General features: G+C 42.8%; 1 protein-coding gene across 1 annotated transcript; it reads right to left on the reverse strand.

Moving 5' to 3' along the window:
• Positions 1-21,323: 21,323 nt before the first annotated feature.
• LOC124594603 lies at positions 21,324-93,210 on the reverse strand. Its single transcript, XM_047132975.1, has 3 exons — positions 92,998-93,210; positions 92,686-92,930; positions 21,324-21,549 (listed from the first exon to the last, which is right to left on the reverse strand). Exons 1-3 carry the CDS (start codon positions 93,208-93,210, stop codon positions 21,324-21,326), a joined length of 684 nt encoding a protein of 227 aa, XP_046988931.1.
• Positions 93,211-144,179: the final 50,969 nt, after the last annotated feature.

Below are 144,179 nucleotides of genomic sequence, written 5' to 3' on the forward strand. Positions count from 1 at the left end.
AAACTCGTTTGGTAAGTTTGGAGAAGCGTGTTCAAACAGACCACGACAGTTTTACAGATTTATTGATTAGATATTATCGAAGATTAGTAAGTTTTCGTCTTGACTGTTAAACGGGACTGCGAGTTCTGATGATATTTCATATTTCGGTATTTTATTTTCATGCAATCTCCACTATCTCACATTTCATAATCGGTGGCTTTTTCCTACTTCCAACGAAACACTTCATTTTGCAATGTCTGCCCATTACTTCAGTCATCTGTTGCTTAAAGGGTGTCCCGTTCGTGTGATTCGTTAGTTTTTCCCTTCTTACACTCAGGGCTGGCTGACCTGTCTCAAAAGAGCGAGCATTCGTATTGCAAATAACATGGGTGGTGTCGTTTTTAATTCAATAATTGTGGAGTCTGTCCAGTGTGAAAATCGAATTTCTTGCTCCATCCTGCACGGAGGTGAGCAGAGTTTTCAGGTTTTCCTCATAACGTGCCGGCCACACATCTCGGTGCATTCATCATTACCCTGCTGTTTTCCGCGAATAACAAGTCTACGATGACAGAATCAGCGCAACGAGGGAACACTGTTCCGTGATACATTTCAAAGCAAAAATCAGGAACTTGAGAGGTTCAATGCAATGTTTCATACAAAAGATTTCTTCCTATGCGGGGACTAGTACATATTTCAATGTAAACTTGCTCCTAAGATAAATTTCTGAGAGTTGGGTTTGAAATTTAGAACATTTGATCCACATCCGTTCTCTTGTGACATCCGACGATGTGTGGCGTAGAGTAACTTTAGCGGCAGAATCATTGTCCCCCTTCCCCTTCCAGTCTCAGATGATACGCGAAATCATAAATAGTACATGTCCGAACAGTTTTAATTCTGTCCTGTAGTCGTTAAACGAGAACTGTGTTAAAAGCTATACCAAGTTATTAAATAGTACCACAAAGAATAAAATAATGTCCCCTGGCCCCACACAGATTCCTAGCACCATACAGACAGTGATGAAAATTTGTGATTGTGAATTTCGAATACCTATGAAGACACTTGACAGATTTCAGACAAAAATGTGACGCGCATGCTATAGGTAATGGTAAGGATGTGAACTATTCATGCATTAATTAGTAAGCAGTGAAATGGTAAGGAGATGAACTACCCATGCATTAGTAACTATATGTTGCATACGCCATATGTTTTTCTTTTTAGACATTACAAGTACTTTCGTACTAATAAAAATTCAAAATCACAAATTTTCAGGGCTGTCTGTATGGAGTTAAGTGTCTATAGGGAACCTAGGATAAACCAATTTATACTTTTCATTCTGATTTAAAAACCTGATATTTTAAAAGTTGATTTTTATGTAAGTAATTGTTTTCTGCATTTTAGTCTCGCCTGTGTGAAATTTTTCAGTAGATTTCAAATGCTTTCATGAGATTACTAAAGAGACAAGTAGTAAGTTTCAGTATTATTTAGGTTTCTTTTTACCTCATTCAAATAATATAGTATTTCAATATAAAGAAAGCTTCTGATATGAAGCTTTTTATTGCCTTGATCTGGTGTATGTACACTGGATTACTAGTTTCGACAGGACTAAGCAGCCATCTTCAGATCCACAGGTTAAAGGTTATGAAATCATGCTGTGCGATAAACTGAACGTTTGTTTTCGTATCATTTAAACGGCCTCATAATAAAAATAGAGAAGAACATTAAAAAATACAGCTGTGTCTTCATGATGACAGGACAGAGTCATACAAGTGTAGCAGCTCCAGAAATGCCGCATGTGTCTGGGTTGGATGCCAGCACCTTCGATGTGCCACTCTTGTATGACTCCTTTCTGCCGTGAAGACACAACTATATTTTTTACTGTTCTACTCTCTTTTTACGATGAGACCATTTCACAATCGTACGAGAACAAACGTGCAGTTTATCATTCAGCATGTCTCATAATCTGTACCCTGTGAATCTGAAGATGGCTGCTTAGTCCTCTCGAAACTAGTAATCCAGTGGACATACACCCAATCAAGGCAATAAAAACTTCCTATCAGAAGTTTTCTCTACATTGAATTAATTCATTCCTCTCCAGCCAACAATATTAGGTATTTACAATGTATTGTTTCTACTATGTATATCTCACGAAAAGAACATGGAGGTAAAAATTAGAGAGATTCGAGCTCGCACAAAGGCTTATCACCAATCATTCTTCCCGCAAACCATTAATGATTGGAACAGGAAAATGGGAAATGGCAGTGGCCCACAGAATACCTTCCACCATATACCAGAAAAACCGAGTCCAGTTAATATTGCATTGTCATTCAGTCCTGATATATGTTGAAATTTCAAGTCTTTAGCTCATTAGGTAAGACAGGAAAGCGAGTCCACCCTGCAGTACTAATGCACTTTTCGTAAGTCACATTACCACGAGGGAGAGGTGTTGGAAGACTACGCCCACCCTCAACAATTAAAAGATCGTTAATTGTCAACTTTATTAACAAAATACTTTTTGAAGAGATACTGATGTGTATCAGTAGGGCCCAGAGCTTAAATATAGCTTTTAGCACACTCTTAACTATATCAAGGGGGTTTCAATAACGTGTACTACCTACGATGGGAGGCAAGGGGGTTACTTTGTGATCACCACAATAAATTTAAAACGCTAATGGTTCAAATGGCTCTGAGCACTATGGGACTTAACATCTGAGGTCATCAGTCCCCTAGAACTTAAAACTACTTAAACCTAACTAACCTGAGGACACCACACACATCCATGCCCGAGGCAGGATTCGAACCTGCGACCGCAGTAGACGCGCGGTTCCGGACTGATGCGCCTAGAACCGCTCGGCCACCACGGCCGGCTTTAAAACGCAAATTTGATTCGATTTTGTTGACTTTTACTCGCAATATACCCTTTAAAGAAATTTTTGTGTGTAAGTAAGTTCCATAACCTAAAAATATTCAATATAATATTCGATAGGAAAAATGACATCCACCACTATAACTTTAATTTTAGTTTTAAGTTTAACTGAACAATTTAAAATATTTCTGGAGTCTGGTCGACGAAGTCATTAAAAGAAGAAAACCCAGTCTGGTCGACGAAGTCATTAAAAGAAGAAAACCTTTTATTAAGTTTTTCTTAAAATGTGAAGTAAAGGACGAGACTACAATATTTTCAAAAGATGGGCGTAAAGTACCCCTCCTCCCCCTCTCCCCCCCTCCCCCCCCAACACCTCCCCCTCCTCCCTTGGTACTGCGAGGGTTAATACTGCACTGTAATCCAGTTCTGAGGCATGTTTAATGTGTCAAGTCTTTAGGTCATTGAGAATTTAGTCGAAAACCAATTGGAAAATCATATTGGACTGCCAGACTAGAAAGTTATATCCATATCTTCTTCCCCTCTTTTCTCAGCTGTGCCCATCTGCTCACATACCGTCTGAAATGCATTGCAGTACTACTGGCGAAACATGCAGCTCCTTCAGGGCAGTCGAGACGTTGGTTTTGCTTATCAGGCTTAAGTTAGATGTTGAGCGTATATTTTATATGATTCATAAATGGATATATACGCTTGCTAATGACAAGAAAAGCATTCTGTCTTGGAGAGTGGTTGTTCAGAGCTCAAGGTGATATGTAAAAGCCTATTAACATATTTAACAGCCTAAGAAGTTCTTATTTTCTGAAGTTGTAAATTTTATTAACAGGTGTTCTACATTAAATTGAAATGAGAATTTACTTGTACAGACAATATTTTTCAGAATTAATCTTTTTGCTAAGAAGTGAGTAATAGGATACAATTGCAATACAGTACAACGCTGTAGCAATATTTGATTCTTGTTGGGGCTACTGATGTCAAACAAACGCTTTTAACATTTTCTCTTGACGTTCAGTACGGTCTAATGCACGGCTTTCCGGCACGAATCCGCCCGGCGGATTTGTGTCGAGGTCCGGTGAACCGGCCAGTCTGTGGATGGTTTTTAGGCGGTTTTCCATCTGCCTCGGCGAATGCGGGCTGGTTCCCCTTCTTCCGCCTCTGTTACACTATGTCGGCGATTGCTGCGCAAACGAGTCCCCCACGTAGGCGTACACCGCCATTACTCTACCACGCAGACATAGGGGTTACACTCGTCTGGTGTGAGACGTTCCCTGGGGGTTCCACCGGGGGCCGAACCGCACAATAACCCTGGGTTCGGTGTGGGGCGGCGGAGGGGTGAAGTTGACTGCGGTAGTCGTCGGGGGGTTGCGGACCACTGCGGCGGGAACGGAGCCTCTCCGTCGTTTCTAAGTCCCCGGTTAACATACAATACAATACAAAGCCTCCAAGTACGTTCCACTTCCGTAAATCTGAGTCTTGACGTTCAAATAAAATGGAAAATAAGAACTGTGACTGTATTTGCTTGCACTGAGACTACAACTGACAAGCCTTATCGCCCTTGCATTGCAAGGTATGTGCAGAACCTTTTTTTTCCTGATTATAAAGGAACCCATAAAAAGGAGGGATCTATTTGCCACCGCCACTTTGACCCTAAAACAAAAAATATCTCCGCCACCTCACGCTTTAGCCCCAAAGTACGTCTATCCCAACAGTTCTACCTAAACTACGAAAGGATGAGGGAATGGAGCGAGAGGGTAAGAAATGCATTTAAAAGAGATTTTTTTCCTCGGACGCGTGTAATGAAGTCCATGAAAAAATCCATGCACGTTTTCTATAAATAAAGCGGAATACTGCTGGGGACAGAAGTATAAAAATAATCAGCAACAGTGCGTCAAATCAGCTGCTCATTGCAGGGACATTCCAACTGCATGGAAGGTCGTATAAAGCACCCTACAGTAAATCCGAATAGTATTGTCTGTATTTCGGATTACAGACAGTGGCGTAATGTCGTTCGTTCGTATAGATTAAAAAAATCGAGAATACTTTTCTCGCCAGTGGCAAAGAAAAGTAGAATTGCGAAACCGCTGTACCAATTCACGGAGTGATTCTTCATGTGCGGGTAGTACACATCGTCTGGGAACAACGTCGTTCGCGTTGTTATTCGGTCACCACTAGAACGTGTGAGGAACGCCAGAATTCGCTGGGCCAAGCGCCAGACTTCTACTGTCGGGGCATAAACGAAGCGATGATCAGCCGTGTCCGACACCCCACACGTGACGCAAAGCGGGGAGTTAGCGAGGTGAACTTAGTGTAGACGAGAACGATTCAGTTATTTCCAGTTGTCAGTGATTTACCACACGGAGCGAGCAGCAGTGTCAAGAAAAGGGACATTCAGCGCACACCATATATTGTCCTACCTGTAGTGCGGGTGCTTCAATCACATTGGGAACGCGGGCCAGTTGCAGCTAAGTGTAGACCGGGTTCATCGATAACAAGCGCTCAGGAGGCAAAGAGGCAAAATGGTAACTATGGTCTAGAAAAAGAAGGGTCCAATATGATACGAAGGTCACTCCAAAAGAAATGCACACTATTTTTGTAAAAATACAGTTTTTATTCTGCATGTGTGAAAGTTTTACAGTGTGTAGATACATCCTTCCCGCTTGTTTTCAAACTTAGTTCAACCTGTTCCCGTGAGTGGCGCCGTCACAGCATGTCTTCAAGATGGCTGACACACTTGACGTTCGTCAGAAGCAACGTGCTGTCATAGAATTCCTGTGCTGTGAAAACGAGACAGTGGGAAGCATCCACAAGAGGTTGAAAAAGGTGTATAGAGATGCTGCTGTCGATCGCGGCACAGTTCACCCCCCAGTGGGCAAGCAGGTTACGTGATGAAAGCTGGCACGGCAATATTGAGGATTGTCCTCGCAGCGGCAGGCCTCGTACTGCACACACTCCAGACAATGTGCAGAGAGTTAAGGACAGACGTAGGGCAAAATTCATTCTTATACTTAAACATATATATCTCCAAAAATATTACAGCTAAAATAGTAAAACATGAGAGTGCTATGTACAACATAATACTTCATATTCCGTGCCATTTTTGTTTGAAAATGCCTATTGACATATACTTTATACGGATCTAAGTTTTTAATTATCATGGATCCTTTAAGTTGCCTTTTCTCGAAAACTAATCAAGCATTAAAACTGGAATTTCACAGTTTACATCTGCATAAGAGGCTAATAAAATACGTGAAACAGATTTTTGTTAAAGGTCACAGCTGCTTCGAAATTAATTTTTCAGTTTTGTGTTAACCGAGACTGATTATTCTTTTTTTCTTTAGATTTTAAAGGAGAACTTTTCTCAGTGACAAGGTAAGAGAAAAGTCCTGCACAGGATTATTTAGTAAATAATTCTTAAGAACTATTCCAAATTTCACGATGACAGCTTTCACGGTTCCTGAAAAAAGGTATAGTTTATGGCAATTCGCATTTCAAGTTTTTATTTCAATTTTTGACAATATTGATGTACCTCTAGTGACTAATGCTGTCCATATCCATAAGCTTTATTCTCTTCCTTGCCTTCCTGGAGCATTCTCTTCCTCTGCCTCCTTTGCTTAGCCAACTTTTGCATTTTTTCTTTCTACTGCCTTAGCTTTGTCCAGTTGCACTTCATCGATGCTTCTGAGTGCCTTCAGTGTGAATGCACCTGGATGGAACCCTAGTCTCTGCAGGTACTCAATCCTACCTACATTTCCACTATTGAACACTAGTCAGGTATCACAAGCAGCTATCTTCACAACAACTGAGGACACAAATAGGCTACTGTTTTTTGGACAAGCATTCATATAAGGTGAGTGAAGCCCTCATTTGAATTCTGTGTTTTCCCATGAACACATTTTTCAGCAGTTCAGGATTGGCTAGGTACCTGAAAGTTGGTTTTATAACATCTAAATCAGCAAGTGGCAAACCACATTGGTGGATGTATGGCTTTCCATTGGCTTCTGCCTGACGATATATGCACCATGATGTATCACAAAGGGAATGTTGAAGATTATCATCTGTGGAAGGTCTGCGAAAGAATATTGCCCACATGGCTTGCTGCATTGTTTTCACACTATTTAAGTTATCCTTGATAGCTTCTTCACAGTATATTTGTGAAATGTAAATTTCCTTGTCTGTCTTTGTTAACACCTCCCAGTGGCTTTCCACCTTTTAATTTCTTGCCTTTCATTTCTTTCTTCGATCTTGGAAATCTAATTCGCTTTTGAACATGTCCAACACATTCCAGTTTCTCAATTTTAGTTTGTCAGCCATAAGGACTGCTCTCTAAAACAGTCTTAAAAACACTGGAATCTCCATCACCTAGATACTTCACACCATATTGTTCGACTGATCTTTGGAATATTAGTTTCAAGCCAGGTGCTTCCATCCCACGTCTTGACCACTGGTAGTTCTTGCTGCATACTTTATTGTGTTCCTGCAACCACCTTTCTTCTTCACTACTGCCATCACTGTTCTCTCTTGCATCACATTGAGAGCGATATTTGCTCATTACTTGAAAGTCTTAAGATTTTCCCTGCACCCACAATAACAGATGATACACCATGAAGTTATGTATGGCCCCTCTTCATCCAGTTTCCATCACAAGAGACACACAGATCAGTCTTCACTACACAGTGTCCTTCTTCCCCCTCACTGCTAATACCTACAGCTTCCTCAACAGCTGCTTTCATGCCCTCCTCGAACTCAACTTCAAGAGCACTGAGGAGTATTCTGTTGCAACCACAGAATCTAATCAGTGGTACAGACATGTTCATCGAACAACAAAACAAATGTGTGCCGTCTCTGCCTACACATAAGCATCTCATGGCTTAACACAATATTTGAATTTGCCTCATACATCTTCCCATGGAGAGCAGAAGCCTTGAACTGAACATCATATTTACAAACTTTACACAACATATGTATATTCTGTCAGTGTCCTTTGAGCTAAATTACCACATGCACTTGAAACATTAATCATATTGCCAAGTAATTCTAAGTCAGTGTATCTAAATCCACAGCAAACTCGTCTTTGGCACTACACACAGCATTCTTCTTCGATGAACTCAGTGACTTTGTCGAAAATTGTTCTTCACACTGAGGAGCGGCAGCTGTAACACTATTATTTAAATTTCCTGTACCTCTTACATGTGAAATTTGACATTTCCTCACTTCTTTGAATATGCGTCCACTGTTACAACCTATTTCGAGAAAAAACAGATTGATATATGCAAGACTAAAAAATGAAATAAGTTTGTAGCATACACTATCAAAAAACAAATTCTAAACAAAGAAATTAGCAAATATTATCTTTCTCACAACCTTTTAGACTCATCGGCAGCTCGTTTCAATTGTGTGAACAAAAAATTAATGCACAAAAAATTTATAGTGTAGAGTAGGTGCGGATGATAGTATACAAAGAGATGGCATGGCAAGTGCAGACGCCCAAACAAAGATTTTTAAAACATATTTCAACCGAGATTTCAATTATGAAACTTTGCTATGTTATTCTCATAGAATAAATTATGCAATTTTAAAAAAACGATTTTTTTTGGAATTCTGCCCTATGTCTGCCCTTAACGAATTGGTGACTGCTGACAGACGCATCACAGTGAACGAAATTTCACACTACGTTGGGATAGGGGAAGGAAGTGTTCGCAGACTACTGAAAGTGTTGGCGTTAAAAAAGGTTTGTGCCAAGTGGGTTCCCAGAATGTTGACAGTGGCTCACAAAGAAACAAGAAAAACGGTATGCAGCGAACTTTTGGAACAGTACGAGAATGGTGGAGATGAATTTCTTGGAAGAATTGTGACAGGTGATGAAACATGGCTCCATAATTTTTCACCAGAGACGAAGAGGCAATCAATGGAATGGCATCATGCAAATTCACCCAAGAAAACCACACCTTCTGCTGGAAAAGTTATGGCTACGGTGTTTTTCGATTCCGAAGGACTCTTGCTTGTGGACATCATGCCAAGTGGAACCACCATAAATTCTGATGCATATGTGACGACACTGAAGAAACTTCAAGCTCGACTGAGCCCGTGTTCGACCACATCGGCAAAAGCAGGATGTTTTGCTGTTGCACGACAATGCACGGCCACATGTCAGTCAAAAAACCATGGAAGCCATTACAAAACTCGGATGGACAACACTGACACACCCGCCCTACAGTCCTGACCAGGCTCCATCTGACTATCATCTCTTTGGGAAACTGAAAGACTCTCTTCGTGGATAAAGGTTTGAAGATGATGACCACCTTGTGCACGCTGCCAAACAGCGGCTCCAACAGGTTGGTCCAGAATTTTGCCGTGCGGGTATACAGGCGCTGGTTCCAAGATGGCGTAAGGCAGTTGAGAGGGATGGAAATTATGTGGAGAAATAAAATATTGTTCCTAAACGATGTATCTACACACTGTAAAACTTTCAAACACGTGGAATAAAAGATGGATTTATAAAAATAGTGTGCATTTCTTTAGGAGTGACCCTTGTAGAAAGGCGCTGGGATGTCCAACTGTGCCAGCGGGGCATATGCAACAAGCAGTAAGCTGCTAAGGCGCGCTGGGCAATGCAACCACATCGTCGACTCTGAATTGACGAAAAGGGTTCGAGTTCTGTCTGGAACATGGTAAAGACCCACACCCCTCGAGCCTGGGAAGGTGGGGGAGTCATAGTGGACTTTGAAGATCATCTCCTAGCTAAAAAAGAAACCCAACACAGCTAACATATGGCAAGTCAGGGTGTGCGGGACCAGAAGAATTTGCGCCAAGTGGGGGTCGGTGTAGCTATGTAGGTGTTGACATAGAGCGTACGTTGCAAGAGGTGAATGGAGGAGGGGAGGGTGCAATGTTCAACGAGTCCAAACCTGAAACGTAGCATCAGCCGTCTGCAGTTGAGAGCCACAGAGCGCCGCAAATCAGCCGTGAAACCGATGCCCAGGCAGCTGAAGGTATCGATCACACTGAACGGGCCAACGTTCCTCTCAGGCTGGCCTGTACCGATATACGTAGCTCGCGATTTGTGTACATTGAGGAAGCTGCCCGAAGTCTCGCCATTGGTTACCACCCACGCAGGCGCCGCCCAGGTATCGTATGCTCGCAGGTTCGAATCCTGCCTCGGGCATGGATGTATGTGATGTCCTTAGGTTAGTTAGGTTTAAGTAGTTCCAAGTTCTAGGGGACTAAGGTGACCTCAGAAGTTAAGTCCCATAGTGCTCAGAGCCATTCTGGACCTTGTCTTAGTCCGCATAACAATGCTTCTCGTGAGGTTGTGTAAGCCAACCATTATACAGCATCTGAGATGTGCGCCATGCAGGAGACTATGACCACCTCAACAACAGTTTCTGGGCATCCCATATGATGGACAGCCGTAAGAGACGAATGATCGATCCACTTAAATGCCTGGTGAAGTCTAAGGATGCCAAAGCCACGGGAAAATGTTGAGCTTGAGCGCGGGCGATCAGATCCCTGTAGTGACAAGAGTTTGTCGGAATGCTTGTCAGCTAGTTAACTTCGTTCACTTGCTCAGAGCTGAGAGAAAGACCACCCCGCTAGGGGTCATGCACTAACATGTTAACTGATTAAGCTCTTTCGTTTTTATACAACTTCTCCATGAACATTTTACCATTTTTAAATAATTGTTCACTTTGTTAAGCATAGTATTGTTCGGACCGATGTTATTTATGAAGATTACGCGAAGATTTACTCTGTCTTTCTGAATACATACTTCATTCTAAAATCGTTGTCTTGGAACATAGTTTCGTAGGAATAGTTACTCTCTCCATCCCACTGTTCAAATAAGGTGTATCGTTACGCATTACCACATTGCACCATGTGGTATGCAACAGTTGGATATTACATGGAAATTATGTTACAAAAAAATAGAAATCTAGCTTAGCCGCTACCTCCTTGCTGTTTGCTGTTGTGCTTTCGAGAAATCTGCAACAACGTTGTCAAGTCGCCAGCTAAGTGAAAATTTTGGTTAGGGCGAGATAATTGTTTTACTTCAGTTGCGTGTTTAACTTAAAGACAAGCTGTATTCAGACCAGTTACAGTTCAATTCAATTTAGGTTCTATTTAGTCAAAGATCAGCATACGAGTTTAAGTAGGAGCATAGATTTGGCAATACGTAGACTTTTTATAGAGTGGGTGGTAAATCTTGGCCAAATTTCATACAGAAACACATAGTGAGGAGCGTAAAAATGCACTGTCACAGGGTTGTCAAATATTTGCAACGATATTGCCAATTCTCAGTGGTGCTAGTGGCAGGTGCGCAACGAAATGCTTGTCGTGCTCGTGTTATACGGGCAATCAAAGGGACGGCGCGAGCGCGTTTGGTTTTTATGCAGCGCTATTTATATTTAAGGCATCAATTAGATTTAATCTAGACTTACCCATTTTTGACGCTTTATGCAATGGAATGGGGCTATTAACTCCAGTGTTATATAATTTCAGCGCAGTGATAGCAACTCGTGTGGCACGTGAAGTATTAGGTATATAATTTTCCATCACGATAACAATTTTCCCAAGATTCAGACGAATAAAAAATTTACGTCGACAGTTTGCAGTGAAAGTTTACATCAGTGGAATGAAAAGTAATTGGAAATGAATCTTGCCTCACACATCACGATAAAGTGAGATATCAAACTTTTTGCATTTCGAAATCGACTGTGCCTTACGGTGGTCTTGTGCCAATACAAATGGAATTTCACGACTATTACGCGGATGTATAAGAATGTTGGTGGGAATGGAAGGAAGAAGTAACGCAGTTAACTATTTAGTCGACGCCATGCAGTAGTCATTTCATTTCAGGATTCAGTAGAAACTGAAAATTACGTTCATTAATACAAAAACTAAACTATAGATGTGGGCAAATGTGCAATTTTGAACCTTCATGTATGTTTTTCACCTTGACCTCTGTTCGTATAAGGCATACTAAGTAGCCTGTTCATTACTTTTGTAATGTTCCCCTCTTGCTTCGTCCACAAATGACGAAATGAAATCAAATCCATGTCACTGGTAGTTCCTTCGAGTCTTTCCAACGGCTTTTTTGTGTAGTTGCTTGGTATTCCCCAAAACTGACCCCTATTCCTGGTCCCACGAGGTACTGGATCGAGGTTGCAGAAGGCTTACGAACTTTATTCGAAATGAAATGTCACAAGTGAAACACGCACTTGGAACCCTTGTTCGTTTACGTAGCTATGTAAATAATAGCAATAAGAAGCTTCGATTTATGCATTGTCAGAACTCATTCGGCCAGCGGCAGAACAAAATTATCAAACGTATTATAAATACAGAAAACAGCAACTAGTCACTGTTTTGAAGTACTTTTTTATTCCATAAACCGGTTGTCGAACCTTCTCAGTTTCATCTTCTGAAAATGAGCCTGACAACGTTTGAAAACCGGCTTATGGAATAAACAAATATTTCAAAAAAGTGCTTCCTTGCAGTTTTCTGTATTCATGTTGAATAGAGTCACAGATCCTTAAACATCCATAATGGATTAGATTAACGTCAAGATGTTTGGTTTGTGGGGCGCTCAACTGCGCGGTTATCAAATGGTTGAAATGGCTCTGAGCACTATGGGACTTAACTTCTAAGGTCATTAGTCCCCTAGAACTTAGAACTAATTAAACCTAACTAACCTAAGGACATCACACACGTCCATGCCCGGGGCAGGATTCGAACCTGCCACCGTAGCGGTCGCGCGGTTCCAGACTGTAGCGCCAGAACCGCTCGGCCACCCTGGCCGGCTGCGCGGTTATCAGCGCCCGTACAAATTCCCAACCTTTGCTCAGTCCAATCTCGCCCCCTTTCATGAATGGTGATGAAATGATGAGGACAACACAAACACCCAGTCATCTCGAGGCAGGTGAAAATCCCTGACCCCGCCGGCAATCGAACCCAGGACCTCGTGCTCGGAAAGCGAGAACGCGACCGCGAGACCACGAGCTGCGGACATAACTACCTGTAGCTGCGACAGAGTCCGTAATACACGTTCCATTGGTAAGTAATATGCTTCGACGCGAATTTATCTGTTGTCACGGCGTGAAATCAACAGAAATTGTTGCAGAGTTCTACCTGCGTTACTGACCTCCCGTTGCTGTCTTTTCCTATTGGGCATTTCCTATTGCCCTGAAAACGAGACGCTGAGGTAAATGTGCATATTCTGCGTGGCGAAACATCCAACATTCCATTCTTCCTGATACATTGGTCATGTGTAACGATAACAAATAGTGATTGGAAAGCTCTTCCAGAGTGAACGAATAGCAATAATAACAGTAACAATAACAAACTAATAATGAATCATGTTTATTTGCGTTACGAAAGATGGTTCACGATTAAAAATAAAAATAGGCTGATAGCTCAGTTCTGGACAAGGGAAAAGTTTTCTTAGCATTTTGTTATAGAATTCCATTCTTGCTATTTGCAAATAAATAAATAAATAAATAATAGTACAGGTCTGTAGTCCAACGAGATCTCAGCCAGAAACTATCCTTGCCATAGATTACGAGAAAAGGAATGTACAATGGAGTAAACATGACACTGCTTCATTTAGCTCTCTGACATTGCTCGGGTGGTAGTTTATGCAGACGGTTCACAACATGAAATACAAAACTAGTTGAGATTTAAGCGTGGAATTACCTTCCTAGGATCGAAAAATTAAATTTACGACCTCGATCTCATATAAACCTGATGACTGTTCAGATTACTTCATCAGTATGAAAAGAGAATATTACGAGAATTTAATGGGATCATTCAACACCGATATCGAAATTGACCATTTTCTTCAGCAATGTCGTCTTTCCTGTTTTCTTGAATCTTATTTTTATTCTTAAAGTAGCACACTTCTTCTCTGTACATAAACCGGTGTTCTTTCTTCTTAGGCTTCTTGCATTCTCTTGTGAAGTGTCCACGTGCACCACCATTGGTGCAGATAACATCCTCTTTTTTATTGTGAAAATGAACAAATGCGATACTCTGTTGTTGGTTATTACCTTTCAGTCGTTCCTCTTCTCTTATGAGCCTCGCCATTAAATTACCTGTAATCTTCACACCACTATGTGTTGAATCCCATACTAGATAAAAATGTCTCTATTGATGTGGAAAAATAGACTATCTTGATGATAAGCGTAGTGTTTGACATATTTTCTGATTGGAGACAATCCACTTCAAATGCTATGTTCTGTTGAGCTGTTATATTAATAGCCATGAGTCTAGTTTTATCGTATTTGAAATTATGAAATTCTTGAAGCAACTTCTGAGTTCTTTGAGAGGAGTGTCTGTTACATATATTGCTTTAAGTTTATCGTGCAAAGCCTTGGAAGATTCTCAATACAACACATGTTGCTTTATTTTTTTTTGTCAGTTGTCATTATGTAATGTTTTGTCTTGCAGTTCCATTGTTGGCATTTCTTTCCTCCTTCTCTGTAGCATTTTTCAAGTGATTCAGTACTATCCACAATATGATAGAGTTCTCGCATAGTAAACTGCATTCTGATTTCGACGTCTCGTGTGGTGAAAGTATTACTGTGCTTGAGTACTTGTATATCACGAAATTCTTCGTTATCTTGACATATCTTATGTAATTTTTTTTTCAGCGTACCCCGACTGTTCTTATGTTTCTTTGTAGTTCGTGATTTTTTATGCTACAAACATCACTGTTGTCACCTTTTCTTATTTTTGGTACTGTTCTGTTTTTATTTTTTTGTGTCCACATTACTTCGGATATTATAAGATACACATTGATTAAACTATAATTTATTGTACGGAGGTCTTCATCCAACAAGACCACACACACGGACAGCATATACTCTCTCAGATAACTCACATTATGTTTTACCAACTCCTTAATAAAAGTTTTCCTCTGGTGGGCCTGCAGCTCATACTAGGTCGAATGACGACATACTACACTCCTGGAAATTGAAATAAGAACACCGTGAATTCATTGTCCCAGGAAGGGGAAACTTTATTGACACATTTCTGGGGTCAGATACATCACATGATCACACTGACAGAACCACAGGCACACAGACACAGGCAACAGAGCATGCACAATGTCGGCACTAGTACAGTGTATATCCACCTTTCGCAGCAATGCAGGCTGCTATTCTCCCATGGAGACGATCGTAGAGATGCTGGATGTAGTCCTGTGGAACGGCTTGCCATGCCATTTCCACCTGGCGCCTCAGTTGGACCAGCGTTCGTGCTGGACGTGCAGACCGCGTGAGACGACGCTTCATCCAGTCCCAAACATGCTCAATGGGGGACAGATCCGGAGATCTTGCTGGCCAGGGTAGTTGACTTACACCTTCTAGAGCACGTTGGGTGGCACGGGATACATGCGGACGTGCATTGTCCTGTTGGAACAGCAAGTTCCCTTGCCGGTCTAGGAATGGTAGAACGATGGGTTCGATGACGGTTTGGATGTACCGTGCACTATTCAGTGTCCCCTCGACGATCACCAGTGGTGTACGGCCAGTGTAGGAGATCGCTCCCCACACCATGATGCCGGGTGTTGGCCCTGTGTGCCTCGGTCGTATGCAGTCCTGATTGTGGCGCTCACCTGCACGGCGCCAAACACGCATACGACCATCATTGGCACCGAGGCAGAAGCGACTCTCATCGCTGAAGACGACACGTCTCCATTCGTCCCTCCATTCACGCCTGTCGCGACACCACTGGAGGCGGGCTGCACGATGTTGGGGCGTGAGCGGAAGACGGCCTAACGGTGTGCGGGACCGTAGCCCAGCTTCATGGAGACGGTTGCGAATGGTCCTCGCCGATACCCCAGGAGCAACAGTGTCCCTAATTTGCTGGGAAGTGGCGGTGCGGTCTCCTACGGCACTGCGTAGGATCCTACGGTCTTGGCGTGCATCCGTGCGTCGCTGCGGTCCGGTCCCAGGTCGACGGGCACGTGCACCTTCCGCCGACCACTGGCGACAACATCGATGTACTGTGGAGACCTCACGCCCCACGTGTTGAGCAATTCGGCGGTACGTCCAACCGGCCTCCCGCATGCCCACTATACGCCCGCGCTCAAAGTCCGTCAACTGCACATACGGTTCACGTCCACGCTGTCGCGGCATGCTACCAGTGTTAAAGACTGCGATGGAGCTCCGTATGCCACGGCAAACTGGCTGACACTGGCAGCGGCGGTGCACAAATGCTGCGCAGCTAGCGCCATTCGACGGCCAACACCGCGGTTCCTGGTGTGTCCGCTGTGCCGTGCGTGTGATCATTGCTTGTACAGCCCTCTCGCAGTGTCCGGAGCAAGTATGGTGGGTCTGACACACCGGTGTCAATGTGTTCTTTTTTCCATTTCCAGGAGTGTATATAAGTTATATTTTTCAAAGCTTTTTCTGCAATTAAAACTTTATCAGCTTGTTATATTTACTTCGTTGTAGAACACACAACATATAACATAGACGCAAGAAATATATTTTAATCGTATTATATTAAAGAAAATTGTAGCTTCATTGCAGGATCACTTGAAAATGTCAAAAATCGCCAAAACGAGCTCGTCGTGATGTAGACATAACGAACTAATAGTGTGAATTGCAGCAAAAACAATAATATAAAACATATGTAACCCTTTAAAACTTTCAACAAGACATTGCCGTTTGAGTTGCCATAACCTTCTAAAATAGATGTCAGTGATATGTGTCCATAACTTAACGGATTACTCCTACTTCTTCTCGCGAGTATTGTTGGGGCCTGTTCAACTTTCCAGTCTTTAGGTACGGATCTTTCGTCGAGGGAACGGTTAGGATTTGAGTATGCATGCAGCTACGAGTATTATAGCAGCATACTCTGAAAGGAACCTAATTGGTATACAATCTTCACAATACACATATTTTGGTCCCATCATTTAATATCAACGTATTCGAACCTTTTAATGGTCTTTACCGTTGTCACTGCAACTACAGAAATACCAGAGATACAGAATTGAGGGGGAAGTAGGCTTGAGATATCAATGCGCAAACTGTCCAACCAACCACTTGAAGAGTGACTCCGGTGGAAATAGACGGGTGAATTAGTGCCCCATCTGCCGGAGGCCCCTGTAATGCAGGCAGCCTCGCGACACAGACTGGCGGAATCTTTAATGAACACTATTTGTGGAAAGGCTAGGTGAGCGGGGGGGGGGGGGGGGGGAGGGGGGGGGCGGCAGGCAATTGCATCCAATAAGTCAGCACTCGTCAGTTCTCGATCCTGCCCAAATGACGTATCGTACCGACAGCTGCCAGCGTTTAGCTCTGTCCTGTTCCTCCCTGTTTCTTGTCCTAAGCTACTAACGTTCTCCACATTCTGCAAAGTAAAATATTGCAACATATCAGTGTATTTTGATTAATAATCAGCAATGGTGGCTGAAGATTTCCGGCCTAAGGAGTCACCCTCCTTCCGCTAACGGCCTTGTCAAAGAGGGCGGAGGAGCGGACAGAGGTTCAGGGCACACTCTTGTCCTTGGGAAGAGAAACTGCCCCTAAAGGCGGAAGAATCAGCAATGATAACGGCATGAGGATGCAGAAGGCAATGAAAACCACTACATTAAAGCCACGTAACACGTATTCACAGGAAATGTGGCCTGTAATTGAAGAAAGTGTCATGATGATCTCTCCATTGGCAAAAGATTCCGGAATAGTCCCCCATTCGGATCTCCGGGAGGGGACTGCCAAGGGGGAAGTTACCATGAGAAAAAGATTGAATAATCAACTGGGGGATAACGTTCTACGAGTCGGGGCGTGGAATGTCAGAAGCTTGAACGTGGTAGGGAAACTAGAAAATCTGAAAAAGAAAATCTAGATATAGTAGGGGTGAGTGAAGTGAAGTGGAAAGAAGACAAGGATTTCTGGTCAGATGAGTATAGGATAATATAAACAGCAGCAGGAAATGGTATAACAGGAATAGTATTCGTTATGAATGGGAAACTAGGGCAGAGAGTGTAACTGTGAACAGTTCAGTGACAGGGTTGTTCTTATCAGAATTGATAGCAAACCAACTCCGACAACTATAGTTCAGGTATACATGCCGACGTCGCAAGCTGAAGATGAGGAGATAGACACAGTGTATGAGGATGTAAAGGGGGATGAAAATCTAATAGTCATCGGAAACTGGTTCAAATGGTTCAAATGGCTCTGAGCACTATGCGACTTAACTTCTGGGGTCATCAGTCGCCTAGAACTTAGAACTAATTAAACCTAACTAACATAAGGACATCACACACATCCATACCCGAGGCAGGATTCGAACTCGCGACCGTAGCGGTCGCTCGGCTCCAGACTGTAGCGCCTAGAACCGCACGGCCACTCCGGCCGGCTCGGAGACTGGAATGCAGTTGTAGGGGAAGGAGTAGAAGAAACGGCTACAGTGGGAAAGGGCTTGGGAAAAGGAACGAGAGAGGAGAAAGACTAATTGAGTTCTGTAACAAGTTTCAGCTAACAATAGCGAATACTCTGTTCAAGAATCACAAGAGGAGGAGGTGTACTTGGAAAAGGCCGGGTGATACAGGAAGATTTCAGTTAGATTACATCCTGGTCAGACAGAGATTCCGAAATCAGATACTGGATTGTAAGGCGTACCCAGGAGCAGATATAGACCCAGATCACAATATAGTAGTGTTGAAGAGTACGCTGAAGTTTAAGTTATTAGTCAGGAAGAATCAATACGCAAAGAATTGGGATACGGAAGTATTAAGGAATCATGAGATACGCTTGAAGTTCTCTAAGGCTATAGAAACAGCAATAAGAAATAGCTCGGTAGGCAGTACAATTGAGGAGGAATCGACACCTCTAAAAAGGGCCGTGACAGAAGTTGGGAAGAAAACATAGGTGCAAAAAAGGTAACTGCGAAGAAACCATGGGTAACAAAAAAATACGACAGTTTATTGATGAAGGAGGACGTACAAAAATGCTCCGAAAAACTCAGGAGTACAGAAATACAAGTCATTGAGGAATGAAATAAATAAAAAGTGCATGGAAGCTAAGACGAAATCGCTGCAGGAAAGATGTGAACAAATCGGAAAAGATATGACTGTCGGAAGGACAGACTCAGCATACAGGAAAGTCAAAACAACCTTCGGTGACATTAAAAGCAAGGGTGATAACATTAAGAGTGCAACAGGAATTCCACTGCTAAATGCAGAGGGGAAGGCAGATAGGTGCAAAGGACACATTGAAAGCCTCTATGAGGGGGATAGAAGGGCAAACAGGAGTCGATTTAGAAGAGATAAGGAATCCAGTATTAGAATCAGAATTTAAAAGAGCTTTGCAGGACTTAAGATCAAATAAGGCAGAAGGTATAGATAACATTCCAACAGAATTTCTAAAATCATTAGGGGAAGTGGCAACAAAACGACTATTCACGTTGGTGAGTAAAATGTATGACTCCGGCGACATACCATCTGACTTTCGAAAAACATCATCCTCACAATCCCAAAGACAGCAAGAGCTGACAAGACCGATAATTATCGCACAATCAGCTTAACAGCTCATGCATCCAAGCTGCTGACGAGAATAATATACAGAAGCATGGAAAATAAAATTGAGGATGCGCTATATGACGATCAGATTGGCTTTAGGAAAGATAAAGGCATGAGAGAGGCAATTCTGACGTTGCCGTTGATAATGGTAGCAAGACTAAAGATAAATCAAGACACGTTCGTAGGATTTATCGGCCTGGAAAAAGCGTTCGACAATGTAAAATGGTGCAAGATGTTCGAAATTCTGAGAAAAGTAGGGATAAGGTATAGGAAGAGATGGGTCATATACAATATGTTCAAGAACCAAGAGTGGACGACCAAGAACGAAGTGCTCGTCCTAAAAGGGTGTAAGATAAGGATGTAGCCTTTCGCCCCTAGTGTTCAATCTGTGCATCGAGGACGCAATGATGCAAGTAAAAGAAAGGTTCAGGAGTGGAATTAAAATTTAAGGTGAAAGGATATCAATGATACGATTCGCTGATGTCATTGTTATCCTGAGTGACAGTGAAAAAGAATTACGTGATCTGCTGAACGCAATAAACAGTCTATGAGTACAGAGTATGGACTGAAAGTAAATCGAAGAAAGACGAAGGTAATGAGAAGTAGTGGAAATCACAATTAACCGCAACATCATACAGGTTATTTTATTAATTTATATAAGCACAGAAAGTATAGGCTTAGGATGAAATGCGGGACTGCAAAGGGATTGTAGTTAACGATTACACGTGAACGTCGTGCATGTTATTTGTGATGTCAGTAGTGTACGCATTGCCAAGGAGCACAAAAATATTTGCCTTCTGGCGACGGCGAACCTGCGACCTTTTTAAAGAAAATTCTACCTCTTAGCACGCAGCCAAACACCGCTTTCTAAATACGCACTCACAGGGACAATTGATACGGTACACACGGTGATAGATCCGCATCGAAATTCCTTTTCTTTCCTAAACACTTGGCCATTTAGAGTTTCCACTTGGGGCACTTTCTTGTTTCATCATTCATGTACCATGAATTTGGACGAATTCGGCGATGACGAGCAGGCGACCTCTGCTTGTCCGTTGCAGTCGGGCGGATCGCGCCTTGTTAGGCTAATGCCACACTAGGCGATTTTCTCCCCTCGACACCTATCGCGGCTGAAATAATCGCCTAGGGTGCCACACTTCAAACAATTATAATGGCGGCGGATGAATTCGCGCGTCCGAAACTGGCTGCCGCACTAGCAACAAAAATCGATGGCTGCTTCAGTTGTGTTGCAACAAGCCACGAGGTGACACAGTGCATGATGACCTGTCATTCAGAACTGAAATATTTAGCTGCAGTAGCATTATGTGTAGTCCGACGTCGCAGAAGGCGTAACCGCCAACGAAAATGGTGGATTCATCCAATTATTATGAATCGTCCAAATGAAAAAAAGTTTGTATTTTACACCAGAAACTTAGGAGTTATCCAGAGAAATTCTTTGATTATTACGGCATGTCCGTAGCATCTTTCGACTTACTGCCCTCGAATATAGAAATAACTTACAAAAGAAGTATACCAAGTTACGTGACTGTGTTGGTGCGGAAGAAAAACTTGCATTAACATTGAGGTACGTTTTTCAATTGAATACAGTAAGTAATTTATGGACATGAACATACACTTAACATAACTTTAACATAAATTCGGTTACAATGAATGAGTTTACATTACTAGTTCATGTCAGCTGCTTAATCAGTTGTAATATTCTTCTAATGACAAGATCGAGTCTTCATCCGGCAGTCCAGTGACTGGTGAAAAATAAGTGACTGGACTCCCAGGTGTGGGGCTTTGTTTGCTTGTCGATGTCGACGTACCTGACGGCGCAGTATTTATGAAGGAGTCAGCAGCAGTACTGCTCTCTACAGTCTTTCGGCTGTAAGATTTTATCAATTGTAATGTTTTTCTTTCAAAGTCTAGTTTATCGTCGGTACTCATTTATTTTAAGTACAGCAAAAGAGATATCAAATCATCAGGATCCTTTTGTGGTAAAACACAAGTTGAACTATGTGTCAATACCCCCATCGACTCTCTTTCAGATGCGTCCTGAAGTTTCCTTTTATTATTTGCTTTAGCAGTGTTGGGTGGCGGTGCTCTGTCTTCGTGATGCTTTTCCTCTTTATCATCCTCAAGAATAGAAGCATCATTCATATTTCCTGAGGTCCTGAAATGAAAAGAAACATTTTTGGAAAAACCCACATGCCACTTTGTACTGTGCAATTTAAGTATATAGTAAGTCGGTATTTAGTAGGTAATTAACTACCACATCCATTGGAAATACATTTAAATGTTACAAAATTGCAGAAAAAAGTTTGTACTTAATGCCTCAGTTCCATGGATTCTTGCAGGAAAGACATCTGTCTATAGCACACATATGGTTTTTTTGTAGTCGTTGCACTGCCACTCTTTTTATTATAATTCTTTCAGGCTGCGGCTGTATGCATCATGCATATTTTCCCATAGTTTTTGTACTTGTTTTCCCGTAGGAAAGTTAAAATCAATTATTCTTACACCTGCTCACTGGAATTAATTAATTTCCATCAACCTGATATTGTGTTTTATACTATACTTATTGATAACAGGTATCTTGGAACGGGATGCTCCATGAAGTCTCCGCACTATGAGTTTTTACTAGGACGCTCAACTGTTGCATCCATAATCTAAGATACATGTAGAGTAGCTTGGAACTACTTACAAGCAAAGTATATGCCAATGCCAACGAAAGAGGACTTACAAGAAATAGCTCTGAATTTTGAGAAAACTACAAATTTTCCTCACTGCATAGATGCCATAGACGGTAAGCATGTGCGGTTGGTGAAGCCCTGGAATAGCGAACGTGAATTTTTTGTCATAAAAAGTTTCATTCCGTAGTTCTTATGGCAGTTGCGGGTAGAGGATATGGACACGATGGTAATTCAAATATTTTAAAAGGAACTAATTTCGGAAGAGCACTTTATAATGGAAGGTTACCTTTTCCAGGCACCAAACCTTTGACTAATTGACCAAACAATGAAAATGGGCCTTTCGTATTTATAGGTGACGAAAATTTTGCTCTTGATAAACACTTGATACGGCGAATTTTCCAGTGGGCCATACATGTTAATATTAACTTGGCTGAAAGTATTATAGAAACTTGTTGCGTGTTGCATAGCTTTGTGCGGAAGCAGGAGGCTATTGGTTTGAAGACACTTTAACCTGTTCGCTGGAATCTATGGAAAACGTAGGACTAAGATGTAGCAACCGTGGTTGTGACATTACAGACACGTTTTTCAATTACTTCTGCTCTGTGGAAGGATCAGTTCCATGGCAAAATGCATACATTGCCGGCAAAGGTAACTAGACGTCTGCAGATGAGGATGTAATTGTTGTCATAAGCTGTACTTAGTTGTATTAATAGTTCATGTTCACATTGTGATATTACACTATTTGGTATATGACATAAGTACATAATGCTACGAATACGTTCACAAGAATACCGTTCTTTCAAACAACCCTTTGCAGTTTCCCTTTTAACTTTTGAAAAAGCTTATTCCACAAAACCTTAAGTTTTCGACTTTTTTTTCAACTGTAGCCTCATAATTGTTACTTTTTTTACCTTAGATAACATTGGATTAAGATATTACTAAGAAAAATTTGTTCAAATTCAGAGTATTTATTTTTCTGACTTTTTTAAGATATGGAAAAGAGTCTGAAAATACCTCTAAAAACATTGTATTCAATCATACAATGTTTCAACACAATTAATTAAATTGTTTTCGCGCAACAGGTTTGTATACATGTCAAACTATTAGAGGAAGAAGGAAAAATAAAAATTAAATTACTTTTTTAGTAGTTGTCTAGGCGAAAGTTACGTCGATTGTCATGAAACCTTGCATGTACCTATTTACAAGTATGTATGTCATCTTATCTATTGCATTTTGTGCAGCCAGTGGCAGCGAGTTCCATTTCTCAGCCCCAACAACATGTGCACACACCTTCCATGCTTCTTTCTCCAGCAGACGATCTATATAAACTTGCGATTTTATGTTGCAGAGACAGGGATATTTCTCCACCTCAATTATCATCAGTTCCCTGTCCAAATGATCCACTTGAACGAAATTTACAGAGCTTTCGGACATTACCACACACAGGCGAAACAGAACTGAGTGCAGTATTCTTGTGGCTGGTGCGCGACTGGCGATAATAACAGTTCAGTGTGCCAGGGATGCTGACGATTATTGCTGCGCCAAAAATAGGCCCGGACCCATTCGGCAGCTATAGTCCCACTCGGAAACTTAACGGAGCGACCAATACAGCTCAGTGTAGTACATCCCGTTTGCAACATGGACTTCCATTTCCGGTGCGACAAAAATCGTTGACCTTCAGCGGAGAAAGTCGCTGTTGCATTAGCCTAACATTCAGTTGCCTGACGTTATTCTCTCACTTTTAATCATAACGCTAAGCAGTTGCCCGTAAACAAAAATAGCGCTAGGCTAGACATGTACAGCAGCAGATATGCCGCACGGCACTATTCTTATTTCTGTATACAAAAGGAAATATCCTGACTGACTCATCATCATTTAGCCCAAACCGCTAAGGATAGAAACTTGAAATTTGGTGAGGGTGTTCATGTTATACCGTAGCCATCGTTTAATAAGGGATTTTTCGAAATTCCACTCCTTAGGGGATGAAATCGGGGATGAAAAGTATTTAGAAAATATGTCGCTATGAAGGCAATTTTGAAGCTAGAAGTACGGAAACCGATGTCTGGTTTCCCTTTCATTATTTTATTAAAATTAATCCCTCAAAAGAGTGAAATAGTGGGTGAAACGTTTTTCGAAATAAATCTACATTACAGAATTACTAGAGAATTTTTAAACGTACATCTATGAAACTTGATATTTGACTTTCGATTAAAAATAGAAAAATGTGTGTTTGTGTTTTACGCAATTCAGTCACTAAGGGGGTGAAATAGAATGTCTAAATTTTTATGAAAATATTTGATTTTATGGGAGCGGACTCGCTTTTTCGTCAGAAGTACATTCAGAAAATACCATGCTTCCAGGACCTTAATTAGAGTGCGAAGTTTAGGAACGTGATGTGACTTGCGAGCTAAATCAAAGAGAGCTGTTTGTCACCACGACAAATCGCCTTTGTCAAAATCGCATAGAAAAAGAAAAGGATCTTTAATACATTAAATTTTTATTAAGTCTAATACACGTTTGTAAAATTATTTTTCTTTGTAATTACTCCGCGAACTATTCATTACTGATGACAAAATATATACCATGTTTGAATGCGATTCCATGTATAGGAATATCCGTGTGAAATGAGAGAGTTCAGTACCGGCGTAAGACTGGCGCTAATAACTATAGAACCACTTATCCAATTTGTCTCTTTTGTAACTCTCTATATGAAATTAAATTACACTCTTTGCAACACTTTAATTATATAAAGACTGGCAGCCATGTAAAGAAGTCACTAACACTTTCATAGCGTGTAGAATCACACATTAGTTTTACCCCTAACAACATACTAATTCGATTAAAGAAAAACAAAAAGGATCTGTGCAGATCTTACAGTGCAGTCTACACCAGCGAGGCAGCGGGCACTAAGCTAGTACAAAATAAGTAGTAGCCGCTACTACCGAAACACACACAGCCTTTTTGTCAACTGGCAACAGATTAAACATTTGATATCTATAGCATTGTACAGATAATTTTGGTGGATCTACTTACGAACAGAACAGAATATCGCGCGAATGCAGTGCAACAGATGAAATTACAACATCGCGTTACTTTTTGAACACACCTTTTACATTAATTTCCAAACTTCACAGCTAAATTTCACAAGATAAAGATGCGTGGAAACAGTCTCGAAAATGAATCTACAGCTACATCCGAAAAAATCACAGAAATCTGAATAAGGCAGTTCAGAAACGGAAAGAAACTCGGAAAAAGAAAAGAAGATATGATTTCCGAAACGTGGGGAGAAACGACTGTAAGAAAATGCATTCTTCTCATTTACACGTTCGTATAGCCATGTTTCCGGGCCAGCCGTAGTGCTTTGTGAAACATAACTGTGACGGCATTCTTCGATTTCGTATCAATGAATTTGGGTGAGGTGAAGTTTGTGCTGACAGTTGTGCGAGCGTGGACTTATTTTAGCAATAAATATTTATTAAACATCAATAAATTTCTCAAAAACTTGTAAAATAGGAAATTAACGAGAGTGAGTTCGAAGTTTCCTATCTAGCTACAGTCCTGGAAGGATTGGGCATCACAAAAAACATTTAAAATGTTTTCCAGTGCTATAGTGAGTAATTCAGATATCCCGCCTCAGCAAAAGCAAAACTAGGGGCAACAAAAAGTAATTTAAAACTCCCAGTACTCGAACTGTTGACCTATAAAACACAATAAAGCACAAAATAAGAAACAGCACTCAATCAGGACAAAATAGTATCAACCGTAAAATCACAATCGTGGCCCTGAGACTTTTCAATGCGGCGTGAATACTCACAATGAAATCTATCCGTTCTACTAGCCACTTCTTCCACCAACTTACTCGCTACTATGAATAGTACTACGAAGGAACTAGTATTTTACGTAGGCTAAACCATAGCAATTACAAAAATCCCTGTACAAATATGTATACTTACAAGAGTAATGTTAATTACGCTCGCAGCCTAATGATTAAAACAGAATTCGCTGATCTCTCCACATGAGAGATATTAACGCACATCCACCGTATGCAAGAAAAATGCGCTATTATGCGAAGTACAGGGTGGCTATAATTAAACTTTCGCTACTTGACAGGGCACGCAAGAAAAACGAGGCATCATAGGGCAATGAAATTTTGTGGAAACATTTGTAACGACTTGCGAAAGAGAAATAACGAATAAACAGCTGAAAGAAATACATTTAAATGTCCACATGAGAGAGCAACATTTGTTAACTGCGTACCATGTTTACGTTCCAGGTTACAAAACTTGCTGAATTTGACGACCGTCTGCATCCATGACAGGCTGGAATGGCACTAGAGATTGCTCTACTGCTGCCTGAAACAGCTGAGCACCATGGAACGTTCAGCTGTCCTGATACAGCTCTTGAAGACCGCACAATGTGTCCAGCATTTTCAGCCATGGAAACAGTCACTTCTTCAACAATTTGTGGCGCAATTGGCTTTTGGCATGTGCCAGGAGCAATAACCGAATCGTCAATTAATTCGAACTTCCGAATCGTGTTCTCCAACTCCTGTGCGGAAAGAGGGCTTCTCCACATTCCTTTAATGCTGATACGTGGCGCTGTTGGCGCTAGTCGCTTCTCGATATTCATTTCAGATCCCTGCGATCGACTTCGTAACGCGTGGCCGCGGTTTTCCTCTTGGGTCGCTTTGCGGCTATTTCAGCGCATGATGGGGAGAGGCTGGTTTTGGTCGGTTGGTTGGCGCTCCGGTGTGGAGTCTGGTTGTCGGTGGTCGCTCTTTGCGCATGCTCGCCTCTCTCTGTCACGTGGGCAGTGGGGCTGGGAAGCACACGTGCGCACGGTCGGCGAGTGTGTACTGCGTCTAGTGAGAGGGCGATGGTCTCGTCTGTCCTGCTAAACGATGTGAACATGTGACAGTGGCTTTGGAACGTATCAGTCTGCAACCGGGTACGCTACAGTATCAAACGGCGGGAATTATTCAGGTTCTTAAAGTCCTACTGCATATATGTATATTGAATTTTGTGCTGTTCGCAGTTAACGACTCTTCCCTGCGATTTGTTTCGTGTTGACCACTGGTGCACAACTTATTGAACTGTGGTAACCTGTGTGAACGAGGTTTACCTGTTTTGGATACACTTGAGATACGGACAATGAGTGTGTATCTAAGTGCGTGTCTGTGCACTCCGAAATAACCACAGGTTCGATTTTCTGGCTGTCTGCTGATATTTAGCTAATGTGTTCAGAGGTAAACAAGTAGGGTCTTAATGATGAAAAATTTATTGTGTGCTAGAATCCTGTCGTATTGTACTTATTGAGTATTTTTTTATGGAATATATATAATTAATAAGCTCTGGGGTTATGTTCTGAGTTAAACTACGAGTGCGTGATTTAGTACTATGACCAGCTTCTTATATATTTGAGTATATCAGTTCGTGCTCTGGCAGTAACAAGTCTGGCTGCACATATTATTAATGACAAAGTAGTGCAGATATTTAAAGTGGTTAATTATGAATGTGAATGGCTTATGAGCCCACTGTGGCCTCTTCTAAAAATTTTCTGGTGTTTTAAGTACAAGGTGGTCCAAAAGTTCGGAAACACCCTGATAAAATTCAAATGGAGTAGCAAACAAGGAAACAGAGTCCCTACACAAGAGGAACGGGAAGGGGGAAACTTTATAGGCTATGTCACCAACATGGCGGCCATCTTGAAAGCCGCCATCTTGGATTCAACTCCAAAATTTGAAATGGGAATGGGGTCATGTGACATATCAAACAGATAGAGAATTTCACCAGAAAAACAGTGCCGTTGTTGTTTTAAACATAGCTTTATTCATTCTCGGATTATAGCCAGTTACATGTGGCAGCGGTGGGACGCTCGGCAGCATGTGTGTTGTGTGCCGAAGAGGCATTACCTTGATGTTACACAGTCCCGAGAGACCACCAACAGTCATAGGAATGGCTCGATATGTTGTCCACTATGTTGGATTGTTAACGCTATCCTCCGAACCCAGTCCTGATGAACTTTGACCAACACATCTGGCTGAATTTGACCACACGCATCAACAATGCGCTGCTTTAGATGATGCAAATCCCATATTTTCACAGAACAAACCAGCGCTTTGACATGACCCCAAAGATAAAAATCCAAAGGAGTCAAATCTGGTGAACGTGGTGGCCACTCCACAGCACCCATAGGACCAATCCACTTTTGAGGGAACTGCACATCCAGGTATGCTCGCACATTGTGCCGGAACTGCACATCCAGGTATGCTCGCACATTGTGCCCATGATGTGGTGGGGCTCCATCATGATGGAAGAATTCCGGAAATGTCCCGTCCTCAGTTAACAACGAGGGAAACACTTCTTCATCCAATAACCTCAGATAACCGCTGGCTGTTAACGTACCATCAATAAAAAAAAGGTCCAACGACTTTCGTACCCCACACACCACACCAGACCATCACTTTTTGTGAGTCGACCGTTTTGGAAGCATCAATCCAGTGTGGGTTTGTGTCGGACCAGTATCTGTGATCTGCTTGTTCACTTCACTATTGATAAAGAAATTGGCTTCATCACTGAACAGCACCTGATAGGGGAAACGTGGGTTTATCTGCAGCTGCTGTGGCACCCATTCTGCGAACTGTACCCGACGGTCTGGGTCATCCTCGTTCAGATGTTGGAGCAGCTGAATTTTGTATGGGTGCCATTTGTGCTGCGATAAAATTCGCAATATGGAAGTACGGCTAACCCCACATTCTTGTGACAGGCGACGAGTACTCCGTTGCGGACTCTTGCTAAATGATGCCAACACGCTCACTGTTATTCCTTCATCGGTGGCGAATTTTGGTCTTCCAGCCTTAAGTTTATCTGCGACAGAACCTGTTGCTCGCAATTTGGCCAAAAGCTTGGCAACTGCGCTGTGAGTGGTGGGCTGTCTGGTTGGGTGACGACTGTTAAAATCCTCAGCAATGACCCGTGTGCTTCTTTCTCCTGGTATCAAGATGATTTCAATGTGTTGTTCATGTGTTAAGGACATTTTGTAACCTGTAAATAAGGAAACAATTATTAAAACGTTAGCATGAGGGAATGAAACCTAACAGTTAAACACATGTAACATTTCAGACATGGGATAGTCACTTTGCACCGTTTCAGACTCCATTTTATGACTTCTCAGTACGTAATACTCACGCTGCCGAGCGTCCCACTGCTGCCGCAAGTAATTGGCTATAACCTGCGAATGAATAAAGCTATATTTAAAACAACAAGGGCATTGTTTTTCTGGTGAAATTCTCTATCTGTTTGATATGTCACATGACCACATTCCCATTTGAAATTTTGGAGTTGAATTCAAGATGGCGGCTTTCAAGATGGCCGCCATGTTGGTGGCATAGCCTATAAAGTTTCCCCCTTCCCGTTCCTCGTGTGTAGGAACACTGTTTCCTTATTTGCTACTCCATTTGGATTTTATCAGGGTGTTTCTGGACTTTTGGACCACTCTGTATTTTGTTACTCTGGATACTGGCGAAATACTCAAATGCGAAGAGCAGCAGCACTATTTTAATAAAACAGCTTTACTAATAGAGCCCTGCTCACCTCCCCCAGACCTATATCCATTGTCTGAAACTGTAACGTATACTGGTACTTGTGTATCAACTCCATGTCGCCATACCACTACCAGAGCCTATAGTCGAGTCATGGCACTAACACTACTAACAACGCAGATCCTGCAGTCCATCCGTCTACTCTAGCTCAAGCAGCGAGAGTTTAATTATAACCACTCTGTACGTCTGTCAATAAACGTTACACTCTAAGCGTAAAGCTTGGTCTGTTCACTGTAAACTGCACTCTGCTCGCATTGGACCACCTAACCAAAATCACTGCCAGTCGTTACACTCGTAGTGGCCCTTTTGTTTTGCAATAACCGGATCCCTTGTCTGGGTGTCTGCTGTAGCTGCCGTCCTGTCGCCACCGAGAAAGACGTCGACTGCCTTTCTAGCCTGTTGTGTCCCCAGCGCTCGCCAACTCCCCGTGTCGACCGTTAACGATTCCCAGTGTCCCTGCACCGTGGCCCATCAGTTCGCAGTCTACTGCCTTCCAGTTCACTTTGAGTTACCTCACATTTCCTCCTCCGTCCTTGCACGTCTACCCCAGCAGCGCTGACGTCGAAGCCCGTGAAGACAGCGAGCTCTCTCGTGGCACGCAGCACGGAAAAGTCGCCGAAACTGTACTTTCATGGCAGGCAAGTGACGAGTCACAGGGCACATTCCCACCCTCCCGAAACTCTTGCCTACCTCGCCTGCCAGCTGGCACCAGGAAGACACAACTTATTGTAAAACAATGAAAACAGTACAAATAATTTTTGACCAAACTGATAAAGTCATACATATTACAACAATTCTTACTGATCATAGGCTGTGATACGATCAGCAAGGACGTATACCGACAGTTAGGTCCTAGAGGAATGGCTAGGAAACTTAGTGAACATCGCTTGTTACTTAGCAATCCTTATAACCAATGTATTGAACATTAAAACTCTTCACTAACATGTTGCCTCCCCAGGGGGCTCGCCACCCTTTGGCGGGTTCGTGCTTGGCTACCACGGGACCCCAGCCTTTGCAGCAACCCTTCCGTGCTGCATGCCTATCCTCTTGCTGTTCCTTTTCCCCTCCCTTGGGGACCATGTCTGGGGTATTATTAGGAATGTTCTGCATTTTGTCGACGTGCAACAGTCTCAACTTTGTTTTTGCCTCCCTTTTCCTTTCTTGGTTTCCCTTCTGCTCTCGTTCCTCCACTTCAGCGTTTGAGGATCCTCATTTTTCTTCTTCCTCCCTGTACACTCCTGAAGGCCGGCCCACGCGTCTGACGCGTATCAAGTGACTCGGTATCCCGTAATTCCCAGCCCCGGGTCGACAGGTAGGATTCGCACGTACCACTGGTACAGGTCAGAGAGGGGTAATTGCCTGAGCTGTAACCTTCCCAAATTGCCGCCTGGTCCCTCTGTCAGGTGTTCAGGAGGTGTGACCTGAGCTGTGAACAATCACCTAAGGCGGGTGCGCCCCCTTGCGAAAGGAGCCCCTAGTTGGAAGGAGCGCGCCGTTGGAGACACTGGCAATCTTGGGGGATTTCCTTGGATGAGTCAATCATCTTCCCATTCACCTCCTACCAAACGTAAACGCAATGAGGCTAATGATTCAAAGATCCTTCCCTCTCCACTTTGGTTCCTTGTGGTCTCACTTACTGAACATGGCCAGTCCTTCGCCACAGTCAATCCGTTTATTATTCAGAAAGATGTTGTTCCAATTGCTGGCCCTGTGAAATCCTGCTTTCGTTTATGGAATGGCACTTTGCTTTTGAAGACGGCTTCTGATTCTCAAACACCGGCCGTACATTCCGAATCCGATGTGCTGCTACCAATGTCATCTTGTCGACACCCAGCCAAATGCATAACCTGTGGCAGGGATGCTCACAAGGGCGAATGTCCGCCTCCTTCTCCCCACTGTATCAACTGCAGTGGCAGCCATGCCGCCTCCTCTCGGGATTTTCCCGTGTATCTACATAGTGGGCTGTTCAAGAGATTAGGCTAAAGGAAAAAGTGCCTTACCCAGTTGCTCGCAAGTAACCGTGTTCTCTCGTCTAGCACCTATAGTTCTGTTCTTGTTACCCCTTGCTCCATGAAGTTCAAGTCCACAGAGACATGCGACCTCAAATTCGGCTCTGAGGTTGTAAAATCGCCCAGTGTGAAGGTAGCATCGCCCCCCCCCCCCCCCGTCCCACTGTGCAACAAACTGTCAAACACTCTCGCCTCAAGGGGCGAAGCTACCCACCACACAACCAGCAGACAGGAAAGGACAGAAGGAGTACTCCCACGATGACTTCCTCCATCCCTCCAGCCAAACACCACCCAAGTCTTTCTCTAACCAGAAGGGCTCGAAGAAGTCCGCTAAAAACAGTCTTCTCCTTTGCCAACTCGAAGAACCTGCTCAAAGTGTCGCCACATAGTCCCTTAGCCCGGCTGGCCTCTGTCTCGCCAGCGCACACCATCAACAGTTTTCCAGCGTTGGACTACTCAGGCCGACCACATAAGCACGCCGATGCTTCTGTGAACCACATGGAGCATGATCCTCCTGCTTCTGTGCCCCGTAGTAGCGACTCTTCACCGGCTGTCACTCGGCTGCTTTTAGCATCGCAGCATCCCATTGTACTCTGCTTTCAGGAAACGAAATTGACCACTCACGACCGCTTTGAGCTTTCACGTTACTTACCAATTCGTTTTGACCTTCCACCTGAGGTCGGCAAACCATCTCATGGGGGCGTCATGCTGCTCATACGGGATGACCTTCATAGTCAACCCATTTTCCTGACTACCCATCTTCAAGCTGTCTGACTTTTTCCCTTTGTACCATTTACGTCCCTCCATCATTCGTTTTCACCAGGGCAGACTTCCTTCAACTTATTGGGCAGATACCCCCCCCCCCCCCCCCCCCGCTCTTCCGTTTTGGTACTCAGTGACTTTAATGCGCATCATCCTCTTTGGGGTTCTCCCAGGACCTGTCCGAGAGGTGCCCTCTTGGCTGACCTTCTTAACCAACACAACCCCTTCTGCTTTAACACTGGAGCACCCACTCCCACTTTCCTTTCCGACTCCTTCCCATTTGGACCTATCCTTTTGCACTGCCCACCTTGCCCATCGTCTTGAGTGGTCCGCTCTTTCTAACGCCTACTCGAGCGACCATTTCCCGTGTGCTCTCATTCTGCTGACTCCTACCCCATCCGCATGCACGCCCAAAATGGCAGCTTACTAAGGCTCCTCCCTGGCGACCTTCGAAGAACAAGATTTCCCTAGTTGTGATGACCAAGTGGACTATCTCACCAACGTTATCCAATCTGCTGCAGAACGTTCCATTGCTCGTATTTCCTCTTTACCACATCGTGTCCCAGTCCCTTGGTGGACTGAGACATGCCGCGATGCAATTCGCGCACGGAGACGTGATTTCCGCGTTTTTAACCGCCACCCTACGCTAGAAAACTGCATTCATTATAAATGGATGCGTACAGAGTGTCGTCGCGTTCTTCGGGATAGCAAAAGAGCGAACTGGATTTCATTCAATAGTTCATTTAACAGTTCCACACCTTCCTCCGTCGTGTGGGCTAACCTCCTACGGCTCTCTGGAATGAAGATCCATTCCTCAATTTCCTGCCTGGCAGTAGCTGACGATGTCGTCGTGGACTCTCCTGCTATCTCCAACACCTTTGGCCTCCATTCTGCGGAAGTTTCGAGCTCTTCCCACTATCAGCATGACTTCATCCATCGGAAACGAGTGGAGGAGGCTCGGGTGATACCCTTCTCTTCTGAGAATCGTGAGTGCTACAATGCCGCCTTACTATAAGGGAGCTAGATCATGGTCTCAGTTCATCCCGATCCTCCGCCACAGGGCCAGACGCCATCCACATTCAGATGTTGCGGCACCTTTCTCTTGCGGGCAAGCACTTTCTGCTTAACACATACAACCGCATTTGGGCTAAGGCCACATTTCCTTGGCACTGGCGTAATGCTACCATCATACCCATACTTAAGCATGGTAAGGGGAAAAACCTTCCTTCTAGCTACTGCTCCATCTCTCTTACCAGCTGTGTTTGCAAGGTGCCGAACTAAAACACAAAACTCAGTATGAGGGCTCGGAAACATCCGTTATTCCGCTTCTAAACGACATCGGTTTTAAGTTAAGGAAATGTGACAGTGGACAAATTGCATATGGAACGAAGGGATATTGCCTCCTCGAGAGCTACAGTTTTGCACATTATGTATTTATAGCACACGGAGAACAAAAGAGCTGTGGTTTATCTGGTCTAAACTTCCGTTTCGCAAAACCATACAAGCAAAAATATTTGGGAAGACTTCAAGGGAAATGGTAGTTTGTAAGTACCTAGAGGTAGGCTCAACATCTGTACAGTTTATATTGGTGTCTTTAGCAATGGGTGCAGTGACGAAGATTCTGTTACAGCTGAATATACACTGACGTGACGAAAGCCATGGGATACCTACTAACACAGCGTCGGAATTCCTTTTTATCCGGTGTAGCGCAGCACCTCGATGTGGCATGAACTCAATTCGGAAGTCCCCTGCAGAAATATTGAGCCGCGCTGCCTCTATAGCTGTCCATAATTGCGGAAGTGTTGCCGGTGCAGCAATTTGTGCAGAACTGACCTCGCGATTATGTCCCATAAATGTTCGAGCGGACCCAAGTTGGGCGATCTGGGTGGCCAACTCATTCCCTTGAATTGTCCAGAATGTTCTTCAAACTAGCTGCAAAGAACTGTGTCCCAGTTACATGGTGCACTGTCATTCATAAAAATTCCATAGTTGTTTGCGAACATGAAGTTCGTAAATGGTTGCAAATGGTCTCGAAGTAGCCGAACATAACCATTTCACTTATCGGTTCAGTTGGACCAGACGACCCAATTCATTCCACGTAAACACGGGCCACACCATTATGGAACCACCAAAAGCTTACACATTGGCTTATTAATAACTTGGGTCCATCTGTCCGTGGGATCAGCTCCTACCAACTAGGATAGGGACTCATCCGAATAGGCCATGGCGTTCCAGTCGTCTAGGATCCGACCGATATAGTCATGAGTCCAGGAGACATGCTGCAGGCGATGTTGTGCTGTTAACAAAAGGCACCCTTGTCCATAATCTGCTGCCATACTCCATTAACAATAAATTTCGCCGCACAGCCCTAACTGATACATCCGTCGTTTGTTCAATATTGATTTCTGCGATTATTTCACGCAGTATGCTTGTCTGTTAGCACTGACCAACCTATACGCAAACGCCGCTGCTCTCGGTCGTTAAGTGAAGGTTGTTGGACACTGTGTTGTCCTTCGTGAGAATTAACGAATAATATATGGATCTAAAAATATTGAATTCCCTAACGATTTCCGAAATGGATTGTCCCATGCGCCTAAGTGCCATTTCGCGTTCAGAGTCTGTTTATTCCTATTGTATGGCCATAATCACGCCGGAAACCTTTTCATATGAATAACCTGAGTACAAATGACAGCTTCGCCGATGCCCTGTCCTTTTATGTCTTGTGCATGCGATATTACCACCATCTGCATACGTGCATATCGGTATCCCATGACTTTTTCACCTCATTGTGAAATCTTTTGTGTAAAAAACTCAACTCCACCCGAACAGCCATGAAGGCCCAACGATACGGACCAGCCACTATGTCATCGTCAGCGGACAGGCGTCACTGGATGCGGATACGGAGGGGCATGTGGTCAGCACAACACTCTCACGGCCGTATGTCAGTTTCCGAGACCGGAGCCGCCACTTCTCAACTAAGTAGCCCCACAGTTTGCCTCACAAGGGCTGAGTGCACCCCGCTTGCCAAAGGCGCTCCGCAGACCGGATGGTCACCCATCTAAGTGCTAGCCCAGCCCGACAGCGCTTAACTTCAGTGATCTGACGGGAACCGGTGTTACCACTGCGACAAGACCATTGGCAATCTCTTCTTTAGTTAGGGAATATTCTGGGTGCTATGAAGGCCAGCCGTCGAAACGATAATCCTGGATGCAGCTGGCAAGTCGTCAGACGCTGTCACGTATGGAGTGTGTGGTGTCACCGCCAGACACCACACTTGATAGGTGGTAGCCTTAAAATCAGCCGCTGTCCGTTAGTATACGTCGGACCCGTGTGTCGCCACTATCAGTGATTGCAGACCGAGCGCCGCCACACGGCAGGTCTAGAGACACTTCCTAGCACTCGCCCCAGTTGTACAGCCGACTTTGCTAGCGATGGTTCACTGACAAATTACGCTCTCATTTGCCGAGACGATAGTTAGCATAGCCTTTAGCTACGTCATTTGCTACGACCTAGCAAGGTGCCATTATCAATTGCTATTTATCTTGTGATGCAGGTACCGTCAGACCGATGTTCACCAATTATGGATTAAAGTTAAGTATTCCAGCATCTACGTACTTTTCTTGCTAGTATAATTACTTTACCTGTTCCAGACCTCACGCCATCCTGCGTGAGCTTAATGCGTGCCTTTCGGGTACCCGTCATTGTGGATTGGCTGTCTTGCCAGTCCACAACAGTTTGGCGACGAGAATTCTGCATTCGTACCTATATTGATTTACTTGTGTCATGGCTTCGCCACAATCTCCAGATGTGCTGTCCGAATTTTATTGCTTACAGAATTAGCAGACGCAGGCCTTATTGGATGCCCTTGGACAGCTCGTCCAGGGTCAACGTGCAATGCAAACCGATGCGGCAGCCGCCGCTCCACCGCTGTAGTACCACCTTTTCGTCCTTTTGATGCGGCACTGGAAAGCTGGCCGGAGTGCTCACGATAATTTGGATTCCATCTCGCCGCCTACAGAATTCAAGGTAACGAGCGGCAGCCTTTTTTGTTAGCGTCCGTAGGCGTCCAGACGTACCGTGTGATAGTGGAATTATTTCCCCGACACGACGTAGCAACTCTGTCCTACAACGAAATTTTGTCGGCATTAGATGCATATTTCAAAGAATCAGTCAATGTAGTTGCAAAAAGGTATACCTTCTTTCGTACAAGACGTACGGCCGGGCAAACTAATCGGGACTGGGTTGCAACTTTGCAAGGCCTTACTAGGGATTGTGCTTTTGAGTGTGAATGTGGACTTCCTTATTCAGATACTATGGTACGTGATGCAATTGCACAGAACGTTTCTGATGTTCGTATACAGGAGCAGATTTTGAAACTAGTCAATCCCTCCCTTCAACAAGTGATGGACATATTGGATCGGCAAGACACACTTGACTTTGCTCAGGAATCATTTGAAACTTCACCAGCCGTGTGTCACATTAACCGGCCCGCCGGGCGAGCTGCACGGAACAGTAAACAGCCCTCGCGCCCGTCCGCGCCGCTGCCGCCAAGCTCTCCGCTACGTGTGCCGCGCAAGCAAGCAAATGCAGTGCTAAAATCATGCCCGCAGTGTGCTACTAGACATTCGCGTGGGAATTGCCCGTCACGCCAAGTTATTTGCTTTTTCTGTAATAAAAAAGGACATGTTCAACGTGTTTGCCAGAAAAAGCTCAGAACGGACACTCACAACGATTCCAGGCCCTTTGCTTCGCGCCGGAATCGGAATCGAACCAAGAATACTCAGGCTTGTGAACCTTCGCCCATGGAAATTCATGTCGTTCATTCCACTCCGCCCAGTGCCATTCTCTCTAACAGTGACTGTGTTCGTCCCACAAATAGTGTGCGTCGACATCGCCGGAAATCCCGTCAAGTTGCAAGTGATTCTGTACCAGTGTCAGTTCACGTTGCACGAGACAGTCGCTCTTGTCGTCAGCAGGACAATAAACTTGTTGTAGGCTTGGACATTAATGGCAACGTGATACCATTCCAGCTTGATACCGGAGCTGCAGTTTCACTGATCAATCAAGACATGTACAAACACACCTCCGTTGCGTGCCGCAAATGTTAAGTTAACTAGCTATTCCGGTCAGAATATCCCTGTGTTCGGACAGTGCAGCCTTCTTGCAACATACAAGGGACAAACAAAACTTGTGTCATTTTACGTTCTTCGTTCATCTTCTGCTGTGAACTTGTTTGGTTTCGATTTATTTCAGTTGTTTAACTTGTCTATAGTCAATCAGGTCCTATCAGAGAACCAGACTGTACCTTCTGCCAGTGTTTCTCGTCTATGTGAAGAATTTGCAGACCTTTTTGCACCAGGCCTCAGTTGCGCTAAGAACTATAAAGCACATTTGGAACTGAAAGTAAACGCGCAACCGAAATTTTTCGGAGCGCACAATGTTCCCCACCCATTGCGTGATGAGGTCGCAAGAACATTAAACGATTTAGAATCACAAGGTGTAATTGAACGTGTGCAGGCTTCTCTCTGGGCTTCGCCCTTAGTCATTTTGCAAAAAGCGTTCCGGAAAATTGAGACTTTGTGTGGACTTCAAGGCAACAGTGAATCCACAACTAGTGATTGCAACTTTTCCTTTACCCCGCCTGGAAGATCTTTTTGACAAACTGTGCCCGGGTAAATATTTTTCGAAGTTGGACCTCGCAGATGCGTACTTGCAAATACTGGTAGGCGAAGAATCCCAGCGCGTTTTGGCGGTTAACACGCATCTTGGTTTGTACTGATTCAAACGACTGCCATTCGGGTGTGCATCCGCCCCTGCATTGTTTCAGCAATATCTACAAACTGTTTGTGCGTCGGTCCCTACTGCAGCAAACTATCTGGACGATATTGTGATCTCCGGAAAGACGGAAGAAGAACATTTAGCCAATCTCAGAACATTATTTCAGGTCTTGCGACAAAATGGTCTTCGCTTGCGGAAGGACAAATGTGCGTTTTTTGCTCGTGACTTACCCTATTTGGGACATGTAATCAATGCCCAAGGCATACATCCCAGTCCGGAGCACCTCCGTGCCATACAAGACTTGCCTTCGCCGCAGAATTTGAAGCAGCTACAGAGTGTGCTGGGAAAAATCAATTATTATCATCGCTATGTGCGCCACGCCTCTTCCATTTCAGCTCCGCTTCATCGCTTACACCGTAAGGGTGTTCCGTTCGTCTGGACGACGGAATGCGAACGCGCCTTTCGCCAGTTGAAATCGGCGTTGCTTTCTAATACTTGCCTTACGCCATTCGATCCCCAGAAACCCCTTTTGTTGATGGTGGATGCATCGGATTTCGGGATCGGTGCTGTGGTTGCGCACAAAGATTGATCGCACGATCGCCCTATTGCCTTTGCGTCCAAATTGCTCTCGTCTGCGCAAAGACATTATTCACAGATCGAGAAAGAAGCGTTGGCTCTCGTATTTGGTTTTACTAAGTTTCATGATTTCTTGTATGGACGTCACTTTACCATCATCACAGACCACAAACCTTTGACATCGCTTTTTCATCCGAACAAGCCTGTACCTCCACGTACAGCGCAGAAATTCATTCGCTGGTCTATTTTCCTTTCGCAGTACCGCTACGATATCTTGTATTGGTCCACTGCTAAGCACGGAATCGCCGATGCGTTGTTCCGTTTGCCTGTTGCTGAGGATAGAGCATTCGATTCCTCCGAACTTGCTTGCATGTTCATTGATTCGTAAACTGATGACGCGGTCGAATCGTTTCCGATTGATTTTGCCGGCCCAAGTGGCCGTGCGGTTAAAGGCGCTGCAGTCTGGAACCGCAAGGCCGCTACGGTCGCAGGTTCGAATCCTGCCTCGGGCATGGATGTTTGTGATGTCCTTAGGTTAGTTAGGTTTAACTAGTTCTAAGTTCTAGGGGACTAATGACCTCAGCAGTTGAGTCCCATAGTGCTCAGAGCCATTTGAACCATCTGAACCGATTGATTTCCGTCGTGTAGCTTGTAACCTCCCTGCAGAAATAAAAGAAAATTTATATTTAAATGTTAATGGACATCGTGCTAAACGTAACCTCCCAGCAAATTTTCACAAGACAATACAAATGTTAATGTGAATAGCCCAAGTGTAACATCCCAGCAAAAATAAAAGAAAACTCAATGATAATGAAAACGTGCCAAAAGTTAGTTCCCCACAAGATTACTGAATAATAATGACCCAAATGTTGTTGAGCTCCCACAACACATCGTTAAATTGAAATAAAAGCGACTGTACCTTCGCTACAAAAGTATTGAAAAATAATGGCCCAATGTAAACTCGACACAAAAATTCAGAAATGAACATTAATCATTAAACCCACAATAATAGGGCAGCATCGCTGACCTTAGGCCCTGTGCAATAATTAATCTGATAAAATAATTCTGGGAAGAAAAGCATAGGAAATATTGTTTCAATTGGAATGATTCTTTTCTTAAAAACGATTGCTTTGAAAACAAAATTATTATTGTGGCATTTCTTGAACAAATTAATTACAATTAACAGATGTTATTGGCTGAGCGCAATGCTGCTTCATTACCTTTGATAACAATATACCTCGTCCTGAATCATGACCAGAGACCCATGTCGATGCCGGCCGACTCCTCACACACGACTACTGTCTCGCGCGCGCTACTAGCACTGACTGAGTGCAACTAGCAACAGAACTCTCGCGCGGTCAAGTGCAGACTAGCAACGATAAATAAATCTCTGGTCAGAGATTCTGTCATGCATCGCCATCGCTGGTACATATGAGACGTACGCGTTTCATAACCCTCCACTGGGGGGGGGGCAAAAATTTGGCAGCGATGGTGAGTCATTTGGACTTGCCATGAGCAACAAATTTTTTCTTAACTAATTAACTTTTACAATCACAGAATATTCAGATGTAGAACATGAATTAAATGTGGTGCACATGCACTGAGTACAAAACATTTCAGACAATGACAAAAAATATATACAATGAGTATAGAACATATTAGCAAATCAGAAAAATGTATATACAAATCATATTGATAAATGACAAAAGTGCACACGCACTGAAAAACTCTTTAGCGTTTTCACAACAAATAAACACAATGATTACAAATCACATTGACAAATGACATAAGTGCACATGTACTGTAGTGCAAAAAATGTACATACAATGAGTAGAGATCATGTTAGAAAAATGACAAAAGTGCACACGCACTGTAATTCAGAATAGATCAGCAAATCAAAATGTCCATACAATGAGTATAAATCATGTTAGAAAAATGACAAGAGTGCACACGCACTATAGTTCAGAATATATCAGCAAATCGAAAATGTATAGGCCATGAATACAAATCATGTTAGCAAAAATGATTTTCACTATGTTACAAGAATTAGGATAGGAAAGGGAAGGATTGCATCATGGTTGTAGCACTTTAGGTTGCACGCAGCTGCACTGAAAGTCCATATCTTTCTACTGTAGCACAACACCAAGGGAAACAATCTGAAGTTCTTTTCCCAGAAGTATTTATCAGCGTAGCCAAGACACTGAAATGTCGTAGTAATATTCCATGGTATCATTTTGCCAGTACATTAGGTACACCAAACAGTGGGACCATAATAATGTCTACATCGCTCACGGTGGCGGACAGCATGTCGTGTCAACACCACACTCTTGTAAGGTACACCAACGTAGAATTAGTGCAAAACCAAATATAGTGCTCCAAAACCTTGCTAGCAATATCAGTGTAGCGTATCGAGCTGTACGTTTCATTGCAGTAAGTCGTGGAAAAGAATGCACAGCACCTTTCTCATTTGCATTAGACGACACTGCATGTCGATACAATGATCAAGAGGATATACAGGACAACGGATATTGCAGTAATTCCAGGATAGTTAGGCCAGAAGGTGAAGGACATTAAGTCACATACTAGTCTTCATTGGGAATTACATTAGTAGTTGCTGGCATTCAGTGCCCAGTTATTGAACATTTCTGTACCATGTATGTAGTATTACAGAATAATGTTCATAAATTGCTTTACAGAGAACATTGGCATTCATTGCCTAATTACAATCATCAGAAGTCATTTACACAGAACATTGGCATTCATAGACTAATTACAAATCATCAAAAGTCATTTACAGAGAACACTGGCATTCATTGCCCAATTACAATCATCAGAAGTCATTTACACAGAACATTGGCATTCATAGACTAATTACAAATCATCAAAAGTCATTTACAGAGAACACTGGCATTCATTGCCCAATTACAATCATCAGAAGTCATTTACACAGAACACTGGCATTCATAGACTAATTACAAATCATCAAAAGTCATTTACAGAGAAACAGGAGGTAGTCAATAACATAGAATTACAGAATCATTGGTCATCTCCATACGGTAATCCGTAGCATTCATTTCCCAGTTACAAACCATTATTATTATACTGTAACTATTACTCAAAGTCTGTGATAGCAAAACATCATTCAGTATTACTCATAACTCTTTTAAATTGGTAGCATTATTTGGGACTGGTAATACTTTCTTTTTTTGTGCTAGCAATGCATTGTGTTGGGTAATTACAGGGGATAGAAAAAAAATTGCTTTTGGGTTGTTGCTGTAAATGAAAATGTGTAACGTCATTCGTCATTAGTCAGCTGTAGCAAGATTATGAAATAAGTAGAGTATATGTAATCACATTCATAAATGACATAGGTTTAATAAACAACTATTTATACCACATTAATTTCATGAATAATTTCTCCTGCAAAAAATATACTAAAATGGAATATTAAACTGAAAGAAGAAACGCATTTTATGCTGAAAAATAGTGAACTTCGAATTAACAGGCGGTGAAATGTGTATAAAAAATGTGTTCCATAGCTGTCCTTTCCAAAACCTTCAGTCGTTATACTATGCAATATAATACCTTCTGTCAAAACGAACTCCAACAAATACTTAAATAACTACATAGCATAAATACATAACTTCAACAATATCCTCATCTGTAAAGAAAAAAACTTCATTATCCATCACTTCACTATCTATATTATCATAACTCCATTATTATCATCACCTGTAAAGAAAAAACTTCATTATCCATTGTAGCATATTCTTCATCATTCTTCATCATCATTCATTATCATCTGCAAAAAGTCACTTCATTATTCATTATACAATTATTCCTTATTCCTAACATATTTCATCACTAAAACTAAGATGTGTAGTTCTGTCTGACAGCCTGCATCAATCGCCTCGTATTCTGAAAGAAAAAATTAGTTGTTGTTGTTGTTGTGGTCTTCAGTCCTGAGACTGGTTTGATGCAGCTCTCCATGCTACTCTATCCTGTGCAAGGTTCTTCATCTCCCAGTACCTACTGCAACCTACATCCTTCTGAATCTGCTTAGTGTATTCATCTCTTGGCCTCCCTCTACGATTTTTACCCTCCACGCTGCCCTCCAATACTAAATTGGTGATCCCTTGATGCCTCAGAACATGTCCTACCAACCGATCCCTTCTTCTGGTCAAGTTGTGCCACAAACTTCTCTTCTCCCCAATCCTATTCAATACTTCCTCATTAGTTATGTGATCTACCCATCTAATCTTCAGCATTCTTCTGTAGCACCACATTTCGAAAGCTTCTATTCTCTTCTTGTCCAAACTATTTATCGTCCATGTTTCACTTCCATACATGGCTACACTCCATACAAATACTTTCAGAAACGACTTCCTGACACTTAAATCTATACTCGATGTTAACAAATTTCTCTTCTTCAGAAACGCTTTCCTTACCATTGCCAGTCTATATTTTATATCCTCTCTACTTCGACCATCATCAGTTATTTTGCTCCCCAAATAGCAAAACTCCTTTACTACTTTAAGTGTCTCATTTCCTAATCTAATTCCCTCAGCATCACCCGACTTAATTCTACCACATTCCATTATCCTCGTTTTGCTTTTGTTGATGTTCATCTTATATACTCCTCTCAAGACACTGTCCATTCCATTCAACTGCTCTTCCAAGTCCTTTGCTGTCTCTGACAGAATTACAATGTCATCGGCGAACCTCAAATTTTTTATTTCTTCTCCATGGATTTTAATACCTACTCCGAATTTTTCTTTTGTTTCCTTTACTGCTTGCTCAATATACAGATTGAATAACATCGGGGAGAGGCTACAACCCTGTCTTACTCCCTTCCCAACCACTGCTTCCCTTTCATGCCCCTCGACTCTTATAACTGCTATCTGGTTTCTGTACAAAATGTAAATAGCCGTTTTGCTCCCTGTATTTTACCCCTGCCACCTTTAGAATTTGAAAGAGAGTATTCCAGTCAACATTGTCAAAAGCTTTCTCTAAGTCTACAAATGCTAGAAACATAGGTTTGCCTTTCCTTAATCTTTCTTCTACAATAAGTCGTAAGGTCAGTATCGCCTCACGTGTTCCAGTATTTCTACGAAATCCAAACTGATCTTCCCCGAGGTCGGCTTCTACTAGTTTTTCCATTCGTCTGTAAAGAATTCGTGTTAGTATTTTGCAGCTGTGGCTTATTAAACTGATAGTTCGGTAATTTTCACATCTGTCAACACCTGCTTTCTTTGGGATTGGAATTATTATATTCTTCTTGAAGTCTGAGGGTATTTCACCTTTTTCATACATCAAAATTAGTTAAGACTGCTATTCTACGATGTGTATAGTATATTCTTGTTAATGCTTGTTAATTCTAATCCATTTACTCTTCCTCATAAGGTTTTTGCATCTTCTTTCGTCTATTCCGTAGGTGAAATTCCCATTTCTGTTTAATTTATTTCCTTTACACGCATCATTTCTTTCTGAAATTGATGAACAAAGATTAATGTCTTGCATTTACATCGTATACTCACTAAATAGTGACTGGTTTATGGTAACATAATTAAGCATACAGCATAATATGACAGAAAACGTAATATGTGAAAAACATAGATAGTGTTCAGAGGCAAAAATGTACCCAGTGTATCACAATGCAGCAGCAAAAGAGTAAAGTAGTCACGATGTTGAGATATCATAAGGCAAAATGTGAAAGTCAACTGGTGTTTGCCATATCTTAACTATTTTCATAATGCATACAAACAAACATGAAACAATCGTACACACATAAAAAAAATGGAAAATGTGCACGGTCTGATGTGTAACGACAAGTAAACCGACCTGCTAACCTTACCTTGCCGGGCACTTGCCAAGAAAAAATACGACAGTCATCAGTAAGTAATCACATAAATATAATTGCATAAATGGTCATAGAATGTGTAAATTCATCTGGAAAAATATGCACGGTCTGATGTGTAACGACAAGAAAAGCGACCTGCTAACCTTACCTTGCCGGGCACTTGCCAAGGAAAAATACGTGATTCTTGAGTTTCTCCCGGCGTATTTGATAATCAAAATATCCACGGGTGTGCTGCCGGTCTATAGTGTCCAACGGGCACTATAGACCGGCAGCACACCCGTGGATATTTTGATTAAGAAAAAATACGATAATGATCAGTAGGTAGTCATGTGAGTATAATTGCATACGTGATCATAAAAATTAGCAAATGGCATTGCAGCACGTCAAATCATAAAGTATCTTCATTCAATAAAGGGTTTAATGTTGGATACATGGTGATTGCCTTCACTTTTTCTGGTTCTCAAAGTTTCGACGTGTACAACATTGGGGTGAGGAATGCTGCGAATCCGATATGGACCTGCGTATAGAAGTTCAAATTTACTGCACCTACCTTTTCCTTTGTTGGATAAATAGTGTGTACGTACTAATATTTTCTGTCCAACGTGAAAGTCTCGGCGTGTACAATCCCGTTTTTGCTGTCTTCTCCGGCGCTCTGCGCCACGTTTGATGTTGTTCAGCGCAATGTCAATTATTTCATGGTGACGTAGGCGACGAGATGTAGGAAATGTTACTAATTCTTTAATTTTGTTAGGTGGTTCAACATTTTTCAGTATAACAGACGGAGATAGCATAGTGGATTCATTTGGAATGGAATTAATTACATCTTGGAATGAGAATATGTGTGTGTCCCAATCAATATGTCTTTTGTGGCAGTATATTCTACACAGTTTACCAATTTCTTTCATTAATCGTTCACAAGGGTTCGAAGAAGCATGGTACTTGGATATATAGATCGGAGAAATGTTTCTAGCTCGTAACATACGTGTCCATATAGCAGAACGAAATTGTGATCCGTTGTCAGAAATTACTTTCAACACATGCCCTACATGAAATAGAAAATGCTTTACAAATGCTTTCGAAACGGTTTTAGCAGTAGCTTTGCGTAACGGAGTGAAAGTAACAAATTTTGAAGTGAGCTCAACAGCGACAAAGATGTAGCAAAAACCTCTATTAGTTCTCGAAATTGGACCAAAAATGTCTACAGCGGCCATGTGTCTTAATTTAACAGGTACAATGGGATATAATGGAGGAATATGTGAAGTTGTGTCTGACTTAGCTTTCTGGCAAATTTTACATGACGCTAAAACTCGTCGAATACGTTTCTCCATGTTCGTAAAATAACAGTTCTGTCTCAGTATAAGAAAACATTTTCTGGCTCCGTAATGTGCATAACTTAAATGAGTGTACCAGATTAATTTGTTAATCAGTTCATCAGGAATGCATAATAACCAATTGTTGCTGTCAGGATGAGAGCGGCGAAATAGAATGTCATTGCGTACAGTGTAATGGTTTCTAATCGCAACATTATTCCTATCTTGCCAGAGGTGTTTAATTTCTTTCCACACATTGTCTTTATTTTGCTCTTTTGCTATGTCCTGTAATGACGACGAAATAAAATTTTCAAATGCAACTTGTTGAATGTACATCACGCTGAAATTTGCTTTACAGAAGTTGGTTGCGGTGTCTTGCTGATTGTTGCTGAGAGAACGAAATAGTGCGTCTGCTACAACATTTTGTGTGCCGGGAATGTGAACAACTGTGAAATTAAATTCCTGCAAGTAAAGTTTCCATCTGCTTAATCTGTCGTGAGCGAATTTAGCTGAAAGTAAGAATTGTATCGCTCTGTGGTCTGTGTAGACGGTGGTATGTCTTCCATAAAGAAAATGCCTAAATCTCGTAAAAGCCCATACAACACATAATGTTTCCAGTTCTGTAACAGAATAATTTCGTTCAGCAGGTGACAGAATGCGACTTGAAAATGCGATGTTTTTAATTACTGTTGAGCCATCTTCTTCAATTTCCTGGAAAATATGTACGCCTAAAGCGGTGTTAGAACTGTCGGTGGCAGTGGAAAAATTTCTGGTAAGATCTGGGTGCGATAAAAGTGGTGCATTCAACAAAGCATGTTTCAGGTTCATAAATTCAGAATGTGCTTGCTTATCCCAAGACCAAATAGTGTTTTTACCTGTTAATTGGCATAATTTAGGTGTGTCTAAAGCAGAGTGATGAATAAATTTACGGAAAAAGTTAATGAAGCCCAAAAAACTGCGTAGTTGTTTTTTCGTTGTGGGAACAGTAATGTCACGTAGAGCTTGAAGTTTTTCCGGGTCAGGCGCAATGCCTTCTGCTGAAATTACGTGTCCTAGAAATTGTATAGAAGTTTTACCAAAGTGCGATTTACTGAGATTAACTGTGAGTCCTTGCGCATGAAAAGTTCGCAACAGTCGTTCAAGAATCATATTGTGTTCAGACCAGTTAGCTTCTGCAATAAGAATGTCGTCTACGTACGTCGTGATTCTGTCTTTAAGTTCTGTCGGAAGTATTGTGTTCAAGCCGCGAATAAAAGCTGCAGAAGAAATAGTTAAACCGAATGGTAATTTGCAAAATTGATAACAGTCGCCAAAACAGAGAAATGCTGTGTACTTTCTGCAATTCGGATGGAGCTGAATTTGCCAAAATCCCGATTTCAGATCTAATGTAGAATAAATAGCAGTACCGTGAAATTTCTGTAGTAGTTCTTCTAATGTCTGAGGTCGATCTGTTTCATTAATAATTATGTCATTGATGTGACGTGAATCAAGCACGAGGCGAAGTGAGTCATCCTTTTTCTTAACAATATGGAGCGGGTTTATGTACGGACTGACCGCTGGTTCAATAATTCCTTGGTCAAGCATATCTTGCAATTCTTTCTTAACTTGCTCTCTATGGATATATGGAATGGGATAATGCTTGGCTTTAAATGTGTCGTGCTGTTTGACTTGAAATTCATACATAAAACCGGACATAGTACCAGGAATGTTGTCAAAGACTGGAGCTTGCTGTAAAAGAATTTTGTGTAGTTGCGTGCGTTCGTCGTCTGTATTTGCACTGCTCTGCTTAACTTTATCAGAAATCATCTGCATTACATCGTAGTCAGCTTCGTCTGGAGTATTATAGTTATGTACGTACGTATCTGTGAACAATGTGGAATTACAATCTATGTTACGTGATGCGGAAATGACCTCTGTGCGATTAATTGTTTGTTCTTCCGCAGATAAAGAGTGCTGAAATTCTAAAGCCAATTTTACATTTTCATCCTTTAGCATTAAATAGGAATTTTGAAAGTCAATAATTGCGTCGTGTTGTACCAGAAAATTAGTACCTAAAATGACGTCTGTTGTCAATAAAGGAACAATCCAAAAATTTGAGTGAAATGTGTGACCTGCAATACAAAATGATAAATGTGTCTGTAATTTAACATCTACTCCTTTACTCGATACTGCTCCTTTCACTTTCGTTTTGCCTAATGGTAATGTAGGATAGGTATTCTCTTTGTTACATTCGTTGAAAGTTTCTTCATTTATTACTGACATAGGTGATCCGGAATCGATTACTGCTGAAAATTTCGATGAACCAATTTTAATTTCGATGACAGGATGTGAAATGGTTTTTTGAACAACTGGTCTTTCCTGTAAAAGAGTGTCTCGGATGTCGTCGAAAGTAATTACATTTTCGTGAACAACATTCTGCATGTCAAAAGTAGTGCTTGTGTTACTGGAAGATGCGACCTGTACAGTATCCAGTCAGATTCTATCTGACGTATTATTATTGTCAGGACGATTCTGTGGCATTTCGACTATTTGAACTGTTCTATTATTTCTTCCAGACGTATTACGCTCTGGATGATATCTACTGTCGGGTTCATTCATGAGAATATGTTCTTGCGGATGATTTTGCTGTTGGTAAGACCGACTGTTATTATATGTACGCTGAAAATTTTGCTCATTATTTTTACGTCTGTCGTGATAGTCATTTCTATACGGTGCATTGCGATAGGAATTGAAATACTGTGTTTTCTGTACGTAATTGTTTCTTTGCTGCCGTGAGTTACTATTTGTTGTACCCTGGACTCTACGTGCACGCGGCGAAACATTAAAGCTTGGTTGACCTTGTGCATTACATTGTTGGTTAGCTATGCTAACAGGCTGGCTTTCATGCTGTTGTGGTGAAACACCTCTATTTTTACTAAAATGTGGTTCTTCCTGCTGATAATTTTGACGACCTTGATAATTAAAATTTTGTCTGTTATTAAAGTTCTGGTGGTTGTCGTTCCTAAAGCGTCTATTAGCTTTGCTATTGAAATTGCGTGGTTGATCGTAATTACTGTAAATTTGTTGGCCTTGATTGTTATATGAAAAATTTTTGTTAACGAAGGAGTAATCTGATTGCTGCACTTCTAAAAGCTGCAGCAGATCCCTGAATGCCGAAATATTTTCTTTTTGCTGACCCGTTAAAAGTGACACTCTTAATGATCGTGGTAATTTAGAAATACATTATTGAATAAGTGCTGATTCACTGTAAAGTTCACTTAAGTACTGGTTTTGTTGTACCATATGCTCAAAAAATTGCGTGACACTGGGAAAATTTGAGTTCTCATAATTTGGTAAACTAATTAACTGATCTTTAATTCCGCGCTGTGTCGTCTTTGACCAGTACGCTGACAGAAAGGCATTCTGAAATTCTTCTACCGAGTAGCATTGCCTCGCGATCGGTCTCATACGAGTTGCCGGTTCACCTTCCAAAAAACTGCAAATAAATTCAAGTTTGTGCGTTACAGGCCAAGTCGGTGGAAAAGCAAAACTAAACTGTTGTATCCAATCCAGTGGGTGAATCTGTGTTCTGTCATTTTTAAACACTTTAAATTTTCTCACTGATAGAAAATGTTTGTAATCGAAATTATCGTCTCTGTATGACGGAACAGGCTCAGTATTGTAAGAGAATCTATTTGTCTGTGTCTGTTCGGAATCTAAGTCCCGTACTCTCTATAGATTACCCAAATTATTCGCACCGAGTGAGTCTGACAAATGTTCACAAAGTGGCGTCTGCTGTAATGTGTTAAACGCTGAAATATTTTTTATCTCTATTACCTCTTGCTGTAAACTTGACAATTTTCTACGTAATGTGTTATTAGATGAATCGATCTCATTGATTGTCTGTTGTAGATTTTGAAATTCCGGTGTTTGATTAAATGAAACCGGTGAAGTATCGTCTGATTTGCTGTCATTATTACTTTCAATAACGTCAATACGACTGGCCAGTTCATCATATTTTTCAGTCAGTATTTTTGCCTGATCATCTTTTTTACTGTCAGAAGCATTAATCTGTTTTTGTAATTTTTACATGTGGTTTCGTTCAATTTTTTAACGTCAGCTTTGACGACATCGGAATCCTGTGTTAGTTCTAATTGTTCGAATCTGTCACTGTCTGAATATCTACTGTGTGTGTATCTGTTTTTGATCTAAGATCAGAAATTTCATCACGTAATTCGGCATTCAACTGTTCGATGGTATTAATTTTGTCTGATACTGTAGCAATATTGTTGTCTATGTATGTTTTTGCCTTTGCAAACATTTTACGTTTGTCTTCTTGTCTCTGTGCAGTAATTGTTTCCATGACTTGACGTTTTACTTTATGTTGATCCTGTATAAATTTGCGGAAATGCGTATCACTGTTTTGTATGTGGTGATTAAAACGTTCGTCAATCTGAGTGTTCTGTTGGTCGAATTTCGCGTCTATCTTTGCATCCATTGTACGCGAAAGTTTGCTGTCATTAATTTAAACTCGTCGCGTAATGGTGTAGCCTTTTCAGAGCATTGTTTACCGACTGCGCTAATTTCCTCTCTAAATGTTTCTGTTGTAGCTGTTTGCATATTCCTTAATTCTTGAGCAACAGATCTAATTTCTTCGCTACTTTTTCTTGAACAAGCCGCAATTTCGTCGCGTAACTGTTCCTTAGTATCATGACACTGCGCAGCAACGTCTCTAATTTGTTCACTAAGCTGTCTGGAATTGTTGTCTAATTTTTCACTAATGTATTGTTTGAGTTTTTCGTTATCTTGTTTGTTATGTTCACTCTGTTGTCTGACCTGTTCACTAAGTTGTTTGAAATTTTCTTTAAATTGTTTGTTATCTTCACTCTGTTGTCTGACCTGTTCACTAAGTTGTTTGAAATTTTCTTTAAATTGTTTGTTATATTCACTAAATTGTTGTTGTAGCAATCTTGCCATAATTTGTTCCAAGTCAGAATTAGCATTTCTATTCTCTGTGCTGTTTAGTGGTGTACCTCCAATTGTCACGTTTTGTGTGACCATTTGGTCATTCTGTAATTCACAAAAAGGTTTGCCTGTCGGATGTACACTGTCAATCACTATTTCGGAATTAAATAAATCCGTCCTACTTTGAGTATCCTGTCCATTTTTATTAGAAAAATTTGTCTGCTCATCACGTAAATCCTGCAAACCGGGTGTGTTAAGCTGGGCAGCGCTCATTGCAACAGAACGCCCCGCGTTATCAATTGTCGTCAAATTAACAGAGGACACAATTGAATTCGTCTGTTCATCACTAGGATCAAAATTAACATTAGTGGTCGGTACATACTGATTGTCAGTAAACGGAGGATTGTCATCAATACATTGTGTGTCACAAGTATTATCGGTGAAGTTATTTAAATTGGTTATTTCACTCATTATACCTCGCGATGCACTATTAACAGTTTTTCGCGGCATTTTTACACTAGTCACAATTATTCACAATGAGACAAAGACAATGCAAAATCCAACAAATACAAATACAATAAAGAGCAACGAATTGCCGATGATCTGTAGAAGAAAGTGACAAAATTAGTAAAAGTGTTGCGCCAAATGCTAATTATATTTAAGTAAATAAGAGCAGATATCTAACTACTTCTCAGAAGATTCTCAACGAAATACGATCCTGGTCCGGATGTCGCCAAGTGTAACCTCCCCGTGAAAATAAAAGTAATTTATATTTAAATGTTAATGGACATCGTGCTAAACGTAACCTCCCAGCAAATTTTCACAAGACAATACAAATGTTAATGTGAATAGACCCAAGTGTAACATCCCAGCAAAAATAAAAGAGAACTCAATGATAGTGAAAACGTGCCAAAAGTTACTTCCCCACAAGATTACTGAATAATAATGACCCAAATGTTGTTGAGCTCCCACAAAACATCGTTACATTGAAATAAAAGCAACTGTACCTTCGCTACAGAAGTATTGAAAAATAATGGCCCAATGTAAACTCACACAAAAATTGAGTAATGAACATTAATCATTAAACCCACAATAATAGGGCAGCATCGCTGACCTTAGGCCCTGTGCAATAATTAATCTGATAAAATAATTCTGGGCAGAAAAGCATAGAAAATATTGTTTGAATTGGAATGATTCTTTTCTTAAAACCGATTGCTTTGAAAACAAAATTATTATTGTGGCATTTCTTGAACAAATTAATTACAATTAACAGACGTTATTGGCTGAGCGCAATGCTGCTTCATTACCTTTGATAACAATATACCTCGTCCTGAATCGTGACCAGAGACCCATGTCGACGCCCGCCGACTCCTCACACACGACTACTGTCTCGCGCGCGCTACTGGCACTGACTGAGTGCAACTAGCAACAGAACTCTCGCGCGGTCAAGCGCAGACTAGCAACGATAAATAACTCTCTGGTCAGAGATTCTGTCATGCCTCGCCATCGCTGGTACATATGAGACGTACGCGTTTCAAGCTACAGCCACAGCTGCTGACCCTGTCCTTGCTACCGTTCTGCGTTTTGTTGCTACGCAATGGCCCTTGTCAAAGTCACTGATCGAGGATCCGTTGGTTCGCAGATTTTTTGCTCACAAGGAGAGACTTTTTGTTCGACGTGGTGTTTTGCTGTTGCGTTTTGATAATGATCAGTCCAGGGTCGTGGTCCCATGTTCGTTACAGTCCTCTGTCGTACGGCTTCTCCACCAAGGACATTGGGGTATAGTGAGAACGAAACAACTTGCTCGTCAGCACTGTACTTGGTTCGGAATCGATGCTGCGATTACGAATATGTGCTCTTCTTGCATGGCGTGTGCCGAACAACAATCCGCACCACTGCGGAAATTCTTTGCATGGCCAAAAGCAACTTCCCCTTGGCAACGCTTACACATCGATTTTGCTGGTCCGTTCTGGAATGCTCGATGGTTGGTTGTGGTCGATTCATTCAGTAATTTTCCTTTTGTTGTCCGGATGTCTTCCACGACGTCTTCTGCCACCATCCAAGCGTTATCCGCTATCTTTTGCATTGAAGGTCTTCCACAGACTATTGTTTCCGACAATGGCCCACAATTCATGTCCGCAGAATTTGTCATTCTGCAAGGCCAATGGTATTCAACATCTGACGTCCGCGCCGTTTTCGCCGCAGTCAAACGGTGCCGCTGAACGTTTGGTCCGGACTTTCAAGTCACAGATGTTGAAGTTGAAAGAGTCTCATTCTCGGGAGGACACGTTATTGCTCTTTTTGTCCTCGTATCGCTCTCAGCCTCGAGATGGTCGCTCGCCGGCTGAGTTGCTTCACGGTCGCCCTCATCGAACCTTGATGTCTTTGCTACATCCGCCGCATCAGGTTCCTGTGCAGCGGCAGACACCTGCTATTGCCCCAGGCGACGTTGTATTCTATCGCAACTATCGAGGTTCACGGCGTTGGCTCGCAGGGCGCATTCTTCGCTGCCTCGGCCACACTATGTATCTGGTTTTGGGGGCCTCTGGTGAGGTGCGTCGGCATCTCAATCAGCTGCGCCTCTGTCGTCGCCCGGGATCTGCCGCTCCCCGTCTGCTTTCAGCGACGGTGCCGTCCGGTCAGCGCCCTGGGGACCCATCTACTGGCTCGCCTCAGCCCCAAGTGTTACCGACGCTGCCTTCCATTTTGCCCCATGGCGACGCGCCGCCGCAGCCGCCGCCGCCGCCGCCGGCGACGACGCCCGCAGTGGACGTGTCGCTGCAACCGCCGGTCGCCTCCCTGGGTCACGCGCCGCCGATCGCTTCCCGTGACCCGTTGTCCTCCCCCATGGACTTCTTGCCCGCTCCGGACCACATGGCGTCTTCGCCCGTCGGGTGCCCGGACCCGATGGAGGTCGACCCTTCGGCCCCTCCTGTCGCTTTACGGGCGCATACACCGCATGTTGGCGTGCACCCTGGACTAGGTTTTCAGGCGTTTCCTAGCTCCCCTCGGACCGAATGGCAGGGTGCGGGTGGCACAGCCTCGCCTGTTGTTAGGCTCCCCATCTAGTCGCATACGTCAACATGGGGTCCCTAACACAACCGTACGCCGATTTGCGGGGGAGGAATGTGGTGTCACCGCCAGACACCACACTTGCTAGGTGGTAGCCTTTAAATCGGCCGCGATCCGTTAGTATACGTCGGACCCGTGTCGCCACTATCAGTGATTGCAGACCAAGCCCCGCCACACGGCAGGTCTAGAGACACTTCCTAGCACTCGCCCCAGTTGTACAGCCGACTTTGCTAGCGATGGTTCAATGACAAATTACGCTCTCATTTGCCGAGACGATAGTTAGCATAGCCTTCAGCTACGTCATTTGCTACGACCTAGCAAGGCGCCATTATCAATTGGTATTTATCTTGTGATGCAGGTACCGTCAGACCGATGTTCACCAATTATGGATTAAAGTTACGTATTCCAGCATCTACGTACTTTTCTTGCTAGTATAATTACTTTACCTGTTCCAGACCTCACGCCATCCTGCGTGAGCTTAACGCGTGCCTTTCGGCTACCCGTCATTGTGGATTGGCTGTCTTGCCAGTCCACAACAGAGTGTCTTGTAAATAAATCGCGTTCGTAAGTGACATGATACAGTAATTGTCTCAAATGTTCCCAGAATTAATTTTATACTTTTCTTAACAACTTTCTCGGTGGAAATTTCTACAAGGTCAAACAGAAGGCAGATTCACAGCGACAACGATTTACTTTACGTACGCGAAACAGTTTCACACCTCTCACGTTATTTTGTTTTTTATCTGTGAGTAGTTTTACGTTTCACGGTTTTTACTTTTTTCGTAATGACTGGTACGAATTTTCTTTTGGAAAACAATCCAGCACATTCTTGACTGAAAATAAAGATCTCTGATATTTTTTTGGAAGTTTTTGCTAGCATTTGGAATCATCACTAACTTGCAATATTGTAAGTAGCAGAGATGGTCTGTCTACTTCCGTGACGACTACTGTAGCATTTTTGATCCAGTAGCAGTGGATGATGTCTGTGACACACCCAGACTAAGAGCTTAGTAAAAAATGCTGCAGAGTTACGATTCTCACAAGGGAAACTCCCCATTGCATCCCCTTCAGGTTTAGTGGTTAGTTGGCCCTTAGGATAGCCCGTCAAAACCTGAAGACAGATGAAATATGAAAACAGGAAGAACTATCGAAAAAAGAAGCAAAATAGAAACAGAGAATCATACAAATTTAATACGTCCAATATCGAGCGATATTATCTGCAGTCGCCGGCCGATGTGGCCGAGCGGTTCTAGGCGCTTCAGTCTGGAACCGCGCGACCGCTACGGTCGCAAGTTCGAATCCTGCCTTGGGCATGGATGTGTGTGAAGTCCTTAGGTTGGTTAGGTTTAAGTAGTTCTAAATTCTAGGGAACTGATGACCTCAGATGCTGAGTCCCATAATGCTCAGAGCCATTTGAACCATTTTCTTTTTCACAAAATTACGGACTGTCCGTCCGGTCATTGACGTGTGTGTTCATTGTATTCAAATTTGTGTATATGTCGTGGCATAAAGTCCGTTTGCAACATAGACGTGTAACGAAGGGACCTCCAAGCGTACATACCTCTTACTACCTTACACAGGTACCACATTTTATGCTTCTTGCGTTCCGTTTCGGAAGTTTTGACTCTTGAATTCCTTCGTTGTGACGTAGTCCACACCCGTTTATTTGTTGCCTTCATTTCTGTGAGAGGTCTATGCGGCATCTCGCCTTCTCTCACTACTTATCATATTTACTTGCGACGGTAATATGTTCTTATCACATGACTCATATTTTGTGATGTATTGTGAGAGCAGGCGAGATGGCGCATAGACCTCTCACAGAAATGAAAACAACAAATAAACGGGTGTGAACTATATTTGGCCGGCCCGTGTGGCCGAGCGGTTCTAGGCCCTTCTATCCAAAACCGCGCTGCTGCTACGGTCGCAGGTTGGAATCCTGCCTCGGGCATGGATGTGTGTGATTTCCTTAGGTTAGATTTAAGTAGTTCTAAGTTCTAGGGGACTGATGACCTCAGAAATTAAGTCCCATAGTGCTCAGAGCCATTTGAACCATTTTGCTGTGCTTTTGGCTGTCCGTTTGGAGCCGAAAAGGGAGGAAAACTGTGCAGAATTCCTTTCGAAGGGAAAGATGCAACAAAAAGAAGAATATTTGTCGCAATGGGAAAGGTTGCGGGAACTCAACCATTCAGTTAATTTTATTCATTTCTGGCCTTTTGTCTTTGTCTCCTTTTTACGTTTCTGTTACATAGTTTCCAATCCATTCGAAAAGCAAAAAAGTCAGAAGAGCTACTAGGATGGTTTAGTGGTAATTTAATTACAAAATAGAAACCTTAGAGATACAACTGCCACTGTTAGCACATAAAACGAAAAATGGTGAGTGGTACCATACAAAGTTATCATGACTGGTAAGAAATTTGACCTGACGACTGTACATTATGGTTTAAATATAATAAACTGTACTTCGTTCCACGTACTGTAATGTACAAAAATAAAAAACAATTGCACCATGCAAGTACCGAACCTAAGGCCTTTATTTCAAAAACTATTAATGTTACCAGGAGACTATTATTACTGCTTAAATCTGGTTGGTGACCTACATTACATTCATAAGAATACAATTGTTATTGTTTCCTGGAGCCTACTTTTGATCGTAGGCCTAGTTTTGGCTGGGTCTGAGCACTATGGGACTTAACATCTATGGTCATCAGTCCCCTAGAACTTAGAACTACTTAAACCTAACTAACCTAAGGACATCACACAACACCCAGCCATCACGAGGCAGAGAAAATCCCTGACCCCGCCGGGAATCGAACCCGGGAACCCGGGCGTGGGAAGCGAGAACGCTACCGCACGACCACGAGATGCGGGCAGGCCTAGTTTTATTCGATTACATTTTAAAAGTATTGTATTCTCTTGTAGAATGAGATTATCAGTCTGCAGTGGAGTGTGCACTGATACGAAACTTCCTGGCAGATAGCAATTGTGTCTTATAGTGAGGTTTGGAAGGTAGGAGGTGAGGTACTGGCAGAAATAAAGCTGTGAGGAGCGGGCCTTAGCATGGTGCCGGCACGGTAGCTCAGCGTGTTCGGCCAGAGAGCTGGTTGGCCTCTGTAATAAAAACGAACTTTAACGGATGTCACGCGACGTCCGCAACGACCAAACGCAACGATCAACAACGAGCGAAATATATTGTTGAGCACTTGCCCACGAAACACGAAGGTCCCGAGTTCGAGTCTCGGTCCGGCATACAGTTTTGATCTGCCAGGAAGTTTCGTATACTCTTGTACATTCGTAATCATTCTCCTAATGTCATAGAACAATTTACAGTCAAAATTTTATACGATAGATCTGACAAAAATATAAAGCATGCGTAATCATATAGGTACATTTATCAGTTCTGTTTACATAGGTACCGCGCATACATATTTGAATCCAAAGCTTTATTTCGTATTAGAAAAGAGACATTTGGCGAATTTTCGTAGTACCGAGTAACAGCAACAAGAAATAAGTCGATATAGAGCTTTAAATTGGCGATGGATTTTTCCTTGCACTCGATACCGCAACAAGAACTGTGAAATCTGCTTTCGCTATTAATAAAGAATAATAGGGAAAAACTATATTTCATGCTCGCCACAACAAATGCTTTTCGACTCACTTAGCTTAAATTTGTTGAGATTATTGTTGCTAAATATCCGACATGTTCCGTTTCAAGCCACTGATAAGTGTTGGCAGTGCATTAGACGGCTGACTGCACTTCTTTACTGCATAGGACTATGTTCAAATGTATGTGAATTCCTAAGGGACAGAACTACTCAGGTCATCGGTCCCTAGACTTACACACTACTTAAACCGACTTATGCTCAGAACAACACACACACCCATGCCCGAGGGAGGACTCGAACCTCCGGCGGGAGGGGCCGTGCAATGAGTGACATGACGCCTCAAATCGCGCGGCCACTCCTCGCGGCATACACGGCTGAATATGCTGCAGAAGTCTATCACCGGCGGCGTAGTGGGCCCGAAATGGAGACCACTGGCAAGTTGGCCGTACTTTTCCTACGCTGAGGTGTTCATACCGCTGCAACGCGGTAGGTGGAAAGGCGAAGGGGACAGGGAAGGGGAGACAAGGACTCAAGTACAGTCCGTAGTAGGCTAACGGCTGCGACACCTCAGAAAAGTGACTGCGAAGAAATACGCGCTGATACGCTACATAGTTTAGTTTCCTCTCAATAAAAAGTGGCCTCTAACTCAACAGATGGTTCGCTGCAGGAAGCTTATGAGACATTAAATGGAACATTTACACTTGTATTCAGTCTATCGTCAAACTGAAGTTCTGATAATGTTTATGAAAGTAATTACAAAGAATAACGATCAAACAAAATTACTCCTCCCCATAACGTGCGTCGAGATGAGAGGTTAGGAGCTGTTTAGTTAATCCGTCTGGTATTCCGTAACTATACTTCAAACGGTCAAAGATACAGAGAAAACATGTGCTTTACACTGTTATTTGCATTTATCCTCAGTACACAATAACGGTTTGCTTTTCGCCGATTGAATACCTACATTCTTATACGGTTTCCATCTCTGACAATACCGTCATATTTGGAAGAGTAGAATTGCTTAGAAAACCACCAGAACCAATGGACTGCCAGCTAGATACAACTAGAGATTAGTTGTCATGACAAAACATATTTGGATTTTGATGTTGGCTGGAACATTTGATTTTTTTCCACTTTCCGCGCACATACTGTTCGCAAAATGTGTAGTGGGCTGCCTATGAGTCATTCGCGAAGTCTGTATGTCGACTTCCATAGTTGAGGCGCTAGCTACGAACCGACTGGCACGTTTCCCAAGGACCTATTGCGGCGTCTGCCCCCATGCCGCGACATTTACAGGCCGCTTACAGTATGTGAGGACTTCAGACTATATCCACTCTCCGACCAGCGACTGTGGACATTTCTGTAATATGTTTGTATTCTGTGGCACATAGCATGTATTAGTCGTATATAAATTACCTACGTCCTGTGGTTATTCTGATATAAGATGCTAAATTTGACAATAAGCCGACATTACTTCCTCTGAGCAATTGTTGCTGTTCCACAGGAGACTGCTTAGTTCAAAAATGATACTTCAAATGGTTCAAATGGCTCTGAGCACTATGGGACTTAACTGCTGAGGTCATCAGTCCCCTAGACTTAGAACTACTTAAACCTAACTAACCTAAGGACATCACAAACATCCATACCCGAGGCAGGATTCGAACCTGCGACGTAGCGGTCGCGCGGTTCCAGACTGAAGCGCCTAGAACCGCTCGGCCACCTCGGCCGGCAAATGATACTTGTGTTATTAGGCTGTACATTGTTTTCTCTTATGAGACCAATCTGTAAATGTAATATTCCGTAAAACGAATCGTTCCGTATCATTACGATATGTTGTGGAAAGTGATCCATGGAGCACAACTAATTCTTGACCAAATAGCCACGCAACAATTAGTGCTTTTTGTCGCTCTCTATCAGTCGTTTTCCATTCCGTTACTTTGCGGCAACGTTGAACGCCAAGCCAAAGGCGCTCGGTGTAATGTTTCGCTTTGGGGAGGACACACGGAGCTCACAGTTCGCTCGCCCCCCCCCCCCCCCCCCCGGCCCGTCGTCCACTCCCTTCCCCAATCCCTCCCCGCCGAATTTCAGCGAAGACGATTGGACAGTGATTAGTTCCTGCCTCTCGGTCAGCAGTGCGTCGCACCAGTAACCACTGCCCGCTGTATGTATTACAAACCATTTCGCGACAGAAAATCTACATTTTTAGCCTGTCTTACGCTTCAGTTATAATCAGTTCACTCTTACAAAAAAATCTTTTACCGAATATTATAGCGTGCGTTCATGAACCATGGGCAACGTATGAGTGGCCAAGTAAGTGGTCCTGACAGGCGGGATACCAGTTACTTTGGAATAAGGCTGGGCATCTCGGACATATTCTGAGTCGTGGTCACCTTTGTGCTCAGACGCCAAAGACTACCAAATCCACCGGTTAGTCCCTCAACCGTCAGGGGTAAAACTCAATGGGACCCGGGGCAAGTAAGGCTAGCAACCTGCTTCCCTGGTACTTTAAATATGATGCTGGCAACAATCAGAGCAAAATGCCTCGGACCTTTGGAAGTAACGGAGTCCCACCTCTAATTGACAAACCAGGGACTCGGCAAACGAATGGTAACGAGATGGGGAGCTATTAATATCAATGGTGGCTACTCTGGGAAGAACGTAGAGCTGGCAGAGGCTGCAAGTAAGATGGAGTTGGACGTTTTAGCTGTTAGTGACATTCGGGTAAGGGGTGAGAAAGAAGAGGAAGTGGGAGAATACAAGGTCTACCTGTCAGGAGTCAAAGCAGGAATAGCACATTGAGGTGTAGGGCTTTACATCAGGAAAGAGATGGAACCCAGCGTAGTTGCAATAAGGTGTTTAAACGAACGACTGATGTGGATAGATTTCACAGTGTCTAGCAAGAGAATTAGGATTGTGTCATTATATTCGCACTGTGAAGGGACAGGTCAAGATAAGATGGATAGTTTTTATGACGCACTCAGTGATGCAGTTGTTAGAGTAAAGGACAAGGGCAGTGTTCTGCTCATGGGTGATTTTAATGCCAGGATTGGAAATCGAACAGAAGGGTATGAAAAGGTTATGGGTAAATTTGGAGAGGATATGGAGGCCAACAGGAACGGGAAACAACTCTTGGATTTCTGTGCCAGTATGGGCTTAGTAATCACAAACTCCTTTTTTAAACATAAGAACATTCACCGGTATACTTGGGAAGGCAGGGGAACCAGATCTGTCATTGACTATATAATAACAGACCAGGAATTCAGGAAGGCTGTGAGGGACACACGTGTATTCTGGGGATTCTTTGATGACACTGATCATTATTTAATCTGCAGTGAAATTGGGATTGTGAGGCCGAAAGTGCAGGAGGTCAGGTCCATATGTAGGAGGATAAGAGTGGAGAAACTTCAGGATAAGGGAATCAGGCACAAGTACATACCAGTGATCTCAGAAAGGTGCCAGTTAGTTGAAGGTAGTCAATTACAGTCATTGGAAAAGGAATGGACAAGGTACAGGGACACAGTACTAGAAGTGGCTAAAGAATGTCTTGGAACAGTAGCGTGTAAAGGTAGGATGAAGCAAACAGCTTGGTGGAATGACACAGTCAAGACAGCGTGTAAAAGGAAAAAGAAGGCGTATCAAAAATGGCTACGTACTACAAATCAGGCAGACAGAGAAAGTTATGTTGAAGGAAGAAACAAAGTCAAACAGATAATTGCAGCATCCAAGAAGAAATTTTGGGAAGACTTTGGAAACAGGTTGGAGACTTTGGGGTAAGCTGCTGGAAAACCATTCTGGAGTGTAATTAGCAGTCTTCGGAAGGGAGGTAAGAAGTAAATGACAAGTATTTTAGACAGGTCAGGAAAACGGCTGATGAATCCTGTTGATGCCTTGGGCAGATTGAGGGAATACTTTGAAGAGTTGCTCAAAGTAGGTGAAAATACGATCAGTAATGTTTCAGATTTCGATGTGCAATGGGATAGGAATGATGATGGAAATAAGGATCACATTTGAGGAAGTGGAGAAAATGGTCAATAGATTGCAGTGCAATAAAGCGGCTGGAGTGGATGAAATTAAGTCGGAACTCATCAAATACAGTGGAATGTCAGGTCTTAAATGGCTACACAGGATAATTGAAATGGCGTGGGAGTCGGGACAGGTTCCATCAGACTTGACGAAAGCAGTAATCACACCAATCTTTAAACATGGAAACAGAACAGATTATAACTACAGAGGTATCTCTTTAATCAGCGTTGTGGGTAAAATCTTCTCAGGTATTGTTGAAAGGAAAGTGCGAGTATTAGTTGAGAACAAATTGGATGAAAATCAGTGAGGGTTTAGGCCTCTTAGAGGTTGTCAGGACCAGATCTTTAGCTTACGGCAAATAATGGAGAAGTGTTACGAGTGGAACAGGGAATTGTATTGTCTGTTCTACGAGATTATGGAATAGGAGGCAAACTTTTGCAAGCAATTAAAGGTCTTTACATAGATAGTCAGGCAGTAGTTAGAGTTGACGGTAAATTTAGTTCATGGTTCAGAGCAGTTTCAGGGGTAAGACAAGGCTGCAACCTGTCTCCACTGTTGTTCATATTTATGGATCATATGTTGAAAACAATAGACTGGCTGGGTGAGATTAAGATATGTGAACACAAAATAAGCATGCTCGCATATGCGGATGACTTAGTTGTGATGGCAGATTCGACTGAAAGTTTGCAAAGTAATATGTCAGAGCTAGATCAGAAATGTAAGGACTATGGTATGATGATTAGCATCTCCAAAACGAAAGTAATGTCAGTGAGAAAGAGATATAAACGGATTGAGTGCCAAATAGGAGGAACAAAGTTAGAACAGGTGGACGGTTTCAAGTACTTAGGATGCATATTCTCACAGGATGGCAACATAGTGAAAGAACTGGAAGCGAGGTGTAGCAAAGCTAATGCAGTGAGCTCTCAGCTACGATCTACTCTCTTCTGCAAGAAGGAAGTCAGTACCAAGACTAAGTTATCTGTGCACCGTTCAATTTTTCGACCAACTTTGTTGATGGGAGCGAAAGCTGGGTGGATTCAGGTTACCTTATTAATAAGGTTGAGGTTACGGATATGAAAGTAGCTAGGTGATTGCAGGTACTAGTAAATGGGAACAATGGCGGGAGGGTATCCACAATGAGGAAATCAAAGAAAAACTGGGAATGAACTCTATAGATGTAGCAGTCATAGCGAACAGGCTTAGATGGTGGGGTCATGTTACACGCACGGGGGAAGCAAGGTTACCCAAGAGACTCATGGGTTCAGCAGTAGAGGGTAGGAGGAGTTGGGGTAGACCAAGGAGAAGGTACCTGGATTCGGTAAAGAATGATTTTGAAGTAATAGTCTTAACATCAGAAGAGGCACCAATGTTAGCACTGAATAGGGGATCATGGAGGAATTTTATAGGGGGGACTATGCTCCAGACTGAACGCTGAAAGGCATAATCAGTCCTAAATGATGATGATGATGATATAGTGTGCGCGAAATAAAGCACTTATCTTCTGATAACTGACATAATGAATTTTTCCTATACCTAGTACTCGTTAAAACAAAATAGTTCATGAAGTGTCATGACCAAAAAGACATAGCACATGATCTTAAAATCATCCAGTACTTTCTTGTACTTTAACTATGATCTAAACACGTCGAAATTCGGAAATGATATAACCGTTATGGGGAATAGAAGTGAGGTATTAATTTTAAACGCTTTTACATTTAAAAAACACTTAGTATCGCTCTGCCCTATGCAGTATAGTAGAACGTTGTTTGTGTCTGGTGGGAACAGCCTCGCATACAAGCGCAGGATGCAGGTGCCGTTTTAGAAAATCGTCCAACGTCTGCTCCCTCCGTCCTCCCACAGCGTCTCTGGATGGGTGGAAATTTCCGCGTTCCAGGGCGGCGTCCGCGGCTGAGAGGAATGTGCGTGACAGGAATGTGGCTGCAAGTACAGTGACGTATGCGCTAGCATAGTATGCGCTGTTCTAAAAATGTTTCCATGAATGCCAGTACGTGGAAATTGTAGCGGTGACTGAATCGCCTCACGGTCTTCCTTGCAGTGATACTTCTGAAAACAACGTCGGTCAAATTGCTCATGCAACTACTGGGATGTGTATTTCCATATTTCCGTTATGATACACGTTTCATTTTATTAATTTAAAACATACCCAATGGTATTTTTTTAATGTGATGTTTGCATGCAGGTTTCAGTTGAGTTTTCCCCTTTGTCAGAGGTGCTGAGGATAAAAAACAAAAAAAAGATCGAAGTCTCACACCACAACCAGTGAACAATGACACAATGCCTACATTCAGATCTACGAGCTAGGTACAATTTTTTTTCTCGTAGCCAATGACACACAGGCTTTAACATCGCTGCAGCGAGCGGGGAGGGACGGGGATTTAGAGTGGTGGTGGGGGGAGGGGCAGGGCCTGTTTCCACCCTGCAACCCACTCCCCCTCCTCACCTCGTCTGTCGCAGGCTTTTGAAATAAATAAAACACTGCGCCTGCAGCATGCAGTAGGCGCGTACAGCGTGCGGTAACAGATGCCCTTCCATTATGATGTTTGATACTATAGCTAATACGAAAGCCTCAGAACTTAGTAACAATTTACACGATTTTTTTACTATAAAAATACAGCGACCAGCCACTTTTTTTAATGCGTTTTATTTATGCCAAAATGCATTTCGGGTTTGCACCCATCTTCAGCTGGCAAATTACAGCATCCTAACTGCTGTCGATATTGTACCACTGTAGAAACTAAAGATACATGTAATTTGTCAGCTCAAGATGGGTGCAAACACGAAATGCATATCGGCATAAATAAAACGCATTAAAAAAGTGGCTGGTCGCTGTATTTTTATAGTAAAATATCATTATCCACGGGCACGGGGCTCAACAGTCCAAATAAAATGGACAAATTGTTATTTACATGATTTTCTTTAAAAAATGCGAACAGCGAACCAGATAAACGTAGAGTGGGGATTTAGACAAGTATGTGCGCGGATTAGATGACTGACAATCAGTCATCATTCAATGGTGACTATTTCTCTTTTTCCTAGTTAATTGGCCCACAGCTTCTACTTCTTTTCCAGGCCGTAGCTACTTACACAATAAAACGCCCACGTACTGCGAGGAGCTTTATCTGTTTAGAAAACGACATTCCCTATACCGTCTTACGATAGGGACTGGTCCGCGAAAAAAAAAAAGAGTTCTCGGCAAGGAGGATGAAGAAATAATGAGCGATAGCTCATTTTGAAAGCTGACCGTCCAACACTACAGAAACTGTCATACGTTCGGTCAACGGCTAATAAATTACCCAAAGACCATTTTCAAAGATGAGAATGTCGCAACAAACTTTGCAGTATATTTTAAATGTCAGTGAAATAGAAACAGATTCGACCCAAAACTGGTAGCACATTTTCTGTGGAAGGGCATTTGGTGCACAGATATTCTGTCGATTTTTGTTCCAATACGCAACGAATAAAATTCCTGGTGAAACAATGGCCCCAATTTCCAAGAACCATTACAACCAGTATTTTAGATGGGAAGCAGTTGTGATGGTCTGCATGAGTCTGATCCCAGGAAACTAAATCTCAAAAAGGCTGCAGTAGTTCATATCCAGAATCGTCACCCATTGCTCCCTGCCCTGAGACTACAGTATCTCCAGTGCTCACCAAAAAAATGGTTCAAATGGCTCTGAGCACTATACGACTATTATCCGAACGTCGGTTATCCGAACGTCGGTCAACCGAACGACCGCTTAACCCAGGAGCGTGCAGGAATTCTGCACGTGTGCGGTGCACATGCACGTGTGCAGTTAACAGGTGTTTTGCGTGCACACAGGGGCAAGCTGGCCACCCGCTTCTCTCCCCTCCCCACCATACCGTCTCTCCACTTCTTCCTCTCTAATGCGTTTTGTTTCCTAGCTTGCTTTATTGAATGAAGGAATAAGGTTAGTAGGAATGCTTGCAAGAAACCATGGTTTGAACGAGTACCTATTACCTACGATACGTTTTATTTAATTATCACAGGTGGAGTTTACAATACGTTTAATGTCTGGAACAAAATTTCTACATACAGACAAACGCAAACAGTTATGTAAATTTTCATTACTGATGTTTGCTCTTAACCGAGACTTATTAATTTTCATAACAGAAAAAAATCTCTCACAAACGTATGTCGAGCCAAACATTGACATTATCTTCGCGGCTTCACGATGGAGACGAGGAAACTTCTGTGGAAAGTCGTGATAAAAATCTATCACACGTCTTGCCAAAATGAACCTGTCTCCCAGACGAGAATTACGCTGTAGACCTATTAATTCCATTTGCACTGGGATGAAAATCATCTACAGAAACAGCAGATTGTCTCGAGAACTATTCAAAACCTTGGAATAAGTAAGATATATCCCCAAATCGCTTGATAAATTCCTCTTTTATTGCACTAAGAACGGCAACATACTGAAATTTATTATAATGGCGTTCAATATTAAACTTCCGCTGACCAGCGAGAATACTGTCACAAATTATACATTTCCAGTTTTCACGTTCTTGCACAGAGAAAAAATGATTCTCCCATTCCTTTTTAAAATATAGCAAATCTCCAATTCTCCGTTTCCTTGATTCACTCTGCATTTCCCGGTTATTGAAATACAACTTTCACTACGTAGTAGTCGCTTCGCTGTAACGTCCGCAGCTTAGCTGGAACTACACTGTGGCAACCTGCCGGCTGTCGCCACTGCCCCGTTCGACGGTTGCACGCGAGCAGCACACGTGCAGCGCTGTGTGCTCATGAGCCGCGTGCAACGTTTGCCCGCCCCTGGCTTAACCGAACTGTGTACTCGCTCGCACCTGTTACTCTCCCACCATACCGTCCATCGTCCCCCTCACTCCCAAACCAAGTTTCCCACAGAAGTCGCCGCACCGGGCCACCGCTGGCGGAACATTGCTTCTAATGGGGCCTTCACAAGGCGCTGCTGACAGGCCAAGCCGCCAGTCGCTGTGTTTCAACAATCAGCACACTTCTGTCGGCTCGGCACTGGCAGTAGAAGTAGCGGCAGTATCAAAGCTGTTGACAGCAACAGCTGCGCCAGCCTAGAGTTGAGGCGTGCCGCTCCGCGCAGTTGGAAGGATTGCGCGCCCCCAAGAAGAACTTCTCAAGGTGCAAACAGTCAGCTTCTGTTCTGTTACGACCACTTGTGTGTTGCTGCGTGAAGAAGTGAACTTGACGATACAAAATGCTTAAACGTAAACGTGTTGTCCTTTCTATGAGGGGCAAGTACGAGATTATTAAAAGGTTAGAAGAAGGTGAATTTGGAACCACTTTATCCAATGGGTATAAGGTGGGGAAGTCGACAATTACGGATATAAAAAAAAGACGAGCATAGCAAATTTTATAGCTATGCTTGATTCTACTGATGGATCAACAAGCCGTAAAACTATGAAGCTCGCCACTAACACAGATCTAGATGATGCTGTTTACAAGTGGTTTACACAAAAGAGATCGGAAGGAGAACCTATCTCAGGTCCCATTCTTTGTGAGAAGGCAATGCAGTTCAACGAAAAACTTGGGGGGCCTTCGAACTTTAAAGCGAGCACGGGCTGGTTAAAACGCTTCAAGTCAAGACACGGCATTCGTCAGCTTACAATACAGGGAGAAAAACTGTCGGCTGATTCTTCAGCAGCTGATTCTTTCAAAGTCAGACTAAGGGACGTATTAAGGGAAGAAGATTATGTTCTGGAAAACGTTTACAGTGCTGACGAAAGTGGACTTCACTGGAAAGCTTTACCGAGAAAAACTCTTGTTTCACGTCATGAATTAGCAGCACCTGGTCCTAAAACAACCAAGGACCGTATTTCAGCTTTGGCTTGTGCTAATTCTACTGGAAGTCACCGGCTGCCTATGTTCGTCATTGGTAAAAGTAAAAAACCGCGTTGTTTCAAGCACGTTAATATGTCAGCCTTGCCTGTTGTGTACACCTCACAAAAGAGTGCCTGGATGGATAGTACGATTTTTATGAAGTGGTTTCTAGACGTCTTCGTACCCTCTGTAAAAGCTCATCAGCTAAAGAATGGGAAGAGGGAGAAAACACTTCTTCTCCTTGACAATGCACCAACTCATCCGTCATGTGATATTTTAACGAAAAAGACTAGTTCATAAAGGTAGTATTTCTTCCACCTAACGTAACCTCCTTATTACAGCTCATGGATCAAGGCGTTATTGAGACTTTCAAACGATATTACAGGAAAGAATTGTTGCGTAAGTTATTGTTAAAAAGAGAAGAGGATGGAGAAGAAAGTCTCTTAAGAAATCATAAGATTATTGACTTGAAAGACGCGTCCTACATGATCAGCGCAGCATGGAACAGTGTAAAGGAAGAGAATTTGAAGAAAGCCTGGAATAAAATTTTGGACACAGAAGAAAATTCACAAGGTATGATTGAAAATGACGAACAGAATGATATGTCCGAAATTCTCGGTATGCTAAAAGAAATAGATTGCAACGAATGTGATGAAGAAGACGTTCATGAATGGATGAATATCGATGATGCAGAGCCAGGACACCAAATCATGCGGGACAGAGAGATTGTAAACGTCGTCACTGATAAAGATGACGCCGCCAGCATCTCATCAATCAGTGCTCCAGAAAGTGAAGATGAAAGTATACCAACAGCTTCTGAGGCGTTCACTTGTTTAGATACTGCCTTGCGATGGTTTGAAGCCCAAGATAAAAGTGACCAGTTTCAGATATCTGTAGTGAAAAAAGTACGTGACTTAGCTGCTTGCTTAGACAGACCAAAATAAACGATTTTTTTAAACGTTAATTTTGTATACTGTGTGTATTGTTCATGCAAAATGCGTATGTAATATGTATATATTTTTGTTTAATAAACTGTGCCACATACTATATATCCCTACTGAAGTTGCCTCTGTATGTTACTTTGTAATACTAAAAGAGATGCCTGTTTTTATGAATAAATTTACTGTACAGTACTTCTTTTTGGCAAATAAACATGTACAGTTCGATTATCCGAACAAACCAGTTTTCCGAACACCCATGTCCCCCAATTACTTCGGATAATCGACGCTCTACTGCTTTATCTTCTACGACATTCCCTGTACCCTATGACGATAGAGACAATGACTTTTCCACGATAAATATATATGAGTTCTCGGCAAGGAGGAAGAAGAAATAATGAGTGATAGCTCATTTTGAAAGCTGACCGTCCACACTACGGAAACTGTCATACGTTCGGTAAACAGCTAATAAATTACTCAAAGACCATTTGCAAATATGAGAATGTCGCAACAAACTTTGCAGTATATTTAAAAGTCAGTGAAATAGAAACAGATTCGACCCAAAACTGGTAGCACATTTTCTATGGAACGGCATTTGGTACTCAGATATTCTGTCGATTTTTGTCCCAATACGCAACGAATAAAATTCCTGGTGAAAAAATGGTCCCAATTTCCAAGAACCATTACAACCAGTGTTTTAGAATGGGAAGCAGTTGTGATGGTCTGCATGAGTCTGATCCCAGGAAACTATATCTCAAAAAAAGGCTGCAGTAAGTTCATATCCAGAATCGTCACCCATTGCTCCCTGCCCAGAGACTACAGTATCTCCAGTGCTCACCAAAAAATGGTTCAAATGGCTCTGAGCACTATGCGACTTAACTTCTGAGGTCATCAGTCGTCTAGAACTTAGAACTAATTAAACCTAACCAACCTAAGGACATCACACACATCCATGCCCGAAGCAGGATTCGAACCTGGGACCGTAGCGGTGGCTCGTTTCCAGACTGTAGCGCCTAGAACCGCACGGCCACTCCGGCCGGCAGTGCTCACCACATAGCGTACTGTAAGCGTACCGATGCCGAGAAACCGTACAATGAGTAGCAGACAGCCAGCCCGCTTGACTGCTGCGCGGCACGCTCCGGTGACCTTGAGGCTGGCCAGTGACGTCAGAGTTCTCAGGGAGGCTCGCCGTGATCAAGGATGCTGCAGGTTTAATGCACCCTGAAACATTAAGTGGTCTATCGTATGAAGCAGATTAGCACAAGAAACAAACTCAGTGATGTATGTTGTACAAATGTTAATCGTAAATTTTGGCCGTCAACTGGAACAGTGTTGACACGAATTGTTTATAGTGTGTGAACAAACTACTTCTACACTACTCAAGCTCAAATTTTTCTTCGATCTGTATGGTTAAAAGGAAACAAAAAAAAAAAGCGTCCTCCTTCCAAGTCCAGATCATGAAGTAGTTAATCACGTCAGAGTACTAATCATGTAGCCGCGCGGCATGATTACCGCGTTGTTTACGGCGCCTTGCCACGGTTCGCGCGGCTCCCCCCGTCAGAGGTTTGAAGTCTCCCTCGGGCATCGGTGTGTGAGCTGTCCTTAGCGTAAGTTAGTTAAAGTTAGATTAAGTAGTGTGTAAGCCTAGGGACCGATGAACTCAGCAGTTTGGCCCCATAGGAACTTATCACAACCAACCAAAAATTATCATCTATCCACTGTTGCTGGTAAGCACAGCCGTGGCTTGTTTGGACATAAAAATTATAAGACGTACTATATTTGACCTTGGCGTGGTTGCATCGCTTGTCTATCACTAGCGAAAGCGTAACACGATAATGATTACTATTCCACAGTCCCAACGCTGCCGCCGTTACGGGCACCCATGGCTTTCACTAAGTGTTGCGGGAGCGTTGTGAACCTCACGATTGAAAGATGGGGACAGTGCGACCAGCTGCCACAGATAATAATTCTGTCACCAGATGGATTCTTTTTTCTTTTTGATTCTTTTCGGTAGATGATTAGAACGATGTTGCGGGAGGAGCCAGCTAGATTTTGATGAGATGACATCGCTCATATACAATAGTTCGATCGCTTTTTATTTAATATTTGATAGTGAAAGGTAACAGTATAAACAATATGCTTTAATTTGTATGAGCAATTCGTATATTAAAGCGAACATTAAAATGAAAAGAGAATGGGGAGGTATCAAGAAAAACAAAAACTCGTTTGAGAATAATATCGATAAAATGTTGCACAGGAAGTAGATGCCGTAAGGGAATTTGAGAACGTCTACTGCGTTTTAAATGAGCATTTCTTTATCATTAATGGAAGAACTCTTTCCATGGGCAACCTTAACGGTAGTCCTCGGCAAATGTTTGAAAATGTTGTTAACTACGAAACGCATAAGATGTTTTACGTTAAAAACCTTTTCTATTTACAACATTTGGTGTTATTTTACCTCTATGCGCCTGTAATAAATTTGCCTTCGTCTCCTCTTCCTTTTAGAAACTCAGAACCATGTCGGATTATTAATTGATATATAACTATGTATTCAGTACTTGGCCCAGATTACGCGGCTAATTAGGGTTGCCACAATCCAAGATGTGGTTGAAACAAGGACCGATATGTTGTGCAAGTGACCATTGGTTCGCATTTCAGTAGAATCTTCATCATTACTTAACAGTGGTAATTATGAAAATATGGTTGAAACGTGGAATCACACAATGTCCTTTCACCTTTCTGCACGTCAGCCAAATGTTCATAATTGCCATAATCCAAACAGTAAGTCAGCAAAGAAGTTGTAATTAACAAGGAAAATTAATCAAAGCATTAATGGTGTCTATAAAGGAGTGGTCAATGATGAAGAAAATTAATTGCAATTGACATTAAATAAATTTTTAATTAAAGCACTAAACACAAATTATTAAAATGTACACGATCATGCTGCTAAAATTTATATATATCTTTCACTTTATGCTTTAAACCTGTCATATTTCTCTGAGCCCTGGACAAAAGAAAGAAACTCGCTCCGTTTCTAAATCAGTCTATGAAAATCTGTGCAATTTGTGTTTTTCATGTTATATTGGATTTGGAGCATTGCATTGACTGATGTTAAAGCTAGCCTGTTTCTTTCTTCTGTCCACTGTGCATTCACGAGGGAAAACACTACATTGGCATTATGCCCTGGAATGGAGAAATTGTACTGCACAATAACAAGCACTTCTGAATACTGCACTTTAGAAACACAATCCTCAAAAAAAATTAACCCACTTTTTATGAGGCATCATCTCCAAATTCTGGTTATCTTCCTGTGTAAGAAAACATTTCAGTTTCACTATCTGGTCAAATAGCAAACTCTCATCCACTTTGCAAGTTGTTTTCTTGCATCCACTTCAGTGTACATTCAATTTTTTCCCAATCAAGTAAAGCCTTCAACAGTATCCAGTCCAAATTTTCAAGTTCGGATAAAGGCTTGCTCTATTATATCAGATAATCTGTAACTGTCTGATAAAAATGGCATGACATCCTCTCGAAATTTTGACTGCTGATACTGCGAGAGGTCTGACATTAACGGGCTCTGAGCGCTATGGGACTTAACATTTGAGGTCATCAGTCCCCTAGATCTTAGAACTACTTAAACCTAACCAACCTAAGGACATCACACACATCCATGACCGATGCAGGATTCGAACCTGCGACCGTAGCGGTCGCGCGGTTCCAGACTGAAGCGCCTAGAACCGCTCGGTCGCTCTGGCCGGCGTGACATTAACTCTTTTACTTTCGTAGTCACTTTTTTCGCGGACATTTTCCTCTTCGTCCAGGACACCCGTGTTCGAACATAAAATCGCGGACTATCCGCGAAATCCGCGACGTATGGCAACCCTACGGCTAATTCAAGTGCTTCAACTTTCCTTCCCCTCTGTTTCAGTTCCATTACGCTGTATTTACGTGCCATTAGGTAAGACACTGGGTCGTCTTCATTTTCATCACATTTTCCTGCTGTTATCGCCTCGTGGGAAGGGCTCCTCGTGGCCGTTTTTTGTGTAGCAGAAGTGTACAACTATACAGTACCGCGGTCCACAAACCCCTCACTGTGACTATGTAAACGGCCGCAAAAGGAGGGAGAAAAAGTAATCTGCTAGTCAAATATTTTAATAAACAAATACAGGTCCAATAATGTACTGTCAAAAAAAAAAAAGGCCCGTCCTTTCCTTCTCGAGAAGGAATGATAGCCGAGTAAAAAAACATAAAACATTACGAGGATGAACTTCAGGGATCGGCCGCCATTGGACCAATAGTGGGTCGCAGTGTGTGTGTGTGTGTGTGCGTGTGTGTGTGTGTGTGTGACAGAGAGAGAGAGAGAGAGAGAGAGAGAGAGAGCCCGCATCCCTACCGTACAACGTCGAGAGCTACCGACGCCTGCGACCGCGTTCTTGTACAACTAGTAAACCCATGATCGCTTAAAGAACATAACTCATGTACGAGGAGAAATCAAAAAAGTAAAGGGATCTCTGCAAATTTCTCGCCGTAGGGCTTGGTGACACTGTTAGTATCTAGGGCTGAAGTATTGTCGTCAGCAACAATTCTATACAACGTGTCAGTCTTATTTCCGCGTAAGTCGTTGTACTGTAGCAGACCGTGAACATGACAGCTTCATTGTCGATTGGCGCCAAGGAGGAAAAGAGGGCAGCGATTCGTTTCTTGTGCGCGGAAGGTGTTAAACATGCGGAAATTATTCGTCAGAAGCAAGCACAGCGTTTCACAGGGACGAATTTCTCTTTCTGACGAGGAAAGATAGGGCAGGCCATCGACGTCAACAACTGAGGACAATTTCTATGGTGATGGAAAACAGACGAATCATAGTGGACGAAATCACCATATCAGTCACGGTTCAGCGTAGTCCATCTTACACGACAGGCTACATATTCGGAGGTGGGTACCGAAAGAATTGTCAGCGCATCATAAGGCGCAAAGGATGGACATCTCTAGTATATGGGTTTTTACAGCGAATCGTTACTGTAGACGAAACGTGGGTGCATCATCACGAACCGGAAAGTAAGGCTGCGGGCATGATTTGGAAACACTCATCATCATCAGAAGTTAAGAAATTTGAACGCCAACTATGAGCTGGTAAAATAATGCTGACACTGTTCTGGAACATGGAAGGTGCTGTAGTCGTTCATATCACCGCAAGAGGCGAAACTGTGAACTGTGAAACTAGTGTGATGTGTTACAAACCAAACAAAAACCTGCAATCAGATCCACACGTCGCGGAAAACTGCGAAAAGGTGCCATCCTGCAGCAAGATAACGCCTGCCAAATTCTGCCAATCGGAGAGCCGAAACAATAGCGTTGTGATTCTAATTGCTGGAACACCCCCCCCCCCCCCCTCCCACCCATACAGTCCAGACTTGGCTCCAAACGATTTCCATATGTTCGGACCATCGAAGGAAGCGTTCAGGGAAGAAGATTTGCACCCGGTGCAGAAGTCATTCATGTGGTGCAAAATTGGTTACAGGTGCAACCAAAAAACTTTTTTACCGACGGAATCAAAAAACTTGTGAAACGTTGAGCAAAGTGCGTTGAAGGGCAAGTTATGTTAAGTACGTAAAAAGTAATATATGTTTCACTTTTCCATCATTAGAATTAATATTCTTCTTCTCAAAAGTCCCTTTACTTTTTGATTTCCCCTCGTATAAAACAGCTCTAAACATCTGCTTATTTTAGAAATGAATTAATGTGTTACATATTTGACTTTGAGGATGTAAGTGAGATGAAGTGTAGAGAAGGTCTGAAATTATGCTAAATGTTTACTGGAAGTCACTAAATGCTTAAAATCTTGAAATACGCGCGAATTTATCATGCATAGATTTCTGTTTCCTTTATGGTGCACATGAATGAGTAAACGTGCAGAGCTGTACCGTAGTTCTTGTATTGTTTCATGTCACATGATGTTATTCTGGAAACTTATGTTTCACTTAAGTTTTGTAGACATTTGCTGTATTTGGTTTCGTTGACCTTCCGTTTGAGACATTCGTTTGGGCAACGGGCGGCGTTGGGATACAGTAGCCGATGTCTTGGCGTCAGAGAAAGAACAGATTTCTCTTCGCCAACCGCAGCTCCAAGAAATATGCCTTGATCCCTAATGAACAATACTGTTAAAGAGAATATCGAGCTTGGATGTACACTCCTGGAAATGGAAAAAAGAACACATTGACACCGGTGTGTCAGACCCACCATACTTGCTCCGGACACTGCGAGAGGGCTGTACAAGCAATGATCACACGCACGGCACAGCGGACACACCAGGAACCGCGGTGTTGGCCGTCGAATGGCGCTAGCTGCGCAGCATTTGTGCACCGCCGCCGTCAGTGTCAGCCAGTTTGCCGTGGCATACGGAGCTCCATCGCAGTCTTTAACACTGGTAGCATGCCGCGACAGCGTGGACGTGAACCGTATGTGCAGTTGACGGACTTTGAGCGAGGACGTATAGTGGGCATGCGGGAGGCCGGGTGGACGTACCGCCGAATTGCTCAACACGTGGGGCGTGAGGTCTCCACAGTACATCGATGTTGTCGCCAGTGGTCGGCGGAAGGTGCACGTGCCCGTCGACCTGGGACCGGACCGCAGCGACGCACGGATGCACGCCAAGACCGTAGGATCCTACGCAGTGCCGTAGGGGACCGCACCGCCACTTCCCAGCAAATTAGGGACACTGTTGCTCCTGGGGTATCGGCGAGGACCATTCGCAACCGTCTCCATGAAGCTGGGCTACGGTCCCGCACGCCGTTAGGCCGTCTTCCGCTCACGCCCCAACATCGTGCAGCCCGCCTCCAGTGGTGTCGCGACAGGCGTGAATGGAGGGACGAATGGAGACGTGTCGTCTTCAGCGATGAGAGTCGCTTCTGCCTTGGTGCCAATGATGGTCGTATGCGTGTTTGGCGCCGTGCAGGTGAGCGCCACAATCAGGACTGCATACGACCGAGGCACACAGGGCCAACACCCGGCATCATGGTGTGGGGAGCGATCTCCTACACTGGCCGTACACCACTGGTGATCGTCGAGGGGACACTGAATAGTGCACGGTACATCCAAACCGTCATCGAACCCATCGTTCTACCATTCCTAGACCGGCAAGGGAACTTGCTGTTCCAACAGGACAATGCACGTCCGCATGTATCCTGTGCCACCCAACGTGCTCTAGAAGGTGTAAGTCAACTACCCTGGCCAGCAAGATGTCCGGATCTGTCCCCCATTGAGCATGTTTGGAACTGGATGAAGCGTCGTCTCACGCGGTCTGCACGTCCAGCACGAACGCTGGTCCAACTGAGGCGCCAGGTGGAAATGGCATGGCAAGCCGTTCCACAGGACTACATCCAGCATCTCTACGATCGTCTCCATGGGAGAATAGCAGCCTGCATTGCTGCGAAAGGTGGATATACACTGTACTAGTGCCGACATTGTGCATGCTCTGTTGCCTGTGTCTATGTGCCTGTGGTTCTGTCAGTGTGATCATGTGATGTATCTGACCCCAGGAATGTGTCAATAACGTTTCCCCTTCCTGGGACAATGAATTCACGGTGTTCTTATTTCAATTTCCAGGAGTGTATATTTTCAAGCAGTCTCTTGTCTGAAGTCTCTGTCTACATATAATACACTTAACACTACCAGCGATAATCGCTCAGGGAAAAAAAAGAAAGAAGGAAGGAAGGTAAAAGAACGAAATGGTCCTATGAGAGAAGAGCATTGATTCTCGGGAGTTATCATTGTTTTACATACACGGAATTTTATGGAGTTTCTTTTTCCTCGATCGTGTGATAGACGCTCACTTCTTGGGCCTCACTGATACTTGCTTTGGGCCGGATGTGGCCTACGGACCGCGGGTTGGACACCCTTGCTCTAAATGGATTAGAACGTTTTCTCCAGTTGTATTCCAGAGAACCCTGCTCACGGGCAATCAACAATTTTTTTTTTTGGCCCCACTCCACCTCTCCCCCCCCCCCCCTGCAGGTCCGGGGTAAGAATAGGCCTGAGGTATTCCTGCCTGTCGTAAGAGGCGACTAAAAGGAGTTTCAACCGTTTTGGCCTTCCATGTGATGGTCCCCCTTGGGGTTTGACCTCCATTTTTCAAAATTCTACAGAAGTACGAGCCTTTTGGGGAAGGACGCCTTACGTGGTGTACCACTGGTCCTCAGTGCACTAAGACCTTGGCACTCAGCATTGTACCGGCGTTGTAACCATACCCACTATTCCTCAAATTGGGCCTAAACGCCAGATGGGTTGTACAAGTTACGCCCATCGTGCATCCCCATCTGCACCTACGATCATGATGGACTTTCCATGGAACCAGAAATCCAGCACGATAGCCAGCCCGTTGTGGTGGGGTCGTCATGTACCCTCTAGCTTGTAGCCCCCTGACAACACAGGGATCGTACTGCCGATACCTCAGCTGCACCCTCCCCACGTTGGCCAAGGAGTAGATGCCCATCTCCTTGGGGAATCAGGACTCCCGGCAATGGTCATCCTGCCAGGTGGCGCTTGCTGAGGCTGGGTGGCGGCCGTGGGGAGAGCCCCTGGTCGGAGTGGGTGGTATCGGGGCGGACGTTTCGCAGATGAAACGTCAACACGTATCAGGTCGCTCTGCGGCCGAGTCTTTCAAAAGGAAAGGTACAGTTTCTAGTTCTGGTTCTCCTGCACTTTCCCCCTTGGCCACTCCCTGGGAGGAGGGAGGGACGTTCGCCACCTCCAAGCCCATGTTCTTTGTTCAGCACATTGAGGACATCTTTGGGGAAATCGAGGCTCTCGGTAAGATGCTTTCGGGGTCCGTTCTAATAAAGACCACCTCCGCCACACAGTCGGCGGCGCTCCAGGCGTGCGACTGCCTAGGGGACATCCCAGTGTCCATTGTCCCGCATCTGGCACTAAATAGGACGCAGGGGGTTATTTTTCATCCTGACCTCCTGCTACAATCTGATGAGGAGCTCAGGGCCAACCTGGAGCGCTGAGGCGTGCATTTCGTCCGGCGAGTCCAGCGCGGCCCCAAAGACCGTCGCATCGACACTGGGGCCTTTATCCTTGCCTTCGAGGGGGACGTTCTCCCGGAGAAGGTAAAGGTGATGTGCTACCGGTGCGACGTGCGACCTTACGTCCAGCCTCCTATGGGCTGTTTTCGGTGTTTGCGCTTAGGGCACATGTTGTCACGGTGTGAGGCTAAGCCCCTTTGTGGCGATTGTGGACGTCCTCTTCATGAGGAACATACATGCACCCCACCACCTCGGTGCGTTAATTGTCCTGGCATCCACTCGCCTAGATCCTCAGACTGCCCCGCATATCAGAAGGAGAAGAAGATACAAGAACTCAAAACTTTGGATCGGCTCTCTTATTCTGAGGCCAGGAAGAAGTATGACCGCCTCCATCCCGTGCCGTTGACCACTTCGTTTGCCTCAGTTGTGTCCACTCCTTCCGCGGTATCCTCACCCCTATCCTGTCCCCCCTCTGCCTCCCCCCCCATCCGGGGTCTCTGCCTCCGCCTCCCAAATCCCTCCCTTCCAAATCCTCATCCCCCATGGCCCCCGCCCCCTCTGCCCCAGGGGCCACCCTTCCTCCTCCTCCTCCCCCCCCGCCGCCTGAGAAGCGATCCTCTTCTCAGGCGTCCACCGGGGAAACGTTCCGGACCCCAGCTTCTGAGGTCCGGTGTTCCAAAACGGACCCCGCGCGTGAGGACCTTCTTCGGGCCCAGCCCACCATCCCTGTGCCTCCTCGGACTTCCAAGAAGGCCTCCAAGAAGAAGTCTCTATGCCCCTCTCCACCCCGGCGCGTTTCGTCTGACGCTCCATCCGTGAGTCGCTGCTCCCAGCCGTCCTCAGTTTCGCCGGGACACTCTGCTGCCAGGCGGTCAGCTGGCCTCTCGTCGGCAAATGATGCTGCCCCTCCTACACAACCAGGGACAGCGGCCGCAGCTGGTGACGACTCGATGGAACAGGATCCGCCTCCCGCCGGTTGTAGCGTTGTTCCATCGCAACTTGGCCCTCCGCAGCCGTCGAGGTGACCAGCTCTTCCCCCGTCTCGTTCCCCTCTTTTTTGACTAGCGATGGCCTTGTTACATTGGAACATAAGAGGTATTCGATCTAATCGGGAGGAATTACAACTGCTCCTCCGCCTGCACTGTCCGCTCGTCCTTGGTCACCAGGAAACCAAGTTGCGCCCAACTGACCGTATTGCCTTTACCCACTATACCTCGGAGCGGTATGACCTCACCCCTGTGGACGGTATCCCAGCTCATGGTGGGGTCATGTTGCTCGTTCAGGACGATGTCTATTACCATCCCATCCCATTGACCACCCCACTCCAAGCAATAGCTGTCCGTATTACTCTTTCTGCTTTTACTTTTTCAGTTTGTACCATCTACACTCCATCGTCATCCACCGTTAGTCGGGCTGACATGATGCACCTGATCGTTCAGGTTCCCCCGCCGTTTTTATTGTTTGGCGACTTCAATGCCCATCATCCCCTCTGGGGCTCTCCTGCATCCTGTCAAAGAGGCTCACTCTTGGCGGATGTCTTCAACCATCTCAATCTTGTCTGCCTCAATACTGGCGCCCCGACTTTCCTCTCGGACTCTACTCATACCTACTCCCACTTGGACCTCTCAATCTGTTCTACCACTCTTGCCTGTCGGTTCGAGTGGTATATCCTTTCTGACACCTATTCGAGCGACCACTTCCCCTGTGTCGTTCGTCTCCTGCACCACACCCCATCCCCACGTCCTTCGAGCTGGAACATACCAAAAGCTGACTGGGGACTTTACTCCTCCCTGGCGACCTTTCTGGACCACGATTTTCTCAGTTGTGACAGTCAGGTCGAATACCTCATGGCTGTTATCATCAATGCTGCCGAACGTTCCATTCCTCGTACTACCTCTTCTTCACGTCGCGTTTCCGTCCCCTGGTGGAACGAGGCTTGTAGAGACACTATCCGTGCTTGACGACGTGCTTTACGCACCTTTCGCCGCCATCCTACGTTGGCGAATTGTATTGGATACAAACGACTCCGAGCGCAATGCCGTAGAGTCATCAAAGACAGCAAAAAAGCTTGTTGGGCCTCTTTCACCAGCTCCTTTAACAGTTTTACTCCCTCTTCTGTCGTTTGGGGTGGCCTGCGTCGGCTGTCGGGCATTAAGGCCCACTCCTCGGTACCTGGCCTGACCTCAGGTAATGAGGTCCTCGTTGATCCTGTGGCTGTCTCCAACGCCTTTGGCCGGTTTTTCACGGAGGTTTCAAGCTCCGCCCATTACCACCCTGCCTTCCTTCCCAGGAAAGAGGCAGAAGAGGCTCGGCGACCTTCCTTCCACTCGCTGAATCTGGAAACTTATAATGCCCCCTTTACTATGCGGGAACTCGAACGTGCGCTTGCACTGTCCCGGTCCTCTGCTCCGGGCCCAGATGCCATTCACGTTCAGATGCTGGCACACCTTTCTCCGGCGGGCAAAAGCTTCCTTCTTCATACCTACAATCGCGATTGGACCGAAGGTCAGGTCCCCATGCGTTGGCGTGACGCCGCCGTTGTTCCTATACCCAAACCCGGGAAGGATAGACACCTTCCTTCTAGTTACCGCCCCATTTCTCTTACAAGCTGTGTCTGTAAGGTGATGGAGCGCATGGTTCATGCTCGGTTAGTTTGGATTCTTGAATGTCGACGGCTACTTACCAATGTCCAATGCGGCTTTCGTCGCCGCCGCTCCACTGTTGACCACCTTGTGACCTTGTCGACATTCATCATGAACAACTTTTAGCGAAGGCGCCAAACGGTAGCCGTGTTCTTCGATTTGGAGAAGGCTTATGATACCTATTGGAGAGGAGGTATCCTCCGCACTATGCACAGGTGGGGCCTACGCGGTCGCCTGCCCCTTTTTATTGATTCCTTTTTAACGGATCGAAAGTTTAGGGTACGTGTGGGTTCCGTATTGTCCGACGTCTTCCTCCAGGAGAACGGAGTGCCTCAGGGCTCCGTCTTGAGCATAGCCCTTTTTGCCATCGCAATCAATCCAATTATGGATTGCGTTCCACCTAATGTCTCAGGCTCTCTCTTTGTCGATGACTTCGCGATCTACTGCAGTGCCCAGAGAACATGCCTCCTGGAGCGCTGCCTTCAGCGTTGTCCAGACAGCCTATACTCATGGAGCGTGGCAAATGGCTTCCGGTTCTCTGAAGAGAAGACGGTTTGTATCAACTTTTGGCGATATAAAGCGTTCCTTCCGCCATCCTTACATCTCGGTCCCATTGTTCTCCCATTCGTGGAAACAACTAAGTTTCTAAGGCTCATGTTGGACAGGAAACTGTGTTGGTCTCCGCATGTCTCTTATTTGGCGGCCCGTTGTACACGTTCCCTTAATGTCCTCAGAGTTCTTAGTGGTTCATCTTGGGGAGCGGATCGCACTGTCCTGCTTCGCTTGTATTGGTCCATAGTCCGATCGAAGCTGGATTATGGGAGCTTCGTCTACTCGTCTGCTCGGCCATCCCTCTTACGCCGTCTCAACTCCATCCACCATCGGGGGTTACGTCTTGCAACCGGAGCCTTCTACACTAGTCCTGTTGAGAGTCTTTATGCTGAAGCTGCTGAATTACCATTGACCTACCGGCGCGACATACTGCTGTGTCGGTATGCCTGCTGGCTGTTGTCTATGCCCGACCACCCCTCTTACCAGTCCTTCTTCGCCGATTCTCTCGACCGTCAGTACGGGTTGTATGTGTCTGCTCTGCTGCCCCCCCGGAGTCCGCTTCCGTCGCCTGCTTCGACAATTGGATTTTGCCCTCCCTACCACCTTCAGAGAGGGTGAGAGCCCGACACCACCTTGGCTTCAGGCTCCGGTTCATATTTATCTCGACCTCAGCTCACTCCCGAAGGAGGGTACTCCGGCTGCAGTGTATTGCTCACGGTTTGTCGAACTTCGTGCTCGACTTGTCGGTCACACCTTTATTTACACCGATGGCTCTAAAACTGACGGTGGTGTCGGCTGTGCCTTTGTCGTCGGGGCCGCCACCTTTAAATACCGGCTCCTCGACCAATGTTCGAGCTTTACGGCCGAGTTTTGCTCTCCATCAGGCCGTTCAGTATGCCCGCCGCCACCGCCATTCATCGTATGTACTCTACTCTGACTGACTCAATCCGGTCCATCCCTTGATTCAACGGATACAGCAGTCCCTCCATTCTTTCGCTGATAATGGTTCTCCTGTCATCTTTCTGTGGGTTCCCGGACATGTAGGAGTGCCTGGGAATGAGGCTGCGGATGCTGCAGCCAAGGCTGCAGTCCTCCTGCTTCGGCCAGCCTCCCATTGTGTCCCGTCATCTGACGTTCGTGGGGATGTTTGTAAGAGGCTTATGTCGTTGTGGTGGGATGCTTGGTCATCCCTCCAAGAAAACAAGCTCCGGGCAGTAAAACCGCTCCCAACTGCTTGGACAACCTCCTCCCGACCATCTCGGTGAGAGGAGGTCCTTCTGACCAGGTTGCGGATTGGGCATTGCCGGTTTAGCCACCGCTACCTGCTCTCCCGTGACCGAGCCCCGCAGTGCCCTTGTGGTCAGGCATTAACAGTGCGCCATGTTTTATTGTCATGTCCCCGCTTTAGTCAATCTCGTGTTGTCCTGTCCTTGCCATCTACTTTATCAGATATTTTAGCTGATGACGCTCGAGCAGCTGCTCGTGTTCTGCGTTTTATAACTTTAACTGGCTTGTCCAAAGACATATAACTTTTTACTTCTTTTATCTGCATCTTTGTCAGGTCTTTCTGGTGTCCCCCCCCTCCCGTTGAGTTTTACTATATTCCATGTGCTCTAACGACGGTGACTGGGCGCTAATGACCTCAGTAGTTGAGCGTCCTTAAACCCCACCAAAAAAAAAAAAAAAAAAAAAAAAAAAATCCACCTCTCCCTATTTTCCTTAAGGGATACCTTACTGGACAACAAATCTTCGATCGACCATGGGGAGTTGGTACGGAAGGCAAACATAAATCCTGCTGGCGTCCCTTAATGTATCTCGTGCTCTACCGTGATGAAAGCATAAATTAACTATTCCAATCTCGTCCCAGCGTGTGTGCTCCGAATGTTGGTATGCAATCAATGCTGCCTTCAGATTACGTTTCACTTTTTGGCAAACTATAGGTCTGGGTAATATGGCGTGCCGGTTGAATTCCTAACCCATAACAAAAAATAAAAAAAAACCTCGAAGGCTCTGGAAGTAAATGACGTGCCATTATTGGAAAACTAAAACCTGACTAGGACCGAAGGTACTGCAAACTCTCTTCAAGCAGTATTTCACAGATTGTATGGTTGCCGCTCTAGTGGGAAACGACGAAAAGACTCTTGGAAAGGTGCTTATTTATTTCCTGCCTGCGACCTTGGAAATGGACCCAGGAAATCAATATACAATTTCTTCTGACGCCCTTCTACCGGCTTTGTGGCCGACATGCCTTCCTTAGCGTCCTGAAGTCGCTCACCAATTCAATATGTCTTGCATGCCTATACCAATGCCCTAATATCTCCGTCCATTCCTTTCCACACCAGTTCCCCGCTGATTTTGGCATGTGTTTTATAGACGCTCAGATGTCCACTCACTGTTGACTGGTGATAAGAGGTCAATAACATGTCCTGATTTTACAGGCCGATTCTACTCCTTGTATTACAACACAATATACGACCTCTCGTCGAATACAGCCTGCCCAATTCCCAACGGCCCGCATCTCGTGGTCGTGCGGTAGCGTTCTCGCTTCACACGCCCGGGTTCCCGGGTTCGATTCCTGGCGGGGTCAGGGATTTTCTCTGCCTCGTGATGGCTGGGTGTTGTGTGCTGTCCTTAGGTTAGTTAGGTTTCAGTAGTTCTAAGTTCTAGGGGACTGATGACCATAGATGTTAAGTTCCATAGTGCTCAGAGCCATTTTTTGAATTCCCAACATTCCATACACTGTCTAATCGCCGTTAAGGACTCATCCTCTTCTTTATATTTCACAATAATCTTGAACAGCACAGGTAAATCCCGCAGTCTAGGATTCACCCCATGTGGTTTACTATGCGGTTCAGGGCGATAGATCGTTCTCCTCCGAATCGTCATGACACATGCGACTCAGTCTGTCCCTCATACATGTTTGGCCGCAGACTGAAAAACCGAAATTCACGTATCCCGCTTGGCAAGCCGGCCTTTGCACCTCGGTCTTGTCTGTCTCTAACTGAAAGGGCTGATGCTGCTGATAGAACCTCAATTTCTCCAGCGTGAACAGGATTAACGACGCCTTATGTTAGTAAAGAGAGTATCTCTCCAGTGGGGATAGGCCTCTAGTTTACAGCTTCCTCTAGTATCACATACTGGTGTCCAAAATTAAAGCAACAAACCACTATTTTCACGTCCTGTGTCTAATTCACGATATAATCATACAAACTCTCAATCAGAGATCCTTACGATCGTGTCCTGCACGTAAGATGGCGTTCCGGTCAACGGACAACCACGCCAAAGATGACATCAGGGCACCTATCAAACGGGCTAGTGTTTGATGGGAAGCCCCACATCCACAATCACTGTTTACACAGTCACAGACGGTGAGTATGGCAGAGAGGACACGCCTACCAGGCTCACTGCAGTGGAGGGCCATGGAAAGAATGGAAGCAGGACAGTCGCAAACTGATGTGGCCCGATCGCTTAATGTGAATCGTTCTGTTGTTTTTCGGTTGTGGCAACAGTTTATAGTCCCCAGCTCGTGGTCGTGCGGTAGCGTTCTCGCTTCCCGCGCCCGGGTTCCCGGGTTCGATTCCCGGCGGGGTCAGGGATTTTCTCTGCCTCGTGATGACTGGGTGTTGCGTGATGTCCTTAGGTTAGTTAGGTTTAAGTAGTTCTAAGTTCTAGGGGATTTTTTTGGCAGTTTATAGAGATCGAAACTGTATCACGAAGATCAGGCCGGGGCCGACCATGTGTAAAATCAGAAAGAGAAAACCATTATTCGGCTGTTAGAGCACGACGGTACCGCCTTAGCACTGCACGGCAACTAGCATCTGACCTCGCCGCATCCACTGGAAGTGTTGTAGAGAGGCAAACGGTGTACAGAAAACTTACGCAGGATGACCTTCATTGTCGGAGAAATGGTTCAAATGGCTCTGAGCACTATGGGACTTAACAGCTGAGGTCATCAGTCCCCTAGAACTTAGAACAAAGTAAACCTAACTAACCTAAGGACATCACACACATCCATGCCCGAGGCAGGATTCGAACCTGCGACCGTAGCGGTCGCGCGGTTCCAGACTGTAGCGCCTAGAACCGCTCGGCCACAACGGCCAGCCATTGTCGGAGACCTGCTGCGTCTTCACAGAAGGGAAAGTCTAGAGTGGAGCCATCAACATGCCACCTGGACGGTCGAACAGTGGGCCGATGTTCTTTTCACAGACGAATCCAGATTTAGTTTGGACAGCGATGCTCTGCGGATTCGCATTTGGAGGGAACGTGGAATACGATTACCCAATCCAACCAATGTGGAAAGAGACTGATATCGAGGATGATCCCTAATAGTGTGTGCAGAGATTATATTGACCACTCGGACACCTCTTCATGAAATTGTACGGTTAAGTCGGCAAGGTTTAACTGCTGTCGGGTATCATGCCGAGATCTTGGGAACTCGTGTACTGTTGTTGCGAGGTGCTGTGGGTCCAGACTTCGTATTGCTGGACGATGATGCTCGACCTCATACAGCACGCGTGGTTGATGTTTTCTTGGATATGGAAGATACTGCACACATAGCGTGACCTGCTCGCTCTCCCGATTTAAATCCCACAGAGATGTCTGGGATGCACTAGGGACACGGGTTTCACCACGGCAGCATCCGCCACCCACTCTCCAAGACTTTCGAGCAGCGCTGTAGGGAGAATGCGTGTCACTGCCTTAACATGAGATTGATGACATCATTCACAGCATGCCCCGTCGTTCGACAGGCCTGTATTGCTGCCAGAGGGGGTCACACCCCATACTGAGCACATTAACCAGCTGTCGGAATGTGTGTGTAAATCCTTCAAGTTGGAAAAAGAACGAACAACATTTTTGTCTACCGTCATGCCTGTTGCAGTTGTTTACGTTCTGTATTCTTTACATTGTTTCTCATTTACTATCACCTGATAAAGCTGGTTTGGGGCAATATAAACGCAACCTTCCGAAGTATCGGGTTGTTGCTTTAATTTTGGACGAAAGTGTAGAAGTTATTTCCTGATGTCTTAACAAAGTCCTATAATCTTGTCTCTGCTTCTTGTCTCTGGTCTCCCCCTTCCTCCCCCTTAGGTGGAGGATATCCGCATTACTTATACACATATCAAAAAAAGTTTTGCATCACCCCGGTTCCCAGAACTCCTGAAGATAGACGCTGACTGTGGATATTGTATCACAGATACAGTCCCTTTGACTGTTCAGAGATATCACTAAACCCGCTCAAAGATATAAACAACCATGCATGAGCAGCGCTTATTAGACGGAGGGGGTCAGACAGCCGATCAGTTCCGGTCATTCCATCAGGAAGAAGGTACACTTCTCGTGTTATCTGTAGTTCAACCATGCCTAGACGGTCAATACTGCGGATCAATCGCGTCCGCATTGTTACTTTGTGCCAGGAAGGGCTCTCAACAAGGGAAGTGTCCAGGCGTCTCGGAGTGAACCAAAGCGATGCTGTTCGGGCATGGAGGGAATACGGAGAGACAGAAACTGTCGATGAAATGCTTCGCTCAGGCCGCTCTAGGGCTACTACTGCAGTGGATGACCGCTACCTACGGATTATGGCTCGGAGGAACCCTGACAGCAACGCTACCATGTTGAATAATGCTTCTCGTGCAGCCACAGGACGTCGTGTTACGACTCAAACGGTGCGCAATAGGTTGCATGATCTACAACTTCATTCCCGACGTCCATGGCGAGGTCCATCTTTGCAACCAATACACCATGCAGCGCGGTACAGATGGGCCCAACAATGAGCCGAATGGACCGCTCAGGATTGGCATCACGTTCTCTTCACCGATGAGTTTCGCGTATGCCTTCAACCAGACAGTCGTCAGAGACGTGTTTGGAGGCAACCCGATCAGGCTTAACACCTTAGACACACTGTCCAGCGAGTGCAGCAAGGTGGAGCTTCCCTGCTGTTTTGGGGTGGTATTATGTGGGGCCGACGTACGCCGCTGATGGTCATGGAAGGCGCCGTAAAAGCTGTACGATACGTGAATGCCATCTTCCTACCAACAGTGCAACCATGTCGGCAGCATTCGTCTTCATGGACGACAATTCGAGCCCTCATCGTGCACATCTTGTGAATAACTTCCTTCAGGATAACGACATCGCTCGTCTAGATTGGCCAGCATGTTTCCCAGACATGAACCCTTATCGAACTTGCCTGGGATAGATTGAAAAGTGCTATTTATGGACGACGCTGTTATGGACGACGTGACTCACCAACCACTCCGAGGGATCTACGCCGAATCGCCGTTGAGGAGTGGGACAATCTGGACCAACAGTGCCTTGATGAACTTGTGGATAGTATGCCACGACGAATCCAGGCATGCATCAATGCAAGAGGACGTGCAACTGGGTATTAGAGATACCGGTGTGTACAGCAATCTGGACCGTCACCTCTGAAGGTCTCGCTTTATGGTGGTATAACATGCAATGTGTGGTTTTCATGAGCGATAAAAAAGGCGGAAATGATGTTTATATAGATCTCTGTTCCAGTTTTCTGTACAGGTTCCGGAACTCTCGGAACCGAGGTGATGCAAATAACCTTTTTTATGTGTGTATTAACAGTCCATCTAATATTCAACAAATACATCTACATCTACATGATTACTCTGCAACTCACAATTAGATGCCTGGCAGAGAATTCATCGAATCACCTTTAAGGTACTTCTCTATCGTTCCACTCTTGAAAAGCAAGAGGGCAAAACGAACACTTAAATCTTTCCGTGCAAGCTCTGATTTCTGTTATTTTACTGTGATGATCATCTTTCCCTATGTAGATGAGCGCCTACCGAATATCTTCGCACTCTGAGGAGAAAGATGGTGACTGAAATTTCATGAGAAGGTCCTGCCGCAGCGAAAAACACCTTTGTTTTAACGACTGCCACCCCAATTCGTGTATCACCCCCACGTCACTCTGTCCCCTATTTGATGATGATACAAAACGAGCTGTCCTTTGAACTTTTTTCGATATCCTCCGTCAATCCTAACTGATGCAGATACCACATCACAAAGCAATACTCCAGAAGGTGGCGGACAGTCGTAGTGTAAGCAATCTCTTTAGCAGATCTGTTAAATTTTGTAAGTGTTCTGCCACTAAATCAAAGTTTTTGGTTTGCTTTCCTCACAACATTGTCTATGTAATCGTTCCAGTTTAAGTTATTTGTAATTGTACTCCCTAAGTATTTTGCTAAGTTTACCACCATTAGATTTGTGTGATCTGCCGTGTAACTGCTTTCTAGTGCTCATGTGGACGGCTTCACACTTTTCATGAGGTAGAGTCATTTCCCACTTTTTGCACGATACAGATATCTTGTCTAAATCGTTTTACAATTCATTTTAATCATCTGATGACATGACGGTAAATGACAGCAGCATCTGCAAACAATCTAAGAGAACTGCTCAGATTGACTCCTAAATCGTTTATATACATCAGGAACAACAGAGGACCTCCTTGGGCAACGCCAAATATTACTTCTCCTCTTTTCCGGTTTTTCTGAAAGTCCATGATTCACTTCACGTAATGCCCTGCTCCAAACTTACATATCTAATAGTCGTGTGGGTTTCGAATGCTGTAGTAAGGGAAGAATAGAAGGGTTGCGGGGGAATATGGGCTCGGTATACGAATGAGAAAAGAGAAAGAGTGACTGAACCTACTGTAGCGAACACACTGTTGAAAACTCACTTGCAAAAGGCATGGAAGCAGGAAAAGATTTCAGCTAAATTATATCATGGTGAGACAGAGGTTCCGAAATATCAGGTTGTAGCGCGTGCTCGAGAGGAGACAAAACTGAGATCTTTCTTTCTGTTTTTGTGGGGGACGGTGGGATGATGGGAGTGAGTAGAGGGGAGGGCGATTCTCAATGGTTTGATGCGGCCCGCCACGAATTCCTCTCCCGTGACAAAGTGTTCCTCTCAGAGTAGGACTTACACCAAACGTCGCAATTGTTTGTTGGATATAGTCCAATGACCGTTTTCACCAGTAGTTTTTACCCTCTACAACTGCCTAAAGTACCGTGAAAGTTATTCTCCACATTCATCTGACTAAAAACCCGTATTTTCTTTCCGTTTCACTTCACTGACCCCTCTATATCATGACTGAGCCTTCGTATTTCCCTTTCAAGATTTTCTATGTTCTCTATCGCTTTCAGATGTCTGACATTTCATGCTCCGACTCGTAGAATGTTTTCCTTTCGTTGGTTGTTCATTCTGTTTCTCATGATCACCTCCCTCGTGACAGTGCCCTCCCGGAATTTAGACGTTTAGGGTTAGTTTGCCACTCCAAGGGAAGAAGGATACCCCGTACCTCTGTCCGCTCCTCCGCCCTCTTTGACAAAGCCATTTACAGAACGAGGGCGATACTTTGTATCAGAAGTCTTCAGCTGACATTGCTAATTGTTTTCATACAAAATTTAAGCAACGGTATGGATCAACCCCGAGACCAAGGGACTTTCTGACTATTAGTCACAGACGCTGTTAATAGACCATATACCGTCGTCTTATAATGAAAGCTTCGTATCTCAGAAAACACAAATTTTACAGAAGATGAAATAAACTGATTATGAATTACGAGTTTTTCATCCTATCTGATCTAATATTTATACTTGGTTGGTAAATCTAAATGTAGCATTTTAGAGGTAAAATTATCGAGTATACTGACTAGTATCTTACGTTAAAGATACATGTAAGTGTACGTACTTATCGGTGATAAACATATGCTTTGGCTCTTGAAAACTGCTGAAAATCGTTAAAACACGTATAACAAACTTCACAAATTATACCTAGTTTCGTTACTTAACATGGTTGCCTAGCAACTAGGGACCAGAGCGCAGCACAATCTCTCATTGGCTTACTAATAGTTGAGATACGAGATTTTTTATCTAATAATGCAATAAAACATCTACGAGATAATCCATTTTTGTAATGCTGTGTTCTCCGGAAGATATGGTACACAGCCAACCGTAAAACAGCGTCGAGTTGACTAATAATAAGGTGCCAACCTCCAGCGAGGGTATCACTCAAGGAGGTCTGTTTTGTGCTTCCGCCATATGTCACTCAAATACTCCTCAGACATGCACCCGCTAAAGCCGACTCACGGCTCCACTCAATATTATCCCACAGTATCAACAGTAATCCGCCATAGGACCACGGCTATAAATAGTCGCCACCTTCTCGCCGGAGGTTCGATTCCTCCCTCGGACATGGGTGTGTGCGTTGTTCTCAGCGTAAGTTAGTTTAATTAGTGTGTAAGTCTAGGGACCGATGACCTCAGCAGTTTCGTCCCTTGGGAATTCACACACATTTGAAGGGCGTACATGGACGTTCTACAAGTGATCGCAGTTATCGTCCACTGGATTCAGAGGCAGAACGAAGTTGAAAACAGGTCATTGCGAGTGAGCACCGTACTATTGCCACGGACTTTATTTATACTGCTGTTAATTATTATAAATTTTCTATTGATAAATCATTGTAAATTGTTACTAATTTTGATACCTTTGCCGTAGTGTGACTTAACTGTATTTAGCCCTGTGAGTAGGATGTATAGTTCCTGCGTGTAAGCAAGACACCTCATATTAGCAACTACTGTGTCAAGGGGTTCTCTTCCTGCCACATTTGTGTATTTGACGTCAAGTACATTTGCTGAACAGAACATACAGTACATTCTGAAGCACATGCGGAGTCACCGAGCAGAGCTAATTAGAAATGAGCATTTTGAGTTCGGATATTATTTTCGGCAAATGAATCACATACACAAGGTCTTTCTTTATAACCTCACAAAAAGGAATCCTTTGGTATCAGGTTCGGAGACAGGTTGGCAGGGGCAGCGTTGTCAAGTCCAGTTTTTCCGATCCACTGGTTTGGAAAGGGATGATTTACGTATGTGAGCTAGTTTAGATTTACTGTGCTCGCGCAACGATCGAAATTCTGTATTTCCATTTACATTCTCTGTGATGCATCACCACTCATTAAATAGGTACAGCCGTTTGTAATCGCTGTAATCTTCTTGAATTGCCCTGTCTTAGCAGCCTCACTCTGTATACCTGTTTCATATTTAAAATTTGTGAAGTGTACTGTAGGACGAAATGTGAATAATGTGTCGTCTCATGCCAGAGCTGCACAGTGTAACCGAAGTGATGCGGTTTTGTATATACCGGTACGCTTTATTTTCGTAGTTTCGCTGTGTTACACTAGAAAACGGTTAAAGACCGAAATTTCCATGGTCGATTTTATAAACAAACAATTACAAGAGACAAAGACGAAGTCAATGTCGTCTAATCTGATTTATATGTCTGTGCACTTCTGCCAAGAAAAAAATTCAGTTGAGACTACTGTTATTGAACGAAGGTGTTTACATCATATGTTTGCATCCTTGGATTTTTTTATATATGGGCACAGGCCCGTGGTACCTAAAATTTCGTCTGATAATGCTGTAGATATCATAGGAGGCTAAATAAAACAAACAGCGCCAACTCTTCGGCACAAAAAGCTCCATAACAAACGTGGGTGCGACACCGTGATGTTAGAAAGCGGTCTGGTCGTGCCACGACTATCTTGTTTTCGTTTCTGCATGTTCTCAGGAGGCAACATCGTCTACTAAAGAAAGCTATTTATCGCAGTCCTCAGCATGTCTTTCAGAAATAAACGTGATACCTGTTCGTCCTTATTAATTTTGGACTATAATGTGCTCAAATGGTTCAAATGGCTCTGAGCACTATGGGACATCTGAGGTCATCAGTCCCCTAGAACTTACAACTACGTAAACCTAACTAACCTAAGGACATCACACACATCCATGCCCGAGGCAGGATTCGAACCTGCGACCGTAGCGGTCGCGCAGTTCCAGACTGCAGCGCCTAGAACCGCTCGGCAACACTGGCCGTAATATGCTCAGAACATTCTGTAATATACTAATATAGCCTACAACATCGAATAAGCGATTGTTCATTTCATCACAATCATACAATGGTATCTCTTTTTTTTGGAGATCTGGGACTACATTCGGGAACAACCAATATTTTCGATTTCCAGTGGCGTTGTATTCATAATTTTTAGGTATTTAATAATGAGTTTTCTGAGTACTGCACATATTTAAGTTATTTTCTAACATAATAGTTTGAGTAATTTGTAAAATTTTGATGCATCACACCAACTTTTTAAATTTAGTATTTTCATCATATTTTGTCTTAGAACAATGCACTGACCACCAATAGAAACTTTTCATTTTTATAAACTAAGCTCAGGACGGATGTGAATAAACAGTTTGGTTTTCTGAGCTTGTTTAAGTTTCATACTACCGTTTGAGTCTTTATAGGCGCTGGTGATGTATCCAGTATTAGGAGACTACACGTTAGGCAGAAAAATTTGTCTTGGAACACGGGCCGGCCGAGGTGGCCGTGCGGTTCTGGGCGCTACAGTCTGGAGCCGAGACCGCTACGGTCACAGGTTCGAATCCTGCCTCGGGCATGGATGTGTGTGGTGTCCTTAGGTTAGTTAGGTTAAATTAGTTCTAAGCTCTAGGCGACTGATGACCTCAGAAGTTACGTCGCATAGTGCTCAGAGCCATTTGAACATTTGGTACACGGCGTAACGCCGACATAACGAAAGTCATTAGTGATGCTACTATCTTTTTAATAGCTTCAGTGAGAGGGTATTTAAGTCAAACAAAAAAGACGGTAGTAAACAAAGTAATATTTATTTAAAAAATATTGCACATATTTGTTGACCAGAACAATATCGATGTGTAACAACCGTCCGTCGCCATTTCGACGACAAACGCTAAGAGCGTGAGTGACCACGCCAATAACAAGCAACGGTCGTCTTCCGAGAATCGTCGATATCCCCTGATTCGGTCACCCGGGCGCACAGCACACACAGCAAGAAACATTTTAACTTATGGCGGGGGGGAAAGCAGTACATTAGCGAGATGGGGCAGGGAGCGGGAAACACGTTACGGTAGCGAGGGTCGTCGTACAGGCGGTGGGCTCGTCGCCGGCTAGCCGGGGTACGGCAGGGGGGCGTGGGGGGCGGGCGGGGGCGGCAGCGTGGGCGGCTGCGGGGGCGGCGGCGCGGGGTGTCCCAGGCGCTTGACCTCGGCGCGGAAGCCGTTGTGCGGGTCGGCGGTGTACTCGACGATGCGCGTCGTGCCGTCGGCGTCGACGAGCGAGTAGGCGCCTCGGACGGTGTCGCCGTCGCGGTGCTCCCACTGCGTCTTGGCGTCGCCCGTGTGGCCGTCGCGCACCGCGTAGTCGAAGCGGTAGCTGGCCGGCGCCACGTAGTCGTAGATGATCTCGTGCTGCGGGGGCGGCGGCGGCGGCGGGGGCGGCGCGTGGGGCAGCAGCCCGGCGTGGGCGGCGGCCAGCAGGCAGCCCAGGACCAGTGCTATCTTCATCTTGTTGCTGCCGCTGCTGCTGCTGGAGTTGGTGGTGGTGGTGTTTTGACACGGATGGTCGGTGTGTGGCTACCACGGCGCGCGCGGCCCTTATATACACGAAAAGCTTCCGCGTGGACTGGAGCGCGAAAGTGGGCGCCGGTTCGCCTCCTGGGACACGACGCAGGCCACCATTATGGCACATTCGCACGCTCGGCTAAGAACGGCACGACTTAATGACCACTCGCAGCTACCGCACTGCCGAATAACGCCTTTAAACAGTCTATCTGATAAGTGTTATTGTCACCGCTCGCTGTTGCGCTGTTTCATATGGACCCCCTTACTGTGTGGCCCTGATTCTATTGTCCGCTACGGCAGTAACAGAGTGTGCCTACGACAAAGGGTACCCTACCGACAGTTGATACTACAACGGCACATTACTGGTGAAACCTCCGTAACAATAAAAATAACACTACAGTCGGAATGGTGGAAAGACGGAAATCAATCACAAAATATTCCTGGAAATTTGAAAAAATGGAACCAATAAAATCAGACAAATGAAGTATAAAAACAAAAAGGTGAACCAGTAATTACTATAAAACCTTTAAAACGAATCGAATAAGTCACAACCATTTAAAATATAAATTAGGCAGTTGGCATTGCATTCGGGAGGACGACGGTTTAATCCCGCGCCCGGCCATCCTGATTTAGGTTTTCCGTGATTTCCCCTAATCGCTCCAGGCAAATGCCGGGATGGTTCCTTTGAAAGGGCACGGCCGACTTCCTTCCCCGTCCTTCCCTAGTCCGATGAGACTGATGACCTCGCTGTTTGGTCTCTTCCCCCAAACAACCCAACCCAACCCAGTTGGCATTAAGCGACGAAGTCGACTGCTGCAATTGCTTACACTAATTTGAAAACGCTTTAATTGTACATAACCAGTACGTAGAATTACGCCTCGGCCTCCGAAGAAACAGAGCCTCTATCCCTGCCAAGGGCTAAGCGAAAAACATAAACAAAATTAAGAGATTTAAAGGGAACCAAGCGCATGGAAAAAGTTATATTAGCACAGCAAGATTCAGAACAAGTGAACCCGGCACCTTGAAAGAAAGACGTGAATTTCGTAGGACGATTCTCCATCATCCAGAATGCTGCAAGACTACAGTTACCACATACCTTACATCAAAATCAATCAGAAATTATGCCAGTTATCATAGCGGAATACCATTAATGTAACATGCACAATTTCATGTCTCTTGTCGACGGAGCATCACAACAACTCTAATCGTAAATTACAAAATGTGAATGTGTGGTTGACAAATCACGTCATGGCCAGAGCACATTATGGACCAAAAGGAATTTGATAAATTATAAAAATGAACTGTAAAAAGCCCTACAGTTTGCTGAGTTAGAAAAAGCATGTGATTCAATTGGTAACGAATAATTATTCAGTGCTTTGAAAGAAGATGATACAGAAGTAGAAATTCTCTGAATATAACATACTACTGATACACAAAGCCGGAAAAAAGGGGTTAAAATTTTACAGCCGCGTCAAGCGACTGTAACCAGATAGATTCACCAAGAAGATATCCAGAGCAGTAAAATTTGCAGACTCGACGTTTACCACTAGTAAGAGGGACTGGAATAAAACTGCAAAAACATATCAGAAAAACTTGATCCGAAAAAACAACCAACGGCAGTTCATCGCAAAAAATTTAAAAATTCAGGCACAAAGTCAGAGCTCAACCAATGTCTCCAAGCACCTTCCGTAACCCCAACTGAGATATTTTATGCATAATATGATCAGACCTAATGCTGCCATTTAGGCAAAATGCACAAACAGCAAATTAATATCCAGAAAATTTATATCTGAAAACAGACTGCCGCTGAAAGAGAGTTGATTCACTTCAAGCAGCCATTTCCGGCAGCAAATCAATTACCCAAAATATCCTAGCAGATATAACCAAATTTTCAACGTCATACCACAACAAAGGCGTGAAAATCGCGATGCGATGAGGTAATCAAACAGTATACGACACATATCGACCAGCTTCTAGGTTATAAATACATAATTAACCCATAGACAGTCGAATACATGGGATTAGATCTCATTATTATCAACAAAACACTGAAGTATGCTTTCCACTTTGAAGATGCGCTTAACCGAAACATTTACAAGGTCAGAAATACGCGAATATGGCAATGCAAAATCAGTCGACGCTAGATAGTGCTGTAACTTTCTAATAATCCATGTAAGCTCCGGAATCAGGCTCAAAAGGCTTTACGGAAATGCAACTACAACAAGCCTAAAGAAACAACTCACAACGTCATCCAGGAAGTTCATAACACTCAGCACCTTTCAGATGGGCCTCAGTTTCACTCTGTGCAGCTCCGAAAATCATTAATAAAGTCAGAAACCACTCTGTTTCAATGCCTGTGTACTACTGAGCAATGATTGTTTTTCTTTTATTAATCCCCTTCAAGGTGTACCAGTAAAACTTACTTTACTGTCATCAATTTTGTCTTTTACTTTACTGTCATCAATTTTGTCTTTCTCCCCCAACAATTTTTCAGCTTTTGCACTCTACGGCTCCCCCTAATACCATGTAAGTTATTCCCTGACTTCTTAACAATGTCTTGCCATCCTGTCCTTTCTCCTAGACAGTATTTTCCGAGCGTTCATTTCCTCGTCGTTTGCCCTCATTTTCTCATCAGTCCACACAATTTTCAGTATCCTTCTGTAACACCACTTCTCAAACGATTCGATGTTCCTTTATACGATTTTACCAAAGTCCATGGTTCAAGTCCATGCAATGGTGTGCTGCAGACGTACATTCTCAGAAATTTCTTCCTCAAACTAACACACTTGCTTGATACTAGGAACCTTCTTTAGCGAGGAATTTTATCTTTGCCTATAGCTGTTTCTTATACCCTCCTTGCTTTGACCATCGCACATTATTTTGCATCCAAGGTAGCAGAAATTCACTTCGTCTACTGCGTGGTTCCTAGCTTAGGTGTTTGTTGTTACCAACCTTATTTCTCCTATACCTCATTACTTCTTTCAAGTTTACTCTCAAACCACTTTCTGTACTCATTAGCCCGTTCATTGTACCCAACAGCTCATGTTTTGCTTCCTCACGTTCAGTGAGGAAAGATATTTCATCAGTGTATGTTATTCCAACTAACCTTTCACATTAAATTTTTAGCCTATTATTCAACATTTTTCCAACCATTCCTTCTTCGATGTGCTGCTTGAACAGAAGAGGCGAGGGATAGCATCCCTGGCTTACCTCCATTTTTAATAATCTTTAATCACCAGTTCTATTGTTACTATGGGCTTTTGGTTTTTGTACATGCTGTATACTGCAGGTATTCCCTTATAACGTATATCTGTTTACCCGAAAATCCCAAATATCTTGTTCGGTATTCGCTGTAGTTCGGTTCTTCTTGTCTTGCATCCCCCTGAATCCAAAATGATCGTCACCTAACAAATCCTCAATTTTCTTTCCCATTCTTCTGTACTGCTATACAAACTTTTTGAGAAATTTGGATGCACGAGCTCTTCAGCCAACCTCTTCATCTCAGAACGACAATTGCACCCTACGTCGTCAAATATTTGCTGGATATATTCCAGTCCCTCTATAGATTTTACCCTCTACAGCTCCCTCTAGCATCATGGAAGTTATTCCCTGATGTCCTGTCATCCTGTCTCTTCTTCTTGTCACTGTTTTCCATATACTCCTCTCCTCGTCGATTCTCCGGCGAACCCCCTCGTTCCTTACCTTATCACTTCATCCAGTTCTCAACGTTCTTCTGTAGCAGCACATTTCAAATGCTTCAATTCCCTTTTGTTCCGGTTTTCCCACAGTCCGTGCTTCATACCATGTAATTCTGTGCTCCTAACATACATTCCCAGAAATTTCTTCTTCAGATTAAGGCCTATATGTGATACTAGTAGACTTCGTTTGGCCAGCAGTGCCTTTCTTGTCAGTGCTAGTCACCTTTTTGTATCCTCCTTGTTCTGTCCGTCATGAGTTTCTTTGCTGCCTAGATAGCAGAAGTCCATGATGTTAAGTTTCTTGCTGTTCTCATAGTTGTTACTTCTCATTACCTTCGTCTTTCTTCGATTTATTCTCGGTCCGTATTCTGTATTCATTACACTGTTCGTTCCATTCAGCATATCTTCTTCACTTTCAATAGCAATATCATCTGCAAATCTTAGCATTGATATCCTTCCGCCGTGAACTTTAATTCCACTCTTGAACCTTTCTTTTATTTCCGTCATTGCTTCTTCGATTTATAGATTGGACAGTAGGGGCGAAAGCTTACATCCGTGTGTTACGCCCTTTTTAATCTGAGCACTTCGTTCTTGGTCTTCCTCTCTTAATGCTGCCGCTTGGCTCTTTCACATGTTCTCTATTACCCATTTTTCCCTATGGCTTATCCCTAATGTTCTCACACTTTCGAACATCTTGCACCATTTGACACTGTCGAACGGTTTTTCCAGATCGACAAATCCTATGACCGTACTTGATTTTTCTTTAGTCTTCCTCCCATTATCAGCCGCAACGTTAGAACCGTCTCTCTGGTCCCTTCACCTTTTCTAACAGATCCTCATCTAGCAGATCCTCATTTTCCTTTTCTATTCCTATGTCTACTATTCTTGTCAGCAGCTTGGATGCATGAACTGTTAAGCTGATTGTACGATAATTCCTGCACTTTCTATCTTCGCAATTGTGTGGATGATATTTTTACCAAAATCACGTGGTGTATCGCTAGACGCAACATTCTACACAACAACGTGAACAGTCGTTTCGTTGAGACTCCCCCCCCCCCCCCCCCTTCATGATTTTAGAAATTCTGTTGGAGTTATCTAACCGCGCTGCCTTTTTCGATCTTCCAATTCTCTCCTAAATTCTAATTGTACAACTGGATCTCCTATCTCTTCTAAATCGACTTCTGTATCTTCTTCTATCACGTCAAGTGTTCCTCTCATAGAGGCTTTCAATGTACTCTTTCCACCTATCCACCCTCTCCTGTGCATTTAACAGTGGAATTCCCGTTGCACTCTTAATGTTACCACCATTGCTTTTAACGACACCTAATGTTGTTTTGATTTTCCGGTATGCTGAGTCAGTCCTTCCGACAATCATTTCTTTTTCGATTTCCTCACATTTTTCATGCAGCCATTTCGTCTTAGCTTCCCTGCACTTCCTATTTATTTCATTCCTAAGTGACTTGTAATTCTGTATTCCCGAATTTCCCTCAACATTTTTTGTGATTCTTTCATTCATCGATCAACTGGAGTATTTCTTCTGTTACCTATGGTTTCTTTGCAGTTACATTCTTTCTACCTATCTATCTCTTCCCAATTTTTCTGATTACCCTTTTTAGAGACGTCGATTCCTCTTCAGATGAACTGCCTGCTGAGCTATTTCTTATTGCAGTATCTGTAGTCCCAAAGAACTTCAAGCGTATCTCTTCATTCCTTAGCACTTCCGTATCAAACTTCTTTGCCAGCTATTTCTTCCTGACTAGTCTCTTAAGCTTCAGTCTACTCTCATCACTACTAAATTGTAATATAAATCGAAATACGCTCCTGGGTACGCCTTACAATCCAGTATCTGATATCGGAATCTCCACCTGACCATGAAGTAAGCTAATTGAAATCATCTCGTACCTCTTGGCCTTTTCCAAGCATACCTCCCAGTCTTGTGATTCTTGAACAAATTATTCGCTATTACCAGCTGAAATTTATTGCAGAACGCAATCAGTTCTCTCCTCTCCCATTACTAGTAACGTATTCTAACGTAACCCTTTCCCTACAATTGCATTCCAAGGCCCCACGATTATTAGATTTTTATCTCCCTGTACATACTGATTTACGAGTTCAATATCATCATATACTTTTTTTCATCTTTTCATCTTCTGGTTGCGACGTCCGCCTGAATGCCTGAACTATCGTTGTTGATGTTGATTTGCTGTCAATTCACTGAACTGTTCACAGTAACTCACTTTCTGCCCTATCTTCCTCTTTATAACGAATCCTACTCCCCTTATACCATTCTCTGCTGCTGTTGATGTTACCCTACACTCATCTGACCACAAATCCTTGTCTTTTTTCCATTACACTTCACTAATCTCCACTGCACCTAGATGAGCCTTAGCATTTCCCTTTCCAGATATTCTAGCTCCCTACCACCTACAAACTTCTGGCATTCCACTCAGGGACTAGTAGAACATTATCCCTTCGTTGGTTGTTCAATATTTTTCTCATACCATACAGCAAATCCTGTAATTTTTCTTCACCTTCACTCACGACACCAATATTATCAGTTAATTCTATCATTAATATACTTTCACCCCGATTTTTAATCTCACTCTTGAATCTTTCTTTTACTTCCGTCATTGCTTCTTCGATATATGTATTAAACAGTAGGTGTGAGAGACTGCATCTCTGACTTACGCTCTTTTTAATCCGACTACTTCGTTCTTGGTCTTCCAATCTTACACACTCGTATTGTGTATTACCCGTTTTCCCTATAGTTTACTCCTATTTGTCTCAGAATTCCTAGCATATTGCACCATTTTACATTGTCGAACGCTTTTTCTGCATCTATTACCAAGCGCTACTTGAGGATTGTCTCTGTGGTGCTTTTAATTTTCCTACAGCCAAAACAATCGTCATCTAACCAATCATCAATATTCTTTTCCATTTTTCTGTACATTATTCTTGTCAGCAACTTGGAAGCATGAGCTGTTAAGCTGTTTGTGCGGTAAGTCTCGCAATTATCAGCTTTTGCTATCTTCGGAATTTTAAAGACGATATTTTTCCGAATGTTTAATTGTATGTCACCAGTCTAATAGAATCTGCATACCTATTTAACAGCCGTTTGGTTGCCACTTCGCTTAGCGATTTTAGAAATCCGATGGAATGACATCCGTTCCTTCTGCCTTATTAGATCTTATGTCTTCCAAAGCTGTTTTAATTTCCGACTCTAATACTGGATCCCCTATCTTTCTCACTTCGACACCAATTTCTTATTCTATCTCGTCATCAGATAATTCTTTTCCGTCACAGAGGCCTTCAGTCTACTCTCTCCATCTATCCACTCTCTCCTCTGCATTTAACAGTGGCATTCCCATTGCACTCTTAATGTGGCCTTCCTTTTAATTTCTCCGAATGTGCTTTTGACCTTCCTATATGCTGATGCAGTCCTTGCGACAGTCATTTCTTTTCCTATTTCTTCACATTTTTCTGCAGCCGTTTCGTATTGGGTCCCTGTCTCCCTCTTTATTTGACTCCTAATTGATGAAACTCATGTCACAATATAGTAGTGATGAAGAGCAGGCTGAACCTTAAGACATTAGTCGGGAAGAAGCAATACGTAAAGAAGTGGGATACGGAAGTACTAAGGAACGACGAGATACGCTCGAACTTCTCTAAGGCTATAGATACAGCAATAAGGAATAGTTCAGTAGGCAGTACAGTAGAAGAGGAATGGACAGCTCTAAAAAGGGCCATCACAGAAGTTGGAAAGAAAAATATAGGTGCAAAGAAGGTAACAGCGAAGAAACATGGGTAACAGAAGGAATACTTTAGTTGATCGATGAAAGGAGGAGGTACAAAAATGTTCCAGGAAACTCAGGAATACATAAATGCAAGTCGCTGAGGAATGAAATAAATAGGAAGTTCAGGGAAGCTAAGACGAAATGGCTGCTTGAAAATTGTGAGTAAATCAAGAAAGAAATGATTGTCGGAAGGACTGACTCAGCATACAGGAAAGTCAAAACAACCTTCGGTGACATTAAAAGCAAGGGTGGTAACATTAAGAGTGCAACGGGAATTCAAATGTTAAACGCAGAGGAGAGAGCGGATAGGTGGAAACAAGAATACATTGAAAGCCTCTATGAGGGCGAACATTTACCTCATGTGATAGAAATACACTCCTGGAAATTGAAATAAGAACACCGTGAATTCATTGTCCCAGGAAGGGGAAACTTTATTGACACATTCCTGGGGTCAGATACATCACATGATCACACTGACAGAACCACAGGCACATAGACACAGGCAACAGAGCATGCATAATGTCGGCACTAGTACAGTGTATATCCACCTTTCGCAGCAATGCAGGCTGCTATTCTCCCATGGAGACGATCGTAGAGATGCTGGATGTAGTCCTGTGGAACGGCTTGCCATGCCATTTCCACCTGGCGCCTCAGTTGGACCAGCGTTCGTGCTGGACGTGCAGACCGCGTGAGACGACGCTTCAACCAGTCCCAAACATGCTCAATGGGGGACAGATCCGGAGATCTTGCTGGCCAGGGTAGTTGACTTACACCTTCTAGAGCACGTTGGGTGGCACGGGACACATGCGGACGTGCATTGTCCTGTTGGAACAGCAAGTTCTCTTGCCGGTCTAGGAATGGTAGAACGATGGGTTCGATGACGGTTTGGATGTACCGTGCACTATTCAGTGTCCCCTCGACGATCACCAGTGGTGTACGGCCAGTGTAGGAGATCGCTCCCCACACCATGATGCCAGGTGTTGGTCCTGTGTGCCTCGGTCGTATGCAGTCCTGATTGTGGCGCTCACCTGCACGGCGCCAAACACGCATACGACCATCATTGGCACCAAGGCAGAAGCGACTCTCATCGCTGACGACGACACGTCTCCATTCGTCCCTCCATTCACGCCTGTCGCGACACCACTGGAGGCGGGCTGCACGATGTTGGGGCGTGAGCGGAAGACGGCCTAACGGTGTGCGGGACCGTAGCCCAGCTTCATGGAGACGGTTGCGAATGGTCCTCGCCGATACCCCAGGAGCAACAGTGTCCCTAATTTGCTGGGAAGTGGCGGTGCGGTCCCCTACGGCACTGCGTAGGATCCTATGGTCTTGGCGTGCATCCGTGCGTCGCTGCGGTCCGGTCCCAGGTCGACGGGCACGTGCACCTTCCGCCGACCACTGGCGACAACATCGATGTACTGTGGAGACCTCACGCCCCACGTGTTGAGCAATTCGGCGGTATGTCCACCCGGCCTCCCGCATGCCCACTATACGCCCTCGCTCAAAGTCCGTCAACTGCACGTACGGTTCACGTCCACGCTGTCGCGGCATGCTACCAGTGTTAAAGACTGCGATGGAGCTCCGTATGCCACGGCAAACTGGCTGACACTGACGGCGGCGGTGCACAAATGCTGCGCAGCTAGCGCCATTCGACGGCCAACACCGCGGTTCCTGGTGTGTCCGCTGTGCCGTGCGTGTGATCATTGCTTGTACAGCCCTCTCGCAGTGTCCGGAGCAAGTATGGTGGGTCTGACACACCGGTGTCAATGTGTTATTTTTTCCATTTCCAGGAGTGTAGAAACAGGAGTCGATTTAGAAGAGATAGGTGACCCAGTCTTAGAATCAGAATTTAAAATACCTTTGGAGAACTTACGATCAAAGAGGGCAGAATGGAAAGATAACATCTCATCAGTATTTCTAAAATCATTGGGGGAAGTGCCACGAAAACGACTATGCGGGTTGGTGTGTAGCATGTATGACTCTGTCGACATGCCGTCTGACTTTCGGAAAAATCTCATCCACTCAATTCCGCAGACTGCAAGAGCAACCAAGGACTACGATTATCGCAGAATCGGCTTAACAGCTCAGGCATCCAAGTTGCTGACAAGAATAATATACAGAAGAATGAAAAAGTAAACTGAGGACGTGCTTGATGTCGATCAGTTCGACTGTAGGGAAGGTAAAGACAGGAGAGAGAGAATTCTGACGTTGCGGTTGATAATGGAAGCAAGACTAAAGAAAAATCAAGTCACAATCATACGATTTGTCGACCTGGAAAAAGCGTTAGACAATGTAAAATGGTGCAAGATGTTCGAAATTCTGAAAAAAATAGGTGTAAGCGATAGTGAGAGACGGGTAATATACAATATGTACAACAGCCAAGAGGGAATAATAAGAGTGGACGATCAAGAATGAAGTGCTCGGATTAAGGGTGTAAGACAGGGAGGTAGTCTTTCGCCCCTACTGTTCAGTATTTACATCGAAGAAGCAATGACGGCAATAAAAGAAAGGTTCAGGAATGGAATTTAAATTCAAGGTGAGAAGATATCAATGATGCGTTTCGCAGATGACTTTGCTATGTTGAGTGAAAGTGAAGAAGATTTACAAGGTCTGCTGAATAGAATGAACAATCTAATGAGTACAGAATATGGATTGAGAGTAAATCGAATAAAGAAGAAAGTAATGAGAAGTAACAGAAATAAGAATTGCGAAAAACTTAATGTCAGCATTAATCGTCATAAAGTTGATAAAGTTAAGGAATACCTAGGCAGTAAAGAAACCACTGTCGCAGGTTTCAAGGCGAATATCAAAAGCAGACTATCACTGGCAAAAAGGGGAATTCCTGGTCAAGAGAAGTCTACTAGTATCAAACACAGGCTTTGATTTTAGGAAGAAATTTACGACAATGTGCGTCTGGAGTACAGCACTGTATGGCAGTGAAACATGGACTGTGAGAAAACCGGAACAGAAGAGAATCGAAGCATTTGAGATGATGTGCTACTGACTAATGTTAAAAATTAGGTATACAGATAAGGTAAGTAATGAGGAGGTTCCGCGCAGAATTGGAGAGGAAGGGGATATATGGAAAACACTGATAAGGAGAAGGGACAGGATGATGGGTCATCTGTTAAGACATGAGGTAATGACTTCCATGGTACTAGAGGAAGCTGTAGAGGGCAAAAACTGTAGAGGAGACAGAGATTGGAATACATCCAGCAAATAACTGAGGACGTAGATTCCAAGTGCTACACTGAGATAAAGAGGTTGGCACAGGAGAGAAATTCGTGGTGGGCCGCATCAAACCAGTCAGAAGCAGACTGATGATCCAAAAAGAAAAGAAAAAATAGTACTTAGTATAGCTGCATTTCTCTTTCCCTGAACATTTTTGTAGTTTCTTCTATCGTCGATCAATTGAAGGGTTTGTTCTATTCATCTACAGGGTGTCCGAAAAGTCTTTCCCTGATTACATAAATTGATAACTCAGGCTAGAAGTAAGATACAAATATGAAACTGGTGTCTAATTGTTTACAAACTATCAAAGTTTTTTTCACACACCAGTAAACTTCCACATGAGGACCCTTGGTAGCACGTAGCACATCTAGGCGATATTCAATTTCCGTCCACACATTACCCAACATCACTGGAGGGATCGATTCAACGACTGTGGTTATCTGTTGCCGCAGGATCTCAAGATCTGGTACACGTGTTCGGTAGACCCTGTCCTTGACATAACCCCATAAAATAAGTCTAATGGGATTATGTCAGGAGAGCGTGGAGGCCAAACCGTTGGCCCATCACGACCAATCCATCGCCCAGGAAAGGTCATATCGAGATAGGCACGGACGTCCAAACCCCAATGAGGGGGTGCACCGTCTTGCTGAAACAAGACATTGGTGTGATACTGAAGCAGCTGAGGAACAGCTTACAGTTGCAACATGTCCAGATACACTGCAGATGTGATGGTGGCCTCAGCGAAGAAGAATGGCCTGATAGTTCGATCGTACAATAGCGCGCACCAAACATTCACCTTTGGACTGCCTCTGGTGCACTCCATGACCTCGCCAGGGGGTTGTGAACCCCAAATGCGCACGTTATGGCGATTCACTACTACACTGACAAAAAAGGTCTCTTCGTCGGAAAAGGCAATTCGTCCGAGATAACCATCATCGCCCTCAATACATGATAGCATTTCGACCACAAAGTCATATCGACGTGTTGTTGGGCAACAAGGCCTGAACGATTTGCACTTTGTATACACGAAACAATAAACGTTTGTGTAAAATGTCATGGAGAGAGCTCTTTGGTATCTGTAATTCACGTGAGGCCCTGCGCACCGATTTCTTTGGACTTCACAGAAAATACTGCCTTACAGCTTCCACCTTGTCTGCTGAGGTTCTTGGTCGACCAGACCTCGGAAGGTCAGCAACCGATCCTGTGTTCTTGAACCTCTCATACCAAACTTTAATGTTCTTGACTTTAGGTGGATTCCTTCCACATGTTGTCTGGAAGTGTCTCTGCACTGTGGTTGGTGATCGTGTCTCATGGTACCATAGGACACACTGTGCCTTCTCCTGATTGGTTAACATGGCTTCTTGGGCACTGCACCTCATCCACTACTTACGTACTGCGAACCTACAACAGAAAAAAAAATTGCTAGTTTGTAAACAATTCGACACAAGTTTCATATTTGTATCTTACTTCTAGCCTGAGTTATCAATTTATGTAATCAGGGAAAGACTTTTCGGACACCCTGTATATTTACATCTACAGTATTACTCTGCAGTTCACAGTTAAGTGCCTGGCAGAGGGTTCATCGAAACACCCTCAAGGAATATCTCTACCGTCCCACTCTCCAACGGAGCGCGGGAAAAACGAGCACTTCTTTTTGTGCGAGCTCTGTTTCTCTGATTTTATAATGATTATCATTTCTCCAGATGTAGGTGGGTACCAAAGGAATATTTTTGTATTTGGAGGAGAAAGCTGGTGACTGAAATATCACGAGAAGATCCTGCGCAATGAGGAAGGCCTTTGTTTTAACGACTGCCATCCCAGTTCACATGTCATGTCCGTGGCACTGTCTCCCCTACATTTTGAACGTTTTTGGTGTTCTTCGTCAGTCCCACCTGATGCGAATCCCACACCGCACAGCAGTACTCCAGACGAGGGCGGACAAACGTGTTGTAAGCAGTCTCTTGAGTAAACCCGTTACATTTTCTAAGTGTTATGCTTATAAATGGCAGTGTTTGGTCCGCCTTCCCCACAAAATTATGTATGTAATCTTTCCAATTTAAGTTATTCGTTACTGTAATTCCTAAGTATTTAACTGAATTTACAGCCTTTAGATAGGGTGACCAGAGGTCCGGATTAATCCGGACATGTCCTCCTTTTTAGCTCTTTGTCCGGGGTCCGGGCGGATTTTTACAGTGTCCGGCTTTTTCACAAAGTTGAGCGTAGTACAGTTAAATTTACAATTCGTCCCGTTCCATTGCTCTTTTCTTAAATACTTTAACTATTGGCACAGCCTTCGTGATAAACACGCACGAAAGCGGTGTTAAGCCTTTGAAGTTGAAGATGCAAAATGTTTTGATCAGTTCTGCAATTTCAGGCAATTTCTAAAAAAGGATAATGATGATCCAGAATTTAGGACTTTATCTTGTAGTAAAAAATGGGCAAAGCTTTTTGGGACGGTAAGTCAGTTGACTGTCACTCAGAGTTGCTGAAACTTGCTGAATACTTTTTCAGTATTTCGGGGCTTAATGCTAATGCCGAAAGAATATTTCCTCTAATTACCACACAGTGAACTGATGAGAGGAATAGATTAAACCTTGAATCAGTGAAAGGTCTGTTTCTGGTCCAATATAATTTAAAACAATTTTCATGTGTGTCGTTTTACAATTATCTGTTAAGTAAGCCTAAACTTCTGCAAAAATTTGGTTCCTCCGAGAAGTATCAATAATTGTTAAGGAATGTATGTATGTTATGTCTATAAATAATAAACTCATTTATTAAAATTGAACGTATGTTTGATGGGGAATAGTGCAGATGAGGATACCACCCGTCAGCTTTGGACAAGTCACGTGAAAGTAGCCAATCAGGAGTGGCGTTTAGGGAGCCGTCATCGTTAAATCTTAAAACTATGCGTAAATACAAAAACAGTTGATGCCACACAGTCACCACAATCAATGTTTTTAATTTAAAATAAAAAAGTATTGCTCTTGGAATCACCACCTGACCACCAGTAACAATTAACTACTAGTTTTACCAGTAATTCCCGGCAGTCACATGACTTGTCCAAAGCCGACGGGTGGTATCGTCATCTGCAGTTGACCCGTTTGATATGTCCTCTTTTTTCTTCCTTTGTCCTCCTTTTTGAAGCTGTTTGTCCTCCTTGTTAAACAATTGCATCTGGCCACCCTACCTTTAGATTTGTGATTTATCGAGTAACAGAAATTTAGCAGATATTGTACTCATGTGGATGACTTCACACTTTCCATTATTTGGAGTCAGTTGTCACTTTTCGCATCATACATTTTGCAATTGCTTTTGACCGGTTCCTGGCTTTACAAGACAATAATGGACAGTATCACCTGCAAACATTTTGAGAGAGCTGCTCAGATAGTCTCATAAGTCTTTTATGTAAATTGGAAACAGCAGAGGGGACGCCAGGTATCACTTCTCTTTCACTCTATGATTTTCCGTCAACTATCACAAACTGTGACCATCCTGAAAGGAACTCACGAATCCAGTCGCACACCTGTGACGGTACTCCGTAGGCATGCAGTTTGATTAGAGGTCGCTTATGAGGAACGGTGCTGAAAGCGTTCTGAAAATCTAAAAGTACAGAATCAGTTTTACATCACCTGTCGAAGCACTCATTTCATCGTGAGGAGAAAGAGTTAATTGTGTTTCACAAGAACAATATTTTCTGAATCCGTGTTAGCTGTTTGTCAATAAACCTCTTTCTTCCAGGCAATTAATAATATTAGAACACCGTATATGCTTCAAAATCCTACTGCAAATCGGAGTTAGTGATGTCGGACTAAAATTCAGCAAAGTACTCCTATTTCTCCTCTTGAGTACTGGTGTGACTTGCGCAACTTTCCAGTCTTAAGTTACGGATCTTTCGACGAGCGAGCGGTTGTAGATGATTGTTGGATGTGGTGCTATTGTATCGGCATAATCTGAAAGTAACGTGATTGGTATACAAGGTGGACCGGAGGCCTTGCCTTTGTGAAGTGATTTAAACTGCTTTTCTACACCGAGGATATACACATCCAAGTTACTCTGTTTGCAGTTGTAGATCCGAATTGTGGAATATTTACTTCCTTCGTCTTCTTTGGTGAAGGAGTTTCAGAAACCCGTGATTAGTTACTCTTCTTTACTGGCCGTGTCATCAACGTAGTTATTGCACAGTGAAGGTATTGGTGTACTTTAAATACGACCAGAATCTTTTTGGATTTTCTGCCAGATTACTAGATAGGATTTAATTGTGGAAACTGTTAAAAGCATCCCGCATTGAAGTTGGCGCTAAATTTCGAGCTTCCGTAAAACTACGCCAATCTTGGGGATTTTGCTTTCTTTTAAATTTGACGTGCTTTTTTCGTTGCCTCTTCAACAGTGTTCAAATGGTTCAAATGGCTCTGAGCACTATGGGACTTAACTGCTGAGGTCATCAGTCCCCTAGAACTTAGAACTACTTAAACCTAACTAACCTAAGCACATCACACACATCCATGCCCGAGGCAGGACTCGAACCTGCGACCGTAGCAGTCGCGCGGTTCAAGACTGTAGCGCCTAGAACCGCTCGGCCACTCAGGCCGGCTCAACAGTGTTATGACCTGTTTTGTGTACCGTGCGGGCTCAGTACCATCGTTTATTAATTTTTTTTTTTGGTATATGTCTCTCAATTGCAGTCAATACTATTACTTCGAATTCGGTCTAAGGCGCTGCAGGGAGGTTCGAGTCCTCCCTCGGGCATGGATGTGTGCATTTGTCCTTAGGATAATTTAGGTTAAGTATTGCGTAAGCTTAGGGACTGATGACCTTAGCAGTTAAGTCCCATAAGATTTCACACACATTTGAACATTTTTTTTATAACTTCGAATTCAAACCACATCTGGCTTCTTACACTTACATAGTCAAATCGGATGGAGTGGAGACTGTCTCTTAAAATGACTTCAACCGAATTTTTGTATAAAATGCATATTTGAACCATCAGCTGTTTTTATTTCAAACCCAAATTCTACCGGTTTCGGTCTTGGATCATCTTCACGGATGCTGTCCAAAGATATTAATAATTACATGCAGTATACAGGAAATGTTAACAGCTTTTTATGAAGAAGTGCAAAATAACATGAATACTCACAAGGATTAAAATGGTATAAGGAAGCGTATAGCACTAGTCATTGCTTAAAATGTGTAATACATGCCATGAATGTAAATATATGAGACATGACTATAAAAGTAAACATCCGAGTTCTAAATGTATACAGAGCAGTACTAAAGATAAGATCAGGACTGTAAGTACTACTTATACAAAATATCGAGAAGCTGGTCAAAGATATTTAAAAGAATATTTTCGTCATGTAGTATAAAAATATCTTGATGACAAGTTACTTGGTAATGTAGAGGACTAGACTATCTTTGGTGAACATCTTTGGTACAGTGTCATATGTAAATACACTCCTGGAAATGGAAAAAAGAACACATTGACACCGGTGTGTCAGACCCACCATACTTGCTCCGGACACTGCGAGAGGGCTGTACAAGCAATGATCACACGCACGGCACAGCGGACACACCAGGAACTGCGGTGTTGGCCGTCGAATGGCGCTAGCTGCGCAGCATTTGTGCACCGCCGCCGTCAGTGTCAGCCAGTTTGCCGTGGCATACGGAGCTCCATCGCAGTCTTTAACACTGGTAGCATGCCGCGACAGCGTGGACGTGAACCGTACGTGCAGTTGACGGACTTTGAGCGAGGGCGTATAGTGGGCATGCGGGAGACCGGGTGGACCTACCGCCGAATTGCTCAACACGTGGGGCGTGAGGTCTCCACAGTACATCGATGTTGTCGCCAGTGGTAGGCGGAAGGTGCACGTGCCCGTCGACCTGGGACCGGACTGCAGCGACGCACGGATGCACGCGAAGACCGTAGGATCCTACGCAGTGCCGTAGGGGACCGCACCGCCACTTCCCAGCAAATTAGGGACACTGTTGCTCCTGGGGTATCAGCGAGGACCATTCGCAACTGTCTCCATGAAGCTGGGCTACGGTCCCGCACACCGTTAGGCCGTCTTCCGCTCACGCCCCAACATCGTGCAGCCCGCCTCCAGTGGTGTCGCGACAGGCGTGAATGGAGGGACGAATGGAGACGTATCGTCTTCAGCGATGAGAGTCGCTTCTGCCTTGGTGCCAATGATGGTCGTATGCGTGTTTGGCGCCGTGCAGGTGAGCGCCACAATCAGGACTGCATACGACCGAGGCACACAGGGCCAACACCCGGCATCATGGTGTGGGGAGCGATCTCCTACACTGGCCGTACACCACTGGTGATCGTCGAGGGGACACTGAATAGTGCACGGTACATCCAAACCGTCATCGAACCCATCGTTCTATCATTCCTAGACCGGCAAGGGAACTTGCTGTTCCAACAGGACAATGCACGTCCGCATGTATCCCGTGCCACCCAACGTGCTCTAGAAGGTGTAAGTCAACTACCCTGGCCAGCAAGATCTCCGGATCTGTCCCCCATTGAGCATGTTTGGGACTGGATGAAGTGTCGTCTCACGCGGTGTGCACGTCCAGCACGAACGCTGGTCCAACTGAGGCGCCAGGTGGAAATGGCATGGCAAGCCGTTCCACAGGACTACATCCAGCATCTCTACGATCGTCTCCATGGGAGAATAGCAGCCTGCATTGCTGCGAAAGGTGGATATACACTGTACTAGTGCCGACATTGTGCATGCTCTGTTGCCTGTGTCTATGTGCCTGTGGTTCTGTCAGTGTGATCATGTGATGTATCTGACCCCAGGAATGTGTCAATAACGTTTCCCCTTCCTGGGGCAATGAATTCACGGTGTTCTTATTTCAATTTCCAGGAGTGTAGAAAACTAAGTTGCTATCTCCAAGCTATAAAATAACATTTAGCTTTAGGGCAATCTGTTCGCCCTTTTCCTACAACGAAATGTTGAAGACAGCGACTTAGCCTGTGTGGATGTGTGATCAGAAAGGGCTAATCTAACTTTTCGTGACAAGTGTTGGTTTACGCTCTCCCTGATATGATCAGTTATGTGTTCGATTGGAGAGAGGAGAGTGATTTCTACGTGCAAAATTTCTTGCCGTTACTTGGCTTTTTTTCTAATTGCTGTCTGTTCTGCAGATTGATTATTAAATTACATTGCCTCTGCGCAAGATATATTGCTCAGTCAGTGCAGTAATGGAGTAGTATTTAGAGCACTACACACGATTTGTACTTGTTATATCGGCATGCGTGAACATCTAGTGGCAACACACCCATAGTACCAAGGTTGCCCTTGAAAGTAATGCACTGCATTTTTTTTCTTCAACAATTCTTTATTGAACATAATGGGAGTCGCACACAGGATAGAATGGTGTTTCATCTACACACCCCATTTTTCCACGTAATTTCCGTCCCGTTCTATGGCCTTCCCCCAGCGCGAAACAAGGGCGTGCATGCCCTGTCGGACTAGAGCTTTTCCTGGTGGCGGATCCTGTGCTTCACTGTGTGAATCACCTCCTCATCGTCCTTTAATGGTCCAAACAAGTGGAAGTCTGAGGGGGCTAGGTCATGGCTGTAGGGTGGATGGGGTAACGCTGCCTAACGCTGTTTCTCCACTTGTTCAACAGTCCTCAGACTTCTGTGGGGCCGAGCGTTATCGTGTTGCAGAAAAACATCTTCTGGGTTGCTGTGGCGCCGAAGTCGCCGGAAGCACGTCTTGACTTTTGTTAATGTGTTGACATACGCTTCTGAACTAATGGTGTCTCCTCTTGGCATCATATCAATGAGAATCCTTTCACAGTCCCAGAACATGGTGATCATGATCTTACCGGCGGAAGTAATTGCTTTGAATTTTGTCTTCTGTGGGGAGCTGGAATGGCGCCATTCCATCGACTGTCGTTTTGTTTCGAGCTCAAAATGATGAACCCAGATTTCATCATCTGTCACAACCGGGGACAAGCAGGCCTTCCTCTCAGCTTCAAAACATTGCAAAAATCAAGACAAATGTTTTTTTTTCTGTGCAATTTATGATTCACCGTTAGGCACCGCGGGACCCATCCTGCACACACTTTTGAATAACCAAGAGTGCAGATAATTGCATCCATACTTCCTTTGCTGACTGACAGATGCAGCGCCAACTGCCGAGTCGTAAAGCGTCTGCCCCGCGAATGACAACATCAGCTCTCTGCAATCAGTCAGGTGTGACAGCCGTGGATGGTCTCCTTTACCTCTGCAAATCGTGGAGCTCCGCCGAACCGCCTTCTGATGACCTCACAACCCGTGCCCAGCGACTAACTGTACTTCTGTCTACAGCAGATGCTCCATAGACTTTCGACAACCGTTTGTGAATATTCCCCACAGTGAGTGAGAAATTCAATGACGGTACGTTGCTTGTAAAGTACATCACCTACAGACGCCACTTTGAAACTGTCCTGCAGATACGCTCTCTGTCACGAGTAACGGAAACTTGGCGCGGTCACTCAGGAGACTTCAAATGATACATACGTAACGTTTCGGATTCGTAGCATTCTTTCCGCCTGAGAAGAAAAATGCTGTGCATTACTTTCTGGGCAACCCTAGTATATTTGTTTCATTCGACTGCTTGTCTTGATCGGGTTCCTTCTCACTTAACTGTGTTCGTAAGATTTTTACTTTTCTTTAACGTGTTCCAATGAATCCGCTCCGAACACAAAGTTTATATTAAATAAGTTTTTTTTTTTTTTTAATTTCCTGGCCAGTTGTGGTACCTGGAGGTGTTTTGGTATCTGGCGCATTTGGTCAGATGGCCCGTTGGTTGAAGTTGGTGTAGCGGCCGCATCATGTGTACAATTTCTCAGGTAAGTTCCGTGTAAGAGTAATTAGCGTTATTGTCAAGTCCTGTTGTGTTCAGAGCTACGATCCTTCCATAACTGGACCTTTTTTGTATTTCAAAGGGTTTTTTCTACCTGTGTTTTTGCTGACTGCTGTTGCGTAATTCTAATAATTCGAGAACTTGTAGAAATTATTCATGGAATTTGTTGCTTTTCTTTTTTTTACATTATTCGACTATACCAGAGATATATTAATTGCTTTTTAAATTGTGAGTTTTGGTTTTTTTTAATTGCGAAATTTGATTGTTTTTCTCATCAGTGTTCAAGTGTTAAAGACGTTAAGTGGTACAATACGACTTTAAGCTGTGGCATACAAATTTGCTTAATACTAGTTGTAAAATTAATTTGGAAAATTTGTTGAATAAAATTTTGTGAAAGTAACAGACCACTCACAGCTCTGTGCAGTCCTACCATACCCACTTTTCCTGCAGATTTTTCTATTTCCTTCTTTCGTCGATCAATGAAAGTCCTTGTAAATACAGCCGAAAAACAGCAAAAGCTACAAATTTCACTTTTGTTTCCCCGATGACTAGTTTCGGGTCGGGATCCATTTTCAAACCATCCAGATGGTCAAAATGGCGCCGGCCGCTGTGGCCTAGCGGTTCTAGGCACTTCAGTCTGGAACGGCGCGACCGCTACGGTCGCAGGTTCGAATCCTGCCTCAAGAATGGATGTGTGTGATGTCCTTAGGTCAGTTAGGTTTAAGTAGTTCTAAGTTCCAGGGGACTGATGATCTCAGATGTTAAGTCCCATAGTGCTCAGAGCCATTTGAACCCTTTGTCAAAATGATGTTTCCCAAAATATAAGAACCATGTCGAGATAACAAACATATATGTGTAACAAAATACAAGCGAACGATTACAGAGCATACAGATACAGTTATCTTCGTAACTTTCTATTCAATGCCCTCAATTTCTCTTTTGTCCGTTTCTGTAGAAATTTGAACTCTGAACGTAGTTTAAGTCATGTGAAAAGGCAATTAAAAGATAATAATCATTGCCTCTCTCGTAGTATGTTGGTAGTAGAAGCACTAGTAGTCGAAGCAGGGATGGAAGATACATTGTATCTCCTTTGTGGGTACACACCAGTCTATGGCCTCTGCTATTCCATCCTCACAAACAAAACAAAAAGTGCACAATTAGAAATTTGCATAGACACTGTGTTGCGTCAGTGTTAACACAAAATAGATCCAATACACAGTTTCCAACCAAAATCTTCGGCGTGCGTTTCATTGAAAGGATCTCTGCTCAACATTTAGTTTCAATTTTCCATAGCCCTCTGGACAGTCCTGATATTATTCTACAGTTATGTTGTACAGCAGTGATAGGATCCTACATCCATCCTCACAAGCTTCCATCATAATATTTGCCCAGCATCACGATACTATTACGTCATCACTTGAAGAAAACGTTGTGGTATAGAACGCATTAAGTCACTCAGACTCAAATTAATTCTGTAACATAAATTTGCCTCAGTAAACTAACTTTAATAGGCCAACATACTGCAGGGATGATCAACGACCTGAAATATTCTGGAGGTGACGCCACGTGTTGAAACTCACAAATAAAGAAATAAGTAAAATGCAGTTATTCCCTTAGATATCATCTGATCACAGTATTCGAAATCCTAAACTCCAGCTTTACCTTGTTACTAGAATTTCCACCATATAATGTAACACATCTGCACCACTCTAATTTGGTGGTGTCATTCTAGTGTGCTGATAAACTTCCACAATTAATCAAATAACTTAATAATGGAAATAAAAAAGTAGGCCTGAAAATCAATTATAAGACTAACGTAAATAAATATATTCAAAGATAGTAAGATGCCTACCATTTAATTTGTAATGTTGTGTAGTTTGATTATCTATTTTACGTAAATTGTGTAAATTATAATTTCAACGTCAAGAAACAAGTTTGAAGCTCAAAACTCTGTGCAATTGGAGTGAATCGTTGCCCATAATATTTGTTTACCAAAGAGCTAGTTTACCTTTCAGATGCTAATCAGTTATTTCCTGAAGATGGCCTAATATGCCGAAAACTAGTCTGAAATAAACAAAAATCAGTAGAGCAAAAACAATGTATTTGTTATTCAATCTTAAATAACACCGAAGTCATAGAAACAGTTGTTGAGTTTTGTTATTTTGGTTCAAATGGCTCTGAGCACTATGGGACTCAACTGCCGTGGTCATTAGTCCCCTAGAACTTAGAACTACTTAAACCTAACTAACCAAAGGACATCACACACATCCATGCCCGAGGCAGGATTCGAACCTGCGACAGTAGCAGTCGCACGGTTCCGGACTGCGCTCCTAGAACCGCGAGACCACCGCGGCCGGCTTTGTTATTTTGGGCAGTTGAAGACAACAGCTGAATGGATTGCAGCAATACGGGTCGCTGGAAGAGCGAAGCGTTCCTAATGACTCGAAAACAAAGCTGGTCATTTTCATTTCCAGGAAACAGAGCTGTAGATCTATTTCTCTGACGTCGGTCTGTTGTAGAACTTCGGTACACGTTTTATGCTCGTTATTATAACATTTCCGGTGACGGAAAATCTCCTCTGTAATAATCACCATGGGTTCTGATAACTATCATGTGAAACCCAGCTCGCTCTGTTCATCCACGAGACCCAGAAAACAGTAGATACAGACATCCAAGCTGATGCCATGTTTTTGTCTTCCGGAAGGCATTCGATACAGTTCTGCATTGCCTCATGTCGAACAAAATACGACCAACTGTGGGACTAAAGGGTTTCTAACGAAAAGAACACAGCTTGTCACTCAAAACAGAGAGATATGTTCAGAAGTAAAAGTAACTTCGGAGTATAAATAAATTACCTAGCTGATAATGCTGGAAGTTCCATGAGACAGAGATGATGGTATTTTATATAGAGATGTTACAATGTTTGAAAACTGTAGCGAAATGGAGGAAGACATGCAGAAAATCAACGTTTGGTGCAGGAACTGACAATTGACCCTTAACATAAAGAATTGTGACATATGGCACATACACAGGTAAAAGACCCATTATTATATGATTACATCGTTGCAGAAAAATCTTCGGAAACAGTCACATCCCACAACTATAGAGGATGATTTTTTCCCACCGTGTACAAACTCTAGGCATTGATCGATGAGAGGATACGGAAAAAAAGGTCTAATGAACTTATGTCCGGAAATGCACGGTTTTCATTCTGGAGACCATTTATTCAATCATAATTTGTTACAGAGACTGCGGTCTAATATGCACTGTACTATACAGCTACAGTTACATTATGCATGGTTTCCTCCTAGAGGATGGTACTGTTCTTCATACGTCATGCCCTAGCGCCCTATCCTGCCATAGTCATTGGTAACGTTGTGTCCGATTCACTTCTCTTGCTGACCCACCTTGTAATGGATGTGATAGAACGTTGTACACAATGGTCCCGTATTCGAATCGAGAGCTTGCCGACATTGTGTTTACTTACGGAAAGGCAAATGGCAAAGGGCGGCGGGCAGCAAGGTTGTATCAGGAGACCTATTTCCGCCGACAACAACCACGGCATTCAGTGTTTGCAACTGTCTTTCGGCGTTTGTTTGAAACTGGGTCGTTTTAGGAAGCATGAAATCATGATGGACGTACCCAGAATGATCAGACACCAGAACTTTTGGAGCAAACTTTGATTAACGCCTTGGTGACCGCCGTGTCAGTACGAGGCAGTTGGCACGCCAGTACAGGGTAAGCGAGACGACTGTGTGGAACATTCTCCATGACAACTGCTAATATCCTTATCACTTACAGCGTGTGGAGGGCTTACTAGCGACAGACTTTCCACATCGGAGCAGTTTAGTCACTCGTTTCTTCACCAGGTAGCCACGATTCCGGGATTTCTGTTATCCATCCTATTCACAGATGTAGCCGTCTTCAGGCGGAATGGTATCTTCAATTTTCATAACAGTCATCTATGGAATAGTATGCAGAACCACCAAGGTATGCGTGGACCGGGTTAACTGGTGACCGTATTTCGGGACCAGTCTTCCTTCCACGTCGCCTAACAGACGGAACTATCGGCGTTTCTTGCCTCCCCTGCTGGAAGAAGTGCCACTGATGATTCGAAGAGTTGTGTGGCTGCTACATGATGGTACTCCTGCCCACTTCGCTGTTAACGTCTAGACGCATCTCAGTCTTGTCTTCCCTGGTCGATGGATCGGACGAGAGGGTCCAGTTGCGTGGGCTGCTCGTTCACCGGATCTCAACCCGTGTGATTTCTGGTTATGGGGCCATCTCAAAAGTATCGTGTATACAAAGCCCATTCCAGATGTGGAGACACTGGAGCAGCATATTCAAGGCGCCTTTGATACTGTTCGGATGCAACCTGGCCGACGTGAACGTGCTACGGCGCCTACACGCATGCGTTGAGGCAAATGGAAACCATTTTCACCATGTACTGTAACTGTGGTTGCATGGTGCAGCGCGTATTAGATTTCTCTATGTAACAACGTATGATTCAATAAATTATCTCTAGCGTGGAAACCATGCATTTCCGGACATAAGTTCATTAGACATTTTTTGTTCCATATCCTCTCATCAGTCAATCCCCAGAGTTTGTACAGGGTGGAAAAAATCACACTGCATGAGAGCATGCGTATGTAGTGATTTAATGTGGAACGACAACATAAAACTAATTGCAGACTGAGATTCATTGGAAGAATGCTCAGAGAATATAGTCCATCCACAAAGAAGGTAACCTACAAAACACTAATTCGACCAATATTGGGATGTTGCTCGTCAATCTGGGATTCGTATCGGATAGAATTGATAGAGGAAATAGAGAAGATGCAAAGAAGAGCAGCACATTTCGTTTCAGGTTCATTTAGTAAGCCAGAAAGTGTCACGGAGATGCTGGACCAACTCCAATGACAGACACTGCATCATGGTATGGCTTACAGTAAAAATTCCGATAGTGTACGTTCCTAGATGATTCAGTCGGTTTGTTGCTTCTTCCTATGTCAGTCCTGCGTGAAGGTCATGAAGGTAAATTTAGAGAGATTCGAGTTCACGCGGAAGCTTACCACCAACCGTTTTTTCATCGAAACATTGCAACGGGAACACAAGGCGGACAGTGGTGGACAAACTACCCTCCGCCGCACACTGCAGTGTGGTTGCGGATTGTAGATGTATAAGTAATAAGAGTAAAAATGACTTGGAATGTTGTTGATAATTCTTCCGAGTTATATGGCCGTGGTCCATGGAATTCTTCTATTCCTAACGTTTCGTCCAATCCTACGTTGGACATCTTCAGAGGTATGGCTGGTCCTGCTGAGTCCGGCAGGACTCGACAGGACCAGCCATACCTCTGAAGATGTCCAACGTAGTATTGGACGAAACGTTAGGAGTAGAAGAATTCCATGGACCACGGCCATATAACCCGGAAAAATTATCAACAACAGTACCATCCGGTCGTGAAAGCCTTCATTGTATGACTTGGAATGCTTTTGATATTTTGGAAACAAAGGTCTGTGTGTGTCTTACACGATGGCTTGTCATTGCGCATTGCCACTTTTTGACGTGTGGCCGAGACCATTGGACTTTCATTGCGGAAAACTTTCAGAAACAGAGATTGTGAAACGTCCCCTTAGAAAAATTAATAAATTACTGTGCTGGTAAACCCCTTACGTTATTGATTTTCAAACAGCTGAGCAAAACTGAACGTACTCAGAAATTTCGCTCTTTACCTATTCTGATCAATATTAAACTGGCCGGCGTGAAGTCCTTAGGTTAGTTAGGTTCAAGTAATTCTGAGTCTAGGGGACTGATGACTTCATGTTAAGTCCCATAGTGCTTAGAGCCATTTGAACCATTTTTGAACATAAAAATGGAACAGTATTTCCGGGTGTACAGAAATTTAGGTATAACTCGGCGTCAGGTAGTCAGATGTCTTCCCGGTCATATTTTTCAATGAAGTAACGTATTTCATAGTAAATTCCGACGACCGCGTTATATGTGACGATCGTATGGACAGGACAATAAGTAACTTTATCCTGAACCTTGCACTCCAACTGTGATAAATTGGAAGTGTTGACTGGAATCAGAAAAATCAAACCGTTAGCGACAATAGTGTCTGCAGGTTGAGTCGGCGTAAGTTGATCCCTGACAACTGCAGTGGGCTGGGCGCTGAAGGTCCGAGGGCCTATCTGAAGCAACAATATGACGTCATATTCTAAACGTCTCTATGGCAACGCCTCACTGCTCTCACAGCTCTGGAAACGGCAACTCTTTTCGCCTGCAACCGTCAGCGCTTCGTGTCTGGAAGCAGGCAACAGCGTTACGAGCTGTCAGGGACCTCCTTACTCCGTCTCGACTATAGTGTGCTGACAATTCAGTCGCCGGGGCAGCGCATCATAGTGGGAACAGAACGGCAAAGGAGGACGACGTACTAAGAAACGCTGACAGGGAACCGGAAGTTTCTGGTGAAATAGAAAATTATAACGAGATAAACAAGGAAGCAAGTGCGCTTGCAGACGTAAAAGAGGAACAGGAGAGTAACTATTTTGATCAGAAGGAAGTAAACTTTTCAGCGATGGATCAGATTCGTGAAGTTATAATAAGGCAGAATGGAAAGCAAGTCAGAACGGTAAGATCAGTAAAAAGATGTAGGTAATATTAGCAGTAAGACATACATCTAAGTCTATATCATACTCCACAAGCCACCTAACGGTGTGTGGTGGAGGGTACTTCTGGTACCATTAACTATTCCTATCTTCCCTGTTCGACTCACGAATGGCGCGAAGAAGAATAATTGTCGGTAAGCCTCTGTGTTAGCTCTAATTCCTCCAATTTTCTTGTCGTGGTCATTTCGCGAGATTTGTGTGGGAGGAAGTAATACGTTGTCCGAGTCTTCCCAGAAAGTGCTCTCCCAAAACTTCAGTAGTATACCTCTCCGCGATGCATAACTCCTCTCTTGTAGAGACCGCCACTGGAGTTTTGCGTATTTCCGAACGCTCTCGCTACAACTAAACGCTGCCCTGACGAAGCACGCCGCTCTTCTGCCAGTCCTTCCTGGTAAGGATCCCAGATTGATGATACATACTCAAGAATCAGTCAATCGACCACCTTGCAAGCCACTTCTTCCGTGGATGTGTTACATTTACTTAAGATTCTTCCTATGAAATTCAGTCTGGCATCTGCTTTTTCTCCTACGGTATTACTTTTTAAGCTCATTTCATATAAGGTCGCTCTTTATAGTTACTCCTAGATATTTTGCATGGGTACTGATTCCAGCAATTTGTCAGCAATAGCGTAGTTGAATAGTAGTGGATATCTTTTCCTATGTATGTGCAATAGAATACACTTACTTACGTTCAGGGTCAACAGCCAGAGCCTGCACCATCCATCAATCTTCCGTGGTTCGTTCTGCAAATCGATGCTGTCTTCTGGCGTTGCTACTTTCTTATAGACGACCGTATCAACTGCGAACAGTCTTAAGTAGCTTCCGGCGCTTTCTACCAGATCATTTATGCACATTGTAAACAGTAACGGTCCTATCACGTCACCTTGGGGTACTCCGAAAATTATCTTTCCATCTGTGTATTTGTTGGGTCAAGAGCGACGCACTGAATTCTATCTGTAAGGGAGTCTTGGATCCAGTCGCAATAAAACACCGAGATCGGAAAAAAGTATTAAAAATAGACCGACAGAGACCGGAAATGCAATCAGCAAACAGTAAGTTAGTACCTTTTAAAATAAGAACATTGAAATTTTACATGGGGAAACAGGTACGTTAAATAAAGATATGAGAACTATAGATGAGTGGGTGGACTCGTTAAAGAATAGAGTCGAACGCGAGATGAAAGCTACAGATACGTGACAAAAAACAGAGAAAATCGAAGTTCGTACAGTGCTTGTTCAATCAGTAAATAAATTTCAGAAGCAGATTGAACTGACGGAAAGAAGCAATAACGAAAATATGGAGAATTTAGAAGTACGAGTTAACGAAAAGATGTTGATGGAAGAGATAAATCATTGGAGTTTTCAATCAACAAGCAAATTTCCGAACTGAAGGTACAAGGAGTGAAGAAATTAAAAACTACTACGTCAAATGTTAGAAAACTGTCGTCAAGTGAACATTATTCTTCTGTTTAAAAGGGCATGTGCCGGGAATGTAGGAATCAATACTGAAAAGTTTGATCCTAAGTGAACTCTTCACCCGGTTATTTTCGTGGATTCAAATGGGACAATGGTTCCTCAGGCTTATTGCGGAATTGAAGAGATTGGAATTGCGGAACAGGGGCTTCTAGGAGATGCATGAAGTTGGGGGATTACCGATGTTGTGGGATCTAACACTTTCAAAGAACTTAAGAAAAGCGTTGGTCACAGAACAGGCAGATGGAACTGTGTAATAAATGTTTAGATTCACCTCCACATAGATGTGTGATAATATAAAAAGAAAGTGTATTGCGAAGATCTGTCTAAAAAAATCGAGCCTGTTAGTGAGCCCGAGCCCGAAGAACATTTGTTAATAACTATGAATAGAAAGTTACTATGGGATGTGAGATGGCATTATAAGTATGGGAGATCGTAACTTGGAAACATTTTTGAAAAAAGTGAGGGAAGCAGGTAGTTGGAACCGAAATGCTGATAGAAATTTCCATGGTAATCCTGGGTGGCATAATTTGGGATACCAAACTTGGAATGTGGTGCACAAATGACAGGAGCAGATACGAAGAGAAGAAGATGAAGAGGTTCGAGGCCCTAGAGGGGAAGAAGCACACCATTTTATGGCAGAAGTAATGAGGAAAACACCGGTCCACGACGGTGAGATGCCTAGCTGGCAGGGGAGCACAGTCCAGTGGTTACAGATACAAGCAGTTAACTGGTGACAGTTAAACCTTTCATATAAATAATAGGTATGTGGGAAACGCTGGGAATAGAGACAGAGGTTGTCAGTCTTGGAAGGATAATAAAAAAGTGGACGGAATAAGGAAAAAAGAGTTGTAGCTTGCAAAGGGTTAAATCTCCAATAACGGAAAATGAAAATAAGAAAACAAACAGGTTCTGTATTATCGATAAAGGCTGCCAAGTTGATGAGAGAATTAATCAGCAGGAAAATAGTGGTATAAAGTATACTTCGCTATGTAGCACTAGAGAAAGTGAAGATAAAGGTATAATGAGATGTAATTTCAATAAAATAAATACTGATTGTGATGTAAATGTTTGTGATACCAGTGTAGATATTTCCTCTTATGAGAGGATGTATAATGAGTATGTGGAAGAGATGAATAGGTTAGTGATGGTATTAAACAATATTCAGAAGAGCAGGAGAAATAGAAAATGGGAATTTGAAAGATGTGTGCTGGACAGCAGTGAATGTAATGAAAAGGATAAAGTAGAATATAGTAGTAAACACAGTGAATTAAGTGATGATGGGGAAGTATAAGAAGATGATGTTGAAGAGGATTGTAGGAAAGACAGTGAAGTAGGAGATAATGTCAGTCAATGATATCCAATATTACAAATTTACTCTTTCTGATGGACACACGTCCAGATCGTCCACTCTCAAAATTCCACCATCTCTCTCCCCACATCCACCACTGCTGGCGGCTCACCTCCAACTGCGCAACGCTACGCGCTGTTAACAGCCAACTGCCCAACACTACAATAGCAAATTCCAACAATGCCACCCAGCCACAGACTGCACACAGCACAGCCAGTGATTTACATACAGAGCGCTACGTGGTGGTGGCGTTACCAATATAAGAACCTAAACAGCCTACTTACATAGCCCCCATGCTCCCCACAAAAAATTTTACAAATGTTTTGGGCAGTGGCCAAGATTTGAAAATTTTTTTCATAATCATAATTACAGTAACAAAGAAATCCAATGCACACACTTACTGATACACTGTTGGTCAAAAGCAAATATTTTCTCACAGTCCATAAAGACAGTCATGATCATTCATCACAGTATTAATTACAATTTTATGCACAAAGTCTGAGCAGTAAAAGAAAATGCACACGGAAGTAGTGGATTTCCATGCAGTCTTGAAGAAGTAGTGTTGTCCTTCCAACAGAAAGATAATGCTGACTCCTGACATGCAGACAGGTAATGGTCCACAACAGAGCAAACCCAGAGCAGAGTCAGTCGAACTTTTGAGGAATACTGGTAGGTAGGTCATCACAGAGCAGACTACTGTAGTCTTGTTAGAGGTTACAGTATTGGTGGGCCACCAGAGGTGCAGACCCACTGCGGTCCTTGTAGAAATAGTGGTACTGGTGAGTCAGCAAAGGTGTAGACCCACTGTAGTCCTTGTAGAAATAATGGTATTGGTGGGTCATCAAAGATGCAGACCCTCTGTAGTCCTTGTAGAGATGGCGAGCAGCCATCTGCTGTGACTGTGTGGGCGCACAATCACCATTGAAGAGTCTTGCGGATAATATAGCAAGTCCATAACCACCACTTGTGCACTCACAAAGTTTTTGGAATTGTCCTTAGATCACCAATGCTGTTAACGAGTCCCTTGCTGAATTATTAACACACGTGCAAGCACTAACAGTCCCAACTTCTCACATACTGTGCATATATTATGACCAATAGAAATGTGTGCACTGAAATGAATGCTTACAAGTTACTTAATTTGCTGAACTGGTGTCCATTAAAATTTTATAACATGAGAATACAATTACAAAGATACAGAAAACATCATTAAAAACATAATAATACAGATAACATTTGCAATAATACAGGCTTTACAAAAGAATAGAAATAAACATATACATCAGTGTTACAGGAATTATGACATAAATAAATATATAAAATAATGAGAATAGTTTTCGAAACATTAATTTCACATATGAGCATTGAAACAGAACAGAATAAATAATGTCTAAACATCTCTACAAAGTAAATAACATATTATTAGAAAAATTCTACAACATAACTCTTATTAGCTAAACACATAAAGACAGGCAAAACACAAACACATAGGGGGATAACACAAAAGGAAAGACAGGGTTCGTTTTCAGTTTAACATTTGGTACTGCAGTATTTTGCAAACAAAACTTTTTTTTTCTAGGAGACCTCCCTTCGTTCATCATTATTCCCAAAAAGTCCTACCTATACCTGCTTTCTGTACTTTTTTCGTATAACTTCTCAATGCATTTCTTCCAATTCATCGCAACTCATTCTCTTATATAGTCTACCCCCTCTTAAGCTAACTTAAATCTACTGAGCTCAGATGCATAAACTATGGGACGAGGCAATGCAGCAGCACAAAACAATTAATACAAACAGCAATAACAAAAAAATGCAAATTGGCAAAGCAAGCAGCAGCAAATCTAAATTAGCAGAGCAAATGCAACATTACAACTAATATGACCCAATGAGCAGCAACAAGAAAAATAAATCAGTAGTAAAACTTGTTTAACAGAGTAATACAAAGTCAAATTCAGTAACACTATGCCTGGCAAACAGCAGCAGCAAATGCTATAACTTATACCTACACATGGCAAAGCTAAAGCAGAAAAAATATTACACTAAAGACAATAGTGCAGATAAGGGAAATGTCTACTCACATCTTAATTTCTATGTAATTAAAGTGGTGCACCACAAAAACTTATTCTACAAAAAATTACCAAGTACTTGAAAAGAAAATTATATATGCAGTTACTGTTATTAGTCCCTTCTTGTTGTTCTTTCCTTTCCAAGTGCTCCTTTTTCGAAGAATGTGGATCGTAAAATTATTATTTAATAGATCTGTTGACAGAAAGTGTTCACATTAGCAAATGCATTTAATTTTATTTTATATAACCAATGCTGCAACACAGCTGGAAACCAGGTATCAAATTAAATAAGCAACTATGTAAAGCAAAGCTTAAAAACATCATTCAATAGCCATGTGGCATTTCATAAGTCAGTAGAAATTCTCTCAAGTCTTGTAGAAAGACACTTGTCATAATCAGGTGTGCAGATGTAAGAATATTTCCCATCAACTCATAAGCATATCAGCAAGTAGCACTAAGTACATGCTCCACAGTATAATCATATGTTTCCAAGTAATAGCATGTCATATTTGCGATGCTTTCTACAAAGGAATGTCAATAGCAAGGTTAATGGCCTCTTTTTTTCTCCAGCTAATGGCTTTTTCTCCAGGTGGCTGGCACAGCCGGCCGCTCACAACGCATTACGTCAAGGTCATTTGGCTTTCTTACCGAAATATTTACGACAGCAGTTTACACTACAGTGACAGTCTCATATAAGAAAAATTCACAGGTCGAGAATTTGCATTACTAATGTGTAGAAACAATATCCTGTAAATATAACAGTGTCCAAAAAATTTTTGTCGGCCTTGTAATACATTCACGCATTCACACACATTTCATAACTCTTAAAGTACGATTCTCGGTTTCCAACATCCTTTTTCACAAATCAGCGTCCCTAGCCACTACTCATTATTCCTTACCTTATTACACATATACATATTCATCGACATTCTTCAACATTTCATCCTTATAAATATGTAGCATATTCAAATTCCTCATATAGCATCAGCTTATTGATCATAAACATACCTCAACAGCATAATACACATTGTCATCGTAATAATAACATCATAAAAACTCAGCCAAATCTCAAAAACGTCGTAGCTTTCTGCAATAATGTCAAAACCTAAAAAAATTCTCTGCTCTTTTAAATAGTGTCATCTACCTCAATCGTACTTTAAAAATCGTGATCCCATACCAAATATATCATTCAAAGCTCTCATAGTATCACAATGGTTCCGAAAAAATATGAACAGTTCACAAAATACATACAAAATACAATTTCATAAGTGTGAATTTATCCAAGGGTGTAATTACGGAAACATTTGTCACTGATGTAGTAAAATAAATGTTGGTCTTTCTCAGTTAAATAATCAGATAGCTGTGTAATTTATGTGTTAGAGGAATATGGTACCGATGTGTAAAGCCGTATAAGCAAATACCATATTAGCTAGGGCTCCTTGTGCTTGCCAAACAAATGGTACACAAAGTAAGCGTGTACCCCCCCCCCCCCCCCCTGAGGATTAATGTAGTTATACCCTCAGGTGTTACAGATTACAGCAATGGAATGAAATGTATCACAGAAAGCTTTCTTTGCAATTCAAAAATCTTGAATAATAAATAGTTTAAGTACATAATTAATCACTCAAATGCGTGTCCTGTAGCGCTAAATGTGCGTCTTGCTGTAAGACAATTCTGTGGAAGTGTCATAGTTATCGTCCTCTGTAAGCAAAGTTCTGCTGAAGTCAATGTACTTACCTCATCATCAACGAAAGTGAAATGGTTTGCGTATAGATATCATACATACCTTACCGTCACCAAGAAAGTACTATAATGTAACACATTGTTGTGCTAGGGAAAAGGCTGTCTCATTGTAGCTATACCACAAAAGTTACTACTAAAACACGTTTTACTTTCCAGAATAATACAGAAAAACTGTGCAGATATAACACAGATACACCGTAAAAGCAACAATGTAAATTGTGTCACATATTAGTAGCGTCGTGATATAATCATGTAGCTATCAAAGAAACCAAATGCTAAGTCATCTTTAATCTCACAGAATGTACTTCAATTAAGAATATCTTTTCAAGTCAACCAAAATGTTGCATTAAATTCTCATTAGCAGTATATGTTCTGAGTATGTACACCTGATAGTCGTTACATAATCGTGCAACTAACAAGCAAGAATGTACAAATAACAACACTGTGTCATCTGTTCACTATAACAATGCATTCGTAATTTCTGTTTAAATAAGTTCTCTTGGTTCTTGACTGGATATTTAACTTCAAACATTGTTGCATGTTAACAGTTTTTAAGTCTGACAAAGCAGACTAGAAATGTGAAGTGAAAAGTTTTATGGCAAAGACAAAGTTAAAAAGCAGATTATCTTTCAAAAACGGTTTTACATGTGAAATGTGGTACAATCCTTTACTCTTCATAGTACTCAGAGTTTCAACTTGATCGCAATTTTCATGCGGTGTACGTCGGTAAAGAATACTTGTATTTTTCTCAAGGTTAGCGTCTATGTTATTTTTCTCTGAGCCAGCCGGCGCACGCGGCTGCCTGCGATGTGAGTCATTGTCTGTGTCTTTGTTGGCGCGCGTCGTTATTAGGATTAGGAGACCTAACTTCTAAAAAATTCACCTTGTCAAGAAGGCCCATCCCTGTTTGAATGCCGCCAGTTCTGATGCGATTCAGGTCTGTCGTTACGATCATATTGTCTGTCGTCATGTTCTTTCTTGTCGATCAGGTGGTGGAGAATTTCTCCCTGAATCGTAACTGCGCGCTGGACCGTTGCGTCTAAAGTTATTCTGTCTCCCTTGATAATAATTATTTTGGTTCCCATATTATCTGTTTCTCTGATTGTCTCTGTCACATTCATTACTATGCAAATGCGATCTTTCTCTGTAATTATAACTACTTTGCCAACGGTTGTCATACGGGTGGTGTCTGTTTTGGTCACGATTTGCGTTGTAAGAATAGCCTTGTTGTGTCCAATTATTATTTCTGTCATCGCGGAATTGTGATGGATGTGACCTGTAAATGTTGTGTTCCTGTTTTCGCGTTCCGCGATTGTCAGTGTTAATTTTAAATTCTTGTAAGAGTCCCTGAAAAGCTTCAATGTCGTCTTTGCAACGTCCTGCCAAAATAATATGTCATAAATGTTCAGGCAATTTGATTAAGCAAATGCGGATGAGTTCTGAGGGGCTGTAAGGGTTTGAAAGATACTGATTCTTATGTAACATATCTTCGAAATATTTGACAAGACTGGAAAATTCAGATTGTTCAAAATGTTTCATCATTATGATGCTGTGTTTTACTTGGTCTTGTGTAACTTGAGACCAATATGCTGAGAGGAAGGCATAATAAAATTCTCCTTCACTGTGGCAATCGTGAATGACTGATTGTATTCTTACAGCTGGTTCATTCTCTAAATAGCCACACATAAATTCTAATCCTTGCTGTAAAGACCAGTTGGGAGGAAAACAATGAGAGAATTGATGAAGCCACGCTTGTGGATGAATGTCGTTGCCGGAATTCTTAAATGTTTTGAATTTATGTGTAGTAATAAACAGCTTATAGTCAAAATCATCATGTCGGCGAGCCGCATATCGGCCGTTGTTACTTCGTTTCGGCGGTTCCATCTCAAAATTCGGTGTACCTTGCCAATTTCTTTCATAATTTCCGAAGTACCCCGTGTTATTATTTTGTGGCTGTTCCGTATTTCTATGTCCTGTATTGGAGCGCGAGTGTCCTCTGAAATACGTAATTCTTGTATTACCTGTGTCAGATGATCTTGTACGTCCCGGATTTCTCTTTGGTGTTGCGTATTAATTTGATTTTGATTTTGTTTGAATTTCCTGATTTGTTCGCACTCTTTTGTGTCATTAAAGACTACCGGTTTTGTGTCATTCAGATGATCATCTACCTTCGTAGATAAATTATTTATCTGATCCGAAAGTTCAACTACTTTCTCTGATAATGAACTAATTTCGTCCATGTGTCTTTCTGAACCAATTTTCAGAGTATATACTGTGTCCTTTAAGTTTTCTTGAGTTTTTGCAAGTTGCATAACCAAATTGGTAGATGCAACTGAGTCAATTTTAGCTTGCAAGGTCTCATGGTTTCCATGAACAATAGTTTGCAGTTCTTTTATGGCTGCTTCGTGATTCTGTAATGCATTTTCATGCCGCAAAAAAATAGGTTGAAAATGCTCACAAATTTGTTTTTACGTCATTACAGACGTTTTGACATTTCGATTCAATGTTATGTAACTCAGAAGTTAAATCTTCACGTGTTTGTTCAAGCATGGTGTCTAACTTCCGAAGATTTTGTTCCATTGTGTCTAACTTTTGAAGCTTTTGCTGTGTTTGTCTCTGATTTTGTTCCATTGTGTCTAACTTTTGAAGCTTTTGCTGTGTTTGTCTCTGATTTTGTTCCATTGTGTCTAACTTTTGAAGATTTTGTCCCACTTGTTTCTGACTTTGTTCAAGTGTTGTATCTAACTTTTGTAGCCTTTGTCCCATTTGTTGCATTAACTGTAATAACAATGCACTGGTGTCTGAAACATGTTCCTCAGTGCTATTCGGCAGTGCATTTGAACCGGCAATATTCGCATTTTGAAAAGCAGAAAATGTGTCTTGACATATTTGAGAAAACGGTGAGGACCCAAAAACTGAATTTACAGTATTTGCGAGATTGTGTCCTGTCATTTCGGATTCCTGAGGCGAGCTGTTGCCGACCGATCGATCGATAATGCTTCCCTGTTCACTAATTGTTTCACTGTCTACACCATTATTTGCAGCCCGCTCCATTTCCCTATGCACAATTGCCAAATTACTACTTTGAACATTAGTTAATTCATTACACAGTGGCGCTGACGCACTGCTTTCGTCTTCACAGTCATTTCTCAGTTTACTTTGGAGCCTAGTATTACGTTTTTCACACGCCATTATTTTCACAATATTTCACACAATAACACAGAAAAGCACAATTTGAAGAGCAAAATAAGAAAACACATTAATATAGCATTGAAAATAATATCTAGTTAATTGCAAGTGCATCTGTGAAAGACTTGGTGCAAATCTACATGCATGCCACAACTGTTTTACTGTACAACAATGAAAAAGTACAACTACAAAGGAAATTCTCTCTATAATTACGCACTTGCAATAAACAATAGCTACACTAATTACACAAACTACAAGAAAAAATCAGAAGATTCCAGTGAGGTATCCTGGCAGGGTCGCCATATGAAACGTCCCCTTACAAAAAGTAATGAATTACTGTGCTGATAAACATCTTACATTGTTTGATTTTCAAACAGCTGAGCAAAACTGAACGTACTCAGACATTACTCACTTTACTTATTCTGATCAACACTAAACTGACACACAATATTTTTAGCGCAATGCAACCTGACTTTCAAAAATCCCTACAAAAGAACGGCCCTGACTAACATTAACCTATACGTTTCACAAATCACTTACCTCTCAAAAATATTCTTTACTCGAACTACTGCAATACAGCGAGCACCACTACTGCCAGCTAAATGAAAGATTCAAACTACTGAAGACACTAACTACTGATAGGCATAGTTAGCAAATGAAAGATTTTGATAGAGAACAAACAATGTATTAACCTTAATAGTGTTCAAAAGCCATAATATATATAGCAGTTCATGGCATCCAGTCTTACAAATTTACTGTCTCTGATGGACACACGTCCAGATCGTTTGCTCTCAAAATACCGTCATCTCTCTCCCCACATCCACCACTGCTGGCGGCTCACCTTCAACTGCCCAACGCTATGCAATGTTAACAGCCAACTGCCCAACATTACAATAGCGAATATTACAACAATGCTAACCAGCCACAGACTGCACACAGCACAGCCAGTGATTTTCATACAGAGCGCTACGTGGCGTTACCAATATAAAAACCTAAACAGCCTCCTTACAACACTTCCAGACAACATTTGGAAGGAATCCACCTGATGTCAAGAGCATTAAAGGCTGGTATGAGAGGTTCAAGAACACAGGATCGGTTGCTGACCTTCCGAGGTCTGGTCGACCAAGAACCTCAGCAGATAGGGTGTAAGCTGTAAGGCAGTCTTTTCTGCAAAGTCCAAAGAAATCGGTGCGCAGGGCCTCACATGAATTACAGATGCCAAAAAGCTCTCTCCATGACATTTTACACAAACGTTTATTGTTTCATGCATACAAAGTGCAAATCGTTCAGGCCTTGTTGCCCAACAACACGTCAATATGACTTTGCGGTCGAAATGCTATCGCGTATTGAGGACGATGATGGTTATCTCAGACGAATTGCCTTTTCCGACGAAGCGACCTTTTTTGTCAGTGGAGCAGTGAATCGCCATAATGTGCGCATTTGGGGATCACAGCCCCCTGGCGAGGTCATGGAGTGCACCAGAGCCAGTCCAAAGGTGAATGTTTGGAGCGTGCTATTGCACGATCGAATTATCGGGCCATTCTCCTTTGCTGAGGCTACCATCACATCTGCAGTGTATCTAGACACGTTGTAAATGTATGCTGTTCCTCAGCTGCTTCTGCATCACCCAGATGCCTTGTTTCAGCAAGACGGTGCACCGCCTCATTGGGGTTTGGACGTCCGTGCCTATCTCGATATGACCTTTCCTGTGCGATGGGTTAGTCGTGATGGGCCAATGGTTTGGCCTCCACGTTCTCCTGACATAACGCCATTAGACTTATTTTTATGGGGTTATGTCAAGGATGAGGTCTACCGAACACGTGTACCAGATCCTGAAACCCTGCGGCCACGGATAACCATAGTCGTTGAATCGATCCGTCCAGTGATGTTGGGTAATGTGTGGACGGAAACTGAATATCGCCTAGATGTGCTACGTGCTACCAAGGGTTCTCATGTGGAAGTTTACTGGTGTGTGAAAAAATCTTTGATAGTTTGTAAACAATTAGACACCAGTTTCATATTTGTATCTTACTTCTAGCCTGAGTTATCAATTTATGTAATCAGGGAAATACTTTTCAGACACCCTGTATATTAGAAGATTATGAAGATCATACTGAATCAAATGTTGATAAGGTGGGATTGTTCAAATGGATGATAGATGAAATTCAAGATACTAGTGAAGACCAGCAGATTGAATTATACGTTATATCAACTGGCAATGGAAACGTATTTTAAGGTGAAATGAGTGGAGTGGAGAATTTTGAGTGTCAGTTGAATACAAAACCATGTATTCCTTCTTTTGTAAGAAAGGTAATGGATTGTAAGTGGAATGGATGGAAGGTTTACTGCAGTAGTTGACCTCAAAGGAATTCACTCTCTTTGTCAACCACGTGCTTGATGGGCACATGGCTCTGAACCATGCAGTACTGTTTTCCAGTTTATTTTTTCTAGCTACATTATTCTTCTATTGCCCTATCAGCATGTTAAAACACTCTTACACTATCATTGCTATCTCTCTTGCAAATAAATTTTGATCGTGGTGCAATATATGATTAATTAAGTATATGATACTCCAGTCTGTTATCAGTATATAACAGAAATTTTTTGTCCCTGAGTCCACATGTAATGGAAATTTGTCTGTGGGAAGTAGTACTTAATTTTAAATTTGTTCTTCTGTATAGTTGAAGATGAAGGATGTGATTAACTTGTAAACACACATTCAAGTATGCACATTAATTATGCAGGGAAGTAGTTACTCACTTGGTCAATAAATTATTTATCAATAGAGTTAAAGCATTATTAGAAACGAGGTGAAGAGGGATGAAGGAAGGTTAATGATTGCACACAAATTACTTGTGCTATAAATATGATTAGATACTTCGCCAGTGAATTCTAGAAGAGACTATGATTATGAGTACAAAGGAGGAGTAAATGTGAAAGAACTGCATCAGTACTGATATGCCAGCCAGAGTGGCCGAGCAATTCTAGGCGTTACAGTCTGGAGCTGTGCGACCGTTACGGTCGCAGGTTCGTATCCTGCCTTGGGCATGGATGTTTGTTATGTCCTTAGGTTAGTTAGGTTTAAGTGGTTCTAAGTTCTAGGGGACTGATGACCACTGCAGTTAAGTCCCATAGTGCTCAGGGCCATTTGAACCATTTAGTACTGATATATTGTACTTTATCAATATAATTATGCCAAGGAGCATTAACAAAATAATTTTCTTGTAAATACTTAGGAATAAGTAAAGCATGAACGGTGATATGAGTGATAAATAGTAAAACTTGAATCATTTATCATATTGCAAAACTGTGTATGAAACTAATGAGATATATTGTTTCTAACTGCAACAGCTATTCAAAGTAGGAAGAACAATTGAAGTGCCAAATACATTAATAATAGAAATTATAGGGAATTATAATCACGCAGTCTGTGTCAGCAAAGACTGATAGAAGTTTGCTTCAGATGTGATGATGTATTAATTGAAAGTGCTATCACACAAAAAACATTTTACAGCAAAGGACAAAGTGGCAGATGACAGGAAAAATGAAATGGATCATAGAAGCGATGGGTATGAGGCACACTCCACTATAAAAGACACCAAGAAGCAGTGTTGAGCTTGTTTTCCGTATCATACAGTTATCAAATGAACCAAATGTGATGTTAAGATATGACAGATAATTTCAGTTAGCTCTACAGAATGGTGATGAATTACCTATTAAGTTTCAAGTTTCTCATACTGAGAAAATGGAGGGAGCAATCTATATTTAGCTTGGAAGAACTTTTTATAGCCCAGATTGCATTAATTAATATTTATTACAGACGACCAGTTTTGACAGCTGAAACTGACATATTCTGATCTTTAAAAAAATTTTGGTTATAAATCATATTCCATCATGCGTTCATCAGTCATGCCATGTCATCATTGAATTGTATATTTTCCACCATAATGAGCCCTGAGATGAGAGATAAACTCGTAATGGAATACGATTTGCAACCAAACATTTTTTGAAGGTCAAAACATCACAGTTTCAAGCGTATCAAAGCCAGGTTGTACTAACAAGAAAGGGAAAATCATGAGTCTGAGGATGGGCACTAACAGGGCAAACTGAATAAGTGCTCTCCAATATCAGGAATCTAAAACCATAATTTTGAGTATAATACTCATAGACAGTGTTGGATATGAGACAATGTAAAATTACTGCCTATATTTATTTAAAATATGAACTTTGTTTTTTTTTATTAAATCTGCTTAAAACAGTTTATTCACTTCAAATTTGAATAAAATCCATACTTTTTAAATGTAAAGATGATAATTTTAAGGAAATACTTTGGGGAAAAAATTAACAAACACAACTTTTATTTCAGATGTTTAGATTAACTGATGTTTATATCAGTTTCTTACATGTGATTAATAAGTATAAGATTGTCTTACTTAAACTTGGATCGGTTGGCATAAGTATGAAGTATGCTTAAATGTCTTCTTGTTTTTTGTGGATTTGCAATTTTTAAGTATCGATCATTTGTGTACTATTACGATTTCCATTAAATGTCAGAACTAATCGTTTTACTGTGTTGATGTAAAATGTATCATATATTTAGTACTTTCTGTAATTATTTCACCATGAAATAACGATATCAAAGGTTGCTTTACGACACACACAGATGCTCCCTTTTCTAGGGGCACCTGTGTTATGACTAGCTAGAAAGGTCAGTGTTGATTTGATTTAGCCAGTATGTACTCTTTATCACACCGAGTTTAGCATTGAAATATCAAATTATTAATAAAATTTTTCAATTAAATGGAATTTATCAAGTATATTTAACGTGCATTTTTCAACATTTATGGATAAATTCTATACTTTTTCTAAAAGTCAACGTAGACAGTTACAGGTTTCCAGGTTCATCCGTTCATCTGTAACATCTTTAAAACTCACTATATGAGGCAGCTGAGCCAGTGTGTTGATGCAAATCTGTGCTGAACTGTCGGGCAACGTGTAATGACACAGTTATGTCAAGACAGGAACATACAATTACAATCACTCACTTGCGAAACATAGAAGCACAGAATAATTTTTATGTGTCAGTATACTGATATTAGTTCATAATCTCATCTGGAATATTTCAAAGTATGCGCCAATATCTGTGCAGAACTGTCGGGCAACGTGTAATGACACAGTTATGTCAAGACAGGAACATACAATTACAATCACTCACTTGCGAAACATAAAGCACAGAATAATTTTTATGTGTGAGTATACTGATATTAGTTCATAATCTCATCTGGAATATTTCAAAGTATGCGCCAATATTTTGTAACTGTAAGAAGCAATGCCATCTGTTAGTACCTCAAGAAACCATTTGCATAAAGCCGTTACTTCTGTCTCAGTGCTTTATTTATTTATTCATTTATTTATGCATTTATTTTACCTGGCAAGATTAGGGCCCTCAGGCCCTCTCTTACACCTAACCAGGCATACTCAGATTCGACAAATTTCAGTGTCTACAGAAAATTAGGACATATAACATGTTATACAGTATTAATGTTAAAGAAAAAAAATAGAGATTATAAAAGTAGTACAATGATAATTATAACAATCAAAAAATAATTATAACAATCAAGAATAATAGAAATAATAATAATAATGATAATAATAATAATAATAATGACTATGTATAAGAAAGTAAACATATTTTTCTTTTATGAGTGTCAGTCCTATTGCTAGTTGGGAATTTTCTCGTTATATTCTTGCAGCTTGTGAGTTATTCTCATCAAGCAGAGACATAAGACGATGGAATGGGGTGAAAGAGATATAGAAGAGGTAGATAGGTTAGAGGAAGAGAAATAGAATGGTAAAATTCGAAGCTATGATGGAGAGGAGAAAGAAAAAGATGAGGGGGGGCACAACAATGGTGGCTATACCGTCCCTAATATGTAAGTCTTAAGTTCCCTCTTGAATGTTGAGTGGTTTTCGATAAGACGCAGATCACAGGGGAGCGCGTTCCATAGTCGTATGGCTGAGATGGAGAGTGACACGGAGAAAGATTTTGTGTTATGTAAAGGTACAGCCAAGATGCTAGACGTATCCGATCTGGTATTGCGGTTGTGGAATGATGATAGGTGTTTAATGTGAGAAGATAAGTATTGGGGGCACCAGTGGCTAAGAAATCGATGAAGTAAGCACATCGTGTGGAGATCGCGTGCCTTATGTGGGTGTATCCAACCTAGCTGGGAGTATGAAGGACTGATATGATCATACAACCGTATGTTGCATACGTATCTAACACAAGCATTCATCACTAGCTCGAGGCATCTCGAATTTTCATTATTTGTGCCATGTTGAACTACATCACAGTAGTAAAGATTAGGCAAGACTAGTGTTTGGACTAACTTTTGTTTAACATGGGTTGGAAATATTATTCTAAATTTTTGAATTGCATGTAGGGAGGAGAGCGATTTCCGGCAAGCTGTGACTGTTTGTTCTTCCCAGTTTAGGTGTTCATCCAAGATTATTCCAAGGTCTTTTACTGTTTTTTGGTATGGTAGTTGGGTACCATTGAGGAGTATTTGAGGGACTGTTTCGCGAAAGTACCGACTGATTAACTTTGGATGAGATATAAGTATGACCTGGGATTTCTTGGGGTTTAGTTTCAGACCTAGGTTCTGTGCCCATCGAGAAACAGAGCAAAGATCTGCGTTCATACTCGCTACTGCGTCAGCAATGTTCTTGGGGCTTGCACTTATGTACAGTTGGATGTCGTCGGCATATAGATGGTAGTTGCAGGAGTGAATCACTGAAGAAATATCATTAATGTACAGTGAGAAGAGTAATGGACCAAGGACGGAGCCTTGGGGAACTCCAGAGCGCACGTTTTTCCATGATGACTTTTCCGACCCACAAATGACTTGTTGACTTCTGTTTTTGAGGTAGCTGTCGAACCAGTGTATTGCGCTGTTTGAGAAATTCAGCTGCTTCATTTTAATTAGTAATATATCAAAGTCAACTGTATCAAAAGCCTTGCTAAAGTCAAGCAGTGTTAGGATGGTAGCTTCACGTCTGTCCATAGCATGTCTAATGTCATCAGTTACTTTGATTAATGCAGTTGCTGTACTATGGTGCTTTCGAAAGCCTGACTGATATTTGTCGTGGATGTTACGAGTTTTGAGGTAATCCGTCAGCTGTTCATGGACGATGTATTCTAGGGCTTTAGATATTGCAGGAAGTATGCTGATCGGCCTGTAGTCACCTGGCGACTTAGTATTTTAGACAATATTACTTGAGAAATCAGCTGTGCTGAAAAGAAGAAATTGAGTGAGAAAAGAAAGTATGTAAAACAGTTATTGTCGTTGTATAAGAAACACACTAATTAGGCAGAGATTTTCTCATAACAACTATGAGAGTAGTAGTCTGTGGCAGTCGGATCATTGTGACAATGTCGTGTGCTCTGTGTACAGTTGTGGGCACTATGTGATGATCGATGACAAAAGTATGGAGGAATGATTATAACGTGACTATATACACAGACATACTACAAGAAGAGATGAGCCTCTATGCAGCAAATATTGTAACATGGCAGTAAAAGGGACGAGGAAGGATATGGAAACAGCGACGCCACAGTAACAGTCCAGATAAGGGATATTTACTTGTAAAGTGCAGTTTCTCACTAATGTTTTGGATTCATATCTCGAAGCTAAAAAATTAAAGGCAGTGTAGACAACTGATATCTTTTTAATTAGCTATTTTCACAACCCTATATTAAAAGTTGTTTTGGCAGCCAAAAGTTTCCTCGTGAGTGTTCTGTTTCCACCATTGGCGTAAATTAATTAGTTTAATAACTATGCTATATTATCTGTATGAGTAATTTTATTATTTAGTCCATGAAAAGTCTTTCAGTGTGAGTGGATGATGGTGTCAATGATTGCTGTAGTTATTATGTTACTTCATTAGTATGCGATTCAGTGTAACACATAGTAAGCTTAGTCCATGTCAACATTCCATTTATCATAGCCGGTTTATTTCACGCTAATTACCAATTATCAGTAAGTGCACATAAAAATGGAATATTATTACCGAGTGCACTAAAATTTACTTATAACTCGTCGTCGGGTTGTTCGATGTTTTCACTGTCATATTTTTCAATAAATAAATATCTTTCACAGTAAATCCCGACGGCCGCTTTATAACACGTCTCTGTTTTCTGTCGGTTAGGGTCTTATTGCGACCACTGTTCATCCACCGTTTACATGACTGTGTGAGATGCACAATTCCTTTTAGAGACGTGGGGTTGTCCGCACTAAACAGGACAACTTAATTCACGGTGTAGTCAAGGGCATATTCTATCACCTTTCCGAGTCGACCCATCTTACTACGCTGATTTCATGCATCCAGCTGGAACATACATAACACTTTACTGCATAAGATGACGGTATTTAAAATCAACATCATCTGGTTACTCACATACAGTTATGAACAAGCGATTCTACCTTTTATTTTCTCTGAAAGATGCTTATACGTCCCCCTTACTTCTATTTGTTTAAGTATGTGTATCACGAAGAACTCTGTACCAAATAACATTTTCTCATTAGGCCTTGCGCTACCTGCAGTCTATAACCTAATCGAACCACAAAGAGACATCTCAAGGAGAGTTAGTTATTAACTTACAATCTTAATAGGTCATACTAACTCCAATATTTAACAAATGAAGTTTGTCATTCTATAATTATTGCATATATCTATTGATAATTACTTATAGTTAAGTAGCCGACATTCACAGATTGTCGGGGGGGATCAAGGAGAAACACTAAGAACAATACAACAAATAATTACAGGTGCCACCACATGTAATGAATTAAGAGAAAGAAACTGTCCCTCGATTGTCAGAGCTACGCCGTACATACAACGAATGGTGATTGAAAGAGCTAAACTATAAGTGTGTTGTATACACCGTTTCATGCATGCTCTAAACTAAATGTGAGAATCGTTCGCAGATTCCACTGCAAGTATCTTCATCACGTAATTATTTCACCATATGTAGCCAACTTTTAGAACTCTTCTTTTTCTTCGGCATTTCCTCCTCGTCTTTTCCTTTATTAGAAGACGACACACGCAAACACCTGAGATTCTCTGACTCTTCTATCGGACTTGTTTCAACGTTTATATTTTAACATGCTGTTAGTCTAGAGTATCCTGCTTACAGATTAAATCTTTCTCATTAAATCACTTCGTATCCATGAAAAACTCCTTTCAGGTTTTTCCGATCATAACTTCCACGAGCTTGCATTTAGCATAATGTGATCGGCTGGCTCCCGCTCTCTGGTATATTGATCACATATTGTCCAGTTGTGACGATGATATGAGGACTAAGAGTCCATAGTTCGGTGTAGGAGGCTGCTTAATATAGCCTCTCTCTAATTTTTTAATTAAAAAAGCTCATCAAAATGAAAATCTGTAGAATGCAAAAAACACCTAGTCGTGCACGTAACACGGTGACTGTGGTGTGTTCACAAATAAACTCCAAGTAAAATATGTGCATTGTACCTTGGACTTCGCGCAGGGTTCTCTGGAAGCGATTGTAAGGATTTCTAGTTATTCATCCGCCCCCAGCATTCTTAATTCGAAGTGCTAATTTATGGCGAGCGTACAGTAAAAGCTATTCTGAGAACAATTATTGTAAGTGACGACTGACTAGCAGCAGGAAATTCATCGGTAATTTCGTCTTCTAGGGTATAAGTTCGTCGGACAAAAAGCAGCAGCTGCGGCTTGCTATGACATAGATTAGACATTTTCAATGTACATGAAGTCATTATTACCTTCTCCTGCTAAAACTCACACAGATCAATCAGATTACATGTATAGATCATAAATAAACTACGTATACAAAATTTTAGTGTTTAGAGGAATTAAAGGAAAACAAATATGTGATTAAAAGTTACTCTTGCACCGTTCCCGCGCTAGGGCTCAATGAAAGTTTTGATAATAGTAAAAGGTTATTTCATAGTACACCTGACACACACCCAGCAACAGGCCAGGAATGGTATCCGAAAATAACAGGTGTAGACTTCCTTGCACACCTCTTCCCCGTAGCTTCAAAATCCTAATGAAATCGCTCGTCATGTTCGTCAGAAGGTGTTCCTTAATTTTCCGGGTTGAGAGGTAGGCATAAAGGCAGAGTATTTTCAGAGACATGTTACAGCTAAGCTTTCCATAACATGCCAACGGTTCACCTACCAATTACTAATAATTTTGCCCCCTTCATTTCCCACGAAACTGAAACAAACATTTTTAAAACTTTGCCAGGCAGCCTTCTCGTCCTCAAGTAAAGTTTCATTAAGTTGCTTGTTTCTTAAAAGCTTTCGAATCTGCGGGCGAGCGAAGGTACCCTCTTTTACTTTTGATCCACTCAATCACGAGACGTTTTCCCTCAAACGCCTTCATTACTCATTTATGTGTAACATCTTTGTGGGATCAACTACTGGTCCATTAAGGATATTCTTCTCACCTAGCTGTAGTGCATGTCCTCTAGGCCAATCAGGTTTGGTACAGTGATGTGCACGAGCCTTACTGCCCCATTCACAAACGAAACAATAACATTTTGCACGCCTGATAAAAGAGGAACAACCTTAAAGTCACCACAAATCTGCCATTGACTTCAATTATGCGTTTCATATTTACATAAGCCTCTTCCATTGAACAACATATCAATTTGGAACAGAAGGAAGTTCATTGTCAATACGGAGAAGTATGCTGGCAATAAATACATTCTAATCTTTCCGTAGGTCGGGGCCACAGTCGTATAATACTGCTCAAATGAACGTTCCTCCATTTCACTGTACAGATCGTTTATTCTATTTTACAAACATGATTTCAGCCTTTATCCATTATCAAGTGCCACAATGTTAAGCATGATCAGAATTCTTTAAACGAAGATCATGCTTAACATTGTGGTATTTGAAAATGGCCAATGGACAAAAGCGTGATTGTAAAACATAATAAACAGTATACGTATAGAGTCAAATGGCGGAACTTTTCGTTTAAATAAATACCTTCTAGCTTGCTTTATCGATGAAAACCTTTGTAAAACAAAAAACAGAACGAACTTTCAATTTTTGTTGCGATAATCGTGGCCAGCAATAAGAATTGATAAGAATTAGTTTCATGCAGTTTACATATTCCATGATTCACAGTGTTATTAAAGGACGTCTAGACACCATCAGTTCGAGCTGTGTCTCGCGACCAGCGTGGTACTCCTGCTGCCAGACCCTTCTCAGCACGAACTTGTCCCAAGCATGGAGTACGCAATCCCAGAGAGTCTCTGGTGTCCGTGGGAAATCACGTGACCAGTCGAGTCTCACGACCTGCTGCACCTCGGCCGCTCGTTATATATGGGGTTTACATCAGCTTTCTTTGTAGACCGCTCGAGGAGTTCAGAGCACCAGGTCATTAAACTGTTAACTGTGTGAACGCAACCTTAGTGGAACTGTAGTATGTTGCCAGAGATATAGTACTCTAAAACTTGGTAACATTAGATGTACCGTGTGATTCAATACTATGAATAATGACAGCTCTCTAGGTGATTTCCAGTCTCAGCAGGAAACAGCTGCCGTCAGTCGGTGCCACGAGATCCAGGGAAACGGGCTTCGCAGCAGTCAACTACCAATCTTCCCGCCAGCGTTGCATTCGCGAAGAATCTTTCACCTCCGTTCAAAAACGCCAAAAAACATTACCTACGGTCCTCTCCAGTTATCAGGTAACCAGTTTCAGCCAGCTCTGTACTGTGCATGTGGATGTATTGCAGTTACCTTGCAGCTCCAGGCATCGAATAAACCACTCTTACACGTCCCGCACCCCGTGGTCATGTTTAGTGTGGATTTATTATCTTCACACACAGCAGTGGAAGCCTTACCGATGTAACTCACAAGTGGTGTCATCGATTAAAATTGAGGTATGTGACTTTTCCAAACATGAGACTTGGCGCAGTCACTAAGAGACCAAGACGGCCTGCAGTGGTTGGTGTGATTATAGATTATGTGAGAATCGTTTAATACTGACGGCCGTAGAATCCGTGTAAAACGTTACCATAGCACACAGCTGAAAGGTGTCATCGTGTCAACGAAACTTGCAAGCGAAAACCGTTATGGGTATTAAGATCGAAGTATGTCTCCAACAGTAGATAAGAGAAAATCTTGAATCAACAGAGACGGTTTTTTTTTCTTTCATAATGGTAGAACAGAGCTTTTAGGGGGAGTGAAGAAAGAGGCCTGAATATTCTCGTTTTAACATCCCAAAATCATTGAATTGTCGTTTTAATTGTTCGCATGTTTAACACAGTGTTATCACGTGGTCCACATTTTCACCCTCATGCGTCATTTCGCAACTTTTCTTCTCACCGGCTCTGTCGTTCTCCGTTTCGTCACTTCCAAAAGGTAGTGTTGCATGCTACAATCACAAGGCTCAGTCTTTAACGCCTCTTCATCATCAACATCAACAACAATGTCGCTTCCAGCCATAATATTTTACCACAACTGTCGCCAAACATTTCACCGCCATCAACGCTCTTATCAAATAATGTTAACGTTTTATAGCCAGCCGGTGTGGACGAGCGGTTCTAGGCGCTTCAGTCAGGAACCGCGCGACCGCTACGATCGCAGGTTCGAATCCTGCCGAAGTTCTAGGGGACTGATGACCGCAGATGTTAAGTCCCATAGTGCTCAGAGACATTTGAACCATTTTTAACGTTTTATGTAGACTGTTTATGCTACTACAATCGCTCGTGTAGTTGAGATATGCGTTTTCACGCTTATAAAAATATTCTCCTAATCTTTTCTTCTTCACAACTCTCATCGCGTTGGATAGTGTGTTGGACAGACTACTTTTAGAAAATAATGACAACTGTCAATCAAGACAATGTCAGTTTGAACACGAATAGATGCAGAACGTTACTGTACAGCAATTGGGAACATTGACAGTAACAGTAGCCGTCCAACTGAACTCAACAATGAATAGAAGTGCTACTGGTTTCTGGCTTCCTTCCATTTTTTCAAATTACAGGGGAACTATCGATTATCCGAGTATAGATTATCTGGCTTGCCGGTTCTATGTGCGGAGCTGCGCAATTTTTGGAAAGTAAAAAATGAAACCGGAAGTATTCTGTTTTAATTAGAAAGCCCACAACACAAATTTCTGGCTATGAAGGGGCCTATGACGAAAATACCCGCAAGGAATTCACTGGAGCTGCCTGTGAATATCTGTTCAGCTAAATACGCAAATTCGCGTTTAATTGAGGAAGAGGCGAAGGCAAAGCAATTGAGGAACCCTCTACAACGCGCACCGTGTTACTGAACTGCGTAGAAGTATGGTCTTAGTGTATATAGGACAAAACTAGTAAATTTAAATCGATGTTTTGATTCTCCGGAAAACGACAGTCGCCGTCGCGAAAAAAATGAACGAAAAACAAGCAGAAAAAATTGGACGACAATTTCCCGAAAGTGAAATGAAAGCAAGCCATATGAAATACAGCGTGATTTCAATGCAATTTTGTAAATGAGGTATCCGTTTACGACGAGTAACGCTTATGTAAGGCAGTGAACTTTCAAATGTGACACATAGCACGTCTTGTAAATACAGTAAATAGCAGACTCGGCTGCAAGCATGTGTATTTTAGGTTATTTTTAAGTTACTCGTGCAGTTTCAGGAGTGCACTAAGCTCGGTAAAGGGTAGTTGGGGTTGCAAACTTCAACAACACCCTAATACAGAATTCATACGATAATTACAATTTTTACGCTGATCAGCTGTTATTTTATCATGGGAAGGGGAAGCCCAGTGTAGTAACCTAAAGAATTACGTTAATCATTGTAGTGTAAAATAATCGTGAATACAAATACTACAGAGTTAGTTTAAGCACTTACAAAATATTCTAAATGTTAAAGTTTGAACATTAACACATATCACACCATCATGAGCCTAACGTCTGACAATGTCGTATTTATAGATTTCTTTAGCTTTAGTCAACAGATTCTTATCATTCTAACAATTTCAAAAAAATCCTGACAGCTGTTGTACTAAATTACAACTTACGTATTTCCTTTGAACGCATTGCTGTTGATACGTACAAGCCATGGAAATTTCTTTCTCCTTTTTTTCCTGATAAACGCATAACCGTTTAATTTGCTTAGGAAGTGGATTAGTGATTACCAATTTTCCACCAACCCACTAATCTTCACAGAATCGAACTCTCACGCATAAAATAACTTCAAACGCCCGATAACTTTAATGTTGATGTGTTAGATATTTGATGTTAATCATGTAAAACTTTTTTGGTTTGAGATGCAAAACCCTAATTATGTCGGTTTTATTAGTTTCAGAAGATTCACCCAGAGCCCATAGACTAATAAAAAAGTTTATGAAACATGAAATTATGTTTAAAGATTGTTAAGAGTCGTTAAGTGTTCTTATTACCAAACCATTAATATGATCTGGGTTGTTAGCTCTGACTTTTAAGAAAAGCTACTTTTTCATGCATCTCAATCTTTATGAAATGATACTCTCTGAATTATGTGTCGCACAGTATACAATTTTGCAGGCAGATTCACTGTGTGTATGGATAATGTCTACAAAAATGGGTTGCAAATAGAGTTAGTAGTAAGGAAGTAATATTGGTTTCATGCGTAATTTTGTAGCGTCTTTCCATAAGTTTAATAAATACAACTGATACACACAACTGAGACTTTAGTAATCAATAATACGTTCTCCTTCATTATTCACAACACTCTGCCGACGCTGGGGTAACTTTTCGATTATGCGGCTGTAGAAATCACACGGTTTTGAGGCGAAGAACTCGTCGAGTCATCTTCGGAGCGCATTTTCATCTGAAAAGGAAGTTCCGTGAAGACAGTTCGACAGAGAGCGGAAAAGTTCAAAATTCGAGGGCGCAAGATCAGGTGAATAGGGTGGGTCCGGAATGGATTCCTGACTCAACTCCTGTACAGTGTTTTTTGTCAGTCTAGCAGAAGGCGTTATCGTGGAGT

The sequence above is a fragment of the Schistocerca americana genome, chromosome 2 (genome assembly GCF_021461395.2).
Source record: "Schistocerca americana isolate TAMUIC-IGC-003095 chromosome 2, iqSchAmer2.1, whole genome shotgun sequence".
Taxonomy (NCBI): Eukaryota; Metazoa; Arthropoda; class Insecta; order Orthoptera; family Acrididae; genus Schistocerca; species Schistocerca americana.

Bases quoted from the DNA above. Each gene is read 5' to 3' on its own strand.
- LOC124594603 (XM_047132975.1), bottom strand. From the start codon at position 93,210: ATGTGCCATAATGGTGGCCTGCGTCGTGTCCCAGGAGGCGAACCGGCG. The intron at 92,931-92,997 runs GCTGGCCGCCGC...CCGCCCCCGCAG, and splicing joins GCACTGGTCCTGGGCTGCCT to CACGAGATCATCTACGACTA. The intron at 21,550-92,685 runs GCCCACGCTGCC...TTTTCATTTCAG, and splicing joins GCGCCGCCGCCCCCGCAGCC to GACCTCAGGAAATATGAATG.